We start from the raw sequence: 144,179 nt of genomic DNA, 5'->3' as shown, positions 1-144,179 counted from the left end.
AATCTGCTGCAAGCCAAGCCTGAAAAACTCATCTGTTCAACATTACTTTTTACAAGTTTCAAGGAAATCAAAATGCTTGTGTAAGAGTGACCTTCTCAAACCTCACAGGAATTCAAACAACTTTGATGTGATTTTCCACCTATCATATGCTATGCCTGGTTTTTAAACATGTTTTCTAGTGTAGAAAAACCTGTGATGTTTATACTCTTAAAAACTCAGTCCAGTATTAGAGGAGTGCTCTGTAAAAAAATTTATTATAATTTCAGATCTGGGATTGGGGGAGGGGGCAGGGTTTACTGTGATTACTGAATTTCCAGTAGAACATTATTAGTTTGGGATTCAAGTCTTTGTGATTTTTTCAGATTTTGGAGGACATTTGTTTTAATGGGGAACCTATTCAAGACTCTCGTGCCACTGTTTTAAATTTGCACAAAGTCCTCCTCTAATCTAAAGACTCCTTAAGTTTCAAGCAGAATGAACAAATACAGACCTCTGAAGTAAGTGCCTCTCTGTACAGGAACACTTCACGGATACTTATGGAGGCAGAAATGGTAGTCTACTGGAGGCCTGGCAGGAGTATGCCAGCTGGCCACAAGCATTTTAAAAAAATGTATGCATTCATTTGATTTTCCTACTCTTATAGTGATTGGCAATTTAAAAATTACATTTTCACTGAAAACTCTGACTTTGCCAATCATCTTTGTTGTGGTTTGTTCATTGTTTAATTCCTTTCACAAAGTGAGGATGGCTTCCTTTGCAGAAAACCTTTCCCATCCCATCCCTGAAATATTTGAAATTCTCTAAAAAAGAAAGAGAGATCATGTGTGTATGTGATTTGATGTGATGAATCGATCTTCGAATCATTGCTATGAGACACATTATTAATGCAGTGCATCTACAGAGATACTGTTGCAATACTATATATAGGGCTCCAGGTCAGGCCAAAACATGGCCTATTCCAGGGAGATAAGATGAGTGCTGCTGGAGGAGGAAATAGCACCACCAGCAGCAGAGGTAGTGGCCAAGGACACACCACTTGATCAATCCTTGTGCACACAGAAGTGACATCAGCGCAGCTCTGGCGATGCTCTGGCATTTAAGCAAAACTCTATGGTTTAACTAGAGTTTTTCCCAAATGCCAGAATGTCTCTGGGCAATACACTGGTGACACTGCCAGGGGCACAAGGATTGATGTCAGCATAAGATGCTGCCAACATCCCCCCAGATTCCCATCATTTCCCCAACAACAACAACCACCAAGTGGCAGCAGGAAGTGCCCACTTGGGGCAAGGGTTCCCAACTAAGCCTGCTAACCAGGCACTCCTCCATTGGAGGAGAGGACTCAGAGGACAACTCAGGTGGTACAGAACACTTCTCCCAAGAGCTGCTTTATTCAGACCTGGAGGAAGCATCCTGTGCCTCCCAGGAGTTCCTCTGTTTCTTCACCTTTCTTGCTAATATTAAACTGATTAAGGAAGAAATTAAGGGAACATATTGATTTCAGAATGGTTCTTAAGATTAGTGGTTTCACAAATGAAGATCTCTTCTTAAAGTTACTCTGATTACTGCCTGGCTTGTTGGGGAGGGGGCACAATGGTAGCTCCCACTCCTCTTCCCCCAGCTTGAATCATAGCCACAACCTGTGACCTGCAGCGCTCCCTCAGGGTCAGAGTTGTAGGGTATGGTATGTCTTAGGAACAGACATGGGCAGGAACAAAAAAAAAAATCCCAAACCACGTAATTTGTGGTTCGTAGTATTTCACGAACCACAAACTTCCGACTTTTTTCCCGTTCTTGGTTCGTGAGGCTGTCATTTCACAGACCCCGCACTGGAACTGGTGTGGGGGCTGTGAAACTGATATCCCCTTTTTTCCTGCCACTCTGGCAGCAGGAGAAAGAGGCTGTTATTTCACAGACCCCAAGCTGGAACCAGCGCAGGGCCTGTGAAACTGACAGCCTCTTTTCCTGCTGCCCAGGCTGTCAGTTTTACAGACCTCGCACTGTTTCAGCGTGGGGTCTGTGAAACTGACAGCCCGGGCAGCAGGAAAAGAGGCTGTCAGTTTCACAGGCCCTGTGCTGGTTTCAGCCCATCAGCTGAACTCAGCTCAGGGTCTGTGAAACTGACAGCCCCTTTCTCCTGCACAGGGGCTGACAATTTCACAGACCCCACACTGTGTTCAGCCGATGGGCTGAAACTGGTGCGAGGTCTGTGAAACTCTGAACTGGCCACGGAATGGCTGGAAAACATCGTTTGTTCCATAAACTAGCCATTCTGTATGGAATTTTGTTCTGTGGTTCGTTTCGTGACCATCTCTACTTAGGAATGATCTTGAATCTGATTAAGGAGTGAATGAAGAGAGTTTATTCAGGAACTACAACTTTGATGGAAAGCAGAGAAACAGAATAGATAGGGAGAGAAGGACTTCCAGGAAGAAGCAGGAAGTAGCCTAAGAATACCAATCTGGAGACATGCAAGAAGGACAGAAGAGAGACAGAAAGAAGGATCTTATTTTGCTGTCCATCTGTAAGATTTGCTGCCCCCCTGCAGGTATTCTGTGTCTTCTGACTTCTCTGTACACAAGACATTGTATTTCCAACAAGAGCAGGGGTGATCCACTGCAGTAGGCAGTGGCTGGCTATTCATCACACCCTCTGGCAGTAGGAACAACAGCAGGCAGTGGAACTTGCTTCAGTGGCCTCGGAGGGACCAGCAGTTCCTGCTTCTTTCTCTTCTTTACCTCATCCTTTTCAGGTAAGTTTATGCCATCTGTCTCCCTTTCCCCCACCCCTTCTGTAAGAACAAAACAAAAGCCAAGCATTAATTTGGAGGAAAATCTCTATTTTCTCAATTAAAAATTGAATTAGGTATGAAAATGAAATATAAATAAATAGAAAACAAAATCAAATTAAATAATGATTATTATTAAAAGCCACACCCCAACCCCAGTAGTGGTAGTCCTACCTGAAAGCACAGTTGCTTTCTGGCTCCATACCAGCATCAAATGCTTCAGGCAGGCAGGCAAGGCAGCAACAAGAAAACTGTAAGCACTAAGCCAACTCCAACAGCCACCTTAAAAAATTCCACCCTATGTGAAATCATGAATACGATATAATTCAGGGCAGATTTTGGTCAATGTAGCAGAAAGAAAAACTAATCCAGTTTCCTTTTGAAGTTAACTGTGAAGTCAATCTTCTGCTATTGACAGAAATGAAGGATTCCTGAAGGCAAAATTTAAATTATAATATAAAAGATCCTCAGGATAAAAATTAAATGATGGCATTAAATCATTAAACACCACTTAACAAAGAAAATGGATGATTCCACAGAGTTTACTGTCTATTTTTACAGGGTTTGTTCAGTGTTTCATCAGTATTACATATAATTAGCCCCCTTATCCTACACCTGCTCAAAGTGCCAAGGGGGTGGCAACGTATGACTTACCATTCGTGGCCGTCGTACGGCTAAGTGTGTTGGGTTGGGGAAAGCAATGGTGAACTACCCTGTAAAAACTTCACTGCGAGACTCTGCGGATCTCTCTCGATGCGCTATAGGACAGAAAGGCCTGGAGGGGGACGATCTACGGAGTAGCCGAGGGTCGGACGCAACTGTGTGGCTTGGATCGGATGGGGACATATAATTAGATGGGCAACTCTTACTCCTTCCCAGCATATTTTATATCTCTTGCATTGCCACAGCAAACAACTCCTGCTTCAGTCCAGCAGTCAGTCAGTCAGTCTTTCAGAGATGTGGCTACTGGTATTATAAGGTAGGATTTATATTACTGTGTTTGAAGTAAAAATTTTAAGAGGTTCCATTTTCAAATTTTTCTGATAATCAATGTACGTTGTGCAATGTGATTGCCAGATTTCAGCTTTCAAATGTAGCATAAATGCTTTAACAATTCTAACAAAGCCATGATGAGCAAGAGACAGTCATACCCATGCATCTTGAGGATGCTGATATTCTTGTGGGGTGGACTCTTTATCCAAGCCAACTGTTGGTCAGTTATGAACCCCTAGTGGTCTTACAAAATATGTTGTTAGTTTGCAAGAAAATGTCCAGTTTTTCACAGATATCATTGCCATTGCTATTTTCCCTATTACAAAATTTTATAACTCTGCCTTCTTATTATTACCTTCAAGCTTTATTAATGCATGAGGCTACATTGATTCAGCTCTTTAATTTCAACATTGATGATAACATCCTAAATGCAGCCTTTTAGAACTCCAATCAGTCCCTGAACTAACAACCACCATTATTGCTAAACCACAGCTTCATTTTCTCTTTTCCAGCATGGCAGTTTTCCAACATGTTCTTTGATCCTTGTTTTTTATTTGTTTCTTTTCATTTGTTTGCTAATTAACTAGAAACATATACCCTAATAATTAGCTAGCTCAACTAACTGGGGTTAGAACATACTTCCTGCCACAAGTGTAATATATTAGAGATGTATTTTGAAACTTTTGATATATCAGGTTGCAAAGTACCTGTGAAATACGACTACGTTTCTGAAAATTTTTCATAGGTTCAGGAGGGCAGCTTACAAGTGGTTCTACTGGCAGTTTGTAAGACCACAATAAAAAGGAAATGGCTCAAATGTTATGGCTATTATTGCATGCATAATTATTTCTTTTTAAAATCATTAAAATGATCTCACTCCACTGGTTTTAGGGCTAGTTAGCTTCTCTTCTGAAAAAAAACTAAACATAACAAAAAGACACTCCTTGGTTACTCTGGATGTTTGGAATATTGAGATGGGGATATGTAGCCAAACCCTGTAAATAAAAAGTTTCCATGGTTGTTGTGGGTTTTCCGGGCTGTATTGCCGTGGTCTTGGCATTGTAGTTCCTGACGTTTCGCCAGCAGCTGTGGCTGGCATCTTCAGAGGTGTAGCACCAAAAGACAGAGATCTCTCAGTGTCACAGTGTGGAAAAGATGTAGGTCATTTGTATCTACTCAGGAGGGGTGGGGTTGAGCTGAGTCATCCTGTAAGAGTTTCCCAGGGTGTGGAATGCTAATGGCGGGAGGCTTCACTGTATCCTGAGGAGGTTCTTTTGCATATGGATTGGTACTTGATGTGCTAATCTTCTCTGCAGGGCTATTGTCAAGGATAGAATGTTTTGTTAGCCTGGTGTTTTTCAGAACTGGCAACCATGCTCGGTTCATTCTTAAGGTTTCTTCTTTCCTGTTGAAGTTTTGCTTATGCTTGTGAATTTCAATGGCTTCCCTGTGCAGTCTGACAAAGTAGTTGGAAGTGTTGTCCAGTATTTTGGTGTCCTGGAATAAGATACTGTGCCCTGTTTGAGTTAGGCTATGTTCAGCCACTGCTGATTTTTCAGGTTGTCCAAGTCTGCAGTGTCTTTCATGTTCTTTTATTCTTGTCTGGATGCTACGCTTTGTGGTCCCGATGTAAACTTGTCCACAGCTGCAGGGTATACGGTATACTCCTGCAGAGGTTAGGGGGTCTCTACTGTCTTTTGCTGATCGTAGCATCTGTTGTATTTTTCGGGTGGGTCTGAATACTGCTTGAAGGTTATGCTTTTTTCATAAGCTTTCCCATCTGATCAGTAATTCCTTTGATATATGGCAAAAACACTTTTCCTGTGGGAGACTGTTTTTCTTTGGTTGTTTGCTTCATCCTGGGTTTGATTGCTCTTCGGATTTCATTTCTGGAGTAGCCATTTGCCTGAAGTGCGTGGTTTAGATGATTAATTTCCTCATTTAGCAAGTGCGGCTCACATATCCGTCTTGTACGATCCACTAATGTTTTCATTATGCCTCTTTTCTGTCGGGGATGGTGATTGGAGTTTTTGTGTAGGTACCGATCAGTGTGTAGGTACCGATCAGCATACAGCCCGGAAAACCCACAACAACCATCGTTCTCCGGCCGTGAAAGCCTTCGACAATACATAAAAAGTTTCCATTCACTGGGAGCAAAATTATTAACAAAACCCATACCACAAAATCATAAGCCACATGCCAACTGGGGGATGGGTCTGCTACTAAAAACTGAAACAAAATACATTTCTGAATGTGTAAAGTCAGTTATGAGCCTCTGAATTGTATTCCATGTTTACATTGTACCCATGATGATAAACAAGATAAGTTTGCATCAAGGTCATGCTGTCAGTAGAGATGTTTCAACATAAAACAAACCAGGATAAGAATGTCAAGGACAAACACCATCACTCTAGGATATCTATGGAATCTCTCACAACTCAGCTGGAAACGTTGAAAACATCTTGAAACAGCTCAGCGCCCAGTCAGCTGAAATCAGGGGGATAAAATTGGCTTAAAACTGAATACTTAGGCCTCACTAGGTGGTAGATTGGAACCACCGAATGCTGAAGATGCAATAAATCATTCCTGAAATAGAGAGCATGGACCCCTCAGGTACAAGGACCCCATGGCAGAAACTAGTCATTCAGCAATCTGTCAACAGCAGTTAACTTTTCTGCAGTTTGTACAAGCCTTTAAAAATTATTATTATTGGTAGCAGAATTCGTCATGCCTTGAGTGCAGAGGGAGAAATGTCCAAGGTTCTAACCCTTCAGGTTGAAAACTGTAAGTCATAGTGAAATTTTAGAAACAATAGAAAGTAAAGACTTCTAAATAAAAATTCTGTTAGATAATCATACTGCCCAACATTGCAGGATTTTTTCCCTCCTCAGAAAAGAAGAAAGTTAATGGTCTGAAGCAAACATATGCATACTTCTAGCTGATGCAATTTACATAATTCATCTTTCCCTCCTCAGAATTTGGGTTATCCTGGTGCAGTATCTCTGCTCTTTTTCTGCCCGTAATATAAACATGGTTAAATATATGGGACAAATCCATTATGCATACATAGCAGCACAGTGGGGCAGGGTAGCTAAGGTATAGCCACTCATAGCCATACTTTTTCTTATATTATATATAATTTTGGGTACTTTAAAATGCTTTCTCCGTTGGCATACCAGCTATTAAGCAGAACTAGGAACTTGCTCAGACAATTCACTAACATATCATTACATTTTGTTGTTTAGTAGTAAAAGATGTAGTGGAAGGCATATTTTCTTTGAATATTTCTATTTTGAATTTAATGACACATCAAATACAGAAAATGCAACTATTGGCTACTTCAGAATTCAGATTTCACTATGCAGAAAATATATGAAGATTCTTAAATGAATGTTGTTAACTTAAATGATGCTATTTGCCAGAAAACATTTTATCAGCTGCTATTACCTAAAACTAGTCCAGTGACATATCTAGGGAAGTCATTTTCTACTTTAAACAAAAATCAATTTGCTCTACATATTTTAAAATAATATACTTGGGAAGGTTTTCAAATGCACAGGTTTTCCTACACTTAAGTGCCTAATAACACAAACCATAAACAAAGTAGACACTGTCTTCTTTGCAGGAATGGACTGGGAAGTTGAAATTGCTCTGGGCAAAGGCAAGTTGAGAGGCCTCTGCCATGCTACAAGCCAAGGCTGCAGGGCTGCTCAGCTCAGCAGTACCAACAACAGACATTTGCTTCTTACCACAATCTGGCAGCAGTGCAGAAGGAGACCATTCATAAGCTGACACTTATTGCCAGTTCAGGGACTGGGCCAAGAGGCCCCTGAGACACTGGTGGAATTGCTGGGGCTTGGTTCTATTCACTCAGGGCCACTTGTAGCCCTCTAGAGGAGTTGCCCACCAGGAAATTTCCCTGTAAGTTAAATGGCCAGTCCTCCCATGCTTCTTTAAGAAACTTGCAGAATTACTCTTTCCTTAAGTGGGATAGGACAATAGTGACTAAAATACCTTTGTGTGGCAGAACACAAAGTGATGCTGGTATGGAGAATTTATACTGGTGTGCTGGTGGTAAGCTACATTAGCAGAACATTTATACCAACAGGCCAATGCAAGTGGGGGTGGACAGAGTGATGAGGGAGGACAAGAATCCTGAACTTCTTCTGGGTCACTCCTTTAAACCAACATAATCTTATATGGTCAAAAGAGCAAAAATAAAAACACTTCCACTGTAATAAATTAAGAGCTGCTAGCACCGGTCCCCACTCTACACTCTCTCCATCTCACATTGTAGGGCAGCATTCCTATTAAGTAGCTATCCAGCATCAGGAGGAATATAAATCCTTAGCACATATCTGAACTCACAGCATACGGATACATGATTTGGCCCCATGTTTAAAAAACTACGAGCTCACAACTGGAAGCATGATGATGGGAAATCTTAAAAGGGCACTCTACATAAAGAGAAAACTGCACACTCAACAAACAGTCAGGACTCATGACAAATGAGAAAGGGCAGATGAATAGCCCTTGTAAAGCATCAGGTGCTCTACAAGTTAGACACTGCTTTCCTGTTATTTATTTATGTTATTTCTAGTCCACCTTTCTCACTGAGACTCAAGGTGGATTACAGAGTGTTACTGCTGCAATCGTTAGTTTCAAAATGTGTATGGCAGGATAGAGAGATGAAATCAATTCCAGCAAGGGACTCTCAAACAAACCATAATCCTCTTGGAAAGTCAAGGGACTGGTGCTGTTTGCTTCTCTCAGGCCTATTGGCTTTCTCAGTTTGGACAACCTCTTTCTTGACAAGGCTACTTGGTCCTCACACTGTGCATCGCCTAGCCAGTCAAAGGGCCAGCCACCAGTAGCCTGCTGTTGGTCAGCCCACCACCAGATAGCTCTGCATGCACGATACTTGTGTCCTTAGAACAATTCTGCTGCAACCAGACACACAAAGACTAGGCACTCCATCCAGGTAAGAAAAGGAGGCCCATCAACAGGTAGTTGATTTCTCAAAGGATGTTTCTGAACATACTGCTTTTCTCCTTCCACAGACTGTATCTGCAGGGAAAATGGAAAAACTGAGTAGTAGCTAAACAAACCTTTTTTACTCCAGTGTCTCCCACCTTGAGGATACAAAGTAGGATATGATTTGCACAAAGGAACAGAGACCCATTGATTATAAAATAAGGTGAGCGCCCAACGTCCACTGGAGAAGGCTATGAAGAGCACAGTCAGATTTGTTTAGCAACATCAAGCACTCCACTTTCAGTACTCTACCTAAAGAGATCACGACAACAAAACAAATAGGTGCTGGAGAAAAAAGTCACAATGCAATGCACCTACATTGGCTGGGAAGATATTTTCTCAGTGACCTTATTTCCCCTAACGTATTTCCTCAAGTGTGGGCACCAGGAGAGCTACTAGGGAAGTACACACTCATAGGGGAGGGGGGAGGAAGTTAGGCTGAGACATGTAGACTGGCATGATACCTAGATGATGACATCCTTTCTCATTTATGCATTCAAAGAGCACAGTTAGTATGTTGCAGCTGCTATCCAATGGGCATCAATTTTTCTGCGCGTCTCTTCTTTCTACAGGCAACTGAGTAGCCATCCAATATTCACAAAGTCAAGGATTGTCTCCCATTCAATGTTCAAAAACAAATGTGACAATTAGTTTTGATATTTTAGTTTTTGGTTCTTTTAGTGGAAGCAAAGCACTTCACTATACATTAGTGTTTTGTCTTCTTGAATTTAGACAATTTGTATTTAGTCATTTGTATTTTGTCTTCTTGAATTTAGACAATAAATGTATTTATTTGTTTACTTCATTTATACCTGCCTTTTTTCCCAATGGGGGACTAAAATAGTTTACATTGTTGTCTTCTCTGTTTTATCTTTACAATAACCCTGTGAGGTAGATTAGGCTGAAAGTCTATGACTGGCCTAAAGTCTCCAGCAACCAGGGAGCCTGATTACGCTACTCTTTAAATAAACAATTTGCTAAATTAAAAACCAGTATCTGTTGTCAAATCAATATCCATCTCCAGTGCTACAGTGAGCCCAGAAGATGGCAAAACACCTTCAGGATCCCTAGCCAAACTAGCCTGTGGAAAGTTGCTACCTGACCCTAAGGTGGCGATTGGCATTACCCTGGACATGTAAGAAGACCATGAGAACTAAGCACTAATGTAACTCATTCTGCCCTCCCCCTCATGATGTGCCCAGGTTCACAGAATCAGTATTGCTGTCAGATGGCCATCTAGCATCTGCTTAAAAACCTCCAAAGATGGAGAGCTCACCACTTCCGAGGAAGCCTGTTCCACTGAGGGACCGCTCTAACTGACAGGAAGTTCTTCCTAATGTTTAGCCGAAAGTTCTTTTGATTTAATTTCAAGCTGTTGGTTCTGGTCCAACCTTCTGGGGCAGCAGAAAACAACTCTGCACCATGACAGCCCTTCAAGTACTTGAAGATGGTTATCATATCACCTCTCTGTCGTCTCCTCTCCAGGCTAAACATTCTGAGCTCCTTCAACCTTTCCTCATAGGACTTGGTCTCCAGACCACTCACCATCTCCATTGCCCTCCTCTGGACATGTTCCAGCTTGTCTATATCCTTTTTAAATTGCAGTGCCCCAAACTGACTCATGTTCAGTGTATGGACTTCGAAGACCTCTAGATCCTTTTCACACATACTACTGCCAAGACAAGTCTCTCCCATCCTATAATTATGCATTTGATATTTCCTTCTTAAATGCAGAATTTTGCATTTATCTCTGTTGAAATTCAATTTATTTGTTTTAGCCCAGTTTTCCAGCCTGTCAAGATCATCCTGTATCCTTACTCTGTCTTCAACCATATTTGCTACCCTTCCCAATTTAGTACCATCTGCAAATTTAATAAGCATTCTTTAATCCAAATTATTTATAAAAATGTTGACCAGAACAGGTCCTAGGACTGATCCCTGAGGAGTTCCACTTGTCACTCCTCTCCAAGAGGATGAGGAACCATTAACTAGCACTCTTTGGGTGTGATCTGTCAACCAGTTACAGATCCACCTAACAGTAATAGGATCCAAACAACATTTTACCTACTTGTCTACAAGGATATCAGAACCTTATCAAAAGCCTTACTGAAATTGAAATAAATTATGTCTACAACATTCCCCTTATCCAGCAAGGCAGTAACTTTCTCAAAAAAAGAGATAAGAGTAGTCTGACATGACTTGTTCTTGAGAAACCCATGCTGGCTTTTAGTAATCACAGCCATCCTTTCTAAATGCTCAAGGACTGACTGATTATTTGTTCTAAGACTTTTCCAGGTATAGATGTCAAGCTGATGGGTCGGTAGTTACCTGGATCCTCCTTTTTCCCCTTCTTGAAGATAGGGACATTTGCCCATCTCCAATCTTCTAGCACCTCACCTGATCTCCAAGAATTCTCAAAAATAATGGACAGAGGCTCAGAAATTATATCTGCAGGTTCTTTTAGTACCCTTGGGTGCAATTCATCTGGGCCTGAGGACCAGTTCCATTGAAAGAAACTAGGTGTTTACATACTACCTCTATGCTGATCCTAGGCTGTAACTCCCTTCCCCCATCATGTGTTCTGTTATTACCATGTTGAGCAGTGTTTCCCTCGCAGGAGAAGACTGAGGAAAAGTAGGAATTGAGCAGTTCTGCCCTTTCTTCATCACGTTACAATTTAAATTCCCTGTCCCTGCCATGGGCCTGCCATGTCCTTGCTCTTTTTCTTACTTTGAACATAAGCAACGAATGCTTTTTTGTTGTTTTTAGCATCTCTTGCTAGCCTAAGCTCATACTGAGCTTGAGCTTTTCTAACACTCTCCCTACAAGCATTGGTTATCTGTTTATATTCATCCTTGGTTATAAGGCCCTCCTTCCATTTCTTAAATGAGTCTTTTTATTTCTCAATTCATTAGAAAGCTGTTTATGAAGTCACCGTGGCTTCTTTAAGATCCTCCCATTTTTCCTTCTCATAGGAATCATTTGTGCTTATGCTTTCAATATTTTGCTTTTAAGAAACTCCCTCCTCTCTTGAATTCCCTTCTCCTTAAGTGCTTCTGACCATGGGATTCTACCCAGCATAGCTTTTAGTTTGTTAAAATTTTCTTTCCTGAAGTCCAACCTGTATGTCTGACTTCGTACAGTTTTTCCCTTCCCCGAGGCTGTAAATTCCAAAATTACATGGTCACTCACTGCTACCCAGGGTTCCCACTACTTTCACCTCATCAACCAGTTCTTCCCTGTTGGTGAGAATCAAGTCCAAGATAGCAGAATCCCATGTTTCCCTCTCTACTTTCTGAAAAAATGAAGTTGTCAGCAAGACAAGTCAGGAATTTATTTGACCTAAGACTTCCAACAGATATTCGGGTAATTTAAATCTACCATGACCACCATGTCCCGTATCTTTGTGAACTTTGTAATTTAGAGAAGACATTCTCTAAATTGTACAGCTAATTTTTAATCCCATTAAGGTTTCAATCACAAAGCCCTTTGTACATTTGTGTGCATGTGATGATGGAAACAGCTGGCACAGTCATAGATATGCAGACAGATCTGGCTTGATTCTTAATGTTTCAGGTCACTAAAGACATGAAATGTATTAAACTTCCACCCCTTCACTATCTTCATAAGTGAAAGAGAAGAAATGTGCTGTACCTTTGCATAAGAGCAAAACATACACTTCACTGTTGACTTGGAGTCCACCACTACTTACTGACAGGTATTCCACAAGCGGATGCAATAAAAAAGAGGAGACACCCTACATCTCTTTCCATCCTCTAGGATCTGTGTAATATGCAGTCACTCATACATCACAGTGACGGGGATTTGATTCGGGAGTTTAATAACACAGGATTATTGCATGGATTAATGAATGGATGTAAATTGCTTTAGAGTCTTAGAAGACATAATCATCATTCTAACTGATATGACTGGTTATATTCAGTCCAAATGTTGACTGAACCAATTGGCCTACCCATATAGTCCCTGTATTAAAATGCTTACTGGAGGATAATGGGAAGATGCCACAACAAGATGGATGGCTCTCATGCGGCTAATAGTATGAATGAAGTCACGTCCTTGGACTCATGATCTGCTGAGAGGGTATTGTTATGTGTATGCTGTGAAGGAGAGACCTAAGGCCTTGATGGGGGGTGGCTATCTTGGGAATTCTTTAACTTGAGAAACCATTTGAATGACTTCTTCCTCTTAAAAAAAAAGTTAGAACCATTATATCCAGGAAGGCATTTAGTTTTCACAGACATATACGATTTTTTCAGGTATGCTGTTTGTTCTAGCTGGCAGCTGTCTTTAGCTGTTAGTGCTTTGGTATTGATGATTTTGTATTGATTGAGTTACAGTTTATGTGGGTTTCCTTTAGAGCCTGGTATTAGAGTAAGAGGAAGGATATAAATTTCGGAGATTATTAACTTTTGCTTACTCACTCCTGTAGTTATTCTACGAATCTGCAATAAGATGAGATGGCGATAACTTTCTAGGTAAAAAATATAGATCTATAGTATGGATTTGCACATTCTGAAAGAAAGCAGCCAAGACAGAAAGAGAATTTGAACAATACTTTGAAATTGAATTTTTGTGCGTATGGACTTCATTTTCCTCACTAAAGTGAAGGCAGATGTAGTTTTATAAAAGAGTTTGGGGAAATGAGAATTGAAATAAAATGTGTTTTTTCCTCATACAGCAATTGGTGTTTTCCACCATCTCTAGGCAAGGTCAATCTTTTAATGCTCATTTGCATTATAATTGGTTGGCCTTGGCATTGTTACCTCAAGTAATTTCTCTACACAATATGGGCACATACCTGACAAACTATATTGTCAAATTCAACATTAATTAAAACCTAGCCTAATTAAAATTTACCTAAGGAGGAGGGTGACCTCATCATATGCACATCAACAGTTCTTTTAATGAAATACCTGTACTGCATTAAAACTCACATTCACAATGTATGCCCGCAACTATACATTTCTGGCTGAGAACACCCTTCAGAATTTATTGCTGACATGTAATCTCAGATTGTAGCAGTTGCTGTAAATAAAACCAATGGTATATGACTATTGGCAACTGGATATTCTCTACTTTTAATAACTAAGACCTACAAAGCCCTATGCGGACTGGGCCCAGCATACCTTCGGGACCGCCTCTCCCCATATGTTCCCCGGAGATCACTTCGATCAGCTAATAAGCAGTTGCTGATGGTCCCTGGCCCCAGGGAGGTCCATCTGGCCTCTACCAGAACCAGAGCCTTTCCGGTCCTGGCTCCGACCTGGTGGAACTCTCTGTCTGAGGAAACTAGGGCCCGGCGGGATTTGTTATCTTTCCACTGGGCCTGCAAGACAGAGATGTTCCGCCAGGCATTTGGTGGGGGCTAGGCTGTCCTCTTGCCAGCCATACCACTGAAGACCATCCACCACCCATGCAGGAGCTCATAAGTGTGGCACAGGGCATGATGTAAGAGCCAAGCCCTGCACCTAAAATGCTGTATTTTAATATTTACCAATTGAGAAATGTTATTGTATATGGAATAGTATTTTAATGTTTATTTATGTTTTTATTGTTTTTAAACCATTTGTTACAAATTGTATGCTGTTACACCACCCTGAGCCTGTCTGACGGAGAGGGCAGTCTAGAAATGCAATAAATAAATAAATAAAACTATCTATTTTGGTAAGAGAGATGTTCCCTGTAAAAATATTTGCAAGTATGTGAGTATTCATTGGCGTCATTGTCTCACCACACTGCTGATAGTTCAGCATCATTATCCCTGACTGCTGCTGGTTCTTCCTTCCTTTCTGTCTGGATTAGTCACATAGGTGATCCCACCCATTCGCTATTAACTATAGAGTTATGATAATCCTGAGTTGGCTTGCCATGGTACTGCCATTTAACTTTACCCAAATTGCATTTTGAGAGTCAGTAAAGTTCACAAAGCACTGCTTACTGAGACTGAATTTGGCGTAGTGGTTAAGAGCGGCAGGTCTTCAATCAGGAGAGCCGGGTTTGATTCCCCACTTCTCTGCTTGAAGCCAACTGGTTGACCTTGGGTCAGTCACAGCTCTTTCAGAGTGTCTCAACTCCACCTGCCTCGCAGGGTGATTGTTGTGATGATAATAATAACACACTTTGTAAAGCGCTCTGAGTGGGCATTAAGTTGTCCTGAAGGGTGGCATATAAATCAAAAGTTATTATGTTATTACTGGCATGTGTGAAAGTTTAATTTCTTGACTGAATCTGTCAGACAACAGAAGCAAGTTTATGAATTCTTCCAACACTGGATGTACATATGTACTGAACTGTCAATTAGCTTCTTACGGGCAGGCATTAGAAGCATTATAGGCAATGGTGGACTGTGTATTTTATACTTGTCTAGTACAAACTCTTCTATGGACCTAAAAAAGGTAAAGATAGTCCCCTGTGCAAGCACCAAGTCATTACTGACCCACGGGGGGAAGTCACATCACGACATTTTCTTGGCAGACTTTTTGCCATTGCCTTCCCCAGTCATCTACACTTTACACCCAGGAAACTGGGTACTCATTTTACCGACCTCGGAAGGATAGAAGGTTGAGTCAACCTTGAGTTGGCTATATGAACTCAGCTTCCGCCAGGATCGAACTCAGGTCATGAGCAGAGCTTGGGCTGCAGTACTGTTGCTTACCATTCTGCACCATGGGGCTCTATGGACCTAGAGACATGGAATAACAATCCATTTAGAACATGTTTGGTTTTTCAGAAGGTAGGACTGGAATTTTATTTATTTCATTTATAGCCCACCCTTCTTACTGAGACTCAAAGCAGATTACACAGTGTAGGATTAATATGATTAACAGCTGGGACGCTCAGCTGAATAACTTGCAGAATAGATAGCTGAACAGATAGAAGATAGCAGAAATCCTAATACAAGCACAGTATCATGGGGCGCCATCAAAGGTCAGGAGCTGGATTCCCAAATCTGGCAACCTTTGGCTGAAGTACAGGACCTCCGTCTTTACTGGGTTCAACTTCAGCTGGCTCTGCTTTACCTATACAGCTACAGCCTCCAAAGCTTTTGCTAGGACATCAGGGGCAGAGTCAGGCCAGCCACCCATCAGCAGATACAACTGGGTGTCATCCATATATTGGTGACAACCTAGTCCGAAACTTTGCATCATCTGGGCAAATGGGCGCATGTACAGGTTGAATAACAAAGGGTAAAGTATCACTCCTTGTGGAACGCTGCACACCAAAGGTTGGTGTGTGGATAAGCTCTCCCCAAGTGCCACCCTCTGTCCCTGACCATGGAGAAAGGAGACAAGCCACTGCAAGGCAGTCCCTTGGATCCCCACCTTGGCGAGGTGGTGGGTCAACAGTTCATAGTCAACCATGTCAAACGCTGATGAAAGATCCAACAGAATCAGCAGCACCAACCTGCCTTGATCCAGGTGTCTGCGAAACTCATCTGTGAGGGTGACCAGCACTGTCTCTGTCCCGTGTCCCAGGCAGAAACCAGACTGGAATGGGTCCAGGACAGAAGAATCCTTCAGGAAAACCTGCATGGATCGGTGGGGTCCAAAGATGGTTTTTTCAGGAGAGGCCTCACCACAGCTTCCTTCAGCTCTCCAGGGAAAACCCCAGACCACAGTGATTGATTAATAATAGCCTCCAATTAGGCCCCCAACCCATCCACGCTGGCCTTCACCAGCCACGAAGGGCAGGGGTCCAGGGAGCATGTAGTGGGCCTCACCCGCTGCAGGATTCTGTCAGCTTCTTCCCGGGACACCAGACTGAAGTGATCTAAATAAGGGCTGAAGACGGCCAAGGGGCCTCCAGTTCCCATACTGTATGAACTGTGGCCGGCAGATCACGATGGAGAGACAAATTTTTATCTGCAAAAAAGCTCCCAAAAGCCTCGCAGCCAATAGCTGAATTTTTAATTTAGCAATCTCCCTGAGAAAGGGAGACCAAGGATTGAACCACATGAAACAATTTTGCTGGGCGTGAACTTGCAGATGCTATGGAGGTGGCATAGAAATCCTTCTTTGCTGCCTTCACAACCATGTCATAGGCTTTCATAAACACTCTATAAGATGATCTTGTCTCTTCGCTCCAATTCCACTGCCACATTTGCTCAAGCTGTCTCAGTTCCCACTTCATCTGATGTAGCTCCTCTGTATACCAGGGAGCCAGTCTTACACGGGAACGGAGAGGGTGATGGGGAGTGATCAAAATCCATGATACTGGATTCCTCCTTATCGATGGAGGGCCAGGTCACAGCAGCTGCCCAGTTGCATTTTTCCATCTTCTTTTTTTTTTTTGAAAAAATTTTTATTGGGTTAGAATCCGTTATTTTTACATTACATTCAATTTTCCCCAAATTTTTCATTTCTAACCCCCTCCCTTTCCCCCCCTTTTGTTGACTTCCAACAGCTTTCCCACCCTTTGTCCCTTTTCCCTGCATTTTTCCATCTTCGACAGGCCAGGCAGCTTGCACCCTATCTGTTGACCCACGACCTAACTACAGTGATCCATACAATGGTCACCTCCAGAAAACACTACTGTAACTCGTTCTACACAGGGCTTCCCTTGGGTCTAACCCAGAAATTACAGTGGGTCCAGAACACTGCTGCACAGGTCCTGATGGGCACACTATACAGGGATCATATTACTCCCATCCTGCAGCAGCTGCACTGGCTCCCCATCAAATTCTGGATTAGGTTCAAGGTTTTGGTTTTAACCTTTAAAGCCCTAAATGGACTGGGACCAGCACACCTGCGGGACCGTCTCTCCCCGTATATACCCCGGAGAGCATTAAGATCAGCAAACAAGAACTTATTGGTGGTCTATGGCCCCAGGGAGGCCCAGCTGGCCTCGATCAGGGCCAGGGCATTTTCAGTCCTGCCCCCAACCTGGTGGATTGCTCTGTTGGAGGACACCTGGGCCCACCAGGATCTTATATCCTTTCGGCAGGCCTGTAAGACAGAGATGTTCTGCCAGGCATATGGTTGAGGCCAGTCTTTGATCATTTAGGAGCCTCCGTACTGGTGTCCCGCTGGGGGGCAATGTAATCATCTGCCTCCCTATAAGTCAAGTCACCACATTACTATAAACTGTGCCCCCATCCCACCTTTTTGTTCTGCTTTGTTTATATCATGACTGGGGAAACTGGAGGGGGCCTGCCATCTGTTTTTGTATGTATTTGTGGTGTTTTTTGGTTTTAAATGTATATGTTTCAATGCTCAATGAGCATTGTACTGTAACCCGCCCTGAGCCCATTTGTGGGGAGGGTGGGCTAGAAATAGAACCAATCAATAAATAATAAATAAATAACTCTTGTTGGCCAATATAACATTGTGAAAACTTTAACTGAGGGGTTTGGTGTGCATGTGGTTCTCTGCTATCCAGAAGTTTATTAAAGGCAGTATAGCCCATCAGATTTGGCTGCAACTTACTGCATTATGTAGATGAGGCCAGAATGAAATGGCATCTGCCAATGCAACTAGGGCCCCAACAGAGTGCTGGAAACAACAGTAAATTACTTTGAGAATGGAAGGGATTCTCAAGAGCAGCTTATGATATGGAAAGGGGTGTGTGAATGATTTCTTCTGTTCAAAGGGAAAGCAATCCCACTGGGCATGTGCCCTTGTACCTGCCTTAAGAAGCCATTTGATTCCTAGATACTATGATAAATAGAGGGTTTGAAATGATATGAACATAATAACTATTTGTTTATAGGAGTGGATGTGATCCTTACACATCAAAGGCTGAAAACAAAGCATTTCCCTAGCATGCTGATGTAAGCAGAGAACGATAAGGAACTGGTATTTGAGCAAGAAGAATGGAAACCTGACAGTGGTGAAAAGAATATAAAAGCTTCTCACATTCAGCATCTTTGAAGTTTAAATAGTGTTTTGGAGCTCTTCGGAGGTAACTTATTAATTTTTTTTAAAAAATGTAAATGTTTAAAAAATCTATCTGTATTTATTTGGCTTTGGAAGGCGTATTTGTTCACAATCAAATAACTGAAAATTACATCTTAAAATTTCTAATTGCATGGTCTACCAAGAATCAAAAGTTGCAGGCCGAGCAAACCACAGTACCACATCTTCCACTGTTTATTATTTCCAATGCATAAGCAATGAATCTTTAATAATCGCTGTACTAGAATTTGTATAGGATGTGTATATAATTTTCATGGTTGGTGATGGTGTTTATGTTTGTTAAAGACCCAAAAGTATCAGAGCAAAAGAGTCAATATTAGTTTCAGTAATTGCAAACTGCTTCCACCTTGCATATACTATTCTTGACACTTCAGTTAAAGTAAAAATTTGACAGAACCACAGTTCTGCAAGATATTCTAGCAGGAAAACATACTGCCATTTGCTTTTCATAATTAGCTACATATTTTGATTTGTCATAATCTTTATGGAAACAAAATTATGTATAACTGAAAAGAGAGCTAATTGTGATATTCATAAACCAGCAGAGAGATTTAATCCTTGCTATGTCATCCCTCCAGTATGAAGAGTCTGGATGAGCTGAGCCTCTCAGTGTCTGCCATCATGAAGGCCGGTTCACACAAGTACGTTCCCCACCCCCAGTTAACAAATGCAAAATCAAGTGATGGCTTGTATGTGAATGAACCACTACATATAAATTACACAAGCTAGAAATTTCATCTCCCATCACCATAGGCACAATGGTGCTTTTCAATGCTGCTACTTCATCCTTTCAACTTTGAATCATCAAATGATATACACACATATGAAGAAGCTGCCTGGTTTGGGGTGGTGGTGCCTTTATCATACCACTCACCAGTCAAGGCCGCCTACTGGTCCCCCTCTGTCCTGATTCGCTGTCTGTCCTGACTCACTGCCTCCCCTTTGCTTGGGGCTCCACCAGGCCTCAGAAATAGAGGTGGATGGGACCTGGTTATATCACCAGCTCCACCTCACTCTCTTCAGGGAGGGGGTGTGGGATTAGCAAATTTTAGTAGAGACCTTGGATCAATCATGTAATTATAAATTTACACTAGTAAGAGACATAAAATGCATTCTCTATGCATGTCTTAAATAACTAGTCCCCGCAGGGCCTCTCTGCCTACATACCAAAGAAGAAGGGAGAAGTATAGGCTTCAGAAGATAGATAACTGGACATTCCTAAAACGCAGAGGCAGAGGCAGAGACAAAGGAATAATTATGAGTTTCCCCCCTCCCTTTGGAGAAGAGTGTGTGTGCAAAAGTAACAAGTTACAGAATAGAGAGAGATGCTAACATGAAGACAAGAAGGGTAATAAAGATGTCGCGAGACTGAGAAATGGAGAATGGCCAATCTAAAGGTATAAAAGTGATCAGGTGCCTTATTTTGAATGTGACTTTCGTTTCTCCAAAATGATGTCATAAGCCCTTAAAAACAGCATGTGCTCCTTTGTTCTCTGGTACACTCTGAGCTCACTTGTAGCCTGTACCCTATATTTGCAAATATACTCTGTTACAACGGCCCTTGTCTGTCTCCTCTCTTTTGCTCGGCGGATTGGAGGGGCAAAGGGGAACGCACTTTTTGTGCAACAGGGGGGTTGCTTTTGCTTCTGATCTCTCTCCATCACTTCCACTGGTCAACTCCTCCCTGGCTTCTCCTCCCTGACCTGGCTTCAGTGCCCCTCTTTTATCTTCCCACTCCCATCCCCACCTCCATCCCCAGGGTCCCAATCCCAGGTAGCTGCCCAGTTGCCAGGCTGCAGGCAGCCATTCATCTGCCTGCCTGACCCCTCTTCCTAGCTCATAATTGGCATAGGAGGGGTTTTGGTCCTCTCTCCAGGTGGCCACAGCCACCTGGCACTTGTTTTGCTGTGGCCCCGCCTCTGTAGGGGCTGTTGGCATCAGTGCTCTGCCAGGCTGTGCCAGAGCCCTGCACATGCTCCTGGCTTCTCCTCGACAGCTCTCCTGCCCAGCTACCCTGGCCACCAGCATTCCGCTACTTCCTGCCAGGTCCATCTACATCTGGCCTCCTTTGGTGTCCATCAATGCCAGTGTCACAGCTGTGGCTGATTTCCTCGCTGCTCCAGAGGCCTTGTGGCTGGCTTGCCACAGGCTAGGTCTCCTGCTGCCTCTCCTTACTGGTGGCCCAGTAACTTGGGGGGCATCTTGTTGCTCCCTGGTGCAGGGCTGACATTTCCCCCAGGGGCTGAGGGGGCAGCCACTATCAGGCCCCATGCCCACATGGAAGGCCACCGCAGTCCCAGGTCAGCCTTGAACAAAAGAGCTCTCTCCCATTGCTGGGGGAAGGGCTAGTACCACCCAAGGGAGAGGCAGACAGCCAGGTCACTCCATGGCAGGGCCAAGGGGGAAAGGGAACAAAGGGAAAGTAATTTCCAAAGCCGGTGGCAGCATACTTTCATTCCTGTCAAACGTTGAGCTACAGCTGCCACACAAAGAAGCTTTTTATTTAATTATGCCTGTGTGAAGGCAGGAACCACACACCAATTAGAAGCCCTATTAGACAGTGGCCCTGCATACTTTCTAGGCACCCTTGGCAGGCTCTTGGAATGTGTTAGTGAGCTTCATAGAACCCACAGGCACTATGTTTGGAATTGCTGCTCTGAATTGAAAGCATCTTTGCAGCAGCAGCATTAAACATGGCAATTGATGGACACCACTAGGTTGGAGACTTTGAGAGGGGTTCAGTTTATCTAAGTGTACACTTGCCCTGAACTGGATTACCCAGGCTCCTCCAGTCTCATCAGAACTTGGAAGCTAAGTAGGGTTGGTGCTGGTTAGCACTTAGGTGGGAGACCACCAAGGAAGATCAGGGTCACTATGCAGACGCAGGCAATGGTAAACCACCTGTTAATCTCTTGCCCTGAAAACCCCAACAAGGATTTCCATAAGTCAGCTGCTACTTGACATCACTTTGCACACACATAGGGTACACTTATACACAGGGCTTTTTTTCAGTGGGAGTGCCGTGGAACGGAGTTCCGGCACATCTTAAAAATGGTCACATGGCTAGTGGCCCTTCCCCCTGATCTCCAGACAGAGGGGAGTTTAGATTGCCCTCCGTGCCATCGAGCAGCACAGAGGGCAATCTAAACTCCCCTCTGTCTGGAGATCAGGGGGCGGGGCCACCGGCCATGTGACCATTTTTGCCGAGGGCAAGTTAAACTTTAAAAAACTCCCCCCCCCCAATTCCAACTGACCCAAAGTGACGTCATTGTACGGTCTTGAGTTCCACCACCTCTTTTCCCAGGAAAAAAGCCCTGCTTATACAAGAGATTCCTATGTGCCTTATTAGCTTTAGCAGTAGATACAGGTATGTGTGCTGCCCTCAAGTCATAGCTGACTTATGGTGACCCCAGCTGGGGTTTTCATGGCAAGAGTCTATCAGAGGTGGTTTGCCATTGCCTGCCTCTGCAACCCTGGTCTTCGTTGGAGGTCTCCCATCCAATTACTAACCAAGGCCGATCCTGCTTAGCTTCTGAGATCTTACAAGATCAGGCCCACCTGGGCTATCTAGGTCAGGGCCGCAATACAGGTATAGCTCCAGGAAAAACAGAAGTACAAGGTTTTTAGGCCAGCATTGTACATTCCTGAATGAGGAATGCTGACTATATGTTTAACCTAGAAAAATACACAGTTTTCCTGCTAAATGCTTGCCTCTCCTGTGGAAGTTTCTTCTTATTCACTTCTTTCAGACTTTCTTATGAGGATGTCACAACCAACTCAGTCATCTGCCTTGCAGATGATGACAAACTACATTAACAGAAGATGAGGAAGAAAATGATCAACACAGACTCTTCACCATTTAGAGAGAGAGTACTTAATATTTACGGCTGCCCAGTCACTAGGAAACATCACCCATTGTAGATCCTATTGAATCTGCAGTGTGTAGCACAAAACTTGAAAATTAGAAACATAGAGCTTGAAGGACCCAAGGGTCCAACCCCCTGCACAATGTAGGAAATTCACAGCTATCTCCCCCCCGACACCTCCCCCAATTACCTCGCTCTATGCCCAGGGGAAGGCTAAAAAACCTCCAGTATCCCTGGCCAATCTGGTCTGGAGGAAAATTCCTTTCTGACCCCAAAGTGGTGATTGGCATTACCCTGGGCATATAGGAAAAGGCTACAAGAGCCTGGCACTGGCTCATCCCTTCCTGCTCTCTCTCTCCTGATCTGCGTACATTCATATTGAGTCAGAGAATCATCATAGCTGTCAGATGACCATCTAGTCTCTTCTTAAACACCTGTAAGGAAGGAGAGACCACCACCTCCTGAGGAAACCTGTTCCACTGAGGAACCAGTCTAACTTTCAGGAACTTCTTCCTAATATTTAGCTGAAACCCCTTTTGCTTCAGTTTTAACCTGGGCCATTTTCATACGTCTTTAATATAGTGCAATACTCACGGAAGGCTGCCCACTTCCTCATGCGATTTTTGATGCCACCTGTAATGATGGCACTTTTGTGGCTGCCTGCCTCCAATTTGTAAAAAGATGGCATCAAAAATTGCGCGAATCAGGTATAAAGATGTTGAACATCAGAGGCCCAGAAGAGATCCCTTATCACTGTACTCCAAAAAGATGAGGAACCAGCTTTCCTAACATAAGAGCTAGTTTGCTTTATTTCTACTTTTTAAGGTTTGAATTCTGTATAGCTGTACGGACACAAAAAGACCTTATTGTCCCAGAAGGCCTTTGAATAACTAGTACATTATATAGAAGCTAGATTGAAAGAGGTACTTGTAATGACTAAGGTAAGTTTGTTCTGTAGTTTTAATGTTATTATCTCATAAAATTTATTAATTTTATTTCTCCCATTTTAAGACTGAAATATACATATATGATTTTAAGGAAACTATGAGTACTGCAAAGCAATCTACTTTTTAGGCATATACACAATTCTTTAACATTAGCTACTTGTGTTCAGTTAAATTCTTGTTGATTGTTGTGAACAATGTTTAGTAATGCCTTTGTTAAGGGAGGAATCGCCCACCAATTAGATGACTATCTGACCAAGCAGCTTGTGGATGGGAGAGACCTTCTCTTGGGGCTATTGATTGTTTCTTGTAAATGTTTTGTGGGTTATTTATTTTAAAATATTTACATCTTGCCTTATTTTCTTATATTCAACAACAAGCTCAAAAGACCCCAAAGTATGAGTCCATTAGCAAAATAAAAAATAATGCACAGATTTAAAATGTACAGATAAAAAAATGCTGCCAAAGCACTTTATCATCCACTCAATGCCCTCTGAAATAGAACTGTCCGAAATGCTTTCCTAAATATAGCCAGTGAAGGAGCTCTCCACACACACTCTGGTAGGCTGTTCTAGAGTACAGATCGTACCACAGAAAAAGCCCATGACCTAGCTGTTGCTGTATGGACAATCCTAAGAGTGGGAACCACAAGCAGAAGGCTATTTGAGGAACTTAGTTGGCATGTGGAATATACTAATAGATGTGGTTGGATGTATGAGGGCCCTAAGCCATCAAGGGTTTTAAATGTACAAAAGCAGTATTTTGAATTGGGCCTAGAAACAAATAGGTCACTAACGCAATTGACATAACACTGCAGCTATATTTTCTGAGCAGCTGACCTCAGACAGGAATTTCACTGCCATAAATTGAAGCTCCTTAGATGTCTTCAAAGACAGCCCAACATAGAAAGTATTACAATATTCTAATCTGGAGGTTACAGTAGAATGAATCAGTGTGGCTGTAGAATCTAAATAAGGAACTAGCTTACAAGCAAGAAGTAATTAAAAGAAAGTGCTCCTGGCAACGATATTGTTCACACACCCAGATTAAAAAATCCCCTATTGTTCCAGATGTATTTGTTTAGGAGAAGCAACTGAATTTCCCGGTTGTTCCCCACCATGGCTTGTATTATGGAACTGCAAAACAGGTAAAACCAAACCACAATTCCCAAGGAGCAATGATAATACTCATGTGATGTCACACCATCAATGTGCATCCATTAATGCTATGAGCCAGAAGAGAACACTTTTTCTGATGACTTGCCAAGAAAGCTCAAAAATACAGAGGAGCTAAACGGAGTCACCCACATGCTAAATGGCACCTATTTACACCTATGGATAGTGTAAATTGGCTTCTAAAATCAAAGAATTCAGCTGTATTGGTGTAACATGATTTATTGTTTGTAAAACCAAGATGATTTATTGTTTGTAAAACCTAATAACAACTCATTTTTCTCCTAGATCTTATTTGGTATTTGTCCTGAAAATGTCCAACAATGTAGAAATTCAAGGAAACAGGTCTATCATATCATTGGGAAATCCTCCCCTCCACCAATAAATTCATCAGCCTTCCTATGACTTTTAGCCCTATATATATATAATACTCCATTTTCCTTACACTTTCTGATGAACAGCCCTTTATCTAGTGTTTTTATTTTCATTCTGTCAGAAGTGGAAAGTGGACATAATAACAGTTTAATGCATTGTCCCTTTGAGCTCAAAGGATTTGAATGGCTGCAAAACCTGTTCATCCATTCCAAGTAAGTGAATGTGAAAGTTCAGCAAAAAGAATTTTATGAGCAAAGAAAACAATATAATCTTTATTGCCTGCAATCCTTTCACAATGAATTTCTTTTTATGTTTGATTATAGGGCAGCTGCTGGACTGTCTTGTTGACATATTTCTGCAGTGTACTTTATTCCCAGTATTTACGGTGTTTGTGCTGCAATTGGAACACTAGTTCAGGCACCACATGGTTAATAGTGTAGCAGCTTCTTTCATTAGAATGTCATTAGACTTTATCATCAGTCTCTCTATCACATATAATTTTGTTCCTTCATCCATCTACATAGCTGGCTTATCTATGCTTGTGAAATCAGCACCAAACATAAACTGCTTTCAGCATGGTCAAAAGGTTTTTTTAAACATGGTACTCAAAATATGTGAATATTAAAGGTTACTGTGCAGCTTTTTATTTTTAAAAATTTAGGTAATGTGTGAAAGATTGTCAGTACTTTACCTGATAGAGTATTAGATTGGCATAATACCTCCTCTGAAGAGCATCACCCTACAAACAACCACACTCAAGGACACCCCAAGTCTACCACCAGCCTGGATTGAGGTAACAAGGAACTTGACAGGACTTGTTCACCTCTGGAAGCCTCAAGCTTAGCCTTTGGAGCCCAAAAGAATGTACAGAACCATGGTCTGGATGACAGAGCATGCACCTAGTACCTCAGTGTCTCCCATCACAGAGGGCTGCAGCAAAGTTTTGGCAGGATCAGGGCTGCACTCAGAACAGAAGTGCAGGGGAACTTCCAGGATGAGGCAGTGAAATTACCACAGGGGAGTTTTATGAGCTCCCTGCCGTGACCTTCCTGGTTCCTTGGGAGCCGAGAGATCAGACCTCCAAGCCCTCCCCCCGCAGAGGGGAGGCAGGCTGGAACAAGGTGGAAGAGCTTAGGGGGACTGGCAAACCTCCAGAAGCCCAGATACCAGTTCTGAAGCAAGGACCAAAGAAGGAGCCATCATGGCTACATAGCTGCGAAACCGGGAGCCCAACAGGCGGAAAGAAACCACAGCGAATCAACCAGATTCTTAATAAGACAGATAAAAAATAATTTAAGAGAGCTCAACTGACCCCACAGCCTTCCATTAAGTAAGTGGACAGTTTTATGATTTTATGAGGCAATCCAGCTTAATTGCGTTGCGGCTGCTCGAGCGAGCTGGGAGGGACAGAGACAGGAGAGGAATTCTAAAGAGACTCTCTCAGCAACTGCTGGAAAGCTATAAATCTTTGAACATAATTAACCAAAACAAAGCTTTTTACTTTTTGAAATGGCTTCATGGGAAGAAGAGGTACTTGCTAATTTGCAAGAAATATCTAAAATAATGACTGACTTACTAATTAAAGCAGACAGGATATTTGGAGTGGAAAAGGACAAATGGGTCACAAGAAATTACAATCCAGAAAAAAATTCTAAAGGGACAGATTTAACTGAAAGAAAAATAGAGCCAAATGAGGGGGAAAACAGTCTGTGACACAGTTTGCAAAATGGACGATCTTACCAGGACATCCCTTTCAAGGCAAAGAACTTTAGCAAAGAAAAGGCGGGGCCACGAAGCAGACCTGCAAGGAGAGAATCAAGCATGCCAACACAGAAAGGGGAAAAAAGAATGCAGCGGATTTTAAAGCAGAAAAACAAGCAGAAAAATAACTACATTCATATCGACCCCCTTCAGAAATGGCTGGAAGACAAGGGAATCTACCTTTGGTGGCCCAGATGGATTAAGGATTGGATGTATTACTTTTCATGAAGAAAGAAGAAAAAACAATGATCAGAATCTGAGGACACATTAGGACTCATTAATGCAGACCTAACCTCTTACTCAAATAGCTTTTCCCTTCTTTCCTTATTTTCTCTTTTCTATATAACACTATATAGTATATCTTAATGGGCCTTTGGAGTTTATTAACTGTTCTCAGATTGTACTCCTTCTCAAAATATAAAATACTGGTTAAGTTAAATGACCACCTACTCTTCTCAACCTTATGAGAACCCAAGTAAATAAGTGCAGATGGTCAAAATAAAATAGATGAAGGAGTTACTATTTTTAAAAGGCAAAATTGTGTTTCAGCTATATAATTATGTGCTCACTCTAGTCTTATCAATATGAAAACCTAAGTAAATAAGTTTGGCTAGAACAAAATAGATGAAAGAGATTTTTTTTTATATAGAATATAAAATTGTCTTTAAACTAAATATCGATTTGGCCTCTACACCCTTACTATTATGAAAATCCAAGCAGACAAGTTCAGAAGGTATGGCCAGAACAGATACAAGAAAGAGAGGAAATTAACATAAAAATTGCTCTTTTCTTTATGTTGATGTATATTACTATATCCACCTTCCACTCCTGGAACTATCATGGATCTAAGATCCCTGATTACAAGGTAAAAGAGGTGAAATGTGATCTATCTATAATATGTACAAAAGAAAAAAAATATTAGAAATATAAGGTACAGAGTAAGTGGATAAAAAGTATAGAAATTAAGTAAAAACTATAGAAAATAAAAGGGAATTTTGAAGGTATATGGGGCACTAATTACATATATAGTGGCTTTTTATATCTAGACGGATGGTTATATGTCTTGTATGAATCTCATAAATGCTTATTGCCTGTTGTAACCCTCCCTGTATATTATAAAAACCCAATAAAAATTAAAAAGGAAAAAAAAAGAACAGAAGTGCCAGGGCAACCAGGCTCCAGCTGAAGTCTATTCTTTGCTGGTACAATAGATAATCTTTTCCCTATGTACTGTTGTCGTTTTTTTCCTGATCTGCTGCCTACTCTCTAGGCCGTGAACCATCCGCAGCTGCCAGATTCTCGGGACAGTTCCTGTGTTGTGCCCTGCTTAGCTAATAACCACAATCCTTGAAACTTTGATATTGTGCTCATCCTGCTGGACCAGAAATGGGGCAAACAGGAAGTTTTTCAAAATCTGTACAATATGCACTGAACTTCAATCATTTCAAGTTTGGAAATATATTTTGTACTTTGACGCTGTTAAATGTTAAATATTAAAGCATTCCTCCACTCAAAATGAGACACAAATTCATACATAAATGACACTAAATTCAAGTACTTTAGAAGGTTTAACTTAGTGCAGAGTGCAGACACTTGAAGCAACAGTAACATTACAGGAAAAATATTTGGGACATGTACTAGCACTTACGCATTGTATAACACCAGTGAACCATTCACTGAAGACCAAAAATAAACTCTTGCAAATTATAGTCAACCAAAAAGTTGGTTGTATGCAGGGGAAACAATAATACTGAATAATCCCACTACTTATGCACTGGATCCTTGCCCATCTTGGTTGCTAAAATCATGGATACACTGCATAAATGAGCCCTTGATGTCTATCATAAACCAGTCAAGGCTCCTTCCTCTGGCCACTCAAAGAAGCAGTTATCCACTCGCTATTTAAAAAGTGCCTAGACAAAAATAACATGGCCAATTATTACCCAGTCTCTAATCTGCCCATTCTGGGCAAAGTGACTGAGAGTCTTGCTACAAGTGACGTTTTACACGTGAAGGATAAAGGATCATTTTCGCAAGTCTTTCTGGGAACTGAAGTTCCTCTCCCCCACCCCTTTTCCTTCTGTTCCTTCCCCTCACTGCCTGAAGAGACAGAGAGAGCCTGCGGCAACATCAGCTTTTGCAAATCGTCTTGTTGCGGGGGGGGGGGGGAATGCTCCAGAAAAAGCTGAGAAAGTTGCAGCTGCCTGCCCCAAAGATCATTGAGAGCAGGCTTGTGACTGGAGAAACAACTTGCAAAAGTTGCTGTTGCAGCAGGCTTTCTCTGTCTCTTCAGGCAGCGAGGGGAAGGAACAAAAGGAAAAGGGGTGGGGGAGAGGAACTTCAGTTCCCAAAAAGACTTGCGAAAATGATCCTTTATCCTTCACGTGTAAAATGTAACTTGTAGCAAGGCTCTGAGCGAGCAGTAGCAGATCAACTCCAGGCCTTCTTGGATAACATACTCCAGAGACCCTTTTCAGTCTAGTTTCGGGCCAGGCTATGCAACAGAGACAGCTCTCAGGGCTTTAGCAGATGACCTCCATCTAATAGCAGGATTTTAGTACAGTGGCACTTTAGAAACCAACAAGATTTTCAGCATGTAAGCTTTTGAGAGTCAGGGCTCCTTTCTTCAGACTCTTGAAAGCTTACACTTTGAAAAATCTTGTTGGTCTCTAAATTGTCCCTGGACTCAAATCCTGCTTTTCTATTGCAGACTAACATTGTTACCCACCTAACTATCCTACATCTGATCTGAATGGAGAAAAAGGCCACACTTCTTCTTGTTATACTTCCTGGATCTGTCTGCAACCTTTGATATAGTATACCATGCCAAACATCTCAACATCCTGTTGAGATGTTTGGAGCAGAAGTAGATAGCAGGGGATGAAGTGTGGACTGGTTTCCACCTTGAATCTCAGTGAGAAAGGTAGACTATAAATAATTTAAATAAATAAGGAGGACTGTGGCAGTTTGAGAACTATTAATTTGTGATTTCTTAAATAGAAGAGAGAAGTAACTTTACCACTAATGGGGAAATTTAGTTATTAATTAACCTAAGCTAGTATTACCATTAAGAGACTTTATCAAAAATATACAGTTTAAATAGTGATGTAGAGAATGGATATATTAGTGGATTTGATAGAGTATATATAAGAGAATTTGAATATGCTTAGAGTAAGAGATATAATACATATATGATTTAGAAGAATTTAATGGAAAATAAGTTAAGTAATAAGATAGGTTAAGGGTTGGAAAGCTGTTGGAAGTCTATAAGGAGGGGAGAGGGAAAGGGTGGGGTTGAAATAAATTAGGTATGACGGGGAATGTATGTAATAACTATGTACTCACCAATAATTTTTTTTTAAAAAAAAAAATTTAAATAAATAATTAAAATTCTGCACCACATTTCATAGTATCCTCTGAAAGTCAAGTCCAACTCTTCTATTTTCATGGGCTTCTTCGCAGAGATTCAGTTGTGCAAAGAGTTGCATATGATAGTCTACGCAACAGAGAACTTTCTTGGAGGATGCTCCAGTTGCCTCTCCAGACTCAAGGCCACTGCAGCCCCTAAGGGATTCTTGACATACTTTTATGCAGCCCTGGCATCAGATCTGCCTGCAGCGTTAAATCATCTTTACAGATAGCTTTGAAAATGGTATTTTGGAGAAGAATGAAGCCTGGACTGAATTGCTAATGAATGTCCAGAGACCAAAAGTTAAGAACTAGTAGCTGTTGTTTACCTCTGTGTATTTTTAAAGAATAAGTCCTTTGTGGAACATATAACATAGACATTAAGGAATTGTAGTAAGCAGACTTACACTAAATAGATGAAAAATCAGGCCTATTTTCAGTTATCTGTATCAAGAAGATACAGATAAAATCAAGCCAGGATTAAATTTAAATTAATTTCTCCTCTTTCTGTTGTGTATCAATTATGACTGTATCACTTCTATCGCAAGACAGACTTCCCCATAACTATATGTACAAAATCATACTAGCAATCAGGTCCAGCTGAACACTGCACAGTTTGCTGGCATTCCAGATATCCAGCCTTTGTTCCAGTACAAAGTCTAAGAAAAATGTATATAACTAAATGTTACTACAGTTAACTGAAAGCCTTCCAAGTCACTTACAACTTCCACATGCCCACCTTCTTTCTGTCTGCAATTAAGCTTCCATTTGAAAGTGAACCAGGATTGCAAAAGGAGTGGCGAGAACATCATTCTTCTTGAAATATTACCACACATTTCAGCTGACTCAGTAAAGAAAACAAGTTTGGCTGTAAGGAAGTATTAATCACTTTGGGGTTTTTTCTCATGCCAAATTGCCAGATTGGCAATAATTGGATTAGGAGATGTGTCTAACTTTTCCAGTGGCATAAAATGTTTCAGATCAGGGTATGCTAATGCCCATTATGCTAAAAAAACAACAACTCTACACTATACTTATGGAACAGCGCAGTTCATCACAGCATCCTACAGTTTCCTACAAGGCAAAACAACTTCAAGGTTTTGGTTTTTTTTAAATGAGGCAGGTACTCTCTTTCAAATGAAAAATCCAAGGATTCAAGGATCTTTTACCTTGTTTTAATCATATGTCTTATTCATATTATATATTGATACATGGAGGCTAAGTATACTTCATATATATTTCCTCTTGTAAAAATAACTTAAAGATTCTCAGTAGAAGATAATCCATTAATTTCATAAAATGTCAGTGTGACTCAGCTGCACTCTACAGACCCAACTTTTATTTCCAATGAGGATCCAAAGCACTTTACATTGTTCTCACCTACAATTTATCCTCACAACAACCCTGTGAGGTAGGTTAGGCTGGGAGTATATGACTGACCCAAGATCACCTAGCAAGCTCTCATGGCAGAGAGGAGATTCAAACCTTCCAGATCCTAGTCCAACACTCTAATGCCTACACTGCACTGACATCCAGTTGACCACATTGAACAGTTTTCATCAGTAACTCATATTTCCAGAGGACCAAATCTATGTATTACACAGATAAGAGGGAAAAGGGGGCTTAGATGTTCCAGAAGTAATTATTAATGTCTTCATGAGTTTGGTAGGGTTGAGTATACTGATTGATACTAATTCCTGTTGAAAGTAACAAGATTGAAAATTCTGAAAAATACTTTCCTTCATCAGTCTGAAAAAGTTGGTTTTATTTTACGGCTTCAGTGATCAGATTGGCATATTGTTAAAGCTTTAGGATAAGCTAGAGTAGAAATCAAGTAAATATATAGAGTAGTGGCTAGGAGTGTGAGCTATGTATCAGAGAGTGTGAGCTATGTACTCTGAGTCTAGATTGCCTTAGGCAAGCCATGACCTCAGCCCCTTCTGTCACCCAAATGGAGGGTATCCTTGCGAGTTGGGAGAATTAGCATGCAAGGAGAGGCTGCAAGAGGAGAGGTAACTGGGATTTTCTCCACCAATGTATACCAGGTCCCTTCCCTCAGAGGACACTCAAAATGACCAAATGGGTGTTTAAATAATTATTTTTATTAAATGGATATCAAAAACAGTCACATAAGAACATACACCACACATACAGAGTTTCCTAGGAAAAGCAGAGAGGAGGTTGGATAGAGTTTCAAGGTTTGGGGGGGAGGTTATACTTACCAGTCCAGAAGGGAAATAGCTTCAGTGCTGCATGGCAAGGAGGGAGAGAGGGGCTCAGACATGCTGTATGAAGGTGTGTACATGTGGATCCGAAGGGCACGCACACACTGAATGGGATAGCAGGTAGTCCAGATATACTGCAGAACATACCCTGAAGATTGCAACTTCTGCCCTCAAACAATAACTTAATGGGTGTCTCTGGGGTAAGACAAAGAACTAAGAAGCTGTCTCTGGAGTGAGACAATAAAGTGGAAGACTGTCTCCAGGGTGGGACAATTAAACTGTGAAGGTTTGATAAAGCCTTCCTGGGTGAGACTAAAGTTATCAGTGATGACTGACGAACTGCAATGGCTGGATATGTGAGGCTATCAGAACCCTGAAAAGCCCAGAATGGGAAAATGGATAAGAGAAGATCAGTAGGGTGTGTTAAGGAGATTAATTCAGTAACTCCTGGAAGACTCTATTGTCTTAGAGCCAAGCTACAAGTGACGCCTTACACAGGTTGGACACTTGTCAGCTTCCCTCAAGTTTTGATGGGAAATGTAGGCATCCTGGTTTTACAGCTTGGCTCTCCATTACAGCTGCAAGACCAGGATGCCTACATTTCCCATCAAAACTTGAGGGAAGCTGACAAGTGTCCAACCTGTGCCAGGTGTCACTTGTAGCTTGGCTCTTAGGATCTCTGCACATCTCTGGGACGTGGGAACTGAAAGCTGGTCTCGCCTGGTACCTCACATGCTAGTAATTTTCCAGCTCCTGGCCAGGATCTGGCATCCATTTCTTGCCTGGCTAAGCAGTGTTCCTGTTTAAAACATATACAGAGAGGGGCTTATGATATTGCTACATTCATAAGGATTCTTAATATCATGAGGGTTGATCTGACCACTAACACTTCCCCACAGGAAATGTGAGGATAAGAAGATAGACTTGCTTTACAGGACTTTTGTAAGGATTACTGAGTTAAGGCATATGAAGCACTTTGGGTACTGTAAAAGCACAATTAAGTTTAAATGGGAAAACATTATCATTTTAGCCATTTGCCCCTACCAAGTTCTGTAGCCACACCATTTCTGTTTGTGCCTTTCTGTGCTTAATAGCTTGCTTTGCAAAGTGTCTCATGTAAAGACTTGATTCAGGTTAATGAAGTGTAACTCCTCACCTGATCGACTCATTTGATTCCATGGCAGCGAGCTCACACTCTACACAGTCAGCAAATGGTTACCTGTAGCACAGCTATATGTGTGTCATCTAAGGATATCTGAGCAGGAAAAGAATCCGCCACATTATCTTCGAATACTACCTAATTCAAAGTTTCTAGTTCCTGCTGCAAATGAAGAAATATGGGGATCTGTGACCTCCCAGTTCATAATAAACTCCAAGGTAAGGGTTTGATTCCATTTAGGGTAATTATGTGTAGCTGCTTAAAATCTTTTCAGCAATTCCAATTTCATACTTGCCACCCTAAATTGTTATCTACAGTTGCTAGATTCGGTTAAATGTATATTTCACTCCAGTGGTTCACTTGTTTCATTGCTGCTGGGTGAAGTAATCCCTATCCATTCTCCGTAGATAAGTGTGTAAGACAATTTGAGACATGTCAAATGGAAACAAGCCATTGAAGCATAAAGATTATGTTACAGGTGTTCTGAGCAGCAGTGCCTAAAGAAACGAAGATAAAACTTTAATGGGATAAATTAAATGATTCAGTTGTCCATGATTTTGCAAGGATGCCTGCTTCATACTTTGGCAATTAAGAGATATGGTTCAGGACTCATCAATGCACGGGTTAACTGGAAAATGAAGGTTATGAGAAATCCCCAAGCTTTCCTCTGTCTCTACCAGCAGATTATTTAACCATTTCATTCCCTTTGACTTTATCTTCCTTATAAGAATGTTCAAGATACCTGCAACTATCTACCGCTCTGCATCTACACTGCTTAACTGGTGGGCAAGAGAAACGGCTCAGACAAAAGGAAAGGTGCTTGTGGAACCTGTCCCAGAAGACACATTAAGCTGGCTGATACTGAGTAACAGTGCAATCCTAAGCAGAATTACATCCTTGAAAGCCCACTGACTTCAGTGGAAGGGTGGAACTCTGCTTAGGATTGCACTGTTAAATGTACCAGTGCTGTAGCATAGTCTACTCTATCTGCCGTGGCTCTCAGGAAAAGTCTTTGTTTGCCACCATCCTGAAATCGTTTGATTAGAGATGCTGGGGACTAAGCCTTCTGCATTCAAAGGGTGCACCGTATTGCTGGTGTACAGCCCTCTGCAAATGCTACATCCCTCTGGGGGAGGCAGGAAGGAAAAGGCTCTCTCAGTGTGGAGTTGTTTTAACATCAGAAACCAATAAACCAATTTTTTTTCCTTCTGCCCTCGCCTTTACGTGCACATTTGAAAATTTGCAGCTCACAATGGAAAGCAGTGCAATGCCACAAGTTTCCGATACACTTACCGCTTGACATTTACTATTATAAATACAATATTCTTTTCTTACAGTGCAGAGCTGCAAAGGTTCATTTGGTGATCCTTGAAAAGTACTTAGAGAGTGAATAGTAATGTGGAAATGTTAAGTATTAAAGGCATAGGCCTATTCTTTCTCAGGTTGTAAAGTGGACTGTACTGCTTCAGAGTGTACATAGATGACCACATGACTGAATTCTCCTCCATACAAAACAAATCCTGAGGAACCTTCTTCCAACAACTAATTTTCTAAATTAAGCAATCAATTATTTGAACTCTCCATGTGCAGGCTGAAGTGGCATTCGTAAGTTCAACCCTTCAGTGTAAAACAGACCACAGTCTATATATTCAAATTTTTGTGTGCTACAAGAATTCTGTAAAAGCTTGTTGGCTGACTCAGAGCAGAACCACAAGTGACAAAAGGCACAGGTTGGACACTTGTCAGCTTCCCTCAAGTTTTGATGGGAAATGTAGGCAGCTTGGCGGAATGTTGGACAAGTGACAGTTGAAAAGTCCATTGGACAGCAGTCAGAGAGCGAAGCTGCGAGACCAGGATGCCTACATTCCCCATCAAAACTTGAGGGAAGCTGACAAGCGTCCAATCTGTGCCTTTTGTCACTTGTGGTTCTGCTCTCAATTAACCTCCATTTCCAATTGCCTGCCACACTGCCTATGATCAGTGTGGGCCACTGAGGGCCAAACTAGACATGATTGCTGAGAGCTCCAGAGTTTTGTTTTCCTTTATAAATAGTTGGGGAGTGTGACTCTGAGGGGACTGGAACTGTAGTGCAGAGAGAGGTGATTTTAAGCCTCCCACCCCAGTGCTATTTTTCCAGCTTGTCATTTTGACTCTATGGTGCTGATGTTTTCTGCAATGGATGAATGAACTGGTGCTGATATGCCAACATATATTGATGTTATACCACTACAGGGCTTATGCTTAAACAGAGACAGGGCTTAAAACTATGTTTAGTTTACATGACTAGAATGCATGATATTGGTTCAAGGTTTTCCTACATATAAAATTACCCACTTTTCTAGGAATGTTTCTCAATTTCCTCTTGTTTATTGCCAAAGTACAGAATGAAAGCCTTGGAAGCTAAGGTTCAGATGCCTGCTCTAGGGAGGATAAAACCATTGCTTCTTGACTAATCTTCAATGCGCTTCCTCTCTGACATTCTTTTAAATATTTCCTGTCACTAGACAAAACAAATCTAATTCTCCTTTTGCCCTCCATAATTTATTTTTAGACTATTTAGCATCTTTGTACTTTTCCTTTTGATTTATTTTTAATTCATTATCATTTCAATTTATCCACAGTGTCCCAAAACGATGTCCCATACTATTTCAGATGAATCCTTACTAGTGCTAAACTGTGCACTTGTATTACTTTCCAAGATTTGACACAACACTCCTACAAAAGCAAAATTCTGCCACCATAGCGTTGCCAAGTCCAGCTTGGAAAATTACTGGATATTTGGGGGACAATGTCTGGGGAGGGCAGGGAGCTCAGCAGGATATGATGTCGCTCTAGAACATCCATTTTTTTAAGGGGATGGAAAACGTTTTTGAGGGCTGCTCATTAAGTATAGCGAAATATGTAAAAATTTGTGCTGGAGTTACATTGGTAATATATAATTTTATGATAAGTGTTGCAACTCTAGAAAAAATATGCCCATAGAAAATTAATTATTCTCAAAAGGATATAAGACTGCAAAAAAAAGTTGCTTTACAAGTCCTTAGTTTGGTTCAGTCTATTTGCATGAAGGTCATAGCAAAATTCTTTAAAGGGCAGAAGAATACATTTTCTGAGTTTTTGTGAAACCCAGTAATAATGAGAAAAATCCTTAGGCCAAATGGTGAATGGCTTAGGTTAGTCACTAACAGCACAGTCCTAAACTCTGAGCAAAAAGGGCCTAGGATGCTGATGAAGCATAGCATAGTGTAAACAGAAGGTGTTAGTAGCAGGCCATACTAGCATGATACCAGAGGTGCGCTGGCATAGCTTTTACGGCTATGCTATGGGCAGAGTAAGACTTTCTTAAGCCACTGCTGACATAAAAACTTTGTTGTAGCATAGAGACTCATGCAAGCAGAAAACAAAATTCCCTCTACCCCAGCCTTAGCTTAGGATGCCAATTAAGTGCACAGCTAACCAGACAGTCCCCCAGTCACACACCCCACAGGACCCCAGCCAAGGCAGAGAACTCTTGATATTAGGGCACACAGCTGTATTTCCTGGGCCTAGCCATGCACTTAAAGCACAAAGCCATGCACTCAAATTACTCTGAAAACCACAGAGAAGGCACTCAGCACAAACAAACAAGCCAAAGGAGGATTCCACCCCTGCTCTATCCAATGAATAAGCAACCTCTGCTTAGGTAGTGCACTGCAGTTGTACAACTGTCATACTGGGCTTCCTGCCTTGCTGAGTCCCGCATGTGGGGGTGGGAACAGATGGTTACATCCGAAAGGTATGCTGGCTTTGGCATGTGGTGTTTGGCTGTTTCCATACATAGCCAATATGGTGCAGAGCTTGAGTCTAATCCTTCCCCCCTTTGCCATGTTGTTGTTAGCATAAAATGATGAAAGCCACAACCACCTGGACTCCTTGGAGGTAGGGCGGGTGCCAGGTAGATAGATGATTGTCCTGCTGCTCTGCAATTAGCAGGTGTTAGCAGAACAGACTCCTGTTCAGTTATGCTCTCAGCTCCTTGAACATGGGCTGATATATAAATCTATGTTCCCTAATTCTAGACCATAGGATATTGACTGGTTGCAATCTTTCCACTCACTTTAGAATTGCTCAGTCTTTAATAAATTCTTGCAGGAATCTATCTTTCTTGGATTTTTTAAAATAATATCCAGTAGAGGCTAAAAGATCAGATCATTGGTTTCTGTATGAAGCACACATGCTCATTTTAATGCTATTTCTTAGACAGGAAATACAGGAATGCTAAATGCAGGTTGAAACGGTAGTTTGCTAACAGACAAGTAAAGAACTCACAAGGACTTGTGGGTGGGCATCTCCTTCTCCATGATTTCCACTATTATTTCCATTCCCTGAAAGCCCTAATGGCTTCTTTCATTTTCCTACTTACTTCTCTCCTTCCCATGCATCCAGGACTGGCTGTTTGCTACTGTTCAACAGCAGCCACGCTGTGGAAATCATACTAAGTTAGTTTCAGACTAGGATCTGGGAGACCCACATTCAAATTCTTTCTCCTCTTTGCCATGGAAGCTTGCTGGGTGACCATGGGCCAATCACACCCTCTCAGCCTAATGTAGCTTAGGGTTGCTGCTGTGAAGATATAATGGTGGACAGGAGAACAATGTCAGCTACTTTGGATCCCCATGGAAGTTCAGAGTTTTCATAGAATCAGAGAGTTGGAAGGGGCCATACAGACCATCTAGTCCAACCCCCTGCCCAGTGCCGGATCAGCCTAAAAGGTTTCTGTAAACCTTTAAAAATGTCTTAAAATCTGGGCCCCTTTTTAAAATCTGTCTTGTCTGTTCACAGCTACAGTTTCTGGATTTAAATATCTACAGATTTGCCCCTGATGAAAATTAGATATATTGATTCATTTGCATGTGGTAATCACTTTTAAAGCCCTTTTCAATTATTACAGTTGACTGTGCATACAGGACAAATGTGCTATATGCTATCTTCCTGAAATGTGCAATCACCATTTCTTCTGAAAGGAGCAACATGTGGATTTTCCACCTTGGATCTAGAGTTGCAATGTCCCTATAGCCTCTCGGAGGAGGGAGGGGGACCTGATATTTACCAGGAGGATCTTTTACATGTATGCGCTTTGTGCATGAGAGCTCCAGCAGAAAATGTGATGGTGTCATATTTAGAAGCAATGGGCTGGTGGTGGACATGCTTCCACTCTTCGCAGGGGCCAATTCAGGCCATTGGAGGCCAAAAGAGTGGGAGCATGCATGCAGCCGGCATGATGACACCACTTGAGGAAGTAATGCTGTCGCGCTCCACTGGAAGTGCACCTGCTGAGAGCTTGCCCTGCAGGTGTTTTGCATCCCAGGCCCATTCCCTGTGCCTTTTCTCCCCAGCCAGCCAGGTGAGAGGTGGCAGGGGGTGGAAGCTGGGAGCAGGGGATTCCCCGCTCCCATTGAGGGAATGGGATCCCTACTTGAATCATATGTGCCACACAGCAGATTTTTCTGTGGTTTGATAGGAATGTTCAAAAGCTAAAATACATGCATGTTGCCCCTTTCAAAAGGAACAACTGACTGCACACATCAGGATGATGTGTTACTGTAGTGCATCTGTCCCATACATGTAATCAAATACAACAATGGGGATTTACATTATATTTTGGCATTAGCCATTTGCATTGCTTAGCCGAGTCATAAATGGGGATTCCAGGAGTTACCCGATGATCTTTTTTTGCAAATCAACTATAGTCTGTTGAAAACTATATGAACAATAAAATGTACAACAAAAGTGAGAGACAAAATGAGCCTGCAACTGAAGAATAGCACAGGGAGGGATCCTCTCTTAACATGTATCAAGCAACTACCTGAGTTATTCAAATGTCATTGCAAAAGAAAGGTAAAATTTATTTGGGACTGCATTACTAGAAGGGTTACAGGGATGCAAGACTGCATCATTCCGTTCCATTCAGTGCGGAGGAAACTTTGTCAGGAATATCTGGGACAGCATACTTTGTTATCTGTAAACTGTAGAGGATTCAGAGAGAACAATAAAGATTATAAATGGCTCAGTAATGCTGTAAATGTAATGCTACGCCATATTTCCTTCAGCCTTAGAAGAAAAAAAGATCAAGGGATAGCACAAGAGAGACTTTCACTGGGGTAGTATAAAAAAGGGGACAAGGACAAGAGACATAGGATTAAAACCGCAATTGTGATTTCATTTGGATAGAAAGAAAAATGCTCTAAATAACACAGTGTTTCCCACTAAGGTAATTTATGCAAAGGACATTCTTCTCAGCCATCTGCCCACAAGCTTAAACCATGCGTAAGGCCACAATTGTAACCACACTTAAGTAGGAGTGTGCCCTGCTGAACACAGTGTTCTTTGCTTTGGAGAGTGTTGAACTAGGATCCTTGGAGATCAGGGTTTGAATCCCCACTTCTATCATAAAAGCTCACTGAGTGACCTTAGGCCTATCGGCTTGGCTTACCTCACAGAACTGTTATTCTGAGAGAATGGAGGGAAACAACCTTCTCAGCAGCATTGAGTTCTCAACTGCAGAGAAAAGTGGGGTATAAATAAATACAATGCAACTGCATGCATAGGCTTCTCTTCTCAGCTCCATCCAGCCTAACCTGTAACCACCCCCCTCATCCACTTCTTAATCCATAGCTGATTATCTCACTGTCACCATACTGGACATATATGTGTTTCCTTTACAAATTTGAACCACCCTCAAATAGTGTTGCTCCTAGTATAAATTGCCAGGTCTTCAGAGACCCACACCTTGAGATGCAGGAGGAAGGAGCCGGTGGGAGGACACAGCTCAGAGGAGTGGAAGATGATACCTGCCTGTTTGAGGATGAACCTGGGGAGGCAGAGCAAATGGCTCCCCTCTCCATAGTACTCTTCACCCTGATGCTTAATTCCTTCCTCTGGAGGTTCCGAGAAAAAGACTAAAACCCTGTATCTTAAAAGCTGCCCTATTCTAGTTGTAAGGTTGTACCTTTTGTGTTTAAGAGCAACAAAGCACCACATGGGGAATAGTTGCCAAAGAAAATACAAAACCAAGAAAATGCCACATTCACTACTACGTTAAACTTTTTGCTGTTAGAATATAAACGTTTTGATTGACAGTTTGGTTGTCACTTCAAATATTTGAATACACACTCATAGTGCCAAACACTTGTCTCAGGAGGAGAAAGAGCACCCTGGTCAGAACTTAATTTCTAATACACCAGATGCTAAAAATCTGTCTGGAAGTTTTATCAGGTGTCCAGGCCAGTCTTACACCTCATCCAAGCTGCAAGCTACGTTTGTTTCTCGTGGATGGGGGAAGGCACAGCACACATGCTCAGAGGCTTTTATTACTTCTTACAATCCTTATATAAGACCCTTGAACTCCCACTCAAATGAGTCTCTGTCGTTAGCAATTTTAAAGTGAAACTTATTTACTGAATTCCCTTTTTACTGAAACGCAAAGGATGCTAAAAGTGAGGTAAAAACCGTCCTCAGATTCTATTGTATTACTTCTTCCCTACTGAGATTACCTGCGTGTGCGCGTCAACAGGTACGTGCCTTCAACAGGTACGTGACAGGCAGAAACACTTTAGGGAAGACTTCTTCCGCACGCGTGCAGATCCAGCATACACCTATAGCATTTCTGCCTGTCATTCGGCTCGCAAAAATGCGGGCGTACGCGGAGCGGGGGTGGGGGGAGAGATAAAAGTAACCACTGCCGCTAAGGTGGGGCCTTTTAGCACCACTACGAGTCTTACAGTACAAAAAAGACAAAAACGTGGACACTGCTTAGAAGCGGCTGCCTGGGTGGAAGGAGCCACGGGCCACTCGACTGTACTTGTTCAAGCAGCCGCCCGGCAGAGAGGCGCCGAAGCAGGAAAGCGCTCGCAAAGCGCGCCCGAAAGAGCAGCAGCCGCCCCGTCCTGGGTAGGTTGAGAAGTTGGCGGGGCGGGGCTCCGAGCCGTGCGTGCTCCAGAGGCAGCGGAGCCGGGAATGCCGTTCGCAGTGAGGTTCTGGCCGGACCGCGAGGTAAGCTGCCCGCTCGGGTGAGGGCCAAGGCGCGCGGCTGCTGCGGGGGCGGAGGCAGCGTGCCGGGCGCGGGGCTAAGACGCGGCAGGACCGCCTGGCCGGGGGGACTCCCGCAGCTCCTTCTCTCACTCTCTTCCTCTCGGCGGCTGCGCTTGCGGCTCGTGGCGGCTGGCTCTAATTTGCCGGGAAGGGAACCAGCGAAGTCCCCGGAGGTTTGGGACGGTCCAGGGTGGCGACAAGGGAAGGCAGCGCCGCGCCGCCCGCTGAGGTGCGCCATGAGGGTTGCTTACGCTGAAGGTTTTTGTGGAGACCTCCCCGCCCATTCCCCGCATGTCGGGGCCCGTCCTCTGCTCTCTTTGTGCCCTTGAGAGTGCGGCTGTGTTTCTTGACACCGAAGGGGCGCTGCCCACCCCGGTAGCATTTCTGTACCTTCGGTGGAGACCTGTTGAGTAGCTGTGAACATGAGAAGGGAGAGGGGCGCCCTTCTCAGAATGCCTTTGCGCTCGAAGTCGCGTTTTCGAGCCTCGACAAACATCAGTTCGCTCATCAGGTCGGCGGGTGGCCTTAGGCAGACTGTTTCCCTAACAGAAACCAAAACAGGCCTCGGTGAGACACTATCTGTCTGGTGCCTTTGATTGAGGCGGTTTAGGCTAACCACTGTTCCCTCGCTGTGCTCCCTTCCCCTGTAATGCGGCACTGACCAAACGGAGCCAGGGCGGTGGTGTGGCCACAGGATTAAAGTACGAAGAGTCCTTGTTTAGGCATGAAGCCCATGGGTGCCTGCTCGGTAACTCTTACAGAGGAGAATCGTGTTTGCAACGATCCTGAAAGAAGAGTAAGAGGAAAATGTGATGGATACCGACTCATTTTGCAGGATTATTTGCTGATATACCATATGTGAAATGTTTCGAGCCCTTAAACTATGCTGTATAATTGCTAAATGGTTAAATTGGTTGAGAAGCAGTGGAACTAAACTTATAATTGTTGGTCCTTGGGCAAGTTTCCCTTGAGAGAGCCCTCCTCTTTCACTCTGGGGATTTTTCATCAGTGACTTGGTCAATATTATTTGTATATAATACTTTAAAGTAAGAACACAAGATAGAATATTAAGTTGCTGTGCATCTTCTATAGATGTATTTAGTTTATATGTTAAATGTTTCAAAACTTAAGGGGACCACAAATCTTGTTTGTGGGGATGGTTGATCTTGGCACTTGGATGTAGGTTTGGCTTCAAGGTCCATAAAAGTTATTGGAAGCAGGGTTCCTGAGAAATTCAGATTGTGTGTTGAGTGGGCATTATTTTAGAATAATGGCGTGAGTAAAGTATTGTGGGGAAATCTGCAAGAGGAAGCTTGCTTTTTTAAAGGTCTTCAGATAGAACCTTTAAAAAGTTAAGCAAGTCTTCCACCAAAATATTATAAAAGAAATGAGAATTATGGACATGCAAGCAACCTCTTATTTGGAGAAAAGTCAAATATTGTTATGAAACAAAATTTTAAAAATTTGGCCACACAGCTGCTGAGAACCATCATGGGTCTATCAATATGTCCCTGATCCAAGCCAAATATAACAAAACAAATCACTTCAGCTTGCTGTTACCATGAAGAGAATAATAAATGTTCATTAGGTAAGAAATGTTAAATAACAGATTTTACTTATGATTTATATAGAACACATTGCAATAGGATATGATAGGGAGAAAATAAAAGAAGGAATTGAGTCCAGTGGCACCTTAGAGGCCAACAAGCTCCCTTTGACTTTTGGAAGCTTATACCCTGAAAATCTTGTTAGTCTCTAAGGTGCCACTGAACCTAAATCCTGCTGTTCTGCAGCAGACCACCAGGGCTACCTACCTGAAACTATCTTCATAAGTGAAAAAAATACATTAAAATATCCACTTAGCTGAAATTCTACTTTTGTGTGTAAAAAAATTTGGAAGGCATGAAGAACAGGAGTGTGGAAGCCAAATGATACCTTTCATCATTTGGAAAGTCTAGTTCCTGCCCTAGCATGTAGCTTTTTCAAATCCATCCATTTGTGGGTGTGGAAGGTGCCCTCCGTGGTCCAGTTAGTGAGGATGACTAGAAGTGTGTGAGCACCAGTGCATATAGGAGGTTACATGTAACTGGATCAAAGAGGACATGGAATACACTTTTAAAACCAGTTTGGTGTAGTGGTTTAGAGCATGGGACTCTAATCTGGAGAACCGAGTTTGATTTCCCACTCCACTTAAAGCCAGCTGGGTGACCTTGGGTCAGTCGCAGCTCTTCCAGAGCTCTCTCAGCTCCACCTACCTCACAGGGTGATTATTGTGGGGATAATAATGACATACTTTGTAAACCGCTCTGAGTGGGCGTTAAGTTGTCCTGAAGGGCAGTATATAAATCAAATGTTATTATTATAATTTATTAAAACAAAAGCATTGGAAGAATTGGATAACTAGATAAGATGCATTCTGATAGCTTGTCTATTATTTGCCACAAAAAGTTACACAAAAAAGCATGAAAAAATATTGTGGATAGATACAATCCAAAGTACTGGCAGTACATCATGGATTTCAAGTAAGTACAACATAAACCACTCCAACATAGTTTTAAATGAAAATTTTAATTGAGTTATCCCACTGGGCTTTGTTCAGTTCTTTTTCACATACAACTTACAACTGCAGATAATGGCAAATCTGTTTCTTTTGGGGTCCTTTTTTCCAGCTCTCATTCTCATACCATCTCTCAAAGGAGACTTTAAAAACAATATCTGAACCACTTGATTTTATATGTATTTACCTAGAAGTAAATCCTGCTGAGTTCAGTGGAATTTATTTCAATAAAATGTTTAAATGCAGACAGACTCCTTTGTGAAGCTGTAATTTTATGCACCCTCACTAAAATGAAGAGAAGCAATAGGTACACAAGCTCTATTTAACACATAGCAAAGTCTCTTGCATATTTACTTACCATGAAGTTAAGTTGTACTGTCTTCAGTGGGGCATTTCTAGAAGAGCATGCATGCATATGAACTGGGTTAGAGCACAGAGAAGGCAAAAGGGTCACAAAGAGAGAAGACACAGTTGCGGGAACTGGCCTTTGCTAAGTCGGTTATCAGGTATCTGATGAAGGGAGTTCTGATTTTGGAAAGCTCATATCCTGGAATTTTAGTTGGTCTTTAAGGAGCTGCTGGACCGGAATGCTTTTCTACTAGAGACCAATTCGGCTACCTACCTGTTTGAAATGGAGGTAGGGCAGAAAAATTAAGACAGTCAGCTTGCACACATTGCCTTTGCACTCAGAACAGCCAAGAAAGAAGAGGCGTCTCTCTCTCTCCTATTGCACACACTAGGAAGGAAGTGATTGGGAGTACTCTTTTTTGGCAGCTCTGCCAGGAGAGCAATCTTGTCTTGAATAAAAGGGGCAGGAAGGCATGGTGTAAACGACCAGCACTTGTCTTGCAGAAGCACAGAAAAGAGTGGTGATTTCCGCTTTTCCTGCGTGCAGCACAGGCATGTGTGCAGTAGCTAAAATCCCATCTCACAACCTTAGCAGCAGCATTGTGCACCTGTGCAGAATGTGTGTCTAGAGCTTATGCAGAAGCAAGATTATTGCTGGACCTCAGGTGCCCCGTTGAGCAGATGTAGCTGGCTTTTTTGAAGACTGGTCTTTACTGGAGCTGCAACATTTAGAATACAGTCCTAAAAATGCTTAGTAGTATTCCCATTGCATTCAGTGTGACTTGCTTCTGAATAAGCAGGCACATGATTGGGCAGCGCATCACGTGTAGCTGGGCTGTATTCATGTTTACATGTGTCAGTGGGATTTACTCCCAAACAAATGTCATAATAATTACAGTCTTGGGTGAGCTGATCAGATCCCCCCCCCCCAAGCTTTTGATTGTCTAAAAATTCCCTGGTTACTTGGGGAACAAAATATTTTTGTATAATAATAATAAATAATAACTGCGCTTATATACCAAGAAGTGAAAGTGACATCCAAATGAATGTGTTCACTAATAGAAATAAAGTGGCTTCCCTTATCCCTCCCTCCTTCCTGTGCAATGTTCTATCTAAACCGCAGTCAGAGAATAGAGCTGCAAATGTCAAACTCAGATGACCTCTCTTGCTGTTAGATTTGTTTTTTACAGAAATAATTTTAACTACTGTGAAGCCTTAAATCAGCTACTTTCATGTTTACAAAACTGAAAGTTGTTGATGTTCCTCAGAAAAGCAACATAATATCACGGATACAAATAGGAGAGAAATAGTCCTAGAGGTAGAAAAGGGAGATTCTTTGGGCTTGATTGTGTCTGGAAGATTCAACTTGCAAATTTCTAACCTCAGATGTTTGAGGCATGGCTGCAATTGCTTGATGTAACTGAAATATGTATCTTCTAAGGTACCCTTCATTATTTATAAACATCTTTCAGGAAGCCTTTGATAGGCGTGAAGCCTTGGCTCAATTATTTTGTTTGTTAATGATTATTAAATATTAACAGGCTAAAGGCTTCAATAGAAAAGAGATAAAGTATTGCCTTCTGATTCCTCTGAAAACTCCCTTGATTACCTCAATAAATTGCAAATAATTTTGAAAAGGATTAAGAGTTTAGCTCAGTTAGAAAACATTGAATTAGAGCAAAAAAAGAACACAAAACATGGATAAGATTCCAATGAAAGATGTTGCAGCTTAGAGAACAGTTCTAGAAAAAGTGAATGTGAATTTCTCTGTTTATCCATCCTGTAATAAATGATGGAGGCCTGTGGCAGTAGGAAAAAATTGTTACGAATTCCGCCCCCCCCATACACATAAAAGGAAGTGATGCTCCACTAGCATAAACGCTGTTACAGGTGTATTGTGGTGTGTCTGGAAATGTCAGAAATGTCTAAATGCATAAGAGCTGGACCAGACTAATAGTCCATCTAGTCCTACTACCGGTTTCATGCAGTGACCAACCAGCTGCCCTGGAGGATCAACAACTGGGCACAGAGGTCAAAGGCTTCCCCTGGTGCTGCCTCCTAGCACTTGCATTCAGAGGTTTATTGCCAGTGAATATGAGGGGATCACCATGGCTAGTAGCTATTGTACCTATCCTCCATGAATCTGTCTCACCCACTTTAAAAATTCATCTATGTTCATGGCCACTGGCAATGAATTTCGCAATTTAATTATGTTGCATAAAGAAGTATTTCCTTTTGTCCATCCTGAATTACTTGCCCATCATTGGGTGCCCCCAAGTTTTATGGGAGAGGGGAGAAAAAGTTTTCTCTCTCCACTTTCTCCCTTTTCCCACCTGATGCATAATTTTATAAACCTGTATCATTTCTCTCATTAGGCATCTTCTATTTCTAAACTGAAAAGCCCCACACTCTCCAGGCTTAATTCTTTCACCTTTTCTTCATAGGAAAGGCACGCCACCCTTTAATCTACATGGTACTTTGAACCAAAAAATTTTATGTGCAGGCAATGCTAGAATATGTTATTGATGTGGTTCCTGTTCCTAGTTCTGGAGAGGGCAATACCATCTAGTTGGAACTAAGCTTTTGTGTTGCCCACTGGTTGCAGGTGATCTCCCAAGGAAGATCTCCCAGCGATCAGTGGGAGGTAGCAAGCCCCCCAGAGGTCACCTACCACTGGCAGGCAACCTGGGAAAGTATGCACCAGGAATGCTCCTGGTGGGGCGCAACGACGTCACTTCCTTAAGTGACATGATCATACTGGCTACAGGCATGCTCCCATGCTTCGCTGGGGCCAGTTTAGGGCAGGCAACTGGGAAGCCTAGTCCCAACTAATTGATATTGCCCAGTCCAATTCGGTTTCGTTTTCTCGGCCATGTCGGACGCTCCTCTCCGCAGCTTCGAGAGGAAGCGCCCGAGCAGCCTGACCAGGCGGCTGATCTGCGAAGATTAGCCCCCAGGACTCCCAGTGAGGGAGGCAGGGTCCGGGACGCGGCAGGAAGAGCCCCCTGAAATCGATGCAGGGGGTAAATTGCCCGTTTGTCCCTATGGAGGCCGGCAGACGTGCGCGGCACCTCGAGTGCTGCCGGGCCATGGAAAACGGCAAAGAGCAGAACTAGGCGGAAGCCTGTAAGTAAGCGAATCCCTTCTGTTATTACAAGCGCACGCGAAGGAGTGGTGGGATCTGAAGCTAAGAAGGCTAGTTCTTCCCCCTCGCTGAGTTTCAGAATTTGGTCGGCGGTCCCCCCCCCCCCCAAATGGCAGCAAAAAAGCAGAATCCCGCTTTGGGCAAGTCAATCTTGGCTGCCCTGCAGGGGAAAGGAGAGTCGCTCGAGGACTTGGTGAAGAGGTTGGTTATTGAAGCCATAAAGCCCTTTGTTGACAAGCTGAATGAAACAGATCAAAGGGTGGGCTTAACTGAGAGCGAAGTGAAAACCATTAAGGAAGCAGCGGGGGGGGGAGAGAAGTCTGCTCGGGAAAATGCGTCACTCGTGAGGGCAACGAATAAAGAGTTAAAGCTGGTGGAGAACCAGCTGATCGGGCTACAAGTGGAACGAACACAGACAATTTTGCGCCTCCAGAATGTGAAAGAGGAGGAAAATGAGGATTTATGGGGTCTGGCCTCGGAACTGTTGGCGACACCCGCGAGGGCAACTAAAGAAGAGGTAAAAAGTGCCATTTTGGAAGTCCGTCGGGCTTCTTCAAAATATGCAACGAAGCGTCAGCTGCCTCGCGAGATCATCATCGATTTTTCATCTAAGAGGATCCGAGACACTATCCTATACAACTCATACAATGCGGATCTGGACTTTCTGGGTAATAAAGTTAAGATACTGAAGGACGTCCCATTTTTAGTTCGGAAAAGAAGATTTAAGTATAAAAAGTTAGCAGCTCTTCTGAGGGAACGTGGAATAAAGTATAAATGGCTATTTCCGGAAGGCATCTGGTTTAGTTACAAAGATCAAGCTTACAAGATAACATCAGAAGATCAACTAAGGGATTTTGAGGACAAAAATCAAGAATTTCAGCAAGACACCAAGCAAGAAGAAAAGGATTTGAAGTCTGAAGGGGGGGGGAGGGAACGAGCACTGCGGTTGCAGTTGCTCAGAGAGAATTGCGTCCGAGGCCCGGGGGGGGGGAGGAAAACTTAATTTGGATTGTAATCTGTATTTTGCAAGGTCACCCACTCCATCAATATCTTACAAAGTTTTAATTTTTTAATAATGGCAGTATGAAGGGAAAGCATTATTTATAGTGTAGTGTTGTTATATGTTGCTGTTTTTTTTTCTTTCTTTCCCCTGCCCCCCTTCTTTCCCTATGTATTGTTAGTTAATGTAGGTAATAAAAAAATAAAAATAAAAAAAAGATATTGCCCAGTCCAGAACTAAGATCAAGAACCACATCAATGATTATGAAGCCCACCCTTTTTTGAATTTTAAGAAGTTGAGGTTTTTTTACTAAAAACTTGTTATAAATTACACAAATAACTTTATAAACAAATCCTCCCCACCCAAACTCGCATTTTGTTTGAAGTAATAACTTTGTCAGTACAAATGAAGACAATATAAAAATGCATTATTGCAATCAGGGCTCATTTTGAGGGGGAACGCGCCAGAACACTGTTCTGGCAGAACCTCTGAAAAGAAATCACATGGGTGGTGGCCCCACCAATGTGATTCCTTTTCCTCCCCCCAGTAGGCGGTGGTGGCAGCACCACCACCACCCCATCATCACCCGGATCAGGCTCCGCGGGCAGCCGGCACCACTGCAGCCTGCGTGGCCCATCCTCCCGGCCTATAGGTTGGTCAAGGTGGCCCATGGTCCACAGCAGCCTCTGGAGCCTGTCCTGCGGCCAGCTGGTGCCACTGCAGGCTGCGCAGGCGTTCCTCTGGGCCTGCAAGCAGTGAGTACATCTCCCTTCCTTCTGTGTATATCTGTATCTGTATTTTGCTGGCTTTGTTGTCTGTGGTGAGCTGTTCTAATCTGTCTAGAAAAGCATAGACTGTACCTCCCCGGATGCCACTTGCAACATTAATTTTTTTAAAAAAATCTGTGTTTTGCTGGCTTTGTTGTCTGTGGTGAGCTGCTCAAATCTGTCTAGAAAAGCACTATAGATACACAATGACCTTGTTACTGTGCCTCCCCAGATGCCACATGCCACATTAATTTTTAGGGTGGGTGTTGCCTTCTGACACACTTCTGGTGATGTCAGGGGGTGTGGCATACGCAAATCAGTTATGCCAATGGCACAGTTCCCATGATGGCAAGGGCTGGCGCCACTGTGGGGCTGCTTCTGCCCTCTGTCAGAGGGACGAGGAGAGACTCCCCTGGTCCCTCTGACAGGAGGCAGAGCCAGCCCCACGGGGCTGCTCCTTCCCGGTGCCAGTGGGATGGAAAGATTCTCTCCGTCCCTCTCGCACTGGGAGAGCTGGCGCCGCCTCCTTTGCTGTCATTTTCTCTTCACAGTGGCAAAAACTGTACTGCCTGTTGAAAGCTACTTTGAGGGGTTACAAAACTGACCTTCCCAATGTCCAATACTCACCAAATTTGCAGGGGGCATAGTCCTCTCTGTCCTCTAAAGACCCCCCAAGTTTCAGAGAGATTGCAGCTCAGGAAATATATGATCCATGGGTCTATTTCTTTGCTGTCTATTTCTATTCTGAGTGACAAAAACTGGACTGTGCTGGAAGCTGAAGGGTTAAAGCCAGAAGGAAAGCCTGAAAGAGTTCAGACAGAGTTCAGTCCTTGCCATTGCCGGGGAATTGATTGAAGGCGCCTGAGTGTCTGGCTTCCCTAATGGCTGCCAAACACAACAAACGAGGCTTGAGATGACCACCTGTTCGTTTGGAATGGAGACTCACGAACGGCCCGTTTGCAAACAAACGTTCGTGGGTTTTTTTTCGTTCATATTGCTGTTCGTGCCCATGTCTAATGCTAATGAGTTCCTGCGGCTCTTTTTCTACGAAATGACCCCTGATTGCAATAATATCTTTTTGAAAGTAAAAGTCTTGGTTTAGGATAAAAATATAAAGTGTAAAAAAAGGAATAAAACTATCAATGCCGTCTAGTCAGTCCAGGAGTCCAATACCTTAAAATGCTGCATGGTGTGGTAGCACAGAGTCAGGTTTGCATCTGAAAGTTGGGCTTGTGTCCCTTCCTCTTAAATATCCAGCTGATTGAAACCTGCTGAAATTAGCATCTCCCAGTGAATGGAAATTCCCCACCCACAATTCCAGGGGGCCCTCAGCATCAACCGTTCTGTGCTGCTGCTTGTATATTGCTGATTTCTTCATCCTCTTCATTGGTTCTTTTCAAACTTTCTGTAGTAAAAGACAGTAATCACTCCAGTTGCTGAGGTGACATCATTTGAATAGTCAGATGGGCGAGATAGATGGCTTTGTATTCCTGAAGTTGATGAACAAATCCAGCATTGGGGTTAATACAGAACCTTCTTTCTTGCACATACGCAAATGCATTCTTGTACTTCACCTCAAATGTTTCCATAATAATATAGTAAGCAAGTAGAGAGTATCACGGTAATATACAGAGAAACAAAAGCAAACAAGCCGTGAAATCTAACAAATGTTTCTATTGTAAATCAATCAATCAGATATAAAGCAATATTATAGTCAACCTGAACAAGAGAAACAATATATATATATATATATATATATATATATATATATATATATATATATATATATATATATATATATACACACACACACAGGGTAGGTGATTACAGGGGGCAAAGCATCATATAAAAGTAATTCAAATATAATTCAACAAGAATTCCTGTGCAGTATTAAAGTGCTATGTGCCTAGAATTGACCTGAGGTCTATACAGTAATCACCAAAGTCCCAGTAAGTTTGTGGTATAACAATGCAAGAAGGTCTTCAGTGCATGTTGACATGCGCCAAAATGGAAGGCAGATGCTAAGGCAAGAATATTGAGTGGCTAGTGGAAGTGTATATGCTTGGACTGTGATATAACGACTGCCAGGATGAAGAGATGAAACGTGCAGATTGCTGACTTCCCATCGCAGTTGTGTATCAATTCTTCTCTGCCACCTCTCATTGTTATCAGGGCCGTCGTCACACGGGCTTTTATTTAGCGCTAAAATGGCGCTATTTCCCGACAAACACCCACCTTATTCCAACACTGTAGCGATTTTCTCTCTTCTGTTTTGTGCTTGATAGTTGCGTTATTTTGTGCCTCAGTGTGAATGCCTCACATCGATGTATTTCGCCTCGCAATGTCCTATGCCCTCCCTTCAATCCCAGAATCCATTTCTTCCTGCGACTCCCCTTTTTTAAATTTTATTATGTCCTTATAACGCCATAACACAATGCAAACTTTCTGCTGAAGTAAAAATGACTCAATTGCCATGGCAGAGTCTTCAGCGATGGGGATCACGTCAGACAGGGAGTTTTCTGCGAGCAAAGGGCTATTTATATAATTTCAAAGTTGGAAAAACAAAAGGGTCGTAATGTTTTTCTCTAACGGAATGTTTATATGCTGTTATTCCGTTATAGCGAAATTAAACGCCAGAATAATTTTTAAAAAGGGGGGGAGGAGCTGCTTCTGCGCGGTTAGAGAGAACAGAACAGAGTACTTCGGTGTGGACAGCTGGTGGCGTGAAGAGCCGTTAGGTGACCCAAAGAAACATTACTGTGCCGATAACAGGTAGGACGCTATATGCTGTAAATTTAACGGAAGAGATGCCCGTGTGACAACAGCCCATATGAGACCTTATACACCGTTTCTTCAAAAGAAATTTATTGCACTGAAGACCTTCTTGCATTGTTATACCACAAACTTACTGGGACTTTGGTGATTACTGTATAGACCTCAGGTCAATTCTAGGCGCATAGCACTTTAATACTGCACAGGAATTCTTGTTGAATTATATTTGAATTACTTTTATATGATGCTTTGCCCCCTGTAATCACCTACCCTGTGTATATAGATATTGTTTCTCTTGTTCAGGTTGACTATAATATTGCTTTAAATTTGATTGATTGATTTACAATAGAAACATTTGTTAGTTAGATTTCATGGCTTGTTTGCTTTTGTTTCTCTCCATAATAATATATGCAATAACTGAGGCAACACTTCTGGAAATCCCTGCGTTCACATAGACAAGAACTTTTCCTCCAGTCTGTAAACTGCCATCAATAAACTCCTTAGTCCTAGAAAAAAATCTTATTATATTTTCAATGGGATTATCTGCAGTATTCAAGACTAAATACCTAAATAATTGCTAGAAGTTTGGTTTAATAAAGTTTGCTTCAATATTTTGCCGTATGCATATTATATGGGTAATTCCATTTTTCTGAAGTATAGGTAGCTTGCTTTTCATAGCAGAAAAATATGGGCCTAAGAACAACCCAGGGTAAAATTTCTGCATCTCATTGGGTATGTCCAAACCTCCTTGGACTGCAGCAGCATGGAGAAGATGGACTTGGTGAGCTCCATGGCCGGGCCAGGGGAGGCTTGGCTTGCCCAGCCCTCTCTCTCACACACACTCTCTCCCACTTGGCCTTCCCCCTCTCCATCAAGCTGGGAGAATGGAGTGACGGCAGAGCTTTGGTGCTTGAGCGATGGCGGCTAGCAGCTGAGGTTCTCCTCAGGAGGTGGCAGCAGTGATCGCTTGTGCCCGGCCACCATGCTGCTGGCCTGGCTGCCTTTCCCCTGGGGCCAGCAGGCGGTCCCCCCCTTTTTTTTACTTAAACAACTTACATGACATTAGAGGTGTGTTTAAATTCAAAAATAACAAAATATTTAACAGAGGGGAAGGGTCAGGTGAATTCAGGGGTTGAAAATTTTCTGAAGTAACTCTGAGGTAAAATCAGTACATGTATAGACTTTAGTTTCCAGGTTTCAGACTGATGAGAATTTCTTAAACTCTTCACAGTTACTGAAATCTTTATGTTGAGAGGCTTTGTTCCAGTGTTTTCTGAAACATTCCAGTTCACTTTATTTGAGTATTCTCTTACTCTTTTTGGTTTCCAGAAGACTGATAACCCTCTTCCAGTACCCAAACCCCATCTCCTGAAATACCTGTACAGTCTTGAGTTTTTAACTGACTCTTAAGGTCTCCAAAGTCAGTTTCTAACCACACCAAACCAGGGATTTCTTCACTCTTCAGAGCTAACTTTCTGTTTGACTAAACTTCCCAAACTTCCTTGCCAAACTTTCCCCCAGTTCTCCTGTCTGTGTTAAACTGTTCTCTGTCAGGGCTGAATCTCAAAACTGTTAAGTACTCGGCTTCTCTCAGCTAGGGCTGAAATCAGAATCCCTCCTCCCCTGCATCCAGTTCAGAAGTCTTTTCTGTTCAGCTAATGAAGTAGCCTGTCAATCAGAGCTCTCTGTTTCTCTGAAGCATCAACTGTTCACAGTCCTTCCACTGTTCATTTAAAAAGTACAGTCCATCACAATAACATACTCCAGCAGTTGCCTGCACATCAAGAATTTTGGTTTGAAGGGTTGAAGCTTTAGGCTCTGGTATATCATAGGAATTATCTTGAGACTAAGGAGTGGATAAAGAGAGTTTATTCAGGAACTACAACTTTGATAGAAAGCGAGAAAAACAGAATAGATACCAAGTACCTTACTAAACTGGGAGAGAAGGACTTCCAGGAAGAAACAGGAAGTAGCCTAAGAATAGTAATCTGGAGACATGCAACAAGGACAGAAGAGAGGAAGAAAGAAGGATCCCATGCTTCTATCTATCAATGACCTGCTGCCCCCTGCAGGTATGCTATGTCTTCTGCCTTCTCTGTACACAAGACATTGTATTTCCAACAGGAGCAATTTTCCTATGAAGAAAACTCAAGCCTAGAGAGTCTGGGACTTTTCAGTTTAAAAAAAAAAGATGGCTAAGGAGGGAAACTATACAGGTTTATAAAATTATCCACGAGGTGGAAAAATAGAGAAAGTGGATAGAGAGAACTTTTTCTCCCCTTTTCCATAATACCAAAACTTGGGGACACTCAGTGTTGGGCAACTTATTCAGGATGGACAAAAGGAAACGTCCCGGAAGTGACATCATCACACCTCTCTGGGAGCACACTTGTGCTTTGTGTGCTCATAAGGAAATCAAAACAGGCTAATGCCACAAGATACATAACAATGTATACATAGGCAACCAAACCACTAACCTGTTACATTTATAATGAAAGTATTTTAAAGCACATATTTTCTCCCTTCCTGGGAAGCGGCAGCAGTATCTTCCTCTGCACACTTCCTATCCACCCACATGGTATTTAAAGACATCAATAGTACCCTTCCATACATACCTTAAAGGGGACACACCTAATTACAAACAACAATTCAAAGAGAGCTCTCTATTAAGACCATAAGGTTGTAATATTTACAAAGAAACAATCCCCCCCCAAATTCTTTTAAAGACATCAGTATTATCCTTTCCCACCGCCCTTAAATGGGACACATCAAATTACAAAAAACAATTCAATGAAAGCTCACTATTAAGTCCATGAGGTTTAACAGTTTGCAAGGAAACAATCCAAAAAGCTTCCCTTCTTAACAAAGCATTTTGATTCAATTTTTCTTTTGTCAAAACCTCAAGTACTGTGACCCTAAATGAAGTCTCATTGTGTTGATGTTCCACAAAATGTTGGACCAGAGGTGCCTCAATAACTCTATTCCTGATACGAGACATATGTTCAAAAATCGTAATTTTTAAAGGTCTGGCAGTACAACCCACATAGATCATGGGACAGGGACACTCGATCAAATAAACAAGCCCTGATGTATAGCAAGATGCAAAGTGTTGGAAAATCAACTTGTGGTTCTTAACATAGATCTCTCTTCCCTCCCACAATAATTTGCACATTGCACATCGACCACATTTAAAATTACCCTGAGGTAATGTAGACAGTTGTTGAGAGGAGCATATCTTAGCATGGACAAGCTCATCACGTAGGCTTTTAGATCTCCGAAGACCACAGAGTTGTTCACAGCCCTCAATATCTTGAACAAGATTCCAATGACAGTCAACTATTCCTTTGATTTGATTTGTTAAGGGGGTGTAATCCAGAGCCCATCGGATCCTCTGGTCCGATTGGTGAGTTTTACCCTGAAATAAGGTAGCCCTATCTATTGTTCTAGCTTGGGTGAGGGGCGGGCTGGAAATTACCTGAGGGCAAGGATAAAAGGAGGACACCGAGCAGAGTTTGGCGTGGAAGCAACCTAACTCGTCACTCCCTGCAACCTGGAAGCTCTTGACCCCACCCTGTACCTTCTTGGACTGAACTCTTGGCTTATGACATTGGCTTGTCTCCTGGCTTTGCACCTGCTTGCCTTGTTATTGGACTACTCATAAGCTGTTTTGCCTGCCAGGCACGCCAGCCCGGACTGGTGCTGGCACTTAGCCTCTGAGCACGACACTAGAAATTTCATTGTGGCACCTAGTATTTTTTTTCTAGCATTGAATTTATTGTGCCTCTCAGTGATAAGTAGAAAGCATATTTGTCATTTCACCTAAGAGTATGTTTTATTTTATGGCATAATAATATATGTGCATGAAGTTCATGTCATTGTTTATTTGTTAACTTTATACCATTCAGAGGTGGGGGGTGAATTAACTTCTTAACCAGTTGATTTCTATACTGGCTCCAATATTTAATTAAATGGACCTTTTAAAGCAACTATGGAATTATCAGAAATAGGGGAGAAGTTAGGCTAGAGTTTTTTGTAGCAATGACAACCAGGTCCTATACAACACTTTTGTAAAATTATGAGAAATAGTTATGAAGTGAAGATTAGGTTTTGTGGCAGTAAAATTAGAAACTATGGTAATTAATATACAAAACTCTGAAGATTGGAAAATGTGGGCCAAGCTACAAGTGACCAATTACACTTGCATGGCAAGTGAACAAACTCAACATGAATGGCAAGTGAACAGGGAGGAATACACGTGAGTCTGTTCACTTGCCATGCAAGTATAATTCGTCACTTGTAGCTTGGTTTTGAGTCTGGAGCCTAAAGTTTTGGGCAGGCTTCTAGAGCCAAAGAAAATTTGTTAAGCCCTGTTAAATGAAATGACTTGAAATCCAGCTCAGAGTTTCTACCCACTTGGTAATGGTATAATTGCTTGTTCTAGCAAACATTTCTGATGGTGGTTGTGGGTTTTCCAGGCTGTATTGCCGTGGTCTTGGCATTGTAGTTCCTGATGTGAAAGCCTTCGACAATATAAACATTTCTGACTTATTCATTGTCTGTAATACAGAGATGTGAGGTAGAAAATTTTGCCACAGAAAAAGCTCCATTTTCAAAGATTCTTTGTTTTATAAAATCAGTAACAATTATATTAAAATACTTTGTGCCACCTTTTCATCCAACTTGGGTCTCCAGAGCAGTAAACAATCAAAAACATTAAAACGAAATTTAAAAATATACACATATATACATAGAATCATAAGGTTGGAAGGTATCTCTGGGGTCATCTAGTCCATCCCCCATATACCACATATACAATAATTAAACAAAACAGGAACATAGGCCATTGTAACACAATATTAGGCAGTTTCAAAGTTTTACATCTTTTTCAGGTGAGTATCCCTAGTATTTATATGCAATAGAATACATGTATCTGTTGTTGCACTGTAAACTAGTGGGTAGGAGGAATAAAACTTCAACATATTTACATGGTTGGCTATGCAAAGAATTTTAGCTTAATTCATTTATTTTTGCATCTCCACTCACATGGTGGTGGGGATATTTTAATCCCTAGTACAGATGAACAAGTAATGCCAAGTGATGAAATGCCAAGTGATATTAAAAGGAAATATCATATCTTAACAGTTACTCAATGACCTCATTTCCATTCCTTACCAGAAACCATGTTATAAATGCTAGCGTAGGTCTATGCTGTTAGTGATCACTGATGTTATGAAGATTAGTACATTGCATACAAAGAAGAACCTTTGGGCTGCAGGCCTGCGCACACTCCCTTGACTACAAGCTTTTTTGAATTCAAGTGTAGTTTTCTGGTATTTCTGCATATATATGCTTAATAATGAGCAGTAAAAAAAAATGTTGATTAAGGTAAAATAAGTGCCTGAATTGAATCAAACATATTCCTTGCTTGTCCTTAGACTCTTTTGATTACCTCACCTTTATTGTTTATATTTGGTTTAAAAAGTTGTGCTCAGCAGGTCAACAATAGCATATTTCTGTTAATTGCCTTCTATAGCTCTTAAGTACTAGCAGAAAAGAAGATGCCTGTGCAGTTTAGCAAGTTCGTTAATGTATCAGAATATACTTCAGCATAAGAATTACAGTTGGGTTCTTTTCCTGACTTTTGGCAAGATTCTTGTCTCCATCTTTACCTATAATCTGCCGGAGTTTTGAGGTTAGCAAGTAGATCTCGCTGTGGTAAACCTTGTTATCAGAGACTGAACCCAAGAGGATCTTTTCAGCTGCTGTCACTTATGTAAGGATTCCACCCTCCATATTTGTGCCATCTTTACAGGCCTTTCAGCAGAAGTTTTGCTTTCCCCCCAGAAGTCCTTTGCATAAGGTTTTTATCTGTCTCAAATACTGGTCACGAAGCAGAAAGGCAGTATATAAATTACTTAAAAGTTTAGTCTGAGGTTCCCTTATGTGTAATGGATGTCAGGGCTTGCCACAGCTGCCGCTGGGCGTGGCACTGGGCAGTCTGCCCCTGACATCACAGGGGGACAGGGATTCTGCAGGACCCTGCTCTGTGGAAGGAGGGGCGGTATACCTCACCCTGACTCCCTCTCAATCCACTCACTGGCCTGCTCAACCTGGCCTGCTTACCCCCTGCATCTTCCACCATCTCTTCCTCCCAAGACTCTCCTTCAAGCCTCCACTCTCCTTCTTGCCTTTTCCTTGGCTTCTCTCCACTCCAACTCTGCTCCATTGCTCCTACTCAAACCCACCACCCCAGAGCTCTTCCCAGCCACCCTTTATAGGGTTTCCTTTCTCCACCCCACCCTCCTTCCAGGCTTGTTCCCTCTCCTGACTGGGCCCAGCTGTGCATTCCTCCAGGTGTTTTCCTCCAACCACTAATCCCTCCTGGGCTCTTTTGCCTTGATGGCAGGGTGGGGTTGAGTGCGAGCCATCCCCAGCTGAGGGCTCCTTGGCCTTGCTCACGAGGAGCTGCCCCAGCCAGCCTCTGAGCTACTGAGCTCGCCTGGCCCTGCTCACGAGGAGCTGCCTTAGCCAGCCTCTGAGCTACTGAGCTTGCCTGGCCCTGCTCATGAGGAGCTGCCTTAGCCAGCTTCTGCGCTGCCTGCTCAGCAATGCTGGGCGGGGCTACCCATCCCCTCCCCCAGAATGCCTGTGGCAGCCCCCCCTGGAGAGGCTTGGCTTCTAGCAACTCCTGAGCCAGGCTGCTGTCTTCTAGCCATGGTGTGGCTCTGGGCTGCAGCGGCGGCGTCCTCTCCCTGCCAGGTAAGGGCTCTGCTTGGACTGCTGCTGCTGCTGCTGGACCCACCTTCCCCCTGCTATGGCCCTTTCCCTCCAGCCTGCTTAGCCCCCTCTCTTCCCCCTGGAAGGTGGGGCTGGCTGGTCTCTCCTTGCCCCCTCCACCCCTCTGAGGTCCTGGCCTTTTGCCCCTTCCCCCTGGAGTAGGTAGGTTCTGGCCCTGGTTGCCGGCTTGGGGGGTGGAGTTGCTGCCACCCTTTTGTCCCCTGCTGTTCCCTCTTGTCAAGTCTGGGGGCTGGGGCTCAGACCCCGGACAATGGAAATAATATCACACTCCACTGGGTTACTAAAACAATTTGCAGAGTTGGCATATGGATTGATTTCAACCAGTTTGTGCCTGCATTAAGGTTGCCAGGTTCCCGCCCCCCCCAGCAACTGGGGGGCCTACTGGGTTGTGGAAGGCTCATGGTGATGTCATTGTTTTACCAGTAATGTGCTGATGTCACTATGGTTTAACCCAGATACCAGAGCTTTCCTGACTAGACATGGGCACGATCCAAAAAATAATCCCGATTTAGCTGATCGTGATTCCGCGCCACCGCCGAACGCAGGTACCCGATTCTAACCGATCAAGTCTCGTTTTCAGTCCAAAATCGGATCCGAAATCGGAAATCGGGGAGGCCAGCTCCCAGAGCAACCATAGTCAGGCTATTGCACGCGCGCGCTCCTGAGTTGCTCCCGCCCACGCCGCAAGCCGGCTGTCCTGGTGCACTGCGGAGCTGGCAGCAGCGCGACTGGCTTGGAGGCTGCCCGCGCCGTTCACCTGCCCGGCAAGACAAGGGGCGGCTGGCTTGCCCGCGCACCCCTTGTCCTGGGGAAAGGCGAACGGCGCAGGTGGCCTCTCAGCCTCCCATGCTGCCTTTTGCCTTTCCCCAGGACAAGGGGCGGCTGGCTTGCCCATGCGCCCCTTGTGGGATGTACTAAAACGAATGACAGAATTGCCCATTGAAAATAATGGGAGAGGCTTGAATGCCCATTGGAAATAAGGAGAACCTGGAATGCCCATAGACTTGCATGGGCTCCATTGAAACACATTAGAGCAAAAAAAAAAAAAAAAGGTGCAAAGAAAACGTGGAATGGATTTTGAAGGAAACTCTCTGGGCCCAGATAGACTGTTCTGGGACTGGATTGACAGGCCCCTGAGTGCAATGACGGCCCCTGGGTGTGACAGAAGGGCTCTGGGACTGGAATGACAGGCCCCTACCTGGAATGAGGGCCCTTGGGTGTCTCAGATGGGCTCTGGGACTGGAATGACAGGCCCCTGACTGGAATGACGACCCCTAAATGTGACAGAAAGGGTCTGGGACTGGAATGACAGGCCCCTACCTGGAATGACGGCCCCTGGGTCTGCCAGAAGGGCTCTGGGACTGGAATGACAGGCCTCTGACTGTCACCCAGGGACCATCATTCCAGTCCCAGAGCCCTTCTGTCACACCCAGGGGCTGTCATTGCACTCAGGGGCCTGTCAATCCAGTCCCAGAATAGTCTACCTGGGCCCAGAGAGTTTCCTTCAAAATCCATTCCACGTTTTCTTTGCACCTTTTTTTTTTTGCTCTAATGTGTTTCAATGGAGACCATGCAAGTCAATAGGCATTCCAGGTTCCCATTATTTCCACCGGGCATTCAAGCCTCTCCCATTATTTTCAATGGGCAATCCTGTCATTCGTTTTAGTACATCCCCCCCTTGTCCTGGGGAAAGACGAATGGCACAGGTGGCCTCCCACACTGTCTTTTGCCTTTCCCCCGGACAAGGGGCGGCTGGCTTGCCCACACGCCCCTTGTCCTGGGGAAAGGCGAACGGCGCAGGCGGCCTCCCAGCCTCCCGCGCTGCCTTTTGCCTTTCCTTTGTGCCCACCCCTTTCCCCCTCCCTCCCCTGGGTTGCTGCTCCGTGGTTGGAAGGAAGCCTGCTAATCAAGGAAAGCTGGGCTTCCATTCGTGTTTAAAGGGTGACAGAAGGAGGGCAAAGACAGCTCATTCCCCCCCTGACTCCGTTGCCCCGGGAATTAATTACTGGTGCCAGAGTGTCTGCAATTCCGAACAGAAACCGATATATCCAATCAAGTCCCGAACAAGCAAACTCCCAACTGCTGGATCGGTTGCCGTGGACAGAACCGATTAGCTGAGTCACGATGGAGCAAACGCCAAAATCAGGGACTTTTTGAAATCGTAATTCAGATCGTGCCCATGTCTACTCCTGACTTCCACTGGCAACACATTGACATCAGTTCCAGGTATACGGGGAGTGACACGAGTGCTTCAGGATGCGGCTGACATCCCTTCCATCCCTGCCCTTTCCCCCATTGCCAGCCAGCTGAGCATTGGTGGGGAGTGCCCACTAGCAGTGATAGATCCCTTACCACCAGTGGAGGAATGGTAAACATCTGCATCTTAATGAGCTTTTAGTAGGAACCCAAAATTTTCATCAGCATTCTGTGGTGTTAGAACTTTTGACAAAAGGTATTTCTGTCCATACCTCCTTCATAAGAGCATAGGTACTTGGAACCCTTGAGTTTGCACAGGTTTGTATCAGTTTGTCACATGAGATGAATTCCCAGGTGACAAGGACTACGGCTATGGGGATTGTATGTGAAAAAGAGAAACCAAGATGCCTGCTTCTTCCCAGACTGCTTAATGGCATAAACTTAAGAGAATTCTTGCAGAGTATTCTAATGGAAAAGTTACCTCCTGCTGCGTTTGACACAGATGGGAATGATCTATCTTGGTGTCATAGTGGTGGTTTTAATGAAAGTTTATGTGCACTGGCTGTAGATCACAAATCATTGCATTAACTGCATTAATTAATCAGTCTGGCACTTTTTGAAACCTTAGAATAATAGTTCTGAAACTACATCTAGTGTGCAAATAGTCTGAGCCTGAAATGTGTGAATCTTAATTAAAACTATTCCTAAACACAATAAAATTAAAACACATGTTTTAATTAGATTTGCTGCCAAAAATAATATAAAAATGGAATCTGTTGATAAATTTACAATTCCATCCAAGCAGAGTAGTGTTTTGAAATGGCGGTTATACTTGATGAAATCTTCATAGCTTTAATGGGAACTGTTGCATGTTGATCTAAAAAATGATTTACTGTTGTCAGCCCTGCTAGCCAGTATTCTGTATACGCACTATCTTCTCATATTTTCCCTTTTCTGCCAGATCACCTTCAGTAATATTATTTAATGTCCCGGAATTACTGTTTCTGGGCAAAGACCAGTTTGAAGTTATGAATGTTTTATTCCCCAATTCCCTTGGATACAGCTGTAAGACTACAAAGCCAGCTTTGGCTGGGATCCATATAACTATTTTAATCATGCCTAAAGGCTTGGGCATGCCCAGTGGGACTTTTGTTTTTGATCTTCTGGCCATCATGTCTTAACGAAAACTCTTTTGGAAAGTCTCCACCATTTCAAAAGCAGTTTGTCAGGGTTCTCCAGTGAGCCACTTCTTAAAGCACAAATCTTCTTGGCACATGAAACTAGGCAGCCATTCTTTGGATTCGGGCCATAATGTATATGAACAAAACTTCAGGTATAAACAATAAAGATGGAAGCAGCTGGCATCTGACTTTGTAAAAATCTATAGCTGGCTGGGCAGGCAGAAAAACAATTTCCAGTGCAATTCCTGCAGTGGGTTTCACAAATCCTTAGATTAATTCAACTGTTAATATGGAGTGTTGGACTATTCATAATGGAGGAGAAGCAAATTAAACCATTTGTTTTGTATTTCTTATATGACATTTTCAGTTGGTGAAGTAAAGCACTTGTATCCCAACCCAAGTTTTGTCATTGTCTATTAGCTATTCCATTGTAGTTATTGCGCTCTGGAGCTGATAGCATTGTGTCTTTTGAGCTAGGAGCAAAGAATAGGCCTTTAGTAAACAGAATTGAGTCAGATCTGTGAGTCTGAGCATATGTCCATTTTAGGTGGTAACTAAAGATGCAGTAAAACTGAGATGTTGGCAAAAGAATCTTACGCAAATTTATTCTAAAGAAAATTGCTAAATTGGATGAAATTATATGCAGCTAATGTTTCTATAGGAACTGAAATGTAAAATTGAAGGCTTGCACAATAGGAGCATGTAGCTTAACCTTGAAATCACTATCGGCTAAGTGACCTAATGTCGCTAAAAGAGCACCAATTTTTATTTTAAAAAAGACCCTGGAAATAATATGAATCCACCTACTAAAGCAGTGGAAGAAATAACTGCATTAATAGGCTTGAAAATGGACTTATCCATATAAAGTCAATGTGAGTGGAACCCCTAAAGTGAAATATTTTGACAATTTATTCACATTCAGTGCATCAGCCATAGGCCTAGTGGGCCATATAAGGCAGGATCATGTTTGCATAAAGTGTGCTCTACATTACAACTTGCTCAAAATACATTCATAGTATAGGTTATGTAGTGTTCCGGGTGGGCGTGATGCCTATTTCAGTCAAGAAAAGTGTGTATGTGGCAGGGGGGGGGGGTACATTAGAATACTTGCATCTCACTCTTCTTCTGGTTCAGTTCACAATGCAGCCAATATATTTTATCTCTCCTCTCTCTTTCTCTACCTCATACTGCTTCTTAAAATACAAGTTTTAAGCAGATTACTAAAATGTAAAAAAATAGACTAAGTTTAATTGGCTGCAAAAATCAATCACAAGCACATAAAATTTTGCAGTGGAAAGAGTGCTAAGTATACTATTATCTTCTAATAAAAGAGATAATGTCTCCATATGATCTATATTTTGGAGCAAAAGAAAGATTAAAAGATTTCTAGCCTTAGAAATCAGAAAAATAGCCATCTCCCCTTTGAAAGTAAGGAGAAAGGAAACTGATCGCTTCTCATCATCCAACCTCCAACTTTGCAGAGACATAGTGATTGCTTTTTGAGGGAGGGATGTATCAGAAGCTCACTCCACCCCCCAAGAAAAATTGCCAAGTCCCTGGTTGGGAAACAGTAAAGTTGGATATCAGAACTTTGCTGTATAGCAGTTTTGGGGCAGCAGCATTGGATCAGAAGCTCATTCTCAGCTGACCCTTCAATCAGCAGTGAATCAACTTCTGATCCTTCACACACACGAGCTTTCTTTGGTCCCAGCAGATTAAGGCTAAGATGCATGGAAGGGCTGGGAATGAGAACCCAGCATCCAGCTGATCCCTTAGTCAGCTGTGAGTCAACTTTTGACTAAAAGACAGATGCAACCTTGCTTGGCTGTTATTTGACACAAGCCAGACATACCCTTCGTTTGTTCTCTGAGTAGGTTTGGTGCAGTCACAGATGTTCCATTCTTGACCAAGGTGATTGAAAGGGTGGTGACTGGACAACTTCAAGCTTTCCTGGATAAGACAAATCGTTTAGATCTTTTCCAATCTAGTTTTAGGCCTCATTATGGATCTGAAACAGCCTTGCTCATACTGGCAGAAGACCTGCGCCAGAAAGGGTTAGAGGGAGTGCAACTTTGTTGATTCTCGTGGACCTCTCAGCTGCTTTTGATACCATCAATATTGTGTCCTGCACTTTCTTTCCAGACTGAGATTGGGAGGCACTGATTTTTGCATTGGTTCTAGTCTACCTGGAGGGTAGTTTTCAAAAGGTGGTGCTGGGCAACTCCTGCAAAGCGTCTTGGCCTTCGGCCTGTGCAGTCCCGCATGGTTTCATTTCCCCCCCTATGCTCATTAACATCTACATGAAACAGTTAAGCAGAGATTTGGGCTGGATGTCATCAGTATGCATGTGATACCTAACTGTATTGCTTGCTTCCAGCTGATCCCAAGGAGGCTGTAGAAACCCTGAACCAGTGCTTGGAGACAGATTTGGTGTGGATGCCAGCAAATAAACATGCATCTGATGAAGAAAGCTGTGGTTCTCAAAAGCTTATGCTACAATGAAGTTGGCTAGTCTTAAAGGTGCTACTGGACTCTACTATTTTGCAACTACAGACTAACACAGCTAACTCCTCTGGATCTCGGCAAATAAACTGAAGCTTTATCCGGGCGAGACCAAAATGCTACTGGTGAGAGGAGAGTCTGACCCAATATTTAAAATGTCACCCGTTCTGGATGGCATTGCACTCTCTTGAAGGAACAGGTCCATAACTTGTGGGTGTTGTTGGATCCAGGCCTACTGCAGGCCTGGGTCTGCAGTAGCAGATGGCAGCTGTCGCCAGGTGTATCTTTTATCAGTTTTGACTGGTTAGCCAGCTACAGCCTTTCCTATGAAAAAAATGATCTAGCTACTATTGTGCATGCCCCAGTTACATCTAGGATAGATTACTGCAATGTAACTTATATGGGACTGCCTTTGAGAAGGGTTCAAGAACTTAAATGGGTGCAGAATGTGTGTTGATTGGAGTAAGTCAAAGGGACTATATCACTCCAGTCTTGGTTGGTCTACATTGGCTCCTAATCTGTTTCCAGGCCAATTCAAGGTGTCGGTGCTTACTTTTAAAGCTCTGTGTGGTTTAGGACCAACATACTTGAAGGACCATCAGCTCCCTTATGAACCTACTTGAGCACTGCAGTCATCTTTGCATGCCCTGTTTAAGATGCAAGTGAGTGAAGGTTTTTTTGTTTTGTTTGCCATTCCCTCAGTGATCTCTCATTCCTGCTCATTATTTAATTGTTCTAATATATTTGTAAGTATATTAACTCTAGTTTTAAGTATTTGGGGTTGGTTAAAAATGTAATTTAATGTGTATTATTTTGGTAGCCATCTTTGTGTCTCTAGTGTTGGAAGACAAGATATACATTTTGTGAAATAAAATATATAAAATAAATAAAACACTTGTGGCATCCCTACAGAGAAACAGTGAGTTGACTTTCTTCTAAGCAAGGGCTTAACATCATGTAGGTAGTTTCATATGAGAGTAAAGTAGGAGTAAATACCCTTTTTGGCCCAAGTACTGAAAAAAAAAGTAACATCTACCTATGGAAATCTGGTGTGCTGGCAAATAAAAGTGTGTGTTATGCTCAAGGGCGAGTCTGGTGTTTACTGTACACAAGCCTCCGGAATGTACAACACAATGATAAGTAATCAAAACAAATGTGCCCAGGGTAGAGCCTGGAGCTTTTACTCTGCCCAGAAATTCTGGGATGCACAGATGTAATCACAACCAATTATGGCAATAGACAGGAACAAAATCAACAGACCAGTACAGAGCCAAGAAGTCAAAGATTCTGTCTAAAAATCAGGGGGCAGGGGTAGGAATGTCTGGCATTCAGGGTCCAAAGTTAGGGAGCCAGGACAGGAGAAAGGGACTGAGATTCTAGCTGAAAAACAAGCACAGGTAGCAAGACAAAGATACAAGGCAGTAAACAATATAATCCTCTGTTTGTTGAGTGAATCAGCTCAAAGGGGGTGGTGAACATGCTCAGTGTGTTTCTTTTATCTGCCTAATTAGCTGACTCATCCTTGAAGCACAGTTGTTGCTTTTTACTGGTTTGTTGTGTCATTCTTGCTCCTGTAATAACTCTGCTAGTGCAGACTGCCATTGTGCACTTAACTGAGCACTTCTTCATCTTTCTCAGCTGTCAAATGTTCCCTGTGCCTCCTGCACTGAGCTGGTTCGGGGGACGCTGGTGGTGACTCCTGTTCTGGTCTCTGTTCCATTTCTTTTGTGTCCTGCCAGAATGAGCAATCCTCATTTCCTGATGCTACTTTTGCTGGCTCTGCCTCTAATTCTAGCTGCTCAGGCAGGGATTCACAGTCCCATCTGCCAGATTCCTTTCCCCTATGACAGAGGGGACTCATGTTTTCTCACTCAGAGCCAAGCTACAAGTGATGCCTTACACAGGTTGGACACTTGTCAGCTTCCCTCAAGTTTTGATGGGAAATGTAGGCGTCCTGGTTTTACAGCTTGGTTCTCCATTACAGGTGCAAGACCAGGATGCCTACATTTCCCATCAAAACTTGAGGGAAGCTGACAAGTGTCCAACCTGTGTCAGGCGTCACTTGTAGCTTGGCTCTCAGGCACTATCTCACATTCAGCATTCTTAACTCTTCTTTTTCTTGCTCAGCCATTGCTAGGGAGCCAACTGTGTCTTCTTTAATCAGGTAGTCTGATTATGCTAACAGTTGCTAAATTTAAAACTGGTGTCTGTTAGCCAATCAACATCCACCCCTAGTGCTACAGTGGCCAATTTTCTTCCACTTTTCAGCTTTCATCCACTATGCAAATATTGCAGATGGTTGTGCTGTATTCCTCCTTCTTATGGTGGAGGGGATGGTTTTTATTTATTTATGCCCCACCTTTTTTCTCTGAGGGGCTAACATTGTTCTCCTCTACTCCATTTTAAATTTCATAACTGTTACCCTAAATGGGGGATCTCCTTGTGAGTTGAGGGAATTAGCATTCAAGTAGATGAGACAAGAGGGGGGTAACCAGGATATCTCCACCAGTATATACCAGGATCGTTCCCTTAGAGAACTCTTGAGTAAACAGGTGGGTGTACACAGGAAAGGTTTCTTTATTAACAGAGCAATAAAAGGCAAACACAACGGAAACACAGCGTGCACACAGAGCTAACTAAGAAAACGGAAGAAAATGGGAGGGAGTCGTTGGGATTGCTTGTTATTTAGCACTCTTGGGGAGAAGGAGGAAAGGATCCATGGAGGAGCAACAAAGTGACCTCTGCTTCATGGCAAGAAGGAGGTTCAAGCGAACTTGATGGCAGGTTGACAGGTACCAAGACACACGCTCACATGCACACATGCACACACACATAGAGCCAATGGCTGGACAGCCTAGTTATAGTCCAAAATGTACCCCGGAGCAAGACCGGTGTCTTGCCTACAAAACAATGGCTTAATTGCTTTTCCAGAGATAGGACAATAAGTTGGGGAAAGTGTACTGATACAGGCTTATAACCAGAGTTATTCTTTCTGTATTTTATAGATATTGTAATAAAATGGACATGATAATTTCTACAAAAGGTACTTTCAGTTGGATATCTGTCTTGAAGTTTGTTTTTTAACGAATGCTTCTTATTATAGCTGTTGTTTACATGAGCACTTATTGCGTTTGTTTAATAAAAGCCAAAAGACTGTACTTGAAAATGATGAATTTTTTTGTTTTGTAAAATTGCGTTTTTCTGCAAGCCATATGGTAGGCAATAGGTAATCTGATATAACTCGTTAAATGTCTGTGTCAGTACATATATCTAAGTCCACTGGGGAGCCAACCAAAAAAAACTAATACTTTTAAAATAACTCTCTTTTGTTCCCAAGTGTCTTATTTTATGCTTATTATTTTTTGCTTTATTTCACTGAAATCTGTCCTATTAAATACTCTTTCCAATGGAATCACTGCACTGAGTTTCAAGATATGTTGGGGGGGAGGGTTTCCCCAATTTAATACTCCCTCTATACTATACTCAATTGAATTACAAAGTGCTAAAAGCAATTTAAGTAGCTTTAATTTCCCTTGCATTCTGCAAAAGGTTCTGTATTGCATTTTTGTCAACATCTATATCGTAGTCCTTCTGAGTAGCAGGTGAAGGATGTTTAATGATTTCCTGCTCCCAAGGCTCTGTGTTGCAAGTAAGATTATTCTTCAGAAAACTTTGGGCTTGAGCTTGCTACACTTGAAGCCACTGGTGAGAATCAGGCTGTTAATTGCTTTGTTTCTTCTGTAGTTTAAATCAATGACTACAGACTGGTCAAATTGAGAGCCAGTTTGGTGTAGTGGTTAAGAGCACGGGACTCTAACCTGGAGAGCCGGGTTTGATTCCCCACTCCTCCACTTGAAGCCAGCTGGGTGACCTTGGGCGAGTCACAGTTCTCTGGAGCTCTCTCAGCCCCACCCACCTCACAGGGTGTTTGTTGTTGTGGGGTAATAATAACACTTTGTAAACCGCTCTGAGTGGGCATTAAGTTGTCCTGAAGGGCGGTGTATAAATCGAATGTTATTATTATTATTATTAAATTAAAAAAAAAGCTGAGGTACACCTGTCTTTCAGAGGTGGATTTTGTTGCCAATGAATTTACTTGGAACACATTTGAATAACGCTGAAGGTGTTACTTGTATAAGAAAGCCAGTGTGCTCCCATATTGCTATAAAGAGGATGAATTGGTTTATCCTGGCAACAGCCCTTTGAGGTTGGGTAGGCTGAGAGGTAGTGACTTGATCAAGGCCTTAGTTTCACAGTCAAGTAGAGATCTCACTTTGAAGACTTCCATCACTATACCATGCTGGCAAACATTGTATCTACTGCTGGGCCATAGAAGTTCATCAAGAAGTAAGTAGGCAGAGTGTAAGGAATTTAACATTAGGTATCTCTATCCTGTGTGCCACATGAATGACTTTACCTAATTTCTCTGTATAAGAAATAAGAAATTCTTACTATAAAAGAACTGGGAACAGTGGCTTGAATATTAGCCCGCCTCCTCCCCAGTGCTAATTGGCATGTTGGAAGGTGCACATAATATCCATGCTCTGATACCATTCAGGCATTATTATTATTATTATAAACAACACAAGAGGAAAGGGTGAATGAACCTCTTCAGTAGTGCCACTTCCCTGATCTAATTAATAGCCCCACATGGCTGCTTTGAAAGGCATATTAATAAATGAGAGATCCTGATTATTAATCTTGCAGTCCTACAAGATTCATGCCCTTGTAGACAATGGTCTGTTGTGTCCTCAGGATGATGGAGCCAGTTTCTCATGCTCTTACATGCTATAATCTTAAGCTTTTCTTTGCTGCTGAGACATTTGCTACTTTTTCCTGTAAACCTTACACTGTCTAGAACAGGTGTGCTAAAACTGATATTCTTCAAAACCACAAATTTAAAAATCATATTTTTGCTTTGAGAATTTCCTATCTGAGTCCTTCAGGAGGAAAGCAGGCTGGAAATGTTTTAATCTTTGTGAAAGATCTACATTGTGTGTGTGTGTGGGGGGGGGGGAATGTTTGCTTGTGAAAACAGAATCTGTACTCAGCTCATCTCAATTGTAGAAGTAAAATCAGAAAGAAAAAAAATGAGCTATAACGATACGTCTACCATGAGAACGCACTAGAAAAATGACTTTTTTTTATTTCAATTTCTTTCCAGATTGACTTTTCCAAGAAAACCATAAGAAGAAAAGACACAAACTAAATTGAAAGCCTCTGAGAAAGAAACCATGCAGCCCTATAAAACAAATGGAAATGTAGCCCTCTGGTAGGGCCATGAACCTGAAACAAGTCTATGTTTCTGTACTGATGTTTGGAGTAGCAGGTCTACTCCTCTTCATGTACCTGCAAGCTTGGATTGACGAACAACATGCAGGTAAAGCAGCAATTTAGTTGTGCCGATGCAAGAGCTTTCTTAAGTTTTAAAGCTGAAGCGAGCATTGGGTGAGAAATTTTGAGGATTTCAATGATACAAATGCTTGCTTTATTTGTTTAGCTTCATTGGCGTACACAACATTTTATTAAAGTTAATGAGTGTAATTAAATTTCATTGACTAATGGAAAAGTACAGTGTGCTTTAGTTGCAGTCTGAGTTTTCTATACTCTTATCCTCTCCCCACAAGGAGATCTTATACCTTCAATGTTGTACTAGTAGTATTATAATCCTATGCTTTCCATATTAGTGGTATGTATAAGATCAAGCCCTTGTCTCTTATATTGGAAGGAGGGTTAAAGTAGGATTCGCTAGGTTGAAGAAGGTGATTTTTACATTTTAAAAAGGGAATCATGCTTCTGCAATAGGAAAGAAATTGTTTGTCTGCAAAAGGAAAAAAAGAAGGAGAAGCAGAGCAGGAACGATGCAACCAAATTTGACTTATTGGGCCATCCAGGAACTTTAACAAATTACTTGCATAACATCACTGCAGATATCTTCTGTCTGGGGCTCGCAGCCTGTCCCCCCCCCCCTTTCTGGATTTATCTTCACCTGCCAGGACACCAAGGCTGGGAGCAGATGCCAGTGGGGAGGGCTTTGAGGGCCGCAGCCACAGCGCTGTCAAGCCAGGGCTGCCACTGGGGCCAGTGACAGAGGAGCCATCTGATGGGCAAGGCCCCAAACACTGTGACCACTCCACAGCCATCCAAGGGGCTTCCCTGTCACCAATGGGTCAGGCAGCTGCCCTTCCCACCAGCACTGAATATGGCCCAGCTTGCAGAACACTCTTGGGAGCAGTGCCACCACAGGAGGCTAGGGCAGGGCCACCAGAAAGAGCACAGGCGTGGCAACCTGGCTGCCTTGCTGGCTGGAGAGGGCCAGCTTTACCAGCAGAATTGCTCTAAAGAGCCAAAGAGGAGACAGGGGTGGAGAAAACCCCTGGATGGGCCTTCGGCCTCTTCAATCAGCCCAGGGGAGGAGGGAGCCTGGGGGAGGGGCGGGAATACCCTCAGGATGGCCCTCTAAAGGCAGGCCTTCTAGAGTGGCCATGGAGGAAGACTGAGTAGTCTTCTGGCGAGAGAGAAGGGTGACAAGCTACTCAAAGGGGAGAGAGGGCATGAAAGTGCTTTAAACCTCCTCCCCATTTCTCAGGCACACCTGGCAGCCAGCCCAGATAAGCACATCAGCCTGGAGGGTGAGCCCTCCCCAGGCTCCGGCACCCCTGCAGCAGAGCCTGACACCCTTCTTCTTCCTCTTTTCCCTAATGCATAGTAAGATAATATTTTCCAGGTTCCTTGCAACTGTTGAATCCCTACAGACCAGGATTCTAAACTTCTGTTTAACCCTGGGTTGTTGTAAAGTTTTGCAGGGAAACACAAACTGTAGTTTGCTTCCCAAAATGTAACTGTAAACTATTTTTGCTGTAAAAAATGGATATGTGTAATTTGATCACCACATGCAGTAGGCAGAGGGAGTGGATGAGACTGAGAATTTTTTAGGCTCGTTCATGTGTTCGCAAATTATAGCTTGCCCGGAAGAATTTATTGTATATGATTATAGGCCTTAACAATCCAAAATGAGACATACGAGAATCTCTCCCTTCAAGAAGGGCTGATGGTAGTATGCTGAGGCAGGCCAAGTTAAAGGCTTTGAAGTATTTAGTGAATTCTAATGTATAGATGTAGTCTGCTGGGGCAAAATTGTTTCCACAAATCCAAGCCACCAGAGCAAATTGGGTCTGTGCTCTGTCAACTTGAAGGGCTATATCCCATATTCGTTGTTTAAATCCTTTAGCTTGCAAGAACCCAAGATACTATAGGACTGGAAGGGTAGTTCTATAAAGTTGTAATTTGTAATTTGTTGTAATTTCTCCTCAACAGCTGTCACCCAACCTGTAATTATTTAGGAGGATTAATGAGGTTAATCTGTGTGCTTTTGTGTGTGAGAGAGCATGGGGTAGGACAGAGCCTGAGGGATAACTGTAAACCATACATAAATTGGAACATGATTCCCTGAAAAACTTTTAATTGCATAGAGTATGTGTGAAACCCCCTTTCAAGAACAAGAATCTCATAGTTGCTGAGGCCACTCTTTAGGCAGGAAAAAAATTGGAAAAAAGTTCAGGGGAATTCCACCACCCCCACCCCACCACCCCATTTTTTCTGTTTTTTCCCTCCTGGGCCTTGATATCTTCTATTTCCAAACCAGTGTCTGAATTGAGCTTTAGTTAAAATTACAGATTAAGTCTGCGGGCCTTTTCATTTGTTGCTTCTTGATTTTTCCCAGTTGCATCTCTTACACTTACGTCCTGTTTTTGTCTCTTGTCTTCTCTTACTACAAGGCAGGTCTTTGTAAATGCACATAAATCTCCATAAACTGTATTTGATAGTGAATAAGTATTAATAAATCTTGGGGAGGGGGCACTTACAAGAAGTGGGATGAGCTAGTTATGCAATTAATTATATGGACTGCCCAATTCACAAGACAAATTTAACATGTCTCCTCAGAAATTATTGTGAACACATTTTCTGTGTTCTGTTGAACATTATTTGGGGGACCCGCTGTAAAATATAGTAACTACATCCATAATGATTCATTGTGCAGGAATTGTTTCAACAATATTTGACATCTAATTGGCACGAGACACTAAAACATTAATCTGAAATGGTCAGCTCCTAATTAAGCAGAGTTTAAGGGATTATTTGGTAACCGCTATGCATAAGGTTTATCGTCTTCATAATTGGCTTGAGGTAGAAAAAGAAGAGGATTTAGAGAAAGAATGCTAAAGTAGCATATTGAATGCTAGGGGTGCATTCCAGACAAAGTGAGACTTAGCAGATAAATTACATTTGCTAGATATTTGTTAGACAGATGTTTAGACCAGTACTTCATTACTGTTTTAGGTGACAAGGAATTGCATGCACAGAGGCTGGTAGATGCATTTCTGCAGATTATTGGAGAATGCTGGACTTGGAGAATGGAGTGATTTCAGATCCTGAATTACCCATCTTGTTATTATAGGTGGCAAGGTTGTTTTCTTCCAGTGTGCAAATAAAGATTTTAGCAGCTGTGACTACAATTCAAAATCATTTCTTGCAGTTATTGAAACTTCTTTCCAGTAATCAGATATAGAAGCACCAGTTTGCAAAGTGGAAGCATTGCCATGGTTAAGAAAAATTATATGTGAATTCCAAAGCATTTGGTGAAAGCTCTCAAGTGACCTGCTTATAATCATATTAAGTTGTGGGACCTATACATGCACCTTCATATTTTCCATCTTTTCACACTCCTGTAGTAAATCTGTTTTATATAATTCAAAACAAATTCCCATTTTAATCCTGTCACTGGAGCTAATTTAACTTTCTGAAATGTTAAAGTAACTGTATAAATGCAAGATGTAAGCCTGTTAGAGGCTGTTTAAGGAGCTAAACTATTAACAGTCAACTCCTCCTAATCAATGGGCTCATGCAAGGTCGTTTAGCATTAACAGAGCACATAAAATAATGGAGTTGTAGCTGATTAATCTGCTGCCCAAATCATGTAACATTGATCTTTTGTCTTTATTGCACATGCACAGTGGCACAAAGATCAGTACTCAAAAGCAGACAAGGAAATTCTTCTTCAATGGAGTGGCTTCTGTCTGCAAAGCACTGTGACAGTGCCAGGTTGAGAGTTTTTCTTGGAGATTTATCCTCTTAGTTTGTTCCTACTTCATTTCTGGAGTGTCTCATAATTGAGTACAGCTAGTCAGATACTACAAAATTAGTAAAGCATGTTCTGTTTTGTGGTTTGTTAATTTCACCCCTCTACAGAGCCTGCAAAGATTGCTTCTCAGAGGGTTTGTTAATAATTGACAGAGCCTTCAAGGAGGCAAAGAGGAAATTAACAAACCCTCTGAGGAACAATCTTTTCTGGCTCTGTAGAGAGAGGTGAAATTCAGACTACGCTTCCCGGCTGACATTATGTCTCCCTTCACTTGAGCATCCTTGTGTAATTCGTCTCGTGTAGTTTAGCTCTAAGAGGAAAGAAGGAGTGCATGAAGCCAGTAATTTAACAGGTTCATGTCCATCATAAATAATGTATGTTTGTGACATTTGAATGGGGCCAGAATGCATTTGCTTCACTTCTCATACTGACTGAATTGACATTTTTTATAGAGCACAATGTGGAAAATTACTCTGCAGTCTCCATTTCTGATTTGAAGTAAGGCCATATAAAATTATGCATGGACTGGTGGCTATCTTTTTGACCTGAAATCAGATACTTCTATTTGTTAAAGAAAAGTCATACTTGTGAGTAGCACAGCATCTTCTAAGCAATGAACAGTAATGGCACATGGAGTTATGAAAGCTTGCCTTTTCTGTTTATACAGGCTTGTTCTCCTTGTTTTTATGCCAAAAAGAGAATTTACATGGGTGGTCACAGTTTCTGAAAGTTTGGTTTGGTTTAAAAATATTCTAGGCTTCATTAATTCTGCCTTTAGCTTTATGTAAATGTGTTTACTTTTTAAAAAAATGGTTGGGACTTGCTCAGTTTTCTTTCCAAGAACCTGTTTGAGGCTCTGCATGCCCAATGCTTCTTAAAATAGTATGACTTTCTAGGGTATTTCACACATCGTAGTGATGCCAATGCTTGCTTAATGGTCTCTGGGATTACGGAGAACCAATCTGATGCCAACTACTACTTTCATGTGCATGTTCTGTTAATTGAAAACACTATCATGGTTTTCTAGTGCATGTACGACGTTTTATTGAACATCTTTCTGAATTTTTTCTTCAAATCTGCTGACCTTTTACACAGAGGTTACAATCAACATAATCAGTTTTTGTCTTCAGTATGATTGTTAATAAGTTTCATATTAGGTTAATCTTTTCCATTTTGAATTAGTACAACCATCTGAAATCTCTCCACGAAGCTGAAATGCACAGCAATATTTTTTGAATCGATAACAGTTGGAATGTTTTGACAGATAATGAATAACAATCTGTCACTTTGGAAGACATCCACAGAAGGATTGATGTTAGGCTTGTTATTACTTAACATCATTATTGGCCATTAGGATAGAAACTGAGAAACATATGTTTGGTAATGATAGAAGAGTAAGTGGAACTTAACAAGTTGCATTTTTTCTGTGGTAAACAAGGAGGTTTCACACCTGAAGTCCAACAGTCGGTATGGGAGAAATATAATACAGCTAGCCTGCCTCCCATATAATCTACATCTGAAATACCACACCAGGAGTACCTCCTCTACTATTGGTATTGAAAATTGTGCTTGTTGCTTTTCATCTGTCTCAGTGGAACTGGTGTAAGAGACAATCCTAATTTCAGAAATATGGACTAATACACTGCTACTTTCCCCCCCAGTAATATAAATACAACTGGGCTTTGTGTCGCCATATATTATCTAATATAAAGCCACCATTTTAGGTGCTCAAAAGATAGTTTAGATTTTAAACAGCTCTCTGTAGGCTCTTGCTCTTACACTCCTGGGTCTAATATTTCATTATTTTCTCAAAGAGTAATTAGAGAATACTACAGTATAGGTAGTAGGGTATATCCAATTGGACCCTATTCAAGTTGCTGCTGAAAAGTATCCCTGGGCAAACACTAATTGTAAACAACATGCCCATCTCCACCCCCCATGTCTGCCTTCATAGTGTCAGAAATTTGATATATTGCTTCCCTGCTTTTATGTTGTTTGGAAAGTTAGGGGAAATAAACATTCTGTTTCATGTTTAAAAGTTGCATATTCATCCCTTTATTGTTTGACCCAAGTATTCTGCTTCCACTTTTCTTAAACTAAACGGGCCAGGAATTGTAATACATCAAAAATATAATTTTAATTAGAGTATATAGTGACCATGTTGAATGTGGGGTATTCTAAACTTTATTCTTGCTTTTCCTCACCCTAGGCATTTATTAAGTTATTGTTTCTTATAAACGATTAAAGTGTTGGATCTCCCTGTCTCTTCTAATAACAAATCAGGGGTTCTTTTTTAATTCTTAGGGGTCAGGTGAGCATCACACTTCAGTAGGAAGAAGATTAATGGATAGAATGTGGACTTGAAGCAGTCTGGTGTGTTTAATAAGGTTAGAAATGAGATGGAGGAATGCAGTTTTATGTGAACATGCTTCTGCCTATTTGAAAGATAAACCAAATTGTGACATTTATGCTGCTAAGCAAAGTACCACAATAACTGCATTTACAACTGATATTTTGGACTGTAGAGAGGATCAGAAAAGCACTTTACAAAGTTTTATCACTTTTAAATTGTTTGCCAATTGTGACAGCTATATTTCTAAGTGTTGATATATAGGCTAAAAAAAGAAAAAACATAATGTCAAATGTGTATTTTAACAACTTCTAAAAATAAAATAATTCACTGCTACTCAGTTGCTTGTTTTATGTTTTATAGGACAGAATTTTAAGCATAGACACTTCAAGAAAAAGTTTCATCTTTAAAAGTATTTTGAAATGCAGGCAAGTTCACTCTATATTAATGGGATAATTATTGCACTCAAAATCTACCTTAATCCACTCTAATAAGCTGAAAATCCATTACAATAACTGAATTATATGATTTTTCCCTCCTTGATTAAAAAAGCAAATAATAGAGCATCATTTCATGGATGTGCGTAAATGAACTTTGTTTTAAGAAATGGCGTAATAGTTGACAGAATGTTAGTCAGAGCTTTATGAAGGTTGTAGGAGAATTGCAGTAAGTGCCTCATCCTCCAAGTGATTAATAATGTGATGCTGACAAAGTTTAAGTTTATTGTTTGAGGACTTGTCTGAGACACACAGACAAATAACAGCAAATAACATTAGCTGGGTGCTGTATCAAATGAGAACACTTCAACCACTGTGGTATAGGCTGACTTGTTCAGTAATGATTAATGTCATTAGCTGATACTGGATTCCCAATGCTCAGATAGATCCTTACATTGCAATTCAAACCATAAAGTCTTTTAGCAGACTGCTTAAGTATTTCAAGAATATTTTGTAAATTCACTTAAGAGGGAAAAAAATCAAAGCTGCTTCTACAAGGACAAGGACTTTCAGGCACATAGGTTTCTAGGGAGATATGAAATCTGTTTACTAGATGTGTTTTTTATTGCTAGCTGTTAATATTTCTTCAAATATGACAGCATTTCTTTATGGTATCTTTCAAGTATTCTGGCCAGTTTAAAAAGATTTGAATAACATTTTCTAGGGGGTCTAAGTGTCTTAAACTAAATGTCAGTGTTGCTAACTTGATAGAAGTCAGTTCCAGTAATAGCTCCTTTAGGAGCCTTGGTTAAGAGGCACATTGTAAGTTTGATAAATAAATAAAAATAAATGTGAAATATAGTATGAATTCTAACGTAATAGAAATATAAGGGGGAGAGCAAGCCCTGGACTTTGAAGCTGACTTATTCAGAATCAGACCATTAGTTTGTCTACTTTTTGCTGTTTTGTTTTGACCGGCACTCGCTTTTGTGCTAAATGGAGATAGAATCTAGAACCCTCTGCATGGAAACTGCTGAGCCACAGCCCCACCCTTGCTTACTGATGTTGAAATCTCAGAAGGACCCTCCCTTCGTACTTATCAGAGCAGAACAGCTACCTACAGTTGTTTTCAGTACCACATTGATGTATGGTGTGGGAATAGATTTTATAATATGTCTACCAATTTCATAGAGAAATGCAGCTTTTAATTTATTTATTCAACTTTTAGCCCACCCTCCCCACAAGCGAAGCTGAGAATGGAGCTGTACACAAAGACAGCAGCTTCTGGTGATTCTCGTGGTTTCAGTGGTGCACTTTTTAGGGGCCACAATCATGGAAACTGCTATTGGGAAACTAGGGTGGTATAATAATAGAATTGGAATGGGTCTTACAGACCATCTAGTCCAACCCTTCCCAATGCAGGAACAGCCTAAAGCATCCCCGACAAGTATTCATCCAGCCGCTCCCTGAAGACTGCCAATGAGGGGGAACCCACCACATCCCTAACAGCCGATTCCACTGCTTAATTACTCTTAATGTGAAGAAGTTTTTCCTGACATCCAGCTGGTACCTTTCCTCTTACAGTTTAAACCCCTTGTTTTGAGTCCTATCCTCTGTTGCCAACAAGAACAGCTCCCTTCCCTCCTCTAAGTGACAGCCTTTAAAATACTTAATCATGTTTCCCCTCCACTTCCTTTTCTCTAAATTGAACATTCCCAGGTCCCTCAGTCTTTCCTCTTAGGGCTTGGTCTCCAGGCCCCTGATCATCCCGGTTGCTCTCCTTTGAACCCATTCCAATTTAACCACATCCTTTTTGAAGTGAGACCTCCAGAACTGCACACAGTATTCCAAGTGGGGCCTGACCAACATGGTATATAGTGAGATAATTGCATCCTGTGATTTGGATGTTATGCCTTTGTTAATATACCCCAAGATTGTGTTAACCTTTTTTGCTACTGCATCACACTGACTGCTCATATTTAGCTTTCCTGTATCCCAAGATCTTGCTCACACACACTGCTACCAAGAAGTGTATCCATCATCCACTATGCATGCTTTGCATTTTTCTTACCCAAGTGGAGAACCTGACACTTATCCATGTTAAATTGCATCTTAATCAAATCTGCCCACTTTTCCAGTCTGTTCAGATCTCTTTGAATTCAATCCCTGTCTTCAAGGGTGTTTGCTACTCCTTTCAGTTTGGTGTCATCTGCAAATTTAATGAGTAATCCCTTCATACTCTTGTACAGATCATTTATAAAAAAATATTGAAAAGCACTGGCCCCAGGACCAAACCCTTTGGCAATCCACTGGACACCTCCCTCCAATCAGATGTTATTGATGACTGCTCTTTGGGTACTGCTATGCAGCCAGTCCCCTATACATCTAACTATCCTAGAGTCCAGTCCTGAGTCCACCAGTTTACCCATCAGAACATCATGAGGAACCTTGTCAAAAACTTTACTGAAATCTAAATAAACTACATCAACAGCATTCCCATGATCTAGTAAGCTTTCACTCGGTCATAGAGGAATATGAGGTTGGTCTGGCAGGACCTATTGGTGACAAATCCATGCTGACTTCACCATATCACCATGTTATCTGTCAGATGCTTGCAGATTGATGCCTTTAATATCTGTTCCAATGTCTTCCCTGAGATAAAGGTCAGGCTGACTGGCCTGTAATTTCCAGGATCGTCTTTTTTCCCTTTCTTGAAGATTGGGATGTCATTTGCCCTCCTCCACTCTTCCAACACATCACCTGTTATCCAAGAGGCCTAGAAGATTGACAAAAGGGCCTGCAAGCTCTTTCTAAAGTTCTTTAAGCACTCTCAGGTGCACCCCATCTGGTTCAGGGGATTTGTAAACATCCAGTGCAGCAAGGAGCTTCTCCACAACTTCTCTGGCCAGGTCAACCAGTAGCCCCCAAACCATGCTTTGTCTGCTGCCATCTCTAGGTGGGCCTGTTCTTCAGGGAGAAAACTGAGGCAAAATAGGCATTGTAATCTTGTATCTTAATTCTGTATGGCAATGTGGGATACATCTATAATATGGAACTGGACTTTAGAAAGAGGTAGACACGCATGCCATAAACTGTTATATGATTTGATTAACTCCAAATTGTTGTATGATCTATTTAGCCAACCTCTGACTAAAAGGATTACTCTGGTCTTCAAGGCTTGAATAATATCTAATTAATTTACTGTGTCTAATAGCTTCATTAAAAGATCAGCATTCTTTAACTTTAATTGATTGCTCTAAATATATTGCTTATTTAGTGGACTTGCCAAAAAGGTTTATTGGTTGTACCACCTTCACCAGTTCACAAGACATGCATTTTTTAAAAAAAAAATGGTAACAGTTCTTACACATATTGAAAATGGTGATGCACATTTTCTTTTAAGCTAGTGAGAGTTAAGTGCCATCTGTATCTTCATAAGAAATATTAGTCCCTTTTATCAATCACATCACGAGCTGAATTCTTATATCTGCCTGTTTCCAGAGAGGAAATTGTCCATATTCCTTTGCACCAATTCGTAATATATTTCCGTTACACTTCATTGTGTTGAAAATGTTGCCTTCAACTTCTCTCTAGAATAATGCAAGCAAAAGATATTTAATATGTAGTACCCTACATTTCTTTCCATTTCTGAGTCTCTGAGATAGGTACTAATAAATTCTCCATACGCAATCACAATAAAACATTACAGATCACTTTAAAATGAGTTGCAAATAGCATACCGTATAACAACTAGAAATTTAATCCATGAAGGCCTGGTCAAATAGGTCTTTACTTTTCTTCAATGCCAAAAGGAAGCAGCAGTATCAGTGTCAAAAGGAGAAGGCTTCACAAAGTACCACCAGAAAAAATATTCTGCATCTAGTAGATAAACCTTGCTTCATCTAAGAAGGCCTTCGCTACCATATTATTTTAAAAAGCAGGAAGGCTCATATAAGACTCCAAATCATCTAGAAAGCCTGATCCTTGTCCCAGCCAGTGTGGAGTTTTAAATGTCAACAGCAGTACCTTGAAGTTATCCTGGAAACACATTGGCAGCTGTTCTTCTCTTGTACTACTATCACATGGTCAATGCAAGTAATTCCAACTAGTAATCACATAGCTACACAAGTTGATCCAAAATCTGTTGATCAAGTCTTTACTGAGCTGAGTTTAAAACAAGCTCACATAGAAAGCATTAATATGAAAGTTACTAAGGAATGTGTGGCAGTGTTTCTGAGACAAGGGTACAGATGTCAAATCAGCCCAAAATGATAAACTGTTCTTGGGGTGGCAGCTACTACCTGGACATCCATGAGCAATGCCAGGTATGGGAATACTTCCAAGTTGCATACCTGGAGGGTACACACATATACTTCCTGGTTCTGAGCCCCATCCTTGAATCAGAAGGAATTAGTACAAGGTAGGGTTGCCAGCCTCCAGGTAGTAGCTAGAGATCTCCCGGAATTACAACTGGTTTCCAGGCCACAGGGATCAGTTCACCTGGAGAAAATGGCTACTTCAGAAGGTGGACTCTATGGAATTATGCCATGCCGAGGTCTTTTTCCCTTCCCATACCCTACTTTCTCCAGGTTTCACCCCCCAGATCTCCAGGAATTTCCCAACTTGGAGCTGGCAACCCTAGTGCAAGGGCTATCAGCATTTTCCGTACCTAGCTTGACCATAATCAGCTTTAAATACAGGCTTCAAAGCTCTGAAGACCTTCCAGTCTTCACTAGATCAGCAGCCCATGAGCGCTGTTGGTCAAAGTGGAACAAAACTCTGGACATGGAAATAAACAACTAAGTTCGTGGAACACAAGAATTTTAATTGAAAGAAGACGAGCACTACTTATAGATAAACTGCTTAAACAAGACTGGGACTCCCTTCAAAAGGATTCAGCATGAAAATGCTCCCCACTTCATGAGGGAATTAAATATTCTACTCAGTTTGACCCACCTCATTATCTTAATAAACTGGCAGTTCCAAAACTGAGGTGGTCATACATGATTGCACATTGCAGCACGTTGCCAACAACCCAGATGAAGGGCCAGTACCTCAAAATACTTTCAGACAGCACTTTGGTGACTGCCCTTTGGCTATAGTTGACTCATTGTCTCATACTTTTTTTCCACTGCCCAAAGTATACAATAGCCAGAGATAGATTTCTTTAGAAATGGCTACTAAAGTACTTGACCATTCCTGACTCTTTAATATTAAGATTGCTTCTGAGTAGCCTTTGCAAAATCTGCATTGTGGACATGGCAAACTTTTGTTTTACTGTTATTTTTAATTCTTAAGTTTTATTTATAGTGTATGGCCTATTTGCTGTTAAGCTTGAATAAACTGAAACTGTACTTGGCTTGAACTTTATTTTATTTAAATTCATTTGGTCACTGTTTTCAGATATTTGTTAAAGGAATGTATTCATAAACTGATGACTTCTCACCCCACTGTCAATGCCTGCATGTTCTAATTTAATCAGACCAGACTATGAGGGCCAAACTACATGTTACAAGGTAAGGGAGTCCACCCAGAAACTCCTAGCCATGTTGAAGCTGCAAGATCCTGTTGGCAATTCCATTTAAAAGCATGGAGCAGCCTGATTCAGATAGATACCATGATGTGGGGGTGGGGGTGCTCCTGCATCATTTTCCTGAGCCAAAAGGGTGCCTGGACCCATTTACATACTTATCAGATCTCTGCAGCTCTTTAAATGGAGTTCCCACCAAGAAATCACTGTGGCAATATGGCTGCAAATCCCGATGGTGAACTCGCACATATTGTAACATGTAGACAAAGGTCCAAACTACTACTTCAGTAGAGTTCTATCCACAAATATTACTAGTCTCCTGACATTCTTAATAGTCCATTTGCTACCATGAATCCATGTTAAACTTTTTGATGCATGTAAGTAGCCTAAAAAAACAAATTCTATAGAACCTTACCTGTTTTGCATCGTATTTCTGCGCAACTTCAAAACCATCCTCAAAGTCTTCATGAGGAAGCTACCCAAATACTTCCATATAGCTTTATGGGAGGTGGATACCCCTAATTACAGGTGCAAAGATCCAGCAACATCTAGATATATCCAGTGTAGTTTTTTTTTTAAGGAGCATGTGGCCTTTGCTCTGTGGTTTTTATAAGGACAATGATAATTGAATTGCAAAAGATTTCTGTGCATTTCGTTGGGCTGGGCACATAGTAATAACACTTTAAATAATGACACTATTTTATTTTCCTAACCACAATATTATATATATATAGCATTTTTTCCTTTTAATGTCATGCATCTAATATTCTTTTCATAAAATCTGTTTTTGAGGCCAAGCTATGCCCTGCAAGCTAAACATTAAATCTTAATTTCTCACTTTCCTACCTGCACCAAAAGCACACATATTTCTTTAGGTTTACAGGTTGATTTTAAATGTCGTTCTATATAAGGTCATTTCCTTGCTACAAACTTGTATGTTCCTCATGGTCCTGTTTTACAAAGGGAAACATTAAGCTTAAATGAACTTTCCTCTGTATCTTAGCAACAGACTGTGATTAATCATACCTCTCAGATAAATGCAGATAGATTATGCTGGAAAGCAAAAGCAGATTCCAAATTGTTTAGCAAAAGGTTGAATCATGTTCAGGAAGAACATCTGATTGGGTATAGTGAAGCTTGCAATAAACACTCAAGGAATAAAGGATGTTAAGAGTGGGAAGTAGCGAAAGCCTTATCTCTGTGTTATGTCAAGTCACTTCTGACCTATGGCAATCTTATGAATTAATGACCTCCAGAACATCTTGTAATTAACAGCAATACTTGGGTCTCACAAACTGAAGGCCACGGCTTTCTTTGCTGTGTTAACCTATAAAGCCCTTAGTAGACTGGGACCAGCATATCTCCAGGACCGCCTCTCCTCATATGTTCCCTGGAGGGTGCTCTGCTTGGCCAACAAATAGCTGTTGGTGGTTCCTGGTCTCAACCAGGGCAAGGGCCTTTTCGGTCCTGGCACCAACCTGGTGGAATTATCTGTCTGTTGAAACTAGGGCCCAGCGAGATGCTCTGCCAGGCCTGTAAGACAGAAATATTCTGCCAGGCATATGGTTGAGGTCGGGATGAGGCCAAGCCCCTTGCTGGTCTCCTGTAGAGGGGAGTTGATATCTCCTCTTCCACTGACACATCTTGAGTTATATGTTGCTGAATGTTATGTTTTTAACTGTGATTTTACTTGATTGCATTTATATATGTTGCCATCCGCTCTGAGCCTGATTGCGAGAAGAGCAGATTATAAATTTAATAAATCATCATTGTCATTTTGGGTCTTCCTTTTTTCCTACTGCCTCCCACCTTTGGTAGCATTATTGTCTTTCTCAGCAAGTCTGTTCTTATGATATGATAGTACAATAGTCTCACTTTGCTCATTTTAGCTTCTAGGGAGAATTAAGGCTTCATTTGGTCTAGAACCCACTGTCCGGGGTTTGAGTCCCAGCCCCCAGACTTGCCAGGAGGGAACAGTGAGAGGCAACAGGGAGGCAACAGCCCTGCCACCCCAGCTAGCAACCAGGTCCAGAACCTGCCTACTCCAGGGGGAAGGGGCGAAAGGCCAAAGCCTCAGAGGGCTGGAGGAAGCAGGGAGAGACCAGCTAGTCCCACCCTCCAGGGGGAGGAGAGGGGGCTAAGCAGGCCAGAGGAAAAGGGCCAAGGCAGGGGGAATAGGGACCCAGCAGCAGCCCAAACAGAGCCCTTACCAGCCAAGGAGGAGAAGCAGCCACTACAGCCCAGAGCCACACCGCGGCTAGAGGACAGTAGCCTGGCTCAGGAGTTGCTGGGAGCCAAGCCCCTCCAGGTGGAGCTGCCACAGGCATTCTGGGGGAGAAGATGGGTAGCCCCGCCCAGCATCAATGAGCAGGCAGCCCAGAAGCTGGCCAGGGCAATTCCTCGCAAGCAAGGCCAGGGAAGCTCAGCAGCACAGAAGCCGGCTGGGGCAGCTCCTCGCAAGCAAGGCCAGGCACGCTCAGCAGCTCAAAGGCCTACTGGGGCAGCTCCTCGTGAGCAAGGCCAAGGAGACCTCAGCTGGGGATGGTACACATTCAACCCCACCCTGCCAGCAAGGCAAGGAAGCCTAGAAGGGATTAGTGATAGGAGGGAAACACCTGACGGGAGGCACAGCTGGGCCAAGTCAGGAGAGGGAACAGGCCTGGAAGGAGGACGGGGTGGAAAAAGGAAACCCTATAAAGGGTGGCTTGGAAGAGCTCTGAGGTGGTGGGTGTGAGCAAGGAGTGATGGTGTGGAGTGAGAGCAGAGCAGAGCAGAGCGAGAGTGGAGGCTTGGAAGAGAGTACTGGGAGGAGGAGATGATGGAGGATGCAGGGGGTGAGCAGGCCAGGTTGAACAGGCCAGCAAGTGGACTGAGAGGGAGTCTGGGTGATGTATACCGCCCCTCCTTCCACAGAGCAGGGTCCTGCAGCATCCCTGGAGCCCCTCTGATGTCAGGGCCGGCCCAGCCAGCGCCCCGCCCAGCGGTGGCAGTGACAAGCCCTGACACCTACTTATTTGTCTTTTTAGTGATCCATGGTATCCATAAAACTCTCCTCTAACACCACATTTCAAAAGTATCTTCTTCCTGTCAACTTTCTTGATTGTCCAACTTTTACATCCATACATGGCAGTGGGGGACACCATAGTATGAATTATCTTGATCTTCGTCTCCAGTGACCCTTTCACTTAAGGATCTTTTCTAGTTCCTTTGTGGCTGTCCTTCCGAGTTTCCATCTTCTTCTGGTTCCTTGGTAGCAGTCTTCCTTTTGTTTCATGATCAAGCCAAGGAACAAAAAATCTTTAATATCTAAGTCTTCATTGTCAACTTTAAAACTGTAATTCACAAGTCTTTTTGTTTTTTCATGAATAGCTGAAGTTATATATAATCTTGCCATTCAATATCTGTGTTTGTCTCCTGGCTCACTAAACATGAGGCGAGTCTGTGACTGAGCACCACAGTAAGCAGAACCATATTTTTCAGACCAAGGAGCAATATAATCTAGATGAATCAGTAGATCTTAGTTTAGTCATGTGATCTATTTTTTCAGTGGTTCAAATAGCTTCGAGCATGCCTGAGTTGGGCAGTCATCCTTAGAGCTCTTTCTGCCTGGTCAGTGTTCAGACTAAGGGTCTCACCACATGAGACAAAATACACTCAAATTATACAGATAATTCGAGTGTATTTTGTAATTCGAATGTATTTGAGTGTAATTCGAGTGTAATTCAACTGTATTTTGTCTCGTGTGGTTTGACCTTAAGGCTTAAAGATCTTCACATAATGTGCACTTGAGTCCTGGCAATCAAAAATAATTACTAATTTGCTGTGCATCCTTTGCTAATTCTGAAAAGTCTCAACAAATTAATGCTTTATGTACTAAAAATGAATGCCATATTAATGTTTTCCTGTAGCACTCTTGAGAACCCTCGTATGTGTTTTGAGTAAAAGATGTTTAAAAGCAAGGCCATAGCTAATATTCTCCTGTTGTATGTTTCTTTATGTACTAGTTGTATTTTTTAGTACAAGTGTTACTAGGCAAGGTGAAATAGGGCTGTAATTAATCACCGAAGGACCCGGTGCTGCTGTTAAACTAATTATGCTAATTTATTGACAATAGCCTGCAAAGATTCAAGCTAAAGTAGCTGTTGACTCTTTCTATATTCTTCTTTGCTGGCAAAGCATGATGGGGGTTTCTATAGAGGGCAATAATTGATTCTACAACACTGTAGTAGGACATCAGTAAAAGAGTTAATACAAAAATTTTACTGTCCTATTTTCCTCATCATGAGGAGATGCAAACACTCAAACTGTTACATCAGCAACAGCAATTAAACCAAGAAAGATTACATAAACTGTCTCAGAATATGGATAAATTCCAGTTATGATGGTTGTTGTGGGTTTTCCGGGCTGTATTGCTGTGGTCTTGGCATTGTAGTTCCTGACGTTTCGCCAGCAGCTGTGTCTGGCATCTTCAGACGTGTAGCACCAAAAGACAGAGATCTCTCAGTGTCACAGTGTGGAAAAGATGTTGGCAGGTCATTTGTATCTACTCAGGAGGGGTGGGGTTGAGCTGAGTCATCCTGTAAGAGTTTCCCAGGGTGTGGAATGCTAATAGCGGGAGGCTTCTGTGTATCCTAAGGAGGTTCTTTTGCATATGGATTGGTGCTTGATGCACCAATCCATATGCAAAAGCACCAATCCATATGAAAGCCTTCGACAATACATCCAGTTATGATGTTTGTTTATTATTTATTATTTAAGTTATTTATAATCCGCCTTTCTCACTGAGACTCAAGGCAGATACACAGTGTAAGTCAATACAAAAGGGCTGGGACATACAATAAACAGTAGAGTATGGAGTGTAGAAATTTTAAAACAAGCAGGAAACCAATGAAGAGATTAAACAAAACATAAGCAATTTAGTGTGACATTAAACAATGCAGAAACTATCCATTAGGAACATACTTGCAGCAACAGAAGTACACAACAGTATAGTCTACAGTCCCTCCCTATCCCTTTACCAAAACATCTCTCTGAACCATTTTCTTACAGCACAACGTAGAAAAGTCCTCCTGAATAATTCAGTTTTACATAGTTTGCAGAGAGCTAGGAGAGTAGGAGCTTTCCTGACCTATTCAGGGAGGCCATTTCATAAGGTGGGAGCCTCCACAGAGAATGTGCATATATGGAAAGCTGAGGAGAGTTTTGAGCAGCCAAAAAGACAAATAAATAGATCAAATGAGGCCTGCATTCTCCCTAGAAGTTAAAATGATGAAACTGAGGCTATTGTGCTTTGGTCTAGGGGTGTATACCAAAAAATCTTGGAAATCCAGATCCAGGTTTCAAAAAATCCAGGATTCCTGAAATCAGAGAAAGTCTCTGATCTGGTTAAGACTGATCTTAGAATCTAAATTTATTCGGTCATTATTTCTTACAGGGAAAGCTATCTGGGAGCTATCCGCATGGCTTGGGGGGATTTTTCAAGCAAACTCCACCAAATTTGTTGGGAGCCTACTTGTGAATGTCATCTAAAGACACTCCAAGTTTCAGAAAGGTTGGGTCCAATTCTATGGGCCCCTGAAGAAGGTGCCTCCCAGCCTTTCTCCATTGGGGAAACATTTTGTAGGAAAATTAGCAGAGTTTAAGGTAGAAATTGCACATCCGAATTAATGAGAACAGACTCACACTCCAATATAGCTCTGTAAGAATACTACATAAAGGATAAAAATAGAGTTACATTGGGAGAAAATAATAAATTGCTGGACTGACTACATCTTGCTAGAAAAGTTATCTCAAGACAGAGGGAGAAAGAGTCTTAAGTAACTGAGCAACTCTGAGTAACTCTGAGACAAAAAGCAATAAAACTTCAGTATATAGCATCACTTAATTGTCCCCCCAAATAAACAGGTTGCCCAATAGAAAACCCTAATTCTACTTCATTAAGACTAGCAACTCCCCTTTTCTTGGCAGGAATCCTTATTCAAGGCCTAAGTGGTTATGTGCAAATAAGTTTACTAACTAAGTAACACAAACAGTTCAACTCTTTCATGACTGAAACGGAAACACTTGCTAAATCCCAACACATTTCCAAGCAGGTTCTCAAGCAGAAACACATAAGGGCAAGGCTGCCAGTGGCCAAAAGTACACTCGCAAAAGGAAGCCCACCAGACCCAAACTGAGGCAAGGGAATGGATGGAACCCTCCCCCAGAACCAAAGTGAATCAAGGGGACCAACATCAAAGCAGAGAATCATGTCAAAACATAATTCCACCCAAACCAAACTGAAGCAAGGGATACTGCTGCAACTTAGCCCATTTGAACCAGTATCACTCACAGAAGCCAGGCAGACAAGGAGAGCTCATGCATGGATTAGCCATTCACTCCCCCTTCCCTGCCTCACTCCCCCTCCTCCTTCCTTCCCCCCACGGAAAAAAACGGGAGAAGCTCAGGAAGGAGCCAGCCAAAAGCTGAAGTCACATTCCCAAAATTTATCTGGAGGTCTGGATCTGGGTTCCCAGATTGGATCCAGGATCCCCGATTTGATTTGGGAAAGCTGGATGTATCTGGATTGGCAAAACCCCATATTTTTTCCTAGATCTGGATTGCACACTCCTACTTAAAACTGCAATACTGTTACTTTTCTATACCAGGATGAGCTGAATGTAAAAACCTATGTTTTATTCTTTGGAACTTTTTTTTGTATCAGAAATCACTCTTTTATAAGGGCATCTGGCAACCTAGTAATATTAAATGTTTCATTATCAGAGTTTTTTAAAAGCCTGTTTTATCAACCTTCATAGAGCAGAGACAAAATATTCCCAGTTCAGAGGAACAATATGTTCATCATAGACTATAGACTAGCCTCTATCAAATCTATTTTTATAAACTGTTTAATTATATTGTGCACTTGCTTGTAAGGAACAAATGGAAATCTGTTCAGTTGCTGTTCAACATCAGGTGGCATTTTTAATGGTAATTCTTGATCTACAAGTTCGGCAACTAAGATATAATGCAAGGTTAATTCTGGAGCATGTGCCTTGCTTTTTTGCAGAAGCATTTTTAGTTACTCAGAATTTTTGCTGCACCAGTGCGGTATAGTGGTTGAAGTGGCAGACTAGGATCCGGGAGACCTAAGGCCAAGCTAGAAGTGATAAATTACACTTGAATGGCAAGTGAACAGACTCACATGTATTCCTCCCTGTTCACTTGCACTCCACTTGCCAGACTCCTTCTGGCACACCCAGGGGCCGTCATTCCAGTCAGGGGCCTGTCATTCCAGTCCCAGACCCCTTCTGGCACATCCAGGGGCCGTCATTCCAGTCAGGGGCTTGTCATTGCAGTCCCTGACCCCTCCTCTCACACCCAGGGGCCATCATTCCAGTCAGGGGCCTGTCATTCTAGTCCCAGACCCCTTCTCTCACACCCAGGGGCCGTCATTGCACTCAGGGGCCTGTCAATCCAGTCCCAGAACAGTATATCTGGGCCCAGAGACTTTCCTTCAAAATCCATTTCACATTTTCTTTGCACCTTTTTTTTTGCTCTAATGTGTTTCAATGGAGCCCATGCAAGTCATTGGGCATTCAAGCCTCTCCCCATTATTTTCAATGGGCAATCCTGTCACTCGTTTTAGTACATCCCCTTAGATCTACCCCCTTTTTTGGCTTATTTGGGTGTCTGCACCTACCATTCAAACCTCGCTGCCAACTTTCCCAGTTCTCTTGCCAGTGCTGAAACTGCTTTCCATGAGGACTCCATCTCTCAACTCCTTCACACTGGATCTCTGTCTGCTAGGACTGAAAAAAGACCCTCCTCTTTCCAGCCCAGGCTACCCAATCCAAAGCCTTGGAGTAGCTTGCCACTCAAAGCTGTCTGATTCTGAGAGGAATTAACCCTTAACCGTCCTGCATATGACATTAAAACATGAAGACCATCACAACTAAAAAAAACAACTGCTGCTTAAATATAGACTATTTGGAATTGTTAAAACTTATTGCTACCACAGCTAAAAATGAATGTCACTTTCAGATTTTCAAGACATAATGGGCATGGCCAGAATAGTTGCTTTTGACAGTTCCTCATCATGTTCCTAAGGCTTTTGGTGGTCTCTTCCTGCAATGCATTCTGTGTGCTGGTTTCATGTCAGACACCATATTGCAATTTTAGAAATCTCCCAGAGATAAAGCTAGCCACTCCTCAATCACCCCCTCTCACTTTGGGTCTCATACTGCCCCTTGTAACCTAACTGAGTGACTGGCTTCTTAAGATTAAAAGGAAGACTTCTTATTTAATATGTTTGTTTTCCTGGTAAAACGAACTGGATCTTAAACCAGTTTTCTGAAGAGACACCTGGGAAGAAGACCCTGAATTAGAGAAGAATAAAACGATGGTTTCTAAGCAAATTTTATTTTACAGACAGTCATATTTAAGATGGAATGCAAGTTGAAAAAAACAACTGTGGTGCAGCATTCTGGAAAAGCAAGGGATTTTGTTGCTTTAAAATAGCTGTGTTTATGCAGGCAAAACAAATCTGAAATGATAAATAACTAATGCAAAAGAAACTGTCATTTTGCCTCATGCTGACAAAATGCAGATAGGAAAATATTTCTCTGATGTTTTTCTCCTTGTGTTATTGAATCTTGCAGTATAGCCACTGGAATGCCGAAGAAATTGGAATACTGCTCAGTAAAATTGGGATTTCACTGACATACATAGATAGAATATGGCTCAGCAGAATCTTGAGAATCTCTGCTTTAATGTTTTTGGAAAGAGCTGGGCAGGAGCTTCTGGGAATTCCTCATCTTTATAGAATTAAGATTGAAAACACGCAGCCATGAGAAAGTGGAAAGTTTTGTGAATGGCCTTTCTGTACATGTCTTCTACTGTAGTTACTTTGAAAATTGCCATCCATTTTCTTTCTAACAGCCACCAGCCAGATGTCTTTAGAGCTTGCAAAGCCAGGCTTGAATGTGAGGACCCTCCCTTGTAGGTTGTTTCCAACATCATCCACCAAAAAACATACTTCTTTTTTACATGAAGAACCTACTTAACTCTCATGGATAGCTGTTGATAGGCAAATTCATGGAGGATGGGGCTAATCCTGTCACTTTATTACTGGAATTCTGTACTTTAATTATTTATGTCAGTCTGTCAAATTGAACTTCATTGGGTGATTCCAAGTTCTAGTATGGGAGGGAAAGAAACTCACCATTTTCTCTGTTATATCTTTCATCATAATCTCATAAACCTCTATCCTGCCTCCCAAGGTGGTCTTTCTTCCCTAAGCTAGAGTTCTAAACAGGTTAGTCTTTCTGCTAAGGAATATGCTCTAGTACCCTTTATTTTAGTTTTCCTTTCACTGAAACTTTTCCAATTGTGATACCTCTTTTAAAATGGATGAACAAGGGAATTCAATGGGTGTCTTCTACTAGCAGAAAAGAATGATTCTTACAATCCCCCCTCCCACTGCAGATCTTTCCCTGCTCACTCTGTTCCCAGGGGTCTCCAAGGTGAGAAACAGAAAAAGATAAGAATTGGGTGGATGGGGAAGAAGGAAAGCGGATAGGCTGAGGTAAGCAGGAGGGAGGGAATGGGTAAAGGAGATCTTCCCCCAAGTCCTTGTGGGTCCCCAGTTTGTTATGTATAAACTATGGTTCTGCAGCAAGGAGAAGAGTTTCAAGCAAAGTAAATTGTACCACAAAATCCACACCCATCTCTTTGCTCCAGTATGTCATTGTGACCAATTGATGTTGCTTAGTCTTGTTGTCTATAATATCATACTGTCCTCAAGTAAGGCTGTCATCCACTGAATTTTTTTCAGCTGCTTTTCTGTGTTTCCTTGATCTGCCAAATTCTTTTGTTAACTCTTGTTATCTGCCTTTTTATTCAGCCTTTATTTTGTTTTCATTGATATCTCTGTCCTTCATGTGTGTGTATTTTCCCTTGACACTTTTCATATTTGGATGGAAGGGGCTGTATTTTTCCCAGCCTAACCTTCCGTCCCAATTCCCAGCTGTGTATGTTTTAGACATCTAAAACTCTAGAAATCTCCATCATCACTGTTGTATTACGACAACGCAGTTTCTGATCTCTGTGTGTGATCTCCTATAAGACAACACATTTCTACAGCTGTTCTTCACTGAAGGAGTGTATAGCTATAATGGCAGTTTGATCTGGATCTTGGTTGCCAGGCACATCAGCTTAAGCATTCACTTGTAACATTTAGATATTAATCTTTGTTGTCCCTTGGCTAATTGAGAAGCAATACTGCATTGCCTAGCATATAATTTATATTTTTAAACCCTGTAGGCAATAACAGTTTTTCAGGCTACTGATCTCTCTCTCGATCTCTCTCTCCTTTTTTTTTTAAATTGGGGCTGGTTCTGGGTTTTGAGGGGCCCTGGACTAAGACTGCTCAGGGGCTCCCCACCCTTTCCATACCCACTATCAGCATGTCTTCTCACACCTTACCTCCTGCTCCACCCATGTATCCATCTTTGCCTCCCTGAAGGCTCTGTCAATGTTTCTAACTTGAAAAAATTAGTCATATGAGATATCTCTTGCACATCACAGACTAGTTTCCAATACTCTTTGAGTTTATGGGTCTCTCTATAGAATACATCTTAGACGGGGATGCTCAAGTGTAAGAAATCACAATGTTAGGTAGGATAGTTTTAAAAGATAGAGCTGGTGGAGATCACTCCTTGGAGGATTCATTAATTATATCTTTGCCTCCCTGAAGGAGAGGTGAAATTGACAGAGCCTTCGGGGAGGCAAAGATGAAATTAACAAACCCCCTGAGGAGTAATCCCTGCTGGCTCTGTCTTTTAAAGCTACCCTGATGTAGAGAGGTAAAATTGACAGAGCTAACATTGTGTCTCTACACTTGAGCATCCCCATGTAAAATGTCTTGTGTAGAGAGACTCTATTTTGATGGCATTTTACAGTATGTCATTGGAACTATTATAAAATTATTTTCTAAACCATCTGGACCCGTCTATCTGGACCCATCCGAGCTAAATTAAGACTCTTAAAACTTAGCAATATATCTGATGCTGTTGCATGAAAAATTATCTGAAAAATAAAATTGGATTGACTCAGATAAGAAGACACATTAATAGTGGATGACAGTGATAAATGATAATGGGCACAAGTGGGTTGCAGAAAGAGATAATCTTGTGCCACAGAGATCATCCATGGGTCCAGGTTCTTAAATGAACAATTAACATCTTCATTAGTGTGATAAATGGGGAAGCAAGCAGTGTATTTAGCACCTGTTTACAAAGTGTGGAAAAGATAAACAGGTGTTGCAAAGGGGCCTGCAAAAGTTTAAATGTGAGAAGGAATAACAATGGAAATACTAGCTTCACTGAAACTTTGGCAAAAACTTTTGAAATAGATCTTAACTATGTAGGGGGGAAAAAACCAGCTGGAAACAGACTGCCTTTGTTTCTCTGCTAATAAATAAACACTGTTGAATTCTTGTTTGTTTTATAGAAAATGTATATGTCCTGTCTCCACAGACATTGCTGGAGGCAACTCCCAAAACAATAAAACAAAACAAGCCATTAAAAACAAGCAGGATATAACCACAGCATAACACAAACATTGAGGAGCTTAAATGATATTCATAAAACAGCCTTCAGGATCACAGCAAACCATAAAACAGCTAAAAAAGATGGGGTGCTTAGTTTAAAGCCTGTGTAAAAAATAATGCTTTGGTCTGCCTCTTACTGGAAAGTAAGGTGGTACCAAGTAAGCTTTGAGGTGGAAGGCATTCCAAAGGAAAGAAGCCGCCATTGAGAAAACTCTTGTCTCTGATTGCCACCTGCCTCACTTCTGCAGGTACAGACAGCACTTTTTATTTTTAAAAAATTTTGTTATTTATAATTGAGAATCAAGGCAGATTACACAGTGTAAATCATTACAATCAATGGCTGGGGCACTCAACAAACAATGCAAGAGGGTATAGGTTGCAGAAATTTGAAACAAAGCATAGATCTGAATACAGGTACAAAACAATGTAAAAACAAAACGTAATTTGACATAAACATATTAAATGACGTAGAAACTCTCAGAAGGAACATAACCACACCAAAAAGATCGTACCCAGTATTATAGTCTGCCGGTCTTGTCCCTTTATCAAGACATCTGTTTGATTCATTTCTTACAGCCTTCTTGAAGAATTCAGTTTTGCATAGTTTGCAGAAAGCCAAGAGAGACAGAGCTTTATTACCTCTTCAGGAATATCTTAACTGATGGACTGGACAGAACAACAGGAGGCAGTCTTTCTACAATCCCTGCCCAAGTTCAGGTTGCCATCATCTAGCCTCCGGTGATGAGGTCACCTGAAGCAGGGCGCCTAAAGATTTCTGTTAGTTGAGTAGGTTCATGTGATAGTAGGTAGTTATTAAGGTATATTGGTCCTAAAGTGTGGCTTTAAAGGTCAATACCATCACCTAACATTAGATCCAGAAGCTAATTGGAAGTTAAAGTAGGTGGAACAATATTGGAGTCATGTGATTTCTACATCCCAATGTTTAATGTATTAAGCTCAGATTTCTCTTTAAACCTAGTAACTTTTTAAAAGTATAATTGTAATTCTAAAAAATAAAATCAATTTAAATAAACTTTGTCATGCTTCAGCCAGTTGATTTCAGGCAATAATTACTTTATCCAAAGTTTAATTGTGCATATTCTTTTACAAAGAATATATGCTTAAATATACTTTTTAAATGTAGAGGCCCATTTTACAAAGATACATATTCAGAATTAAGTCTTTGGCAGTGTTGAAATTAGATTTCTTACTATGAATATGGGGTGAGGGAGCAGGAGAAAATTGCCTGGAAAACCTTAGAGTGAACAAGTAAAGTAGGCATCACCAATCAAAGATTTTGACAGTGCAGAAACAGAAAAGTTAGATTTTGCTCAGACATTAACATCAGAGAAACAAGCAGAAGTGGGTGTCCTTTTCAAACAGGGTCACAAAAATGCTTTGACATGTAACTAGAAACAATGTTAGGCCACAAATGGTGGTGACACCAGAGACAATTGATACTGAAAATCAAAGCTAGAGGAGAAGTGAGTTATTTGCTAGAGATTTGAACTCTGCAAATCAGATCTCTACATTAAAAAATGTGGTTGCTGTTCCAGTCATTAGGAGGTACTTCAGGGCAGTTAATTATGAACATTTAGCCCACTGATGAGCAGTAAAAAGCTTTATTACCAAGCACTCCTTGGGACTGGGAGTTGTCAGTTAATCAGATACGCCAGGTACTCAAGGTTATTGGTCTGCCCTGCCCTCTACCTGGAGGAATCCTCAGTGACCAAATCCCACCCTGTTGGGACTGCCATGGCGACAGTAGCAACTGCTTTGGCAACTGCCATGGCCATCCTATGTAGCAGACACACAAACAGACAAGCTTCCTGGGAGTTTACCGGCAGAGCTGGATCCCAACAGTTCTAGACAGGCTGAGAAGAAAGGAGGTATCTGAGAATGATGTCGGCTGGTAGTGCTAGCTGTCAAACATTCAGCAATGGCCAGAGGTATCAAGTTGGCCAGCTGGAGAGGCAGGAATGGGGGGGCGTGTATGGTGGCTGGGGGAGGGGAGTTTGCCTTCTGGCGGTGCTGTTTAACTGAGTATTCTGGGTCATGAAATGTAATGTAAAGTAAACATTCAAAAGAAAATAGAGTCAAATTCTTTAATGTTAGTTAAAAATACATATTCTTGTACCCTCAGATTTTTGTTGGGAAACAATAAATGAAGGAAAGGGATGGAGACCAAAGTTAGTACAAATTGTAGCAATAATGCAGAGTATGAGGTTCTTCTCTATGTCATGCAAGTATCTTAAGGAAATCTTAGGCCTTGAATCAAATCATTTTGGATGTCTAGGTATCCATTAAATAGGACTCTATCATCCCTAGATTCACAACCCTCATTTCCATTGTGTGTTTGTGTGTGTGTGTCAGATGATACATTTAATAGTTCATTGCTGCTGGATTTCAGCTGTCTGTCAAATCAAATAGGCAGGGATTTTTTTAAACTTTTTTTTTCTTTGTTTAAACTGGTTAAAGAGTCCTCCATTTTTTCTTACGAACATCATTGGATACGCTACTGCTTTTCATAGTGTAAATTCTATGAATGGGACCAAATCTTTATGTTATTTATAGTAAATCTTTCTCACTGGGACTTAAAGCAGATTTCACAGAGGAAGTCAATACAATCAGCAGGATCCAATAAACAATACAATAGGATTTGGATTGTAGAAATCAGAAACCAACCAGAAATCTGAAAACAGAACTGAAGCAAGATATACGTATTAGCATAATGCAATAAATATTGCAAAAATTACATAGTAAGTTCCAACTTAGAGCAACAGGCCATATGAGCTATATACAGTAGTATAAACCACAGTCCCCATCCCTTTACCCAAGTAGCTTTATGAGACATTTTGTTACATTACAACCCTATTACCTGTGTGGAAAAGTCATCTTGAATAATTCCATTTTGCATAATTTGTGGAAAGCCAGGAGAATGGGAAACTTCCTGACCTCATCAGGTCAGGCAGGCCATTTTATATGGTGGAGGCCACAATGGAGAAAGCATGTGTACAGGCAGTCGTTGATTTTGCTTGTTTGAAAGCTGGCATCTGCAGAAGGCCCTGCTCAGACAAGTGAAGCTGCCACAGCACAGTGTGGGGGGAGAGGCAGTCCCACAGATAAGAGGGACCAAGGCCATGAAGGGTTTTGTATGTGACCACCAATACCTTAGACTGAGCCTAGTAACTGATGGACATCCAATGGAGTGCTAATATGCATGCTCCATCTAGCTCCTGATAAGTGTTAGCGTTCTGCACCAACTGACATCTCCAAATTGATTTTGAGGGGAAGTCCAATTACAGTAATGTAGTCTTCCAGCATAGACTGAGTTTGCAGCTGCATTAACTTGCTTCTCCAGTAGTAATGCTGGACCCACTGTGGCCCCTAGGCTTTTTACCAAGTCAGCAGCATTCTACTGAATTCCATCAAAAGTAGGGAACTCAATGGATGCTCAAGATTTCTTCCCAATCTTACCTTTGTGTTTCCAGGGTTTAGTTTCAATTAGTTCACTCTTAGCCAATTAACCACAGCAACCAGCAGTGAATCAGGACCTCCTGATTTCCTCATCACCAGGAAATTTGGATAAGGAGATATAGAGCTGAGTGTTGATGACAGCCAACCGCAAAACTATGAATGATTTGCCCAATGGGTTTTACATAGAGATTGAAAAGCATGGAGGATATGATTGCTCTCTGTGGAACCTCACAGGAGAGGTCCCACAAGTGCTCTCTCAATCACTTTGCCCAGCAAGGGCAAATTAGGGACTGGATGATAATGAGCCACATTTTTCTGTAGAAATGTGTGTGATTTTTTTTTTTACTTGAGTTTTATTTGGGGGAGGGGTTAGTGGAAGGATAACTGCCTCTTTGAATGGCTGAGGGAAGGGGTCCTGAATTAGTGATAGCTTTATGATAGATACGAAGGACACATGGTGCAATCCTCTGTAGCATTATGCCAGTCTAAGCCCATTGATTTCATTGGGCTTAGACTGGAGTAACAGCTTAGGATTGCACTGTCAATGTGGTCCTTGCATGATTTTAGCAGCCAAGAGGACAAGGATCCAGGCACAAGTAGCGGCCTTCACAGATCCCAGGATCTTGTCAACATCCATCATGGAAACTGGATCAGAATAGTCCATAAATAGATCAGGTGATGTATCAGGCATTTCTTCTGCCAGAACTATGTTACAACTGGCATCCACATCAGATCATATTCTTGGTATTTTTTTTAGCAAAAACCTTTGCAAAAATATCACAATTGTCTTCCTGGGACAATAAAGGCTCAATTTTAGGAGACATTTGATGCCGATCTACCTTGAACAATTGGGATGTTCATGAACTACTTGATGCAATAATAGCAGAATGCTAGAGGTTAACATTGTCTTAAGAGGACATCACATGAGAACATAATCTTCAATCCACTGCTTCTTGTGACACAGGGATGTAAGCAACTAATATTTCTTACCAGTAGACTCTTGGAGTGAGACGGGGGCTGAAAGCAGAAGCTGGAATGCACCACTTTGATGTCTTCCTTACCAGTACTGTCCCATTCTGATTGACTTTCACCTCCTTGTGAAAAAGAACATGGATTTGACATGGATGTCGTATTTGGGCATTCCTCTTCTGTTTCTTCCAATGGAAGTAAAGTATCTGGGATTTAGAAAGAGCAATCTGCTTTGTTATTCTTTAAATAAACAATAAACCACCTACTGACCTCTGGAGGTTCATTATTAGAAAACAAAATAATTACAGAGCATTTCAAAGCATCATATCGTTGATTGAGAAAACAACTAGGGATTCCATTTTCTGTTTTCAAATTCTTAGTAGCTACCAATGTATTAGTAGCCAGAATTTTTTTTTAGAAGTTCCCTTTTTCACACTATTTCTTCCACAATGATACTTCTTTAGGAAATCTATATTATGGCCACTGCTGTTGAAGGTTTTTAAAAAAGGGAAATGACATCTTGAAGCATCCCTTTTTTCCTTTAATGCACGCCGCTGTCTTAATGTGTTGCTCCCCTCTAATGGTGCATGTTCGCTTCCTTTGTGTTTTCCCTTCTTATTCAGAAACAATCATTAAGGGATCAAGGCTTTGTTTTGTTTGGATTTTTTTTTGGTACATCAGAATGCCTGTTCTCACCATTGTTTATGAATCCCAACACGAATGTATTTATTATTTCCACATAGTTTCCTCAAGCACAGAGAGCTTCCCAAAGTGTTCCTACTCCCCTTGCTGGTGTCTTCAAGTCATGACAATTTTTATTTTATTTCAAGAATTTCTTTTCATTTTGTAATGAATGGAAAGAATGGGTTACATCAAGAAATGCAAGACAGCTATAAAAACGGGTTCGTAGAAGGAATCCGATGGAAATGTATTTGTCTATCCAGTTACAGCACAAAGGTACTCTGATGTCTTGAATTCCTTGATAATCTTTTGCTTCATAGAAATAATCCTACAGAAACAAGTAGCAGTAAAACTGTGTGAAAAATATATTGTGAAATAAAATCTTTGTTTGTGTTTGTTGAAACTCAGTAGATTGAATCAAAGGACTTCCTACCACTAAGGCAATTCATAATGAGGGAATTTTCTCATTCATCAGAAGGATCCAACCCGTGAACTTTTAAATGGAGGCAGCATCAAGGGAAATACCTTGGCCTCTGTGCTTAGTTGTTGGTCCTCCAGAGTAAATGGTTGGTCACTATGTGAGACAGGTGCTGGACTAGATGGACCACTGGTCTGATCTGGTAGGACTCTTCTTCGGTTATTAAATAATATGAAAATGCTTCATTAAACTACTATTAACTGGAAGAGCAAGAGCATTATTTTGACATGAGGTTTTTCTGTGAAAATGTATTTGCCCCCACAGTCGGAAGAAAGAGACAAACAGAGTAGTTGGAACTAAGGGCCGCTTTATTAAACATAACATCAACACTAAACTGCGGCAAGGCAAACTGGCGGTACAGGTCAAGCCACAGGGTCACACTTGGACCTCCGCCTTGACCTGCCTGGGCGAGCCCCGCTGCCCCAGGTTTTAGCCATTCCTAGAATGGCCTGGACCCGGCTGGCCAGGCAAGGGGTCCCCCCGCCCTCAAGCTCCTAAAGCCTCAGCAGTACAGCATGAAGGAAGGACTTGCACCTGGGTTTCCCTGGAGGCGGTCTGGACAGGTGGTGGCAGCCATGAAGCATACCCTCCTTCCTGACAGACCCCGTTCCCCACTGATGGGGAATTGCCAAAGGGGTGCTCACCGGCCCGCTCCCTACTCCCCAACTTTCTCCTGCCAGTGATGCCTACTAGGCACCACCCTACAAATGCCTCAATCCCTGCAACAGTGCAAGGTAGGCGAAAAACCCAACCCCTTCCAGCCAATTGGGGGAATGGGAAAAAATTCCTACCTGGCTCTAGACAGCAGCCGGCTAATCCTGTACTGCAACAGGGCAAGGCGGGTGATCACACAGAGAGACTGAAGCCGGAGGGCGGAGACGCCTCCGAGGGCTTTTGTCTCCGCCCTCAGCTAGAAACCCGGATAGCCGGGAAATCAGTCTGTCCCCTCCACCATCTTTGGGGGCAAACTTCGGCCCCCAGCTTAGGCTGCGGAGCAGCTGCTGGGAAAGGGGGAAATTCCAGTGGCTTGTATCCTACAAGATCCACAAATGGAGCAGGACTCAGACGATCCCATGAACAGCATATGGGGCAAAGTGAGAGAGTATTGGTATAAATTGCATCCCTTTCCAATGAAGGTACCCTTCTGTCATCAGAAATGTAAAAATGAATCTAAGCTATTAGTTCTAAATGGCTTTTCTGCAAAGCACCCATGATTGTATATAAGATTTTTTTTTTAAGTATCTTGTTATTGATGCTTGTCAGGGGTCATTTTGTAGAAAAAGAGCTGCAGGAACTCATTAGCATAACTCATTAGCATATGCCACGTCCCTTGACATCACAGAAAGTGTGTCATTAGCATAACTGATTTGCATATGCCACACACCCCGACATCACCTATCCTGGCTGTTTTGGACCCAATCTTGGCCATTCAGGGCTGAAATTGGGCCCAAAATGGCAAAAAAGGGCTTAAAATGGCCAAAAAGGGGCCCAAAATGGTCAGGATCCACCACCCATCAGAGGCCCAATCTGGTCCGTTTCGGGACCAACCCTGGCTGTTTTGGGCCCAAAATGGCTGAAAGTGGCCATTTTGGGCCCGGATCAGGACTGGCACCAACCCAATCCGGGCCGTTTGGGCCCCGATCCAGGCCATTTTGGCCCCAATCCAGGCCGCAGTGGGCCCCAAATGGCCGAAAATCAGGTGGGTGGTGCCACCTGACATGTGACCTCTTTGGAGAATTCCAGAACTGCGTTCCTGTGCATTTCCCCTCAAATTGAGCCCTGAATCTTGTTAATGTTTGTTTTGTAAGCTGCCTTGACTCCTCCAGGGAAATGTTGGATATCAATATTCTACCTTTCTTTATTAGCTCAATGGAGCCAGATACAGGAAAATTTTCTGTTACTCTTTAATCCATTTATAGGTACAATAAAAGCCTTATATATGAATGTATGTATGTATACCTGCATGCTTGCGAACCCTCCTGCATAATTTATCTAAATTGTCTCTGCTTTAATCATCCTTAGCGGTGATGTTTTTTGAATGCTATGTCATCATTAATTGGGAAATCAATGTTCTTTTAAATTAATATTCTGTTCCTCTTCAAAAAAGCAACAATTAAGAATGGTAAAATCTGAATTAGTTACAAATAACCATGTGCTTCTTAGAAGAAAATACACTCCTGATTTTATCTGGCATTTTATTTTCATTACATTACATTTATTATTGTTCGATAGCGGTGTCTGAGACTGCTTCCATTAGCTTCTAACTTGAGTGAGCTATGATCCTGAAAACTCTCAAAAATAGCCTAGCTCTTGCTTGAACCTGAACCACAATCCTTGCTACTGAGTAAGTAAGAATTTTACTGAACATTTGAAAGATCCTGTCAGCTGCAATATTGTTTTTAAACTTTCATCTTTCAGTCAAATTTGATGAGGTGCTGGGAGATCTGTGAATGGATTTCTTACATTTTTTAAACATGAAAATTGTTTAGGGGATGGGCTAACCGAAATCAGTACTGTGGTTTGGGGGGAGAGGAGTTCACCCTACTCCCCTTATTTGTAGTATCATTCCCACTCTGTGCCAGGCAGTCATCTGTTTGCAAAGCTGAGGAAAAATAATCATAGCAGGACAAACCATTTTTGTGGGCAACTGATATGGGGAAAAATGACATGGAAGAAAACAGTGAACTCTCTTTCCTTCTACCACCCCAATCTGAATCAAGGCTACACAGCCCTTGGCCTACTATTTACCAAATTTAAAACAAAACTCAAGGGTCTAGTTTCTCTCGTTTAATCCTCATGAAAAGTGTATTACATAGTGTTGTAAGTGAACTGAACATACCTGGGTATTCCAATTTGGTCTCAAAAGCCTAACTAGATTTGAAATAGCCTATTAGTATGCTAAGAATGGATGTTAGCACTTTAAAAACTTAAATGTATTCATACTGAAAATAAATTGGAATGTGCATTTGCGAAACATTTTCTGGCATTTATTTTGTCACTAGAGGGCACTTTACCACACAGAATTACCTTTATTAGGCTGTTCCTTAAGAATGGACCACATTTAAACGAAGATTCTCCTGTGTGAAAAGACTATTTAATTTGCATACAGAAACATTCACTTTAAAAACCATAAAACAGGGTAGCAGTAGTAAAAGTGCTGCTTTCTTTGTGATACATGAGTCAATGAAGAATTTAACAAAGTATTAAGATACACTAAATAAATATACCATAAATATTGATGAAGTTGTATGGTATATCTAACGCCAATTGTTTTGCTGAAAACCTGTGTCCAACTGCAAAAACCCTTCTCATGTTTCACATAATAACCATGGATGCCCTCTGGTTTGCCATTTCTGTGCAAATTCTGTGCAAATTTAACATAATAAAATACCATTAACTTGGGCCTTCTCTCTCTGTTAGCTAGCAACCACATATACTCTTACTTAAACATTTCCCACTGGTATTCATTTTGTTTATGTTGCCGATGGTATCTATCATTCGAATCACATGAGTAAATTTAAGGGGCAGGAAAACTAAAATAGCTTTGAACTAAAATAGTTCAAAATCAATAGCTGTTTTTTTTTTTTGCATGATTAACTCTGGAGGGTAATCTGTATACTGTTCATGAGCAAGCTCTAAAGCTGACAAATAATTTTAGCAAGTGATCGGCACCTTCCAAGATACCATGAGATTTATAAAAGTTATGGGATCTGTGAAATTAACCTGTGTGTTCTTCAGTAGTCATTGAATCTGGAGTTTTATACTGTTCTGGAGTCTGATTCATACATGATTCTTTCATACACAAAGACAACCATTTACATTGTCACTTTTATAGTGACAGGCTTTTGTTTTGCTTTCAATAACGGCCTGAAAGATGTGTGCTTCAGGCAGTAGAACAGTGCAATAAAGAGTACAAACTCTGCTCACAGGCTTACAGTTAAAAAAAGAAAAGACCTTTAGGGAGGGAGAAGAGGATCTCTTTCGATGTGTGTGTGTTTACTCTAAAAACAGCCAGAAGGGAACTCATTTGGATTGGGGCTACTACATAGTTTTCCGAGCAAAGCTGCTGCTGCTTACTGAGCAAAGCTGTTGTAATTCAGGCTATAATTGACTCAGTAGAGAAAGGGACTGGCACCTATCATCTTTCCCTACCGGGGCCGTGGTCATAGTGTCAATAATGCACAGTATAACATTTTGCTTAGTTTAATAACCTTTTAAAACCTTGACCTTTGGACCTTTAGTCCAGCTATTCCTTACATTACCTTAAACTTATTCATCAGGAGGGCTCTGGTCCCAGCCAATATACTTTTCAGTTCCACTCACACAGATGTTAGGTGTTCTCTACTTTACTTAAGCGTTTACCTCAAGAACACCTTCCCTTTTGTGTTTGTGTGACTTGTATATAGGAGGTAGCTTGACAGAACGGTTGGCACATGAGGGTAGTAGTGAGGTAAAAAAATGATCTTTTTTTCCTTAAAAGTCGAATTTATGAGCCCTGTACATACAGGCAGGGCTCATTTCAAGGGGGAACGCACAGGAACGCAGTTCCGGCAGTTCCCCAAAGAGGTCATGTCAGGTGGTCCCGCCCACCTGACTCTCGAACATTTTGGGCCCGTTTCAGCCTGGATTGGGGCCGAAATGGCCCAGATCAACCATATGCCTCGATCTCAACCATATGCCTGGTGGAACATCTCTGTTGTGCAGGCCTGGCGTAAGGATAATAAATCTCACTAGGCCCTAGTTTCAACAGACAGAGTTCATTGTCCGTCTTCTGTGTAGTCCCATATGGGACTGCGCATGCGCAGGCCTGCTGACTGGATCTTTTTTCTTTAGTTAAACGTCCACTAGGGGGCGCCCAACCGGATAGTGCGCCTGCGTGGCCCTTCCCGCCAATATCGCATCCAGTGGGCGCCCCCCACCCGCCAGTTTCTTCTTTGCCGCCGACCGGTGAAGACGTAGCTCGTCCGCTGACCTGAAGAAGAAAGTAAAAGTGTTAGAAGATCTGATAAACGTATCGGATGGCCATTCTGTCTGCCTGGAATGCCTGGGGGAGACGCATATTGTGGCTAAATGTGTTCATTGCCAGAAATTTACGCCCAAAGCCAGGGCCGAAAGAAAAGCCAGGCTAGAGGCGATGTTATGGAAGAGGGCAATGCGGGCTACTAATGGCTCAGAGATGCCCCCCAAACCTCCCTCGGTGAGTGGAAAGTCGTCCCGGAGCGCCTCGTCTACAGCGAAATCTCTTTCCCCGGGATGCCCTAGAGCAACCCCCCCCTCGGATCTGAGCGGGGCGTTGGGTCAGATCCACCAGCCGCCCAAGTCTCCCAGGACTCCGACCCCAAGTCCGAGAAGCACTTTGGATCCGATGGCGGCGAGATCGGAGCCGAGGAAATTGGAACCGAAGCCGTCGGAGTTGAGGAGTTCGGAACCGGCACGATCCGAGCAACTTCCTAGCGAGACCGCGCGGTCAGAGTTGAGGGGTTCGGATCCGTCGAAGCCACCAAGTTTGTCGGTTCCGAGACACTCCGATCCTGAGTCAACCGATCCGACTCAGAGGAAACGTTCCAGGGTTGAAGACCAGACTGGACCGGCCACCAAGAAAGCTAAGAAGAAGAGCAGACAGAGGCACACTGCGTCGGTTCAGACAGAGACCGAGTGGGAGACACCTGTAATCCCCTCTCGAATCCGATCACCATCATACCATTCGTTGGATGGCAATTGGAATCCCCGTGAAGATCCTTGGTCTGGCTCTCCTCCCCGGGAGGGACGCCGTCGGCATTCTGAACAGGGCTCCCCTCAACATCACCGTAGCCGTTCGGAGACTTTTTGCTCCGATCTCCTCCGGCCCCGTCGAGCCTATTCTGTCTCATCGGTCCGGGATGACTGGGAGCTGCCTCTTAGTGAATATTCCCGGTTCGACTCGCCTTGACGGGATCAAGGCTACCATCATTCTGAAATTGGCCGTGACCAGAGCCCAAGCCCTCCGTCGGATCCGTCTCCTGACGAGGTTATTATCGGTTCCGGCAGGCTCTCCCCTACAGAGGACTTCCGTCTATATGCGAAGCAGATGATGAGAATGGCTCGCTCGTTGGAGCTGGAGGTGTCTGCAGTTAATCCGAAGCCCAAGGATAAGATCTTGCACCATATATATTCTGGCAACCTGGCCTCAATTGCCTTTCCCATTGTGGAAGGTCTAGAGGAGGTTATTACTTCGGTATGTGAGAAGCCTGCTTCCATTCACCCCACCTCTCGGCGTCTGGAGGCTTTATACAAGACTCGGGATGATGTCTGCACATACCTCTTCACCCATCCTCCTCCATCTTCGCTGATCACCGAGGAGATGCAGTCCAATCAGAGACAAAGTGCGCATGCTGTACCTGCTGACAAGGAGAGTAGGAAGTTAGATTCTTTAGGGAAGAAGATCTACTCCTCGGCGTCCCTGTTGGTGAAGATTGCGAATTACTCCTCCATAATGGGAGCCTATCAGATATTCCTGTGGAACCGTGTTGCGGTGTTCCTTGATAAGCTCCCTGACGACCAGAAAGTTTTGGCCAAGGTCATTATGGATGAGGCACTACGCCTCTCAAAGCAGCAGATTAGCACTGGTCGCAACACCCTGGAGACCTCATCAAGAGCTTTGGCTTCGGCTGCCGTTCTCAGGAGGCATGCCTGGCTGCATATGACTGCGTTACCTCCACAGACTAGGAGCAAAATTGAGGATATGCCTTTTGAAGGGAAAACTCTCTTCGCGAGCAAGACAGATGAATATCTGTCACAGAAGCGAAAGGACCGTTTAACGGCTCGGTCCTATGGCATCGCCCACACTAGACCATCCCAGTTCAACCGTCCCCCATATCGTTCCTCGGACTACTACCAGAACCGAAATCAGAGGTACCAACTGTATCCTCCTTATGGCTCCTTCAGACAGCCCCATCAACAGTCGGGATCCTTCCAGCGGCGCAGATCCACTTACCGTCCGCGACAGAGTCGTCGGAGTCTGGCTGAAAAGGAGCCGGCTCCCCAACCTAAGCAGTTCTGACTAGCCGTGAATCAGGCTGTGGTCTTTGGAGACCGTTTGGCTGAGTTTAGTGTGTCCTGGGTGGAGATCCAGTCTGACAGTTGGGTTCTTGATGTTATAAAGTTTGGTTATAAAATTGAATTTGAAGTTTATCCGGAGTTGTCTCTCCCTGATTTCTCGTTTGATTCCGACTCACAGAAGCTCCAGACGGCTGTTCAGGCCCTACATCAGAAAGGGGCAATTACGGAGGTTCCTCAGGGTGAATCTCTCCTTGGGTTCTACTCCGGGATGTTCGTAGTTGACAAGAAAGATGGGGGAGTACGCCCTATTTTGGACCTTAGGGGGCTCAATAGATCAGTGAGACCTAGAAAGTTTAGAATGCTAACCTTGCATATGGTCCTGCAGCTGATGCCTGATAACATGTAGTTTGCTGTACTGGACCTCAAGGATGCGTACTTCCATGTTTCCATTCATCCAGAACATAGGAAGTTTCTGAGATTTCTTTGCAATTGTAAGGTTTTTCAGTATCAGGTCCTGCCCTTTGGGCTGTCCTCTGCACCTAGAGTCTTCACTAAGTGCATGGCTCCGGTGGTAGCTTTCCTGAGACGTCAGGGATGTTCTATTTTCCCGTACTTGGACGACTGGCTCCTGGCTGCCCCGTCCTCGGACCTTCTTTATGAACATGTGAACCTGGTGGTGCGCACTTGTGCGCGCCTGGGCCTCTTAGTTAACTTTCAGAAATCAGTTTTAGTTCCCTCCCAGAGGGTGTCCTTTATGGGCATGGTATTGGATGGGACGCTAAATAAAGGGTTCCTACCCAAAGAACGTATCTCCCGTATTAAGCGCTCAATAGCATTTTTCTCTAGGTGCCGTTTCCAATCGGCCTCAGCTATTCAGATGTTGTTGGGCCTTATGGCATCTGCCACGGCTGTGACTCCTATGGCCAGGTTGAACATGCAACCACTTCAATTATGGTTTCTTTCAGTCCATGACTTCCTTTCGGCCCCTCAGTCCAGGAAGTACTCCATTCCTCGTGGAGTCCTTCGCTCCCTGAGGTGGTGGCTCTCTGAGGATAACCTCCTTAAGGGAGTTGCCTTTGGAACGGTGCAGTGTCAGGTCACCATTTCTACGGATGCCAGCACTATTGGTTGGGGCGCTCAGTGTGGACATCTCAGGGCACATGGGACTTGGTCTGACCAAGAGAGGTGTTTCCATATTAACATGTTAGAATTGCTGGCTGTCTGCTTTGCCCTTACCGCATTTTCAGATACGCTCCGAAACAAGACGGTGCAAATTCTCACAGACAATTGCACGACCATGTTCTATCTGAACAAGCAAGGGGGCACCACTTCCCAACTCCTCTGCGAAGAAACAATACGAATTTGGGGATGGGCGTTAGACAGGGGTATTTCGTTACAAGCAGTTCACATTCCAGGGAGCTCAAACGTGATCGCAGACAAGTTAAGCCGTCTCATGTCCGACAACCACGAGTGGATGATAGTGGACTCCGAGTTGAGAGGCTTGTTCGAGACTTGGGGTTTCCCCGAGGTGGATCTGTTTGCATCGGAGAGCAACAGAAAGGCCTCGCAGTTTTGTTCCCGGGGAGGTCTGGGTCTGAACTCTTTGGGGGACGCTTTCCAGATCGCTTGGACAGGAGTTCTCTTCTATGCCTTCCCTCCTTTTCCGCTGATTGCCAGGACAGTCAGCAAGATCCTCCGGGAGGGTTCACGTGTAATTCTAGTCACTCCTTTTTGGCCTCATCAGCCATGGTTTCAACTAGTGATGCAGCTATCTCAGGGTGTATATTATCATTTCAATCTGGTTCCCAATCTCCTTTCCTACAGGGGAGTACTGTATCACGATTTACCCAAACTGAAGCTGACGGCTTGGTTAGTTCGGGGTTCCTGGGATTGTCTGACAGAGTTGCAGAAATTTTAGTTAATGCTAGGCGGGATAGCACCCGTAAGTCCTATGCAGCAAAATGGAAACGTTTCGAATGTTGGGCTGCTGAGACGGGAGTAGATATTTGGAATTACCACTTGGGGTCTATTTTTGATTTTCTTTTGACTCTTAAGGATGGAGGTCTTTCTAATTCTTCAGTAAAAGTTTATTTGGCTGCCATCTCCGCCTTTCATGCAAAGGTTGATGGTCGGACTGTTTTCTCCCATAGTTTGTCCAGGTCCTTCCTTAAAGGTTTACAGAATATGTTCCCCCCAGTGAGGGAGATTGTGCCTCAATGGTCACTTAAATTGGTGTTGGTTGCTCTGATGAGGGCGCCTTTTGAACCTCTTGTGCCTTGAAGTTCTTATCGTTCAAGGTTTCCTTTTTGGTGGCCATTACTTCGGCCCGTATGGTCAGTGAACTGGCGGCCCTGAGACAGGACCCCCCTTTTCTTAAGGTGCACCCTAATAAGGTGGTTCTTCAGCCAGATCTTAGATTCCGGCCTAAGGTTGCTTCGCAGTTTCACACATCTCAGGACATTATTTTACCTGTGTTCTATCCCTCTCCTTCAGATAGTTCGGAAAGGGCCTTGCACTCATTGGATGTGCGTAGGGCAATCCTTTTCTACCTCCAGAGAACTAGGTCATTTAGGAAAGTTGATAGTCTTTTTGTTTGTTACTCGGGCTCTCGCAAAGGGAAGTCAGCCACTCCTCAGTCTATTTCGAGGTGGGTTACAATGGCTGTGAAGACTTGTTATGCACACTCTAATGTTGACTGTCCTCTAGAGGTTCGAGCGCATTCTACCAGGGCTCAAGCATCGTCTGCGGCCTTCTTGAGAGGTATCCCTATCCGGGACATTTGCAGAGCGGCTACGTGGTCCTCTTCGGAGACCTTCGCCAAGCACTACGCCTTGGATACGTTGGATCGTAAGGAAGCGGCTGTTGGTCAAGCTGTCCTGCAATCGCTTTTTGCATAAGAAGCATACCCTCCTCCAAGGTAAGCAGCTTGCTAGTCTCCCATGTGGGACTGCACAGAAGACGGACAATGAAAACAGAGTTTCGCTTACCGTAACTGCTTTTCATTGACGTCTTCTGTGTAGGCACACATACACTCCCTCCTGCCCCGCTATGCTTCCTCCAGTTGTCAAAAAATTTTTCTGGGGGTCAGCGGCACAGGAGAAACTGGAGGGTGGGGGGCGCCCACCGGATGCAATATTGGCGGGAAGGGCCGCGCAGGCGCACTATCCGGTTGGGCGCCCCCTAGTGGACGTTTAGCTAAAGAAAAAAGATCCGGTCGGCAGGCCTGCGCATGCGCAGTCCCATGTATGCCTGCACAGAAGACGTCAATGAACAGCAGTTACGGTAAGCGAAACTCTGTTTTCCACCTGGTCGAGGCAAGGCAAGCATCTTTGGGACTAGGAATCACCAGAAGCTGTTTTTCAGCCAAACGGAGCACCCTCTGGGGAACATATGGTGAGAGGTGGTCCCGCAGATATATTGGTCCCAGTCCACTAAGGACTTTACAGGTTAGCACAAAAATTCTCAACTTGATCTGGTACTCCTCTGGGAACCATTGCAGCTGATGTACTGTGGTGTTATATGTGTACTATACAGCATACCTGTAAGGACACATGCAGCTGCATCTGGACCAGTTGTAATTTCCGGACCAAGCCCAAGGGTAGCCCTGTGTAGTGAGTCACAGTAGTCCGTCTGTTACAGTAGTCCAATCTGGAGGTGACCATTGTCTGATCACTGTCGTTAGGTCATGGGTTTGAAAGGTAAGGGATAAGCTGCCTGGCCTGATGCCTGGCAACCGCTGTGACCTGGGCCTCCATTTACAAGGAGGCATCCAGGATCACTCCCAGACTCCTAACTGTCGGAACGGGCACAAGCTGTACCCCATCAAGGGTCGGGAGCCAGATTCCCAAACCTAACAGTCCACAACTCAAGTGCAGGATTCCATCTTCAAGAGGTTCAGTTTCAGTCGACTCTATTTCAGCCACCCAGCCATGGCCTCAAAAGCTCTAGACAAGGTGTCTACATCCATAGGCTGCCCCAATCCCCAAGCTTTCTGTCATTGATGGCAATTAAGTTCGTAAATGCCAGCACCACATCTCTTTGTAACGTCCCATAGGTTTGGGGGTATGTTTTTGAGGCACAGTGCTGCAGAACATTTTAGGGGTGTACTAATAAGGTAAGTAGTCACACAACACCCATGACCAGTGCGAATTGCAGCCTGAGGAGCCAGTGTGAATAATGAATACAGCATATAAATTGTTTTTTTAAAAAAACCTTTGCTATAGCCCCAAATTGACCCCTCCCCAACACACACACAACTTCTGCTTAGGGTAAATCAGAGAAGAAAAGAAAGAGTGCTGATCAGGGATCTCTAGCATTACAAGTAGTTTGAGCCTAAGAGCAAAAGAGAAGATTAAGCTGATAGACAATCAAACTAGAGAGAAGGAAGTTACTGTAATAAAGTTGGGAAGGAAAAAGTGGATAAATCATTGTCTTTGCAGTAGAAGGAGACAACAAAAAGTTGGAAATGGCAATCTTCTGCTCTAACTGGAAAGAAGAGAAAGGAGATTACAGGGAAAAATATATTGATCCAGGGTCCTTTTGTACAGAAGTAATTGCAAAAGATCTTTCTAGGGACAGGGACAGCTCAAACTAGCCAAGTGCCCTCCTTCCTGCTGTTTTGGATGCAGAGAAAGTACTTCTGCACCTAACATTGGATATATGGCAGCAGTGACATGAAAAAAGATGGATGCCACTACCCATGGCACCTGAGCAGGGTCCAAGGTGGGGTGCAGTGCCCCTGTAGCCTGCCTTGGATTCCCAGCAACAGTAGGTGATGATAGGCACATTTTCCAATGGAAAAGTAGTGGGATGGGCACCAGCTAAAGCTTAGTCCAGAGTCATGTCTAGGTCAATGAATGAATAAAAACATGCATCTCTCTGGTTTAGATAGCCACATGGTACTGTTTCCACTCTAGGAGCAGGAAGGAAATGTAAAGGGGCTGGGGAGTAGTCTGTAAGATTGTCCTGTTATTCACATGAGCCTATAGATCTATAAAGTAGATATTTGCTTGCTACAGAAAACATAAAATTGCATACCCAGCTAGAACTATAATTGCAGGCACTGTTTGCTTTCATTTTGCCAGAGCTGCCCCTTATTATGAAATTAGTATTATGTTCTAACTTTCTGCAACTGTGCAAGCATTTACTTGTACATCATAAAAGCTACTCTTGTGGTTTGCTTTGCATTACTGGCAATAACAGGCACTGGGGCAACTGGCCAAATGTCTTCCCTATCCCTGTCCTATAGGCAAACTATTCAAACTATGGGGAGACGTAAATTGAGAGTTCCCTTGGCAGATTGCTGTGCTTTGCTACCTGCTGCTGCCAGTCATAATTGCAAATAAGGCATGTTAGTATTCTGAAGCTCTGCTTTGATGCAAAGTTATGCAATCAGTTGCAGTGTTAATTTACAAGACTTTAGCCCTCTCAGAGTGCTCTGCTATAGCTATATATTTGTTAATAGGTCTGCTTTCCTTTTTGTTAAACAGATTTTGCATACTATTCCTGAGTCCTGACTGAAAATGTTATAGGGCCCTACATACTTGCTTGTCTCCAACTTACATTTCGGGAATGTTAGAAGAGGCAGACTTGATGCTGTCCCTTTCCTCACATTTCAGAGTGAGTGTAAGTGGAGTGCAAGTGAACAGGGAGGAATACATGTGAGTCTGTTCACTTGCCGTTCAAGTGTCACTCGTCACTACACGTGTCATTAGTCACTTGTAGTTTGGCCCTTAGAAAGATAGAAAAGTAAGGGCATCTGTTTCCTATTTACTCCTTTACTGCCCTGAACTATCCTTTGATGTGTAGATTGCTAATCTCAGGACTTTCTCCTCATGACATCCTTCTCTTCCTCCCTTTGTCACACTTCTACCTTTTCTCTCCATCTTGCACCATGGATGCAAGTCCTGCATTCCATGTCCATCCTTAGACTTAGGTAGATAGGAATCTATTTCTCCACTTTCCTATCGAAGTATGAAGTTTCTATAATAAAGAATTTTTACTTCTTTTCTAAACCTAAAGCAAGTGTAAGTTTGTTACTTTCTCTCTCACACTGACACCAGCCACCATCATGTTTTCTCTGCAGTCTATGCTACTCTGTTAAGGACTAGTTTCTGTTCCTTTTAATAGGGAAAAGGTGAGTCTATTTTATTTTACTTTTCAGTTACGCTATCATTACGTAGTATTTTGGAAGTGGAATACTGGGGAAGGGTAGGGCTTATGTTTCCTTGTTAAAATAGTTTTGTTTGTTTGCTTGCTTGCTTTCTGCTGCTGTGGTTTTTGCAGGGTATAGGATGGGTCTATATAACATTGATTGAGAACAGTTAGTTTTTCATGGTAGTGTGTGCATGGGGGGAGCTGCTTCAGCCGCTGCTAAGCTCCTCTTTAAATTTCTATTCCATTATTAAATTGTGAGGTGGTATATATTGAAAAAAAGGGCAATTCCTAAAATGGCAGCCCAGGTGCTGTCTCTCTGAAGCCATGAGAAAGCCCATCTGCATTAACAAGACTTGGAGGGGTGTGCAGATCAGAAGTCTTTTTAAAATTTCCTTTTGCCCTGCGTGCAGCTCAGAGAGAACATTGGCAGGGAATGTGCACTCTGTACATGTTCATGCTTTTCATTTGCTGTTACCTAAAATGGTATGGTAGTTTCTTTTAAAAAAAATTATTAGTTTTTCATAAAAAAGAAAACTGGGAAGGGAAGTAGATTTGAAGAAGAGGGGATGGAAAGAATGAAAACCACACTATACAGTCTGCTTGTAGCAGTACTCTACACATCTACCTATCATTTCATACCACAGTTCAGTCGACTGTGATAGTTGAAAACAAGTTACATTAGAGCCTTCATATCCTTAACACATTCAAGTCCTTATATTTATTTTTAACCCAATTATAAAACAGTCCAAGGTCCAGCAAAGTCCTCTTCTATTTGTCCTTTCAATAATGAAGTTAATTTGTCCATTTCTGCACTTTGCATTATCTTCACTACTAATTCTTCTTGCAAAGGTATTATTTCACGTTTCCAGTAATACGCTAATAGAATTCTAGCTGCTGTTACTGCGTGTATTATGAAGTATTTCTGGTCCTTACTCAGTTCATCTGGAATGCAGTTCAGCAAAAAACAACTCTGGTTTGAAAGGTATTGAAACCTGTAAAATCATTTGCAACAATGTGTGCACCATTATCCAAAATTTATGTATATTTTTACAGGTCCACCACATATGGTAGAACAGTTGGTATGGTACAGTTTCAAAGGAGCAACCAACTAACTAATGCTTAGAGAAGAATTAAAAAAAAAAAGTTTGAGTAGCACTCAGGGCCGGCGTGCCCATGGAGGCCAGGTAGGCAGTGGCCTCGGGCGCGAGGGAACTGGAGGGGCGCCGGAGGGCGTGTCGGGGGCAGAGGCGCGTACAGCGAAGCTGGCATGACTGGGCTGCAGCTACTGCTGCAGCCAGCCAGCCAGCCCCGTGCTGCTGCCGCTGCCGCCGCCACACGCCCCAGCCGGGCGCAGCCTCCATGCACTGCCCCAGCAGCGGCTCGCGGCTTCTACACCTAGCTGGGGCACGTGGCGGCGGCGGTGGCACGGAGCTGGCTGGCTGGCTGCAGCAGCAGCTGCATCCAGCCACAGCAGCTCCGCTGCGCGCTCCTCCGCCCCCACATGCCCCGGCTGGTCGCAGAAGCTGCAAGCCGCTGGTGGAGCGGCACACGGAGCAGCCTCCGCGCGCTGCCCCAGCAGCGGCTCGAGGCTTCTGTGCCTGGCTGGGGTGTGTGGCAGCAGCGGCGGCATGGGGCTGGCTTGCATGCTCCTCCGCTCCCACACGCCCTGGCCAGGCGCAGAAGCCGCGAGCAGCTGCTGGGGTGGCGTGCGGAGCACGGAGAAGCTTCCATGCGCCGCCCCATCCATCTTGCGCTGTGTGATGACGTGACGTCATCACGCAGTTAGAGGTGTGCGCGCACGCAGCGCGCACGCTCGTGGCCGTGGGCGCCAGAAACTCTGGCGCCAGCCCTGGTAGCACTTTCAGAACTACAGCAAATGTATTGCTGTAGGATTTGGGAATTCTTTTGGTAGATAGATATTTTGTGTCTTCTTCAGGCCTGTGATTTCCTATGTTTCTGAAGTGGATGCTGAACCAGTTCCTTTTTTAAGTTAATTAATGCAAGCCTGTTACGCATTTTAATAATAATAACAACAACAGCAACATTTGACTTATATACCGCCCTTCAGGACAACTTCTACTCAGAATGGTTTACAAAGTATGTTATTATTATCCCCACAACAATCAACCTGTGAGATGAGTATCTGTATTCTACAGATTTGGTCAAGTAGATGTGTATTGACAATTGTTCACCATCTAGGCAGCTACAGCTAACATGAACTGCTTTCAAGCATATAATAATATTATTGCACCGTGGCTTACTTTGCCTGGTGGTTGTTTGGATTAAAAGCTGTAAAACACTTTGGCAAATTTGAAATGCTATTACAAAAAGTTAGACACTCCAGGGATTACACCCTGCCTGCACAACCCAGGCAAGGCTGTCCCAGCAGACATTCACACATATTTGCCAAGGACCAAAATAGAACATCTAATGTATACAGGCCATAATTTAGTAAATTTCAGTACAAAATTACCCTTATGAATAAGACACAAACAAAACTCCTGTAAATAAACATCCAGGAAAACTTTAAAAATTTTTCCCCTACATGCTTTTCTGTGTTGCCTTTCTTAGTGTCAAATTTGTGAACAGTAGTTTGTCCTATGCACACGGTATGTATATTTGTAGATCTGAAAGTAACTATCTTAAAAGTGAATTTCAAAAACAGCATACAGCGAGAGATCGCTGAGATACCACTGTAACCATTGGCCAACTCCCTCCTTTTCTTAGGTTTGGCCCAGCCCAGGGGCGTTATTCGGGTGGTGTCCAGGGGTGCTCGGCATCCTCTAAATTTGTAGGGAGCCCCTCCCTAAATCCCCCATGGCCCAACCTCCATAAATGGTAGAGGCCCCTCCCTATGATGTCATTGGGTCCCGGTTCTTTTAAGGACCTAGCATAGCAACCCATCTGGACCAGCCCCCACCCCCAGGAAATTGGAAAGTCTGCACCCGTGTTCGTACCCTACCATAAATTTTGTCTTATTGGTGCTACTGGACTCTTGATCTTTTCTACTTCTACAGACAGACTAACAGAGCTACCCATATTGACTTGTATTTATGTGCTGTTTAGGTAGTTCAGTATTTCTTGGGCCATATACTAGTGTTTCTTTTTCTCCCCTCCGAATAGTCATTATTCAACAATCAGGCTAATGAACACAGTAGAATCCAAAATTGAATTGAAGATTAAACAGTCACTACAGTATTATTTCCATTTCTATTCTTCAGATACTTGAGAAATACATTGTTTTTATATTCTGAGTATTTAATGCTGTGTTTTTCAACTGTTAACAGCTTTTATGACATTATATGTCCTCTGGAACAGGTTCCCTGGAGAGATGCCGTAGAAATTTCTATATAAAGAAATTATAATGTAAAGTAAATTTATGTTGTGCTGTGTGACTAACAGGACTTTAAAAGAAATAGGAAAAAACTAGGAAATTGATCTTCAGGTGAATTATTTTTTACTATTTAGTATATTTTCTCCAGACTGACTGAGCCTCATGTTTCACTCTACTTGTCTTCCACTCTTCCTGTTTTCTGCATGTTCGGGTTGCCATTTGCCCAGCAGCAGTGGGCATTCTCCCGCTCTGAGGTTCAGCTTCCTGCCACGAGTGATCAGGGCAACAGGAATAAAAAATAGTAATGTCCATAGAGACTGGAAGCAGAGTATGGCACAGCTAAACCCTAAAGTCTGGCATGCACCGCCCTGCCCCCCTCAGCTAGAGGAGAAGAGAGAAAAGAGGGAGATAGGTTCTCCTGCTCTTCTGACAGTGCCATCTTTCCATATTTCTTGCTTCTGTTCAGCCGTGCAGTCTATCACTGGCTTCTCTACAACAATGAAGGTTCTCATAGGCAGCAGCTAGGCCTGCAGTCAGCTCTAAGGATGGTTGATTGCTGATGCCTGCAGACATGTACCACAGCAACCCTGGATGGATGGAGAGGGCAGAGGTCATTGCCTCTGCAAGAGAGCCCAGCGTGGCAATGTTTCTCCCCGAAGCCAACACATTTGCTGCTGGTGCAAGGCACTGTGGCACTAAAGAAACCCCTCAAGCTGCAGCAGTTGCAAAAGCTGCTCTGGAGTGAGTTGCTACTCACTGCCCTGAGTGAGCAGGCACCAATCATGCCAGGCCAAGCAGCAGGAAGAAGAGAGCACGCTCAGCATCAGAGCTCTTAGCACCATTGACTGGGCAAGTTGCTGCTGCTGTCCTCACCTTGTCTCACTGCAGCTCTGGTCAAGCGCCCCATTGGTGCTACAGGAAGATAGGCTGTGGGAACTTTTTCGCTTCCAATGGCAGTAGCAGAGGTGAAGGGCAAGTGTAAGTGGCAGGGGAGCGGGTGTGGAAAGCTGGAGAAAGGATGAGGTGGTTTTGGAGGAGGGCAAGAAAAGAACTTGTAGGGAAGGGCTGGGTAGAAAGTACTTGTGGAGGAAAAGGATAGTCAGAGAAGGGGGGGATGAACTAGAAGCTGTTTTTAGACATAACCTTAAGGAGAAGGAAGATGCTTTGTTCTTGTGACAGAGGGTGTGCTTCCAGAACTGGAAGCTCAGTTCAGTGAAATGCCAAGGGGAGCAAGAAGTTGCAGGAACAACTTTAGGCTCAAAGAACACCCCCAAAATATGTTAAATTCTTTCTCTCTTGAGATTCCGCTGCGAAAAAAATCCATGCAATATCTCTGATTAGGACCAAAATATCACAAAATAGTGAGCAAGTTCTCCAAGACTCTTTATCAACTGGGATGAATATCCATTGAAAATCTGCATATCCTTTGAAGTGATGCAGCCTTCTTTGGATAGTTATTCCTCTGTTGGCCAGTAAAGAACTAGGTTTAATAATTCTGTATTTACTAGGAATTTGAACAATACATTCTTACTAAGAATTTGGATACTAGTATCAGATATCATTGTATGATATCTTTATTTTGGACAATGATAGGGTTTATTCCTGTAATATGCATAAGAGAGCCTGTAAATCTAGGGATTTTAGAGAGAGGAAACTAATTTCAGAAGCATTTATCTCTATATTATATATGTTGTCTTCTGTACTGATCCATCCCTTTCTACTTTGTCTTTATTTTCTTTAGATTTATACATTATTTTCCCTGCTGATGCTACTTGTCATGTATCCATGGAACAATGCCACAATTAGTGAAATGTTTTTCTTCTTTCTGTAGTCTCGGGACCTAGTTATCCTTTTAGTCAAAAAACAACAATTGTAAATATCCCAGTGATACAGTAAATAAATCAGTATATGAGGCTAATTGAAGTCCTCATACTGTCAGGTGAATAATTTAAGTATTGCTTTTGTTCTCTCTCCCCTATTTTAACAATATAGAGTGCACCGTGCTTTCCCTTTCCACCCCAAAAGAAAAGGCCCTTGGAAGGAAAGGTGGTTACCCATGTATGAGATACACAGTATCTTTTCCAGTTCCTTTTTCAGCTTTTCTTAACTAAGGAGAGTATTGGAAAATAAGCTGCTGTAGCTTTGATCATGCAAAATGAACATCTCCTTAGTATTTGCTGAGGCTAAAATAATCAAAATTATTTATTTATGTAGAGCATTGATTTTTTAATATTGTGCAGCTCATCTATATAAGAACAAGCAATGCTAGTTGAGCAATCGTACATATTTGAAATGTGCAATTTGATTCCATGGCCTTTGGAAAATTGTTTTTTAAGTCTTATTAAAGAAGAGTTATTTACTTTACATTTCCCTTAAGCATTTGTATTGGGAGCAGTTTTTTAAATGGCTCAGCTTCTGTTGCCCACATTTCTAATCACTTTAATAAAGAAAAGTTAACCATAGCCCCCTTCACAATTTTGTGGTGGTGATCCATAAAGGAAGTAATAACAAAAACAGAATATGTCCTTGGCAGGGTTTCTTTCTAAATGCTTAATACAATCCTAACTGGAGTTACTCGGTTTAGGATTGTACTGTAAATCATTTAGTTTTCAACATATTAGTTTTCCTTTGATCAGAAGGAATTATTTTTCTCTGTACACTACACAAAGTTGCACCAAATATTTGATGCTGGTCAGAATTCTAGTTCAGTCTACCAAGCGGTGACAGCGATATCTATCTTCACTTTTCTTTGCTGTTTGCATGTCTGTCTGTCTGTCTATCTGTCTGTCTGTGGGGGGCACTGCTTCTGGACCCATAGCTAAGAACAAGCAATGCAAATTCTTCTCCAAAAATACTCACAGAGATAAAGTACAGGGAGGGGGTTATTTACATTGGACTCTTTATTTATTTCATTGAGGCATAATAATCAGAAGATAAGCTGAAGTTTGAGATTTGAGGATCAGAGGATGTAGTGTTGACTGGCAGTTGTAGAGAGGCTGAACTTTCCAAGGAGCACAGTTTTTCTTGAGGTGCATGGATACCATAGTAAAACTGACATGAGAACAAATGGTCATTTTGAGGATTCTCTAATTTTTATTTTAAACCTCCATGTGTTCTGACTGCAGTCTTCTTCTGTGTTCCTTTTGAATTCAGAGGTTTACTACTGCTTACATAAACCAGTTTTTTGCTTAGAAATGACTTTTTAATAAATTATTTCCAGTAAATACAGCCAGAGCCAAGTATGAGCTTTCATGCAGTATGATCTTTCACTTTATAAAGCGTGGGCAAAATGAACAACCTGCAGCAACTGATTGCTGAAGGTCTTTGTGTGATCTTGGTCTGGTCATCATTTAAATTTATCCATTAGGAAAGATGACGGCCTGTCTTCCTTTCTCCTAGTGTCAAGTTATAGTTGCATTTCACTGCAACTAAAATACTTTAGAGCATGCTTCTTATTTCACTTTAATACTGGTGAAACATTTTTACAACCTATTTCACGGAGATTCCCATCTTAATATTTCAGGCTTAATTTAAATGTGACATGGGTGGTTAAGAAGAATTTACCTGTGTGATGTTTCACTTGTCCACCACTTCATTTAAACTTAGTTCTCAGCATCCAAGATTCATAGCCAAGGTAGATACTTGTACAAGCATACTTATGTTCAGGGCTCATTTTGAGGGGGAACACACAGGAACGCAGTTCTGGCAGTTCCCCAAAGAGGTCACATGTCAGGTGGCCCCGCTCCCTGACTCTCAGCCATTTTGGACCCATTTCGGCCTGGATTGGGGCCAAAACAGCCTGGATCAAGCCTCTGATGGGTAGTGGATCACTCTCCCGCTCACCAGCAGCCCAATCCTGACCATTTTGGGCCCCTATTTGGCCATTTTGGGCCCAATTTCGGCCCTAAATGGCCAGGATTGGGTCCACAACAGCCAGGATAGGTGATGTCAGGGGTGTGGCATATGCAAATCAGTTATGCCAATGACACACTTCTGGTGTCAAGGGGCATGGCATATGCTAATTAGTTATGCTAATGAGTTCCACTAATGAGTTCCTCTAGCTCTTTTTCTATGAAATGACCCCTGCTAATGTTGCACGTGCTGCAGCATTGTACACTGTCATGGGCTGGGCTAGCCCAAGCAGGGTGGTTCAAGTCCAAACCTTAAGGCCAAAGTCAAAGGGGAGTTCCAAGAGCAAAAGCCAAGTTGAACCGGTGGTCAGAGCATGAGATAAAGCCAGGAGTGAGTCCAGAGTCCAAGAGCGAGGTCAGGCACAGTCCAAGGTCAGTCACCAATAGCATCAGGTCCAAATGCAGGCACGGGCAAGGTTCACAGAACACACAGCAGTTGCAGGCAATAGACACGTTGCTTCCACACCCGGCAGTTCCTCCAGACTGGCTCTTATAGCCAGGCGTGGTTTTCAGCCAGCTGCTGGGGCTCCATCCTGATGCTACTCATTGTCACTCTCCAGCAGCTGGCTTTGGCTCAAGAGGCAAGCGCTGCGCCGTCTCTCCTGCAGTTCCAATCTCTGGCACTGCCTGCGGCGTTCCTTGGGCGTGGGTGAACCTGGGGGGGTGGAGGCTCTTGGCTGCGCTGCACCTGTAGAAGTCCCTGGCTGAGCTTCCCCTGTGGTGTTGGAGCTAGAGGGTGTTGGTGTCTCAGCTGCTGGCTGCAAGCTCTGATCGGCCAGCAGCTGTTGTTCCTGATTGCCGGCTTCTGCTGAATCAGGGCTAGGGCTGGCTACACAGGGCTCCTCTTCTCCTGAGGAGTCCTGGCTGGCTACACGAGGCTCCTCTCCTCCAGAGGAGACCTCACTCTCAGACTGGGCCATGACACACACATAGTAGCACAGTTTATATGAAACATGCAGGATTTCCTAAGTAAGCTTTTCTTGCCTGTCTACAACATATTTAAAACAGGCCTCAATCTCTTGCATAGCATTAACCAGGCAAATGGTGGAGTCATGTACGAATCTCCTGCTCCGTAAAGTAGAACCTCCACTATCTTCAACAGAAGAGCAAAATGGACTTTTGTGTATTCACTCAACCGAGTCATTATTAATGAGTGGCTGTTTTAAATTGGTAACTATTCAGCCATAGTCTGAGGAAAACTACATGAGACACAGGCACGTGTCGTGTCCCACAAGTAGAGATGGGCACGATCAGCATTACAATTTGAAAAAAAAACCGATAATGGCGTTCGCGCCATCGGGACCCGGCTAATCGGTGCTGTCCATGGCAACCGATCCAGCGGTCGGGGGTTTGCTTGTTCAGGGCTTGATCGGATCGATCGGTTTCTGTTCGGGATTGCAGACACTCAGGCGCCAGGAATCAATTCCCCTGGCAACGGAGCCAGGGGAATGCCTGAGCTGTGTTTGCCCTCCTTCTGTCGCCCTGGAAACGCGAATGGAATCCCAGCTTTCCTTGATCAGCAGGGCTTCCTTCCAACCACGGAGCAGCCAGCAACGCGTCACCATTTGGGAGAAAAGAGGGGAGGGAGGGGGAAGGGGGTGTTCTGTAGCCACGGGCACTCCAAATGTTTTTTGCTTTTTAAAAAAAACGGGGCTTTGTAGGAGGAATGGCTGTTTTTCTGTCTGTCACTCTCTGTTTTTAACCTGCTTTTAAAACACTGTATTTTGTGGGAAAATCTCATTCACGGCTCTGTGTGTGTTTAAAAGGGAGTGGGTAAAAGCTGGATACAGATGCTTTTAAACGGATCCTCATGAATTCATATGATTTTTATATTGAAACAAAACAAAACAAAAAGGCTGTCATATTATAGATCATGTCCTAGTCTACAGACAGCAACAAAACAATCATGCATCCACTAATCCGTGGCGCTGCCACAGCACAAAAACATGCTAAAAAAGCATGGATCCGCATGGATCCTCTTGATTTTTAAGTGGGGCCACCCAAAATCCACCACACAATCACAGACCATGTCTGTTGCCACAAATGGGACCAAAAAATTCAGCCATCCACTACTTCGTGGAACCGCCACAGTGCAAAAATACAGTTCAAAAGCACGGATCCACATGGATCCTCTAGGTTTTTACATGGGACCACCCAAAATCCACCATACAATCCCAGATCATGTCCATTGCCACAAAAGGGGCAAAAAAAATCAGTTATCCACTGCTTCGTGGCACTCCCATGGTGCAAAAACATGGTCTAAAAGCATGGATCCTCATGGATCCTTGTGATTTTTACATGGGGCCACCCAAAATCCACCATACAAAACCAGATCATGTCCATATCCACAAATGGGACCAAAAAAATCATTCATCCACCACTTTGTGGCAGCGCCACGGCGCAAAAACATGGTTCAGAAGCACGGGTCCTCATGGATCCTCTTGATTTTTACATGGGACCACCCAAAATCCACCATACAATCCCAGATCATGTCCATATCCACAAATGGGACCAAAAAAATCATTCATCCACCGCTTTGTGGCAGTGCCACGGCGCAAAAACATGGTTCAAAAGCACGGATCCTCATGGATCCTCTTGATTTTTACATGGGGCCACCCAAAGTCCAGTATACTGTCCCAGATCATGTCCAATGCCACAAACAGGACCAAAAGATCTAAAATATGACAGCCTTTTTGTTTTGTTTCAATGTAAAAATCATATGAATTCATGAGGATCCATGTCTCAGATTCATGTTTTTTCACCGTGGCAGCACCAAATATTTTTGGATCTGTGTTTTTTATATTTCAGTCTGTAGACCTGGCTGTGATATGTGATTTGATGTTTCATTTGTGTTTTTCCTATTTAAAAAACCATAGGATCTGCGAGGATCCGTGTGGATCCTGGTTTTACTTTCTTCCTGTTTAAAATATGCTTTTGGAAGACTGGCTGCTTGCTTTTAAAATCGGGTGGGGAGGAATGGAGGATTCTATCCCTGCTTTTTTTAAAAAACTGGCTGAAACATGTTGACGGGGTGTCTCTCTCTCTCTATTTGGAGAGGCAGGGACGGGTTAAAAACTCCCCCCCCCCCGCTCTAGGTGCATGTGTGTGTGTCTAAAAACGTCCCCTCCCTGAGGGGAGGCGGCTCGTCGCTGGGTTAAAATCTCCCCCCCCCTGCTCTGTGTGTGTGTGTGCGTGTGCATGTGTGTGTGTGTGAAAACACCCCCTCCCTGAGGGGAGGTGGCTCATCACCGGGTTAAAAACTTTTTTCCCCCTCTGCTCTAACTGTGGGGGGGGGGCCCTCTGCTTTGGCCTCCCCGATCCCTGATCCCCGATCAGAAATGGGACTTTTCGGTGTGGATCGGTGATCTGGGGTTGTCGCCAGTGCAGATCCACGAACAGCTTGATCGATATTTTTTTGGGGGATCGTGCCCACCTCTACCCACAAGGCTCCCTGGGTAGTGTAGTCTTACAAAGAACAGCCACTCAATGTGATGCTCTGCTGAGGAAAGAGTGATGGGAGGGATTCTGTCTCTCTTTCAAAAAGCCTTGGCTCGAGTTTTTCTCTGAAAGCTTGGGCGGGGGGGTAACAAGAACCAGGAAATCCAGTGCGGCTTTTTGCAAGACAGAAAGAGAATCCATGATGCAATTCTCCACCAGGGAGAAAAGTGGTGGGGAGATTTTCTTTCTCATGGAAAAAGTCATCCCGGATTTTCTGCCTCCTGTTACGTCCCCACCCCCAAGCTCCCTGAGGAAAAACCAAGCTGAAGCTTTTTGAAAGAGAGACAGACAGAATCCCTCCCATCACTCTTCCCACAGCGGAGAATTGCATTGAGCGGCTGTTCTTTGTAAAACTATACTACCCAGGGAACCTTGCAGGACCCAATACATGAAGAACACGTGTCTGGCATCTCATGTAGTTTGGCTCTCTGAGCAAGTTTGGCAAAAGACTGTTCCAGATTGTCAGTTAAAGTACATCACAGCCACTTTTAGTTCTTCTGTGGTACTACAGAAGAAAGTATTGGAACAAATAGTCTAGCCACAGTGAGTATAAAATAGACCTACATGTGGTGGTGCGGGGAATGATAATGTTCTCCATTGTTGTGCAGGGAGATTGTTACAGTGCATTTTTCGCTGGGGGGAGATACACAGCTGGCAAAGAAGGGGGCTACTAAGGCAGCAGACATTGAAAATAGCTTGATAAAATAGTGGGAACTTTTTATGTAGTTTGAAAATATTTTTTATGGTGTCATGATTCATGAACACAGCTTCCAAGGAAATGAGTGCTTATCCCCGCCAAAATGAGTGCTTATTTCAAAAAATAGTCACTTATCTCAAAAAAATAGTCAAAAATAGTACTAGTGGGGAGAGATGTGTCATTCTTCACTTGTAGATTTCATGGGCACTTTTCACTACGTAGGTGCTTTTGATGTTTACATAACCACAGTCCATACAGCACAGTGGTGCTAGTTAGCAGGAAATTACATTATTTTAGTGATCAGTGTGCGAGTGCAAGAAAATGCAGTAAAATGAAGGTGTCAGAATTCAGTTTAAACCACTAAGCTTCTAATACTCAGAGAATGTGACTTGCTGGCTGTGTCCTAACTAAAGTAAGCAACTAGTTTAACTACTAGCAGAGAAAGTTTAAGCCAGAGCTAAGTATCAATAATAAATTTAGAACACTTTTCCTCCCTCCTGCTGCTCATTTTTCCACCTTGTTTTATTGGCAGTCTGACAGGTTTTATTTTGGAAATGAATTAGCTGTAAATTAGGCATCCCAGGGAGGCTTCACTTTGGGACCATGTTTTCTAAATGACTGCCAAGAAGCTGGATTTTCTCATCTGCAATTGGACTTACTGATTGTAAGTTACAGCTGCCGCTTCAAATATTCAAGATAGACATTAAAAAGTCCAAAAGGAAGATTCAGATACTGGGGATTCCTTAGATGGGCATATGGGTTCCACATCTGACTCCACTGATCTTAAGAAGAAACATGTTTAAAGTATATTTTAGAACACGTCCATCCCTCAGGAGACACACCCCCCCCCCCCACAATTGGCAGGATTCCATCCCTTTTGTGAAAGGGAAGGGGTGTCAGGAGAAGTTTGAATGTGTCCGGTTGCCAAGGTGATGCTCCATTATAAGATGAGCCTTGTTGGATCAGACTAAATAATCCATCCAAGTCAGTATCCCAGTTGACACAGCTGCCCCTAGAAGGCCTACATCAAGGGTCCTCAACATGGTGCCTGTGGATGCCAGGCACCCACCAACACCTTTCCTGGCACCTGCCAAATGTTTTAGAAAGAGAGCGGGACCAGGTGGACCTTCTGCCCAGTAGGGCTTGTGATTGGCCTTTGGAGATCCAATTGGCTATGCAGCTTTTCTAATGCTACCACAGCATAAGGCTCTTTACAGCATGACTGAAGATAAACTGTGAGTATGCCAAAAAAAATTTAATATGTTAATTTTAACAGGTAACCTGTTATATAGAGCTTCTTCCTGAAATTTTGAAGCATTCCTACTACATTTATGCATGATTTCACTCCCTGATATTTTGTGGTTAGCTCCACCTCTTGCGGTAGCATTTTTTGTGATTGGATCTGCCTCCAGCATGCAGCCATTTTGTACTTGCAACTGATCCCCACCCTGTGCCAAAATTCCAAAGGTGCTGAAAAAGATTTCGGACCCCTCTCTTACACTGAAGGCACAGAAGTCATTAGCACTGATATCAGTATCAGAGGTACTGTCTCTGAATATGGAAATCTTATGCCAGAGACAGGGGTTCTTTCAAGGATTTGTAAAGTCAAAAAAATCACTTGAGACAAGATACTTTTACAAGATAAATAGGCTATTAATGGGGGAAGGGGGACAACAGGCATATTGCATGCCCCTGCCACAGGGGAAACAAAATAGCAATCCTTTAGATGGTTGTTGTGGGTTTTCCGGGCTGTATTGCTGTGGTCTTGGCATTGTAGTTCCTGACGTTTCACCAGCAGCTGTGGCTGGCATCTTCAGAGGTGTAGCACCAAAAGACAGAGATCTCTCAGTGTCACAGTGTGGAAAAGATGTTGGCAAGTCATTTGTATCTACTCAGGAGGGGTGGGGTTGAGCTGAGTCATCCTGTAAGAGTTTCCCAGGGTGTGGAATGCTAATGGCGGGAGGCTTCACTGTATCCTGAGGAGGTTCTTTTGCATATGGATTGATGCTTGATGTGCTAATCTTCTCTGCAGGGCTATTGTTGAGTATAGAGTGTTTTGTTAGCCTGGTGTTTTTCAGAACTGGAAACCATGCTCTGTTCATTCTTAAGGTTTCTTCTTTCCTGTTGAAGTTTTGCTTATGCTTGTGAATTTCAATGGCTTCCCTGTGCAGTCTGACAAAGTAGTTGGAAGTGTTGTCCAGTATTTTGGTGTCCTGGAATAAGATACTGTGCCCTGTTTGAGTTAGGCTATGTTCAGCCACTGCTGATTTTTCAGGTTGTCCGAGTCTGCAGTGTCTTTCATGTTCTTTTATTCTTGTCTGGATGCTACGCTTTGTGGTCCCGATGTAAACTTGTCCACAGCTGCAGGGTATACGGTATACTCCTGCAGAAGTGAGGGGGTCTCTACTGTCACCTAGACTATATGTCACAGCCACCTAGACTATATGGACTCCCTAAAATACATAAGGATTCAGTCCCACTCCGACCCATTGTGAGTGCCGTTGGTTCACCGACATATGAATTAGCTAGACATCTGGCCGATCTCCTGCAGGACCACATCGGAAAACCTCGTCTTACATCAAAGATTCAGCAGATTTCATCAACAAAATCAGTTCTCTGAAACTCAATCCACAAGACATACTTGTCAGTTTTGATGTTGTATCTCCCTGTTTACCAAGGTTCCAGTAAAAGACACAATTGCACTTATTAATCAGATTTTCCCAGAGGATGTAACAGCCTTATTCCATCATTGTCTGACAACCAGTTACTTCCAATGGGATAACGAATTCTATGAACAGATGGATGGGGTGGCCATGGGGAGCCCTCTCAGCCCAGTTATAGCAAACTTCTACATGGAACATTTTGAAAAAACAGCTCTAGAATCAGCACCCCACAAACCTAGTGTATGGTTCCAGTTTGTGGATGATACATTTATCATTTGGAGCCATGGGGAGGAAGAATTGATGGAGTTTTTGAATCATCTCAACAACATCCACCTGAATATACAATTCACAATGGAGAAAGAAATCGAGGGAAAACTCCCATTTCTGGATACCTTGGTCATCCGCAAAGCAAACTTTTGGTTAGGTCACAAGGTCTACAGGAAACCAACTCACACTGATCGGTACTTACACAAAAAATCCAATCACCACCCCCGACAGAAAAGAGGCATAATGAAAACATTAGTGGATCGTGCAAGACGGATATGTAAGCCGCACTTTCTCAATGAGGAAATTAATCATCTAAACCACGCACTTCAGGCAAATGGCTACTCCAGAAATGAAATCCGAAGAGCAATCAAACCCAGGATGAATCAAACAACCAAGGAAAAACAGTCTCCTACAGGAAAAGTGTTTTTGCCATATATCAAAGGAATTACTGATCAGATGGGAAAGCTTATGAAAAAGCATAACCTTCAAGCAGTATTCAGACCCACCTGAAAAATACAACGGATGCTACAATCAGCAAAAGACAGTAGAGACCCCCTCACCTCTGCAGGAGTATACCGTATACCCTGCAGCTGTGGACAAATTTACATCGGGACCACAAAGCGTAGCATCCAGACAAGAATAAAAGAACATGAAAGACACTGCAGACTTGGACAACCTGAAAAATCAGCAGTGGCTGAACATGGCCTAACTCAAACGGCACAGTATCTTATTCCAGGACACCAAAATACTGGACAACACTTCCAACTACTTTGTCAGACTGCACAGGGAAGCCATTGAAATTCACAAGCATAAGCAAAACTTCAACAGGAAAGAAGAAACCTTAAGAATGAACAGAGCATGGTTTCCAGTTCTGAAAAACACCAGGCTAACAAAACACTCTATACTCGACAACAGCCCTGCAGAGAAGATTAGCACATCAAGCACCAATCCATATGCAAAAGAACCTCCTCAGGATACAGTGAAGCCTCCCGCCATTAGCATTCCACACCCTGGGAAACTCTTACAGGATGACTCAGCTCAACCCCACCCCTCCTGAGTAGATACAAATGACCTGCCAACATCTTTTCCACACTGTGACACTGAGAGATCTCTGTCTTTTGGTGCTACACCTCTGAAGATGCCAGCCACAGCTGCTGGCAAAACGTCAGGAACTACAATGCCAAGACCACGGCAATACAGCCCGGAAAACCCACAACAACCATCATTCTCCGGCCGTGAAAGCCTTCGACAATACAGCAATCCTTTAATTTAGGGGAAACCAAACAGTAATCCCTCAATTCCCAGCACCCAGCACACATGCACATGAAATATTTATATGCTATCTATTGATCAGAAAAGATCTTCAAAGTGGCTAACAATCAGTTAAAACAATATATAAACCAAAATAAAATATTAAAAGCAGTTAAATTTGGATCATAATCACAGCAACCAATAATCAAACCACTACAGAAAAAAAAGATACATCAGCAGGAGACAACTAGAATTAATAAACACAGGTCCCCAAAACTTTGAATAGCCCCTTTTTCATTACTTGCCAAAATGCAGGCAATGATGAAGACGGGTAGACTTACTCCTGGAGTACATTCCATATCTTTGGTACAGCAGCTGAAGATAACATCTTGCATCCCAACTTACTGCACTTCAGGCAGTAAACAAACCCTGAGTAAGGCCCCAGATGTTGATCTGAGAATTGGGATAGGTACATGAGGGGGGAGGCAGTCCTTACCCTGATCCCCAATCATTTAGGTTGAGATCAACACCTGTTTTAGAATTGTCTGCAGATATAAATAGGCAGCCAGTGAAGTTCATAAAATATCAGAGTTGCATGCTTCATTCAGCAGGCAACTGTTCATAATCTGGCAGCCCAGTGAAGCTTCTAAGAGCATGTAATAACAATCTAATCCATGGCCAATTCCTTAATGGCTGAGATCACACAGTGAAGAAGCTCTTACAGTTAAAAAATAAGACGAAGAGCACCAAAGCAAGAGCAAATAGGGAACAATAGCTGCTATCTTCATGAAAAAATTTGCAAGTATGGAAGGTACTTTTTTCACAAATGCCTACTCCCCATGGTAACTTTTGCAGTAGAAACTAAACCTCTTCAAAACACAGCACAACACCAATATCTCCTCCATGTTTCAAACCAAACCATGTTTGATTTCAGGACTTTTTTTTAAAGTGTGAACAAAATAGTCTCAAGAGATACCCAATGCGGCCCATAATCTCTGGGTTGTGAGCATCATAAACTGCTGCTTCCAGCTTCAATCAAATTCTTCCATGGGGCTGACTTAGGGCAGGTTCACATGGTTCCTGTTAAGAGGATTAAGCATACTGTTCCAATGATTACTGAACACTGGTTACTGAAACACACAATAAAAACAGTATAGTTTTGCAGTGTACAATAAGAATGAAGATGGAAATGCTTATTTGTAAGCAACCATGGATTATAGGATGCTTGAATAGTGGGAATTATAGCTGATTTGAGCACAAAATTGAAGGCCTGTTTCATTTTCCCTTTTTAAATTCCCAACTGCATTAATGAAGTGTAGTCCAGTATTCTTTTCATAGGAGAGTTCCATTGTCAAACTGAGAACATCATATTTTGCTCCTGTCTGTATTGTTTGTAATGACTTCATTAGGGAGCAGCTGAATGTGTGCACGTGGGTCAGCGCAAGACATTTGGCTGCTTTAGCTTCTGCAAATGTTTATGTTCCCAGGGTCCTTTGAGCCTCTCAGGAACAGTTCTGCATCCTTATTAGAGACTGACAATTAAAGGACTGTTTTCATATCAAAAGTAATGACCAAAAATTAGCCAGGGAGACCTTAGAATGCTGTGAGAATTTGAACACTCTGAAATGGCCAACTTTCCTTCATTTGGTTCAATCAGTATCAACTTGGGGTTCCTTTTTATGTTTAATGCTGCCAGGGTAGTTGTTGAGTTGGCACTCTGACAGTTTACTAGGATTATGCAATACCGAGGAGAAGGTAATTAATGCATTGTGGGACTTTTCATCATACTCAGTTGTCCAATTAGCAGAAGTTTGAAGATAAATATGATATAGCTAGAAAGCTCCCTAAAAACAATAGAGCAAGGAGGCATGATTGAAAAGAAATTTCTGCTTACTGATACTGCGCAAAAAGCCCTAATTAGTTTCTAATAGTTCAGTGTTTTTTAGCAAACTAGTTCATTGTGTCGCTTGTACTGAGTCCATTCTTATCAAGCAAAAGATAAATTTGTCAATCCGAGAATTATCCTTTGGGGTATTTGAGTCCAAGCTGTTGCCCACATAAGGTCTCGTATGCTCACAATGAATCCAGGTTTGGGTAACCATGACATTCTATACTCTTGCGATGCCCAAAATACTGCCACAGTTGTTTAAGGCACACTAGCACAAACATTTGAGCTGGTTGCATGAATGTTTAATATATAGAACTCAGCAGGAATATTCAGCAGAAATTGCCTTTAAGAAGGAAACCGGGCCAGTGGCCCTTTTGTCAGTCCTTCGCTAGTGCTAAGCAATTGTTAGAAAATTCTTTCCAAGTTTCTGTTTCTTGGCTGGTAGGAGTTAGGTACTATAAGTATGATTGGTAATTCAATTTGCATTTGGAGGCCTACCTTCAAATACAGTGAAATGGGAGGCCACATGCACAAAACTCCATTTCCCCTCTGGGCTGTCTTCAGAAACTCATTGATGTCACTTCCTTCCTCAGTCAGCAAGTGAGTTTTTCTTTAATTCTCAGCCCCAGCTGTCTGTGCTGTCAACACAAAGTTATTAAAATTCCTTTAAAGTGAATCAAAATAGCCTAAAAACAAATGTACAGGGAAGCAGGAAAGCATCAGTATTCAAAGTCCACAAAGCTTTGAGCAAAATAGGGCTGATCCAACCAAAGATTACAAACATTGGTCTTTCTTAGCATCTTGTGCATCATTAAATAATGTTTAAAACACATATTCTTTAATTTTATATTACCAAAAAGTGCCTTATGTGGTTTTTAAAAAATTAGCCCCAAGATGTAATTTCAATTGTCATAATGATGATCTCAATGAACACAGAAATGCATACTGAAAGTCTGCCTAAATAATGTTTAATATTCTTTCTTCAAAAAACAAAGTAAAACTTCTATCTACAAAACAAAATAGTACACCATTATATGGTGAGTAATTACTATAAAGAGGCGATCCTCTTTCATGACCTAAAGCAATAAGTGGAAAGGGTTGTTTGTTTGTTTTTTAGGAAGATCGTTCCTAAACAAACAAAAAAGTTTGTTAAAAATCTATCTGTTAGAAAATAGTTACACATTATCAAAGTAGGGATCATACTAATAGTGGGCATTTACTAATGAGTTTTTGTATATTATGCCTATTTAATAAAACAAAAAAATTAGAAGAAAAATAGTTTTAACATAGTCCTGAATACCTTATTACTAAGTTAGCGGTTTGGAGCTGGAAATCCAAACTCCAAATGCACAGTACTTCACATAAGTTACACTCCAGCAACTGAATGTCATGGGTCCAGTTGGAAGATTACTTGTTATCAGCTACAAAATGGCCACTTGGCTGCCTTTATAAATCAAATTTACTGTTTTTCCTGGAAAGGGAGAGAAATGCTTAGCACCACTTTCTCAGCAGCATAACATGCTTGCACAAGGAGATACTTTGTTTTTTAAAACCTTTCCCATATCACTAGATTATTCAATTCTGAAGTTGGAGAAGGGGGATTAAAGGGGTAGTGGTGGCTTATTTAGTTATTCTAGGAGCAGAGTTGCCAGTTGTAATTCTGGGAGATCTGCAGCCATCACCTGGAGGTTGGCAACCTTTCCAGGAGACTAGTACTGTAATATACAGGAGTCCGTTTCGTGTTTTATATTAGTTCCAGGGCTCTAGAATCTGGAATTGTTCTAGACAAGGTTTTACTCATGTTATATAGCACCTTTAAGACTAACCAATTTTATTGTAGCATAAGCTTTCGAGAATCAAGTTCTCTTCGTCAGATGCATAGTACAGAAACTGGTCAAATATGAATGGCAGTTGAATGAAGGCTGCTAATTATACTTCTTTTGCTTCCTTTCCTAATCTCTGTGATTCTTGGGGAGAAACTGAAGATATGAAAACATATACAGGTTTGGGGCTGTTTTGGGGACTTCCAAATAAAGTCTTTATTGGAATGAACGCTTGCAAGAGCTTTTGCTTTGTTGGTTAGATCAGTAAACGTTTTCCTATTCCATTGTTCCAGGGCTCTGGAGAAGCAGCATATAAATTCTCTAAAGAAATAATAAAAATAGTATTTCTGTGTCTCAGTTTCATTTTAACTTAACATTTCAGCTCCAGTGCACAGAGGTACTATACATTCACATTCAGTAGTGGTTTTTTGGGAACCCCTGAAATTCTGAACCCCTGAATTTCTGAAAATTCTCAGGCAACTTTTCTGGTATCAGATCTGTATTTCCCAGAATGTTGAGCTAATTGAATGGAAGACAACGTCGTTATAAATGCAAACCAATAATGCCATTTTATAGATAACCCTGTTACCAGAACTGCTCTATTTGAATGGGGAATTAGCTTTAGCAGTCTGTAACTTAAAATTAGCGTGGATCTTAACCTATGTTTATGGAGGTCCCGATTCCAGACACTCTAGTGACAAAGAGGCAGACTACAAATAGATTCCAACCACGTGTATTTTACTAGTAATGTGGCGTGAGCCTGAACTTGCACAAGCATACAAGAGAACACACAAGATCTAGGAAATACAGAGTAAGAAATATAGAGACTTTCGCATTAGCAGGTTCCCAACGATGGTGGGGAATACTCACAATCCTGAAGAGAAGCAGAGACACAACAGCGAGGTGGCCCAATGCCAGCAATGGAACCACAGACAGACAGCAAGGGGGTCTGGATAGGGAATGGCCTAAGCACCGTGTGGTCTGAGAGACCAGCTTAAATACCCCAAAACGTACCCTGGGGCTGGTGCTGTACTTGGTGGTTCTCACAGATTAAAACAAAGGTTCTAATGGGTTACTGAATGGCTTGGATGGGCCACTTTGGTAATCTGATCGTGATAAGTGACACCTCAGGAAGAGGGGACAAAAGAGGGAGGGGGAAATCCGAGTGGGCTGAATGGATGTTCCAGCGGACAGGGCTTGCCCTGATGTCATCAGCTCTGGAATGCGGAGGTTTCTTTGAGATGCATTCTCTAAGTGCTTGGGATGGTCGGCACTTAGTTCCTTCTCCGGGGCGGCTCCTAAGATATGCAGAGCGGGGTGAGGTACTCTCGCTGCGGACGTGGTGTGCCCGCTTCGCCGAAATGGCTTCCCAAAGCAGTCTTCTTCCCTGGGTCTTCTGGCTGCCTAAGAACATGGATGCCGGCTGGGCATGGCTGGGGCTGGATAGCAGGCTGCCCGGTAGCGAGGGCAAGCTCGGCGACCGGCTCACGGGAGGCTCCAGGCGGGAACTGACCAGGGAGCGCCTAGCCAGGCTCGCTGGAGGTTTCCCCGGCAGGCGCCCGGCTGCTAGCAGCGGCTTGGGCCCATATGAGGCAGGCTTCCATGGAGGCAGGGGGAACAGCACACAAAACACAGTCCAAAGCAGGGAACAGGCACGGTCCGTGGCAGATGGCAATGCAGGCACGGGGCACACTTGTAACAGAGTCCAAACACACACTGGGAAGCCCAGATACAGGGCAGGGCAGGGTTGCCCAGAAAGAGAGTCCTTTGTGCAGTTAACCAAACATGGAGTCAGTAAACTACACAGTCTATTGCAGCAGCAAGATAATTGACACGCAGGCAGGAAACTGACACGTGTATCAGAGCACACACGTGCAGGGCAGTCTTTGGTGCAGCAGTAAAACAGCAACGCAGGAAACTTTAACACAGTTCATGGCAGGCCTTAAAGCAGGAGAGGGGGCCTACTTGGCAACAACCCCTGAATCTCTGCACCTAGTTTTACCAAGACGGACCTTAGCAATCCCTGTGGCACAAAAAGACATGGTGGGACCAGCAGAAGCTTTTTCAGGGAAGGGGTGGCACTGGCCAAACAGGGCAAGTTCCTTGCAGGTCCATGCTTGCTTCTACATATCAGGGTTCTCCAGCATGGGGCACCATGGTGCCCCCAGGCATCTGCTGTGTGCTTCAGGAAAATAAGCAGAGCCATTGTGAAGGAAGAACAATTTTGTGTGTTATCCCCCCTGCCAGGCTTTTTGTGTATTTTATCCTCGCCTTCTACTCCTTAGTAATTCCCCTTTCCTCTGTGTGTGTGTGTGTGTGTGTGTGTGTGTGTGTGTGTGTGTGTGTGTGTGTGTGTGTGTGTGTTATCCTTCTCCCTCCTGGGTAGTCTTCTGTGAGTGTTTTAGCCTCATTGGCCTCTTTATCTGTGTCTGTGTTTTTATCTCCCACTCCCCACCCCCACCCCCAGTAGTCTTGTGTATGTTTATCTTCCCCTGGCTGTTTTATGTGTGTGTGTTATCCCCTGTTGGTGTTCTCTGTGTGTATGCTATCCCTCCTTTTCTCCCATTGATTGTCTTCTTTTGTGTGTGTGTGATTCCACTTGGGCTTCTTCTGTATATGTGTTTATATTCCACATCACCCTTCCTCTTATGTGTGTAGACATTTGCTGCACCTCCTGTAGCAATTTGGTGGCACTACCTGTAGCAGCAGTTTAATAGTGGTGCCTGCCACAGAGCTTCATTTTATTTATGAACTGTGTTTGTTATGTGTGGTCATATTTAAACCCTATAATACTGATTATTTTCCATTTTCTCTTTCAGAGTCTGAAGAAAAATTAAAGCAGCAGATGGGTCAGGTATTTAAACCATTTTAACATATCTTTAAGCGGCATATTCCAAACTATGCATGAAGTATTTAGGAAGAAAATCAAAGTTAAAGACAGGTATTTCACACAAAACTTCTCTTTTGAACTTGAATACATGTATGAAATACTGCATGGATTATAAAAACAAGTTTCTCTTGATTAGGCCAGTTTTATCATTTAATAAAAGCAGAAGAAAAACATTTCAACTAGAAATTTCAGAAAATCAAAAATCAGTTTGGTATTTTTGTCTAAATGGAATGTTTGGATTTTTGTTTCACGGCTAAAACTAGTCCACTGGCTAAAATAATGTTGTTTAAATCCTGAGAAAAGAGAAGGCTCATTGAAGCCAGAGGGTAACTTTGGCTAGTCCACTTCTCTCTGTAACTGCTTTGAATCTTATTGTTTTCAATCTAAGTGGTTCTGCAGAGAAAGTAATCATGCTTAAGACCCATTGAAATGAATATGATTTATGTTAGATGCAACAAATGTGTCCTGTTGGTTTCAATGGGACAAAGTTGCTAATTTTGGATTGGAACTGTTTCAGACATGGCAGTAATTATATTTTCCAGCAGATGAGATCAGAACAGATTCAGTTTACAGTAGAATTTCACTGTGTAATCTAACCCTAATGTAGAAATATTGCTAGCCTAGCAGAGGTTCATGATTCCTCAGCATTCATGATATTCAGTTTAAGAAAAATACATAATATTTTGACTGTAGGAGCAAAAACAATAAAAAACTTAATTACCAGACCTAGCCAAGTCATTCTGTCTTGGTGCTTTCTGCTGTTCATTATAAATTAGCTTCATCTCTAGCTTTTCTAATTCATTTCCTTCAGGTTTCTTCTTTGGACTAGGCAATAACTTACTTTTGTCAACTTTTTAAATTCTTAGATTTTAATAATACAGCAAGTTTGTAATAAAGAGTATAGAACATCACTACAAACTATTTTGGGCCTTTCTTGACCAAGTCCTCCAGTATACTATTCCACTGTGTTTAGTGTTGACTGCATAATAAAGATTTGGAGGGTGTATCTCTTATACTCTCCTGTGTGAACAAAGAATTTTTGACTATTCTTAACCAAATAAATGCTTATTGTTAATCACACATAACTGGTTGATTGCAGAGCAGAATACTATGTCTATCAAACATAATTTTGCTTACAGTTGTTCATCAACAAGTACCTTGCATGCGCAGAACACACTTTTGTTTGCATAGGGAGAGAGGATCTATGATTTCCATATATTTCCCACTTGAGTAATAATCCATGCTACTCCAAAGGGCCCTCAGCCCTCATGAACAGCTTTAGGTGCTTGGGGCGGGGAGGGGGGGGGACTGCAGAAGACAGGGAAATGGGAATAATCCATTATCTGAGCAGAGTTCTGCTTGTGGTTCTTTAAATTCAGCCCAGTGTCACTAAGGACCAGTCTAAAAAGTTACATGAAAACAGTGTCAGTATGACACATATTCTTTGTGCAGGTGACCAGAACATGTCGACTAGGTTACACAATTATAAGCCATGATTACTGGAAATGAGCAGCCACTGGTAGTGTTGTCTCTCCCTCAAACTAACCTACCTCACAGGGTTGCTGTGACAATAAAAACACTTTTAGGAGCTTCTTTGAAGTAATAGGAGATGAAAATGCAAGAGAAATGCATGCAGACCAAGGCAGCTGTCTCGTCCTGACATGGCACACTATAGCAAAGGTATAATGGATTCAGGTTCTTGGTTAATATCTGATCAGCTATTGAGTGAAGAGGCTCCAAGTTTCAGTGTTTATTATACAGAAGACATGAAAACATGATCCAAGATGGCTTGTTCACATCACTATTAGTTAGAGTTCAGCAGCTCTTAACCAGTAATGGCAACACTCAGTGCATCCCCCCCACCCCCCAGCCTCCTTGGCCCTGAGAGAATCAGTGTTAGTGGTGTAGTTTTATTTTTCCCTCATTCTACCTCACGTCGACTTCCTGAGTGTGTTTCCTGTTGAGCTGAAGGAAGTTCATGAACCTGCACCATCATCCTATGAGAGATGGAGCCTACTGTTCTTCATTATTATCTGACAGCCACTTACCATTATTCATATTACCTTTAATATTGAATGTTATTAGTAATATGCTTGTGGTAGTTCAATCCAGTATGAGGGGTCAAGAAATAAATTAATAAAAACCGTGAGGGATTTTGTTCTTGCATTGTTGATTTCTTTTCGGCTTCTAGTCATTCCATTCTCCTGTGCATCCAGTCAGTGCTGCCTTTTTCCTGGCTGATTTTGCTCCCGAAGTTGCAAGGGGAGCAGTTTCAAGGAACTCCTGCTGTGTATGTCAGTTGAACCTGGGGAGAGCTACCTAAGGCACTTGTACAAAGCTCAGCTGATCTCGTTCCAGCTAAAAAGTCACTCCTGTCATAGTGGTTCAGCATCTCTTGTTGCAAGTGCATACTGTCTTTCTCAGGTAGCTGCATTAGAAGTATTCTGGTCACTTCATGTTACCTTTCCCCAGTATCCTTAGGGATAATTCTGAGCTTCAGTAAAGGGTCCTAGTGGGCCATTTGTTTTCATGTTCTTAGATAAGAACTGTGTCCTGGATTCTTATACTTTCCCCCTTCTTGAAATTTGTTTCAAAAGTTTTTTCACTCATAACCAGGTATATAAAATTGTTATACTGGAGGTTATTTTCAAAATTCATTATTCAGATATCATTGTTAATAAAATAACAGTATTCACAGTTATCCTAATTGATGTTTCTTTGTGTTGAACAAGAATTTCAGAGATTTAATCTACATACATTTAGATGATATAAATACAATTATAACCATTGTAGGTTTCTGGCCAAATTGATTAGTTTTATACCACTTCGGTATGGAAGTCCTTTAGTCAATTCACAAAATAAAACAATTGAAAAAAAATCTAAAACCAATAGAACAATAAAATCATCAGTAAAACTGGAGGTTGTACCCTAGCATGTGGAAGATACCTTCTGCTTAGGAAATAGCATTGCAAATGTCCTCAAGGTAGGCTGACCAGTCGAGTGCAGAATGATGGGATCACATTTCTATCATCATGAATGGTTGCATTATCGCATAACTCCTGTACCTGCAGTTAAAAAAAGGGAAAGGTCCCCTGTGCAAGCACCGAGTCATTGCTGACCCATGGAGGGGGGGCAGGGGGAGTCGCATCATGATGTTCTCTTGGCAGACTTTTTGTTACGGGGTGGTTTGCCATTGCCTTCCCCTGCAGTAGAGGAGCAGATATAATGAAGTTCAATTTTATCTTTACTATTCCTCTCAGTAAAAATATAGAGTTCCAGCAGCAAAGTGTTTCTTATGTGAGTTGCCGTTATGCTTGTTAAAGTGACTTTCTATTCCATTAGAAGGTACATTTGAGATCAAGAAATGCTACAGTAATTATTTTTAACCCTTTGATTGCTGTTTTTCTGTCTGAGAAAGAGAGCTGTGTACGTAATACGTATGTAATATGTTTACAGATTACATATTTTAAATGTCTCTGTTTTTTACAGGACTTCAAATTCTGTTATACAGAGGAACCTAGAAGAGCACCAAGGAAATTGATCACTTCTCAGAAGCTTGACAAATCAAGTATGGTTCTTATTGAGAGTGTGTCTTCCCATGCAGATGCTAGCCCCTTTCCAGGGATGACTGCCTCCCTGCCTCCTGAATTATCTGAAGAACAGCAAAAGATCAAATTGCTCCTTAAACAATTCAAGCAAGTGAATTTACCCCCAGCAGTGCGCCCTTTGAACAAGAGTTTCATCCAAGATGATCGCTGGAAAGCCACAGATGAAATTCAGGAGAAACGGAGAGCTTTCCTTTATAATTTCTGCAAAAAATATATTAGAGAAAGCAAACCTCTGATTCACCTCATGCGGATGGTGTCCAGAATATATGTAGAAGATAAACATAAACTCTTATATTGTGAAGTGCCTAAGGCAGGCTGTTCTAACTGGAAAAGGGTTTTGATAGTACTCAATGGCCTTGCCAAAACAGCTTATAATATTACCCACGATGCTGTACACTATGGAAAGCATTTGAAGAAACTAGACAGTTATGATTTAAAAGGGATACATATGCGTTTAAAGACATACACAAAAGTTATATTTGTTCGAGATCCCATGGAAAGATTAGTGTCTGCATTTAGAGATAAGTTTGAACATCCAAACAGCTACTACCACCCTGTATTTGGGAAGGCAATTATTAAGAAATACAGACTTAATGCAGATGGGAAAGCATTAACAACAGGCTCCGGAGTGCAGTTCAAAGAGTTCATTCAATATTTGTTAGATTCCCATCGTCCAATAGGAATGGACATACACTGGGAGCAGATCAGCAAATTGTGTCATCCTTGCATTATTAACTATGATTTCATCGGTAAATTTGAAACTTTGGAGGAAGATGCCAATTATTTTTTGAGACTAATAGGGGCTCCAGAAGGGCTGACATTTCCTAATTTCAAAGATCGACATTCCACCGATGAAAGAACAAATTCAGAAGTTGTGAGACAGTACCTAGCGGAGATTTCTGCCACAGAGAGACAGCTGATTTACGATTTTTATTCTCTGGATTATTTAATGTTTAACTATAGTGCATCCTATGTAAAGCCATGATTTGGTTTAGTTTAATGCCAAAGCAGTTTTACCTGGCAACTCTGAATGGAACTAAAATAGCTTCTTAAATTGAGAAGTTTTGATTTGCTGAATATAGAAATAACACAGGAAAATAAGTATACTAAAATGTCTGGGAGGGGAAAAAACTTCTACATTAGACAGTTTTAAAGGATGCAGTGTTAGGGTTTAACTTTATAACATTAAATCCAGCATTCTCATAATGATTTGAAAACCTTGGAAATAACATGGTTTTATTGTATCTCTTCAGAATTAACCGGTTGTGTGTGTGGGTTGAATGTATTTTGTACTTTCTGGGAATACTAATTAAACGCCAGCTTTCAGAACAGTTTAATGTACAGTATATTAATCATTCATTGACGTCAAGGTGGGTTAGTTGGTTCCACATAAGAGAATGCAAAGATAAGTAATGATGATCCTTCCAGTCCCACTGGATGTGTACTGTAATCTGACTGCACAGACCAAATTATATTACAAAAGCATCTGTTTTAGCAGAGGGAACCTATGGTAACTTGGGTAGCATAGTGGTTTTGTGATTGGGTTGCAAATCAGCACTCTGTTTGTTCAGATCCTGCTACAGCCATGAATTCAGCAGGTAGCCTTGGGTAAGCCACTCCTCTCAGCCCCAACTGTATTGTGGAGATAATAATAATACTGTCTTTGTTCAGTGCTCAGAATGTCTAGAAGAGTGGTATATAAATTCAGTTATTATTAAAGCTAGCCCTTCTCTTCTGCTCCTACCTGACTGCTTGTTTTCTAACCAGACTCCACAGGTGTAAACAGAGGGGGGGGGGAACATGTGCAGCATATGCTTCCTCATCCAGAAACTTATTTTTACATATGCCTCAGCTTTTAATACTTGGTTTAAACATTTCTGAGCTTTTAAATCTTACACATTCTACAGCATAAAAAGATATTCTGAGAAAAACATAAACTGCTGATTCCTCAAAGGTTTTGTTCTTTACCTGCCTAATAGGTGAAAGACTTTTGCAAAGGATTTTTAATGGAAGGAAAAAGATGGCCCTATTGTAGAATTAGGATAAAGTCCTTCAGAGAGCAACCCTAAGCAGATCTACTCAGAATTTAATGGAAAGTGTACTTAGTATTGCACTATTAGACCAAAGCTACTTTTCAGCCTGTTTGAGGCAGAAAGATACAGGTGATCAGACACATCAGATCGTATTTGGCTTGAGGGGACCTTGCAACAACTTTCTACCATTTCTGTGAGGCACACCCAGAAGACTTCTCTTGCTGTTGCCCTCCTGAAAATTAAGGGACGCTCATTATATTAGGAAGTTTACTGGATATATCCATGTAAATTCTGTTAGATCAAGATGGGTAGCCATATTAGTCTGTCTGTAGCAGTAGAAAAGAGCAAGAGTCCAGTAGCACCTATAAGACTAACAAAATATGTGGTAGGGTATGAGCTTTTGTGAGTCACAGCTCACTTCTTCAGATACAGTTAGAATGTGATTCCATCTGTCCTTATATCTTGGTGAGTATAGTGATTTGAGATGCTGAATGTAAATTGTGTGTACACTGTAAAATATTGAAAGACAAACACATTCTTGTTGATATATGGCTATATCATAAGCCCCTCTCCTCATGTATTTTAAAAAGCACAGAAACGCTGCTGGGCGAGGCAGGAAATGGCTGCCAACCCCCAGCCAGGAGTTGGAAAATTACTAACATGTGAGTCATGAGGCAAGACTAGCTTTCAGCTACGCACCCCTGGAGATGCGCAAAGATCCTAAGACAAAGGGTATTTCAGGAGTTCCTGAATTAATCATCTCTAACACTTTTGGTTGAACATCCGCTTATTTATTAAAGAGTTCTCTGGAGGAACGATCCCTGTATACATTGGTGGAAGATCTCACTTAGTTACTCCCTTTCGCTGCTTATCCTTGCATGCGCATTCCCCTACCTCACAAGAAGACCATCCATTTGAGCAACAGTGGCAGAAATGGAAACTCTAGCATAGTGTCAAAACGAGATATTTTGTATGTAATGGCTGGGTTGCATAAAAGCTATGTGTGAACACTCAACAAAGCAGGATTCAATATATTTTTTGTGTCTTTCCAATCAGTTTTAGAAAGTAAGCTGAAATCTTGCTGGAGTTATCCTAACTTCAGTGCTATAGGTTTAGCACCTTAAACTGTGTTGCATACCTGATGTTCTCATTTCGGATGAAAATAGCTACATATTTGCTAAGAAGTAAGAGAATGCAGGTACAATGTTCTTCCAAGGTAGCCATGGAGATATTGTTCAGTTGTGTGATAGTTTTATTACTGTCATTGTATCTGTGTGTGTTGGAATGTGTGTGGAATAAGATACCTGAAAAAAACATGAACTTTGGTGTTATGATTGAACCCAAAGGTTCATTATGCATTCTTAAATGTTTAAAATAGGAAGTGAAAATATTCAAGATAATTCAGCATGGTGATACCCATACAATACCATGAACTCCTGTTTGATTCTTCTGAATATGCCCACTTTCTCTCAGAACAGGCAGACAAGAATTCAGCATGGCATTTAAACTCTACAATTTATTATAACCTTCCTAAAACCCACAAATACAACATGAAATGTATGAGGTGGCTTCAGGCCATGTGGTGGCTTCAGGCCTGTTGTTCCTGCCTCAGGTCTGAGCTTAGGTGGGTGGCAGGAGAGGGGTTTTTTTTAGTCATGGCACCAAGACTCTGGAACTCTTTATCCAGGAAGTGTCATCAGTCACCTTCTGTTGCAATCTTCCCCCAACAAGTGAAGACTTTTTTTATTTCATCTGGCATTTCCTCAGCGATCCCTCCTTCCTGCACTATTTTTAATTATCATTTTTATGTATGTGTATTTTATTGTCTTATATGTGTATTTAACTTGGTTTTAATTATTTGGTTTAATAGTTTTTAAGATGTGTTTTTACTATGTATGTTTTTGATCTGTTAGCCACCTTGGTGGGCCTGGTGAGGACAAAAAAAATGGGGTATAAATTTTGCAAGTAAATAAATAAGTAACAAAAATTTCTTAGCAGACATGAGTTTTTCTTAGTAATAGAAACTTCTCTATGCCTTTTCGATGATGATTTCAGAGAAAGTAACATGCAGAAGCAATCCCATGACAAAAACATAACATGAATCAGTCATCTCTATTCATTTTCAGTCCACCCCTTTTCTTCCTCACGCATTCCTTTTGCGAAAGGAAACAAGCTCTCCAAGGGAATGCACACTAGATGCATACTGCTTTCATTCTGCCAAAGCAATGCCATTTGTGGATCTGTGGAGATGCTGAATAAGAAAAGGAACGCATTTGTCGTGTAAAATCAGCACTGCTTGGGCTTTCTATTCTGTTCACATTTATTATGCCTGGACTAAGTTTCTTGGCTGGCTGACAAAACCGCTAGGATCAAACAATTGTGGGACTTTACAGAAAGTTCTTTAGCTGCTAGTGAAATTTCAGGAGCTCTCAGCCTTCTGAAATGGGTCAGCCATTTCAATACCCCCTTCCAACACACACACACACACACACACACACGTCAACTGTCTTTTAATCATAATACCTTTTTCACACCAGTGTACCAAAAGTCTCTGTCTGGAGTACACTTCTAACTATGTTCAGGGGGGAAATAAACCACTCTTTGTTTTTCTTAATTGTTGCTTCAATTTTTTGTTTTCTACATAAATCAAACTTATTAAAAAGTCAAGTGTTTTCCAAGCCAGTGGGTCTGTTTGGGCTTCTTACTTAAAGAATATCTCAGATCTTTGCTAATAGACTCTATGGCTGTTTCCTCACAACTAAAATTAGCCTTTTTGTTCTGTCAGGTTTGCACAGAGTTCATTCTAAATACACTAGTGAAAAAACATTAGAAGGAGCATTGCTACCCATCCATTCACAGTCACTATCATTATATGTGTTTGTCATGGTATTAGTGAATATGGTAAACAAACTACTGTGGCGCAGTAAAATAATTCTAAAGAAAAAAGAAGGATAAAGGTTTGAGTATTTGATGAAGGGTCATTTTGGGAGGTTCTGAGGGAGACACCAAGGTTCCATCGCAGAGCATGTGCTTTGCATCTGCCCCAGGTTCAGGGCTTGGCACCTCCAGTTAAAGAAAGGTGTTTGGAATTACCTTTTGCACCCTGAGACTCTAGAGAACTGCTGCCAGACAGAATAGACAATACTGGGCTTGACAGTGCAATGGCCAGTGGCTTAATACAAGGTAGCTTCATGTCTTTATATTTGGCTGATAGTGATTATTGTTTAGCTTTTATGCCAGTAACATTGGCAAGTTTATACTTGACCCTGACTAAGCTCTCAATCATCACAAGTTGACTCCTCCTCCAAACTAGCTTCCTTTATAAATATATTTTGCAACTGTCCATAATTGCCACATTTTTCTTTGGTTACAAAATGGATTTTTTTAAAAAAATTACTTTTGCATTTACTCTTCCCATTTCCAGTTCTAAAGGCATTACAACTGGAAGTTTGTAGATAATAATTTCAATGAT

At 42.3% G+C, this 144,179-nt stretch overlaps 1 protein-coding gene and 1 pseudogene across 2 annotated transcripts; one reads left to right on the top strand and one right to left on the bottom strand.

The window, feature by feature from the left end:
- Positions 1–41,611: 41,611 nt before the first annotated feature.
- On the top strand, positions 41,612–140,005 carry CHST9 (carbohydrate sulfotransferase 9). Of its 2 annotated transcripts, none has more exons than XM_054986033.1 (4): positions 41,612–41,691; positions 70,161–70,376; positions 134,996–135,030; positions 138,556–140,005. In XM_054986033.1, exons 2-4 carry the CDS (start codon positions 70,277–70,279, stop codon positions 139,657–139,659), a joined length of 1,239 nt encoding a protein of 412 aa, XP_054842008.1. In that variant the 5' UTR covers positions 41,612–41,691; positions 70,161–70,276; the 3' UTR covers positions 139,660–140,005. The 2 variants fall into 2 exon arrangements, with proteins under 2 accessions (XP_054842008.1, XP_054842009.1); XM_054986034.1 differs by lacking the exon at positions 41,612–41,691 and adding an exon at positions 65,038–65,121.
- Positions 50,882–53,111, bottom strand: LOC129334088 (serine/threonine/tyrosine-interacting protein-like; annotated as a pseudogene).
- Positions 140,006–144,179: the final 4,174 nt, after the last annotated feature.

Source organism: Eublepharis macularius, chromosome 7 (assembly GCF_028583425.1).
Source record: "Eublepharis macularius isolate TG4126 chromosome 7, MPM_Emac_v1.0, whole genome shotgun sequence".
Taxonomy (NCBI): Eukaryota; Metazoa; Chordata; class Lepidosauria; order Squamata; family Eublepharidae; genus Eublepharis; species Eublepharis macularius.
This window is presented reverse-complemented; position numbering and strand designations above follow the sequence as displayed.

Bases quoted from the DNA above. Each gene is read 5' to 3' on its own strand.
- CHST9 (XM_054986033.1), top strand. From the start codon at position 70,277: ATGAACCTGAAACAAGTCTATGTTTCTGTACTGATGTTTGGAGTAGCA. The intron at 70,377-134,995 runs GTAAAGCAGCAA...TTTCTCTTTCAG, and splicing joins GATTGACGAACAACATGCAG to AGTCTGAAGAAAAATTAAAG. The intron at 135,031-138,555 runs GTATTTAAACCA...TGTTTTTTACAG, and splicing joins TAAAGCAGCAGATGGGTCAG to GACTTCAAATTCTGTTATAC.